Source organism: Stegastes partitus, unplaced genomic scaffold (genome assembly GCF_000690725.1).
Source record: "Stegastes partitus isolate 25-593 unplaced genomic scaffold, Stegastes_partitus-1.0.2 Scaffold190, whole genome shotgun sequence".
NCBI classification, from domain to species: Eukaryota; Metazoa; Chordata; class Actinopteri; family Pomacentridae; genus Stegastes; species Stegastes partitus.
Window position 1 is genome coordinate 130,689 of NW_007577921.1, and position 116,120 is coordinate 246,808.

General features: G+C 39.6%; 6 protein-coding genes and 1 long non-coding RNA gene across 9 annotated transcripts; 1 reads left to right on the top strand and 6 right to left on the bottom strand.

Moving 5' to 3' along the window:
• Window positions 1-707: 707 nt before the first annotated feature.
• Window positions 708-1,467, bottom strand: LOC103356247 (uncharacterized). The gene is made up of 2 exons (XR_520131.1): window positions 1,379-1,467; window positions 708-1,061 (listed from the first exon to the last, which is right to left on the bottom strand). It is a non-coding gene; the product is annotated as an uncharacterized LOC103356247 (long non-coding RNA).
• Window positions 1,468-10,499: 9,032 nt separating this feature from the next.
• On the bottom strand, window positions 10,500-13,448 carry tstd1 (thiosulfate sulfurtransferase like domain containing 1). Its single transcript, XM_008280333.1, has 4 exons — window positions 13,341-13,448; window positions 11,372-11,500; window positions 10,916-11,078; window positions 10,500-10,731 (listed from the first exon to the last, which is right to left on the bottom strand). The coding sequence occupies exons 1-4, from the start codon at window positions 13,351-13,353 to the stop codon at window positions 10,677-10,679; spliced, it is 360 nt and encodes a 119-aa protein (XP_008278555.1). The 5' UTR covers window positions 13,354-13,448; the 3' UTR covers window positions 10,500-10,676.
• Window positions 13,449-14,243: 795 nt separating this feature from the next.
• Window positions 14,244-16,372, bottom strand: LOC103356248 (leucine-rich repeat neuronal protein 4). Its single transcript, XM_008280332.1, has 2 exons — window positions 16,275-16,372; window positions 14,244-15,427 (listed from the first exon to the last, which is right to left on the bottom strand). Exon 2 carries the CDS (start codon window positions 15,423-15,425, stop codon window positions 14,640-14,642), a length of 786 nt encoding a protein of 261 aa, XP_008278554.1. The 5' UTR covers window positions 15,426-15,427; window positions 16,275-16,372; the 3' UTR covers window positions 14,244-14,639.
• A 7,184-nt stretch (window positions 16,373-23,556) lies between these two features.
• Window positions 23,557-52,289, top strand: slc16a2 (solute carrier family 16 member 2). Its single transcript, XM_008280334.1, has 7 exons — window positions 23,557-25,637; window positions 37,361-37,505; window positions 38,552-39,044; window positions 40,925-41,068; window positions 42,865-43,093; window positions 46,767-47,033; window positions 47,139-52,289. The coding sequence occupies exons 1-6, from the start codon at window positions 25,205-25,207 to the stop codon at window positions 47,015-47,017; spliced, it is 1,695 nt and encodes a 564-aa protein (XP_008278556.1). The 5' UTR covers window positions 23,557-25,204; the 3' UTR covers window positions 47,018-47,033; window positions 47,139-52,289.
• A 7,384-nt stretch (window positions 52,290-59,673) lies between these two features.
• Window positions 59,674-78,158, bottom strand: f8 (coagulation factor VIII, procoagulant component). The gene is made up of 27 exons (XM_008280335.1): window positions 77,973-78,158; window positions 77,315-77,415; window positions 76,994-77,116; window positions 75,655-75,867; window positions 74,579-74,761; window positions 74,319-74,422; window positions 73,755-73,875; window positions 73,377-73,659; window positions 73,118-73,283; window positions 72,849-72,936; window positions 72,002-72,219; window positions 71,057-71,201; window positions 70,693-70,902; window positions 69,523-70,367; window positions 69,281-69,426; window positions 68,531-68,696; window positions 68,071-68,310; window positions 67,600-67,828; window positions 67,318-67,500; window positions 66,639-66,755; window positions 64,981-65,052; window positions 64,675-64,760; window positions 64,369-64,524; window positions 63,720-63,864; window positions 63,475-63,623; window positions 60,881-61,063; window positions 59,674-60,343 (listed from the first exon to the last, which is right to left on the bottom strand). Exons 1-27 carry the CDS (start codon window positions 78,149-78,151, stop codon window positions 60,188-60,190), a joined length of 5,007 nt encoding a protein of 1,668 aa, XP_008278557.1. The 5' UTR covers window positions 78,152-78,158; the 3' UTR covers window positions 59,674-60,187.
• A 1,441-nt stretch (window positions 78,159-79,599) lies between these two features.
• zgc:152774 (MORC family CW-type zinc finger protein 3) lies at window positions 79,600-96,405 on the bottom strand. Its single transcript, XM_008280336.1, has 17 exons — window positions 96,296-96,405; window positions 96,078-96,150; window positions 94,501-94,633; window positions 93,975-94,195; window positions 93,501-93,648; window positions 92,255-92,408; window positions 91,178-91,306; window positions 90,236-90,355; window positions 90,009-90,112; window positions 89,756-89,872; window positions 88,890-89,006; window positions 87,569-87,646; window positions 84,496-84,535; window positions 84,008-84,399; window positions 82,806-83,325; window positions 82,207-82,382; window positions 79,600-81,365 (listed from the first exon to the last, which is right to left on the bottom strand). Exons 1-17 carry the CDS (start codon window positions 96,332-96,334, stop codon window positions 81,209-81,211), a joined length of 2,718 nt encoding a protein of 905 aa, XP_008278558.1. The 5' UTR covers window positions 96,335-96,405; the 3' UTR covers window positions 79,600-81,208.
• Window positions 96,406-102,874: 6,469 nt separating this feature from the next.
• Window positions 102,875-110,237, bottom strand: pmt (phosphoethanolamine methyltransferase). 3 transcript variants are annotated; one of them, XM_008280339.1, is made up of 14 exons: window positions 110,209-110,237; window positions 109,977-110,087; window positions 109,800-109,853; window positions 108,329-108,500; window positions 107,947-108,102; window positions 107,212-107,348; window positions 106,808-106,959; window positions 106,505-106,693; window positions 105,352-105,441; window positions 105,160-105,249; window positions 104,929-105,051; window positions 104,599-104,730; window positions 103,150-103,266; window positions 102,875-103,033 (listed from the first exon to the last, which is right to left on the bottom strand). In XM_008280339.1, exons 3-14 carry the CDS (start codon window positions 109,807-109,809, stop codon window positions 102,923-102,925), a joined length of 1,479 nt encoding a protein of 492 aa, XP_008278561.1. In that variant the 5' UTR covers window positions 109,810-109,853; window positions 109,977-110,087; window positions 110,209-110,237; the 3' UTR covers window positions 102,875-102,922. The 3 variants fall into 3 exon arrangements, with proteins under 3 accessions (XP_008278561.1, XP_008278560.1, XP_008278559.1); XM_008280338.1 differs by lacking the exon at window positions 110,209-110,237 and having other exon boundaries at window positions 109,977-110,160; XM_008280337.1 differs by lacking the exons at window positions 109,800-109,853; window positions 109,977-110,087; window positions 110,209-110,237 and having other exon boundaries at window positions 108,329-108,807.
• Window positions 110,238-116,120: the final 5,883 nt, after the last annotated feature.

A 116,120-nucleotide genomic window follows, 5' to 3' on the forward strand; every position in this document is an offset into this window, starting at 1 on the left:
TGTCTGTCTCTAAGTGTAGCCCTGTGATAGACTGGTGACCTGTCCAGGGTGTCCCCTGCCTTCACCCTGACTCAGCTGGGACAGACTCCAGCCCCTCCACGACTGAGTGAGGATTAAGCGGTGAATAGAAAATGAATGGATCGATAGTACCAGCATTTTAAATGAGTTGCAAATGTCCGATGGTCTTATAAGGGGGGGCAGTAAGTGCTTTTAGGATTCCAGAATGAGGTCCATAGCCTAAAAAAGAAAGGTCACAATATGATGCTACTCATGTTTACTTGATGAAACCGTTTATTTTGTTTATCGGTACATAATAGAAAAAAAACAAACATAAAAAAAACTATTTGGTTTGATCTCTTTTTGGACATTTTATAACACAGGATGTTGTTAAATTATGTCTTGTTTGACTATAATTAAATTAAATATTCTAAAAATAACAATAATATAACTAGATTTTAAAAAAAGTAAATCAACTGTTAAGCCGTTAATGTAGTCAAAGAAAAAGTTCTATTCATAGCTAGCACACTTTAACTCTTCACTCGCTGCAGTTTGGGCACAACCACAAGAAAACTTTTTACAAACACAGATCTTGTATGATAATGCGTCTGGTTCATCCAGCTTCACTTGTTTCACACCTTAATGATGCACCTTCACAGTCTCAACAAGGATATTCACATTGGAATATATTTTAATGCTACGGATGTTTATCTTATTGAACACAATTGTTTATTAGAGTGCATTATAAAGAATAAACATAAAAAATTGTTCAGCTCAATTTAGACGTCTTTAGGACGTTTTAGATTATCGAGTGGTGTTCAATCAAATCTTGTTAAACACAACTATATAAACAACACTGCCTCTTTAAAATTAAGAGTTAAACAGATATAACAGTCAAAAGCACATCTGCAAAATACATAACTAGTAAACTTTAAACTGAAAGTGTATTAATTACAGTTTGAACTGCTTCCACAACCAGAACCAAAGTCTTTCCCGACAAACATTCTCAGACATGTTCAGATTTCTGCTCTGCTCAGCTCATCACTCTCAGGATGTTCTTCCATCTGTCAAAACACTGAAGTCGTATTAGATCCCACTCCAAAACAAAATGTAAAAATCATTCAAAAAAGCCCAAACGTTTATGTGATGAATTCTAGATGTTAGAAAATAAATGTGAGTCATTACCAGGAAAACTACCGTCCACACACTAATATAAGTTTATTAAATTACAACCACTATGAGGTAGTAATTTAATAAATGTCATTGGGATCATGTGTACTAGTATGCAGACTATATATTTCCAGATGATCAGTCAAAGTCAGATGTCTATCAGTAATGAGGTGCTGCTATAGGAACTGGCTGATGAAACGCAAACACTCACCTGACCAGAATAGCAGCTGCGCCTGGGAATGAATTTCCATGATGTCACTCTCCACAGTGATGCCCGGAGGGAGGCTGACAATTCACGAGTGTCATCCACCTGACAAACACATACATTATGTACACACATCTGACCTTTGTCAAGCTATTAACACTTTATTCGTACATGTATATTCCTGTATGTAACTGGTATTTACAGTATAGCACATAATTTTACAGTAGATGTGGCAGTGGAGTCTTTGTTAAAATATGATTAATGGTTTATAAAAGCAAAAGCCCTTTAATTTTAGAATTAACTACAAAAGTTTGCATAAACAGTTTTAAATATATAATATTTTTCGCACCTTCATACTGTTCAGACAGGCGTTTCTGAAGTCCATGTTACTGCTGCAGCTCATAATACTGATGCATGAACTGAGAATCACCTTGGCAGCTGAATGCAGCTTCTCTTGCTGCTTAGATGTCACACATAACAAACAAACACAAACTATTAGAGGCACAGTAATCGATTGTTTTTTGTTTTTTTTTAAGTTATTTTTTTTGGCCTTTTTGCCTTTATTTGGCAGGACAGTAGAGAGAGAGAGACAGGAAAGTGGGGAGAAGAATTGTGGAGGGACCCGCAGCAAACGACCATGGGCTGGATTCAAAGGCACGACCGCTGCGTCGGGGACTTTAGCCCAGTACGTGGGTCGCCAGCTCAACCAGTTGAGCTATAGCAGCAGCCCCATTGATTGTTTTTTTTAAAACTATTATTCATTAAACTACTGGTTATTTATTCTATTTCAAACAAATGATCGAAAATCAGAATGCATGGTCCATAAAATGTTAGACATTTTTAAAAAATGGCCATTACAGGCTTACACAGTCCAAGGCAATGTTTTAATATATTGCTTGTTTTCGCACTTCACACCCAAAGATATTTGGTTTGTACTGAATTAAAACGGAGCAAAGCAGCAAACTCTCAGAGATGAGAAGACGGCACCAGGATATATCTTACTTGATCAATGAGTCTTTCAATCATTCAGTCAAGTTGTTATTAGTTAAGGGCCCTATAAACCATTCTACACAAGTATGTGTTGATCTTGCCTTTTTTCTGCGCTTCTGTGCTCTCAGTGTGTTCCTCAGCTCTGTCTGCAGGGCTGTTGTGACCGCCTGTCTGTTGTTGTTCAGAATATCCTCCAGGTGGTGCTCTATCAACACCTCTGTAGCTGTAAGAAGATCAAAGACAGTCCCGATTACAGCTATAGTTCCAACAGCAACTTGGACTTTAATCTGTTTTTTTTTTTTTTTTTTCAGAAAAATTGTGAAGATTCCATCTCCAACCCAATGTTTTCTCATTATATATGCTCCAATGGTATCTCACCCAAGACATCAGTGAGATGGGAGATGAAGGGGTCACTATGCTGTAAGAAGAGGAAAACTAGGAGACTCTGCTGCACTGATTCTTGCTCTGGATCGTCCCAGTTTTCTTGCTCCACTGTGTAAACAGTGCCACCGCTGTGCACAGGATCTGCAGGGGATGTTGAAACATGTATGGCCGAGTGAAAAATAAAAATGGAAGAGAGGAAAACAGAAGGGAAATGTTATTGTTTCAGATGACATCCACTTAAACACCCTGTTAGCCTACACTTGATGGTTGAAAGCATGCTGGTACTCACACTGGGTTGTAACCATCACAACGTGTACCTAACATTGTCGTAATACGAGACACGCCTTTGGGTTGGGTTGGGCAAATCAATGTTGTAATATTTGGTTTTTCAGTGCTAGTTTTAAAACTTAAGTTCAGATCTTCTCTTGTGTGTGAAAACATTAGCATCTCAAACACGTCCCACTAATATAAACAAAGATCTTATCTCAAGCAGCCAGTGACTGAAACAGGCTTTATTATGGGGTTCTTTCAGGTCAAATAGTGTACGGTAAATGAATAAGCTGCTGGTGATTTATGTGGACTTGTGGTTTTGCTTGTGGTTGTGATTCATTGTGTAATTTACACAGGAAAGAAAAACATTATGAAAGACTAGTTAGTCAGCTCTTGATTGTTAAAAGGATGGAACTGTACTGCATTTGACTGTCATACACTATACTGTATCTTATTTTATGATGAAGACAAGACTATTTATTGATGATTATTGTCCAGACTCATTTCACTTCCAATCAACTCAAATCAGTTCTCTCAAAGATGCATTGAAGTAGCCCAACATTTATCCGACACATAAATTACTTTTAATTCAGATCAGGCAACTGCTGTCTGGACACACACAGATTATTTAGTGTACTTTTTTACTTCCAGTTTATTCACTACTCATCGATAGTGGATGTAACTTTGATCCTGCCAGGATTACACTGTCAATGATGACTGTCTGTCCCCCATTTTGGTCCAGACTAAAATCTGGAAAACAACAGGTGAATAGATCACTGTGAAACTTTGTCTAGACATTCATGATCTCCAGAGGATGACGCTGAATCAATTTGGTAAGCTGACTCTTCCTCAAAAGTCATTCTAGTTTTAATAACATGTCTACACAAGTATTGGATAGGTGGCCACAACATCAGGTACAACCCTCTGGATGATTTGCGATAACTTTGGTAATCTCTTGATTTTTCTTCACACACCAACATGAAGTCAAAACTTAGATTTTTAGTTGTACAATGCTTGGCTGTACGACCAAATACCTACAAACCAAAACACAGACAAAACATGCTAAATATCCGTTTGTCAGCATTGTCACTGAGATAACATAATCATGCTGATGTTAGTGTTCAACTGAATAAACACTTCTCCTTAAGTACTGACGTTGCTGTCAACACAAAAAAATGTGATCAAAGCACTTTTTCAGTGTTTTGTTTAAATGAAGACATGATAAGAAAGATTTCTAGTTAAATATGACCAATCTAAACACTGATTTCCAGCATTAGACAGCATCAGAACCCGGGTCTCCAGTGTCAACTCAAACACATTGTAAAACACATTCTTCACCTCAAATCTCCGCTGTGAGAATACTTTGCGATGTGAATGGAAAACTAAAGCCTAATTAGAACCAAATGTTCACAACGAATGCAAAGTGCAAATTAGTTGCACATGAGCATCATTCACAGGAGACAGTTTTCAAAACAGAGTAATAATTATTTCAATTCTGAGTGCAGATTTGCATTACTGTCTCATAAAGGAAAGCCTGTTCTCTATTTCACTCAAGTGCTGTCACTTTAAAGTATTTGTTACTGTATTTTGTGTGCATTTTTTTTCATCCATTGTCCTGTTTTGTTGTATTCCTCTGGTTTAAATTATAGGTTTATGTGATCCATTAAAATTTTTTGCAGCAGCTTCGGGCCAGAGCTCTCTACACATCCCCTCACAAAGACACACAGGCGGTTGAAATTAGTCTTCATCAACTCAGACCACATAGTTGAGAAACAACAAATCAAAGTCCTAATTGTTTCAAAAAGTGTCTTTTTAAAACAGGATTAACTGTCCTGGGCTTCGGACCTTCCCCAGCTTCAATTTCCACACTTTTTATTAGAAAATCATCCTTTCTAGTGAAAGACCTAAAATGTTTTCCGGCCATCGGTGAGTGTTGTTCCCAGCACTGGTTGCTGTTTACCTTCGAAGAAGGAGCAGTGCAATCTGTCCAAGCCCAGTTGCTGACAGTCCAGATCAGCAGGGAGAGTTTGGAAGAAGCCAGAGGGGCCTGAGACAGGAACATTACTGGGGCTGTATACCAACACCTGGAAACATGTCATGTCAAGGAATCTAAATGAGATGCCCAAATCACCTCAATCGAGTAAACAAGCAGCAGTTCTACCCTGAGTTCTTCGCAGATGTCTGCGCTCCTCACCCTCCTCTCTCTGTAGCCCGGCCACCCAGCTGTATATTATAGACTGGGTGTATCTGTGATTTCATTCTTTTGGTCGGTCCAATTCTTATGGCCCAAGGTGAGGGCTAGATCATCGACTGAACCAGTATACTTCATCTGAAATGATTGCTGCATGTTGGGTAACTTTCCGAAAATGACAAACTGACACTGACATTTCACGATATGATTGGCCGGCTGTGGGGAGGCAAGAAAATACGCTCCAGAGCTATCTTTTTTTCCATTTGTTACACAACTATTTTGGGGAGTTTTCATGCGCACAACAATGTGAGTAACTTCCAGTTATCCACATATATAAACAGCATCCTGACTGCCTTCTGTGCACACTGCAAGTCACTATCTGATAACACTGTTATAGCCATGTCATTTGTAGAAAGCAGAGACACAATACAGAAATCCCCACTTGGCTTAGCCAAGAGTCTCTGTCCTTGGATGCCACAAAGAGTACTACATTAAAACCAGACAAGGATATCTGTATTTGAGTGAGTTCTGTAGCCACATTGGGGTACTGCAGCACACAGGGGCTCAGCAGTGTAACAAACTGGACACTAAGCTCCCCAAGCAGGCCTTGGTCCATGGCTTGTGGTGGGATGCTGAGTGGCACCCTGCCTCCAAGCACAGGATGTCCTCCCTGACACCAGCGTCCTTTCTTCACACACAGTGGAGGCCTATAAATGCAAGAACAGAAAATCCTTTCCTTTAAACGATAGTGTATATACCTGCATATGCTTCAGTATTTCCAACATCCTTTTGGACTATTTATAGCGTCGTTTGTTTACACATTCATTCCCACTGATCAACACAAACAGCTACACATCAAACAATATTGAAACAGTATGACTGACTGTCGAGAACATGTGACATCCAATGTCAGTGATGGTTGATCTGCCTGGACAACGTTGCTCTTGATCTGGCCTCTGCAAGAATACAGACATCAGCATGTCATAAAAACAGAGGCTAGTCATTTCAGTTTATAATCATTATACACTCTAGGGGGTTCAGTTCAGTCAACCCTCGTCTTTGTTAATATGTTTCAACTCTAAAAGTCAAAACACTGCTGGCAAGTATGAAACTGTGACCAACAGCCAGGTCTCCAGACTGCGACCATTTTGGTTGCATTTGCAACTTTTTTTTTGAGAGTGTGCGAGTTGAAACTTCGTGCAAGTGCATGATGATCATTAAGCTGTTTTGGTATCACTGTAACCGGCACAGGCAGCTGCTGTGTTAACCACAGTGGTGAAAAGCAGCACTTTTATAACTTCAGTGGATTGTGGTATTCACCCTTAAAAATGTGATCTTCTCATGAAATGTGGAGCGCACCTGCATTCACTGTTTTCTATGCGTGGAACGGTGCTCCACATTGTACAAAAAAAAAATTACTCGGTTTCACCTTGGACAAATCTGACACTAGAACGTTTATATGTAAATTATCTACCAACTGTTTTGATAATCAATCAATCATTCATGAGTATTTTTTTTAAATAAAGACATAATAGTAAAAATGATCTGATTCTAATTTCTTAAAATGGAATAATTTCTGGTCTCTTTACTCTTCTTTAACAATAAACTGAGTATACTTGAGTTGTACACAAAACAAGACGTTTTCTGACATTTTTATTAATCACACAACTCAATCAAGAAAATAATTAACAAACGAATCAACAAAGAAATGAATAATCAGCCCCAATTTTTACTTTAATGTGTTTAAGTGACTTCATGAAACACATTTGTGTTCAATAACTAGCTGAATTCTGTGTAACACAAACTGACATTTTAATGAAACTAAAACAAATGAGGGGGTTAGTGCCAAAGTGAGCCACATGCGATTTACTAGTTTTAGAGAAAAATTGGGTTAAAATTTATTTTGATAAAAAAAATCATGGTTGTTGGAGTCATTATATGCATCCAAAGATGTTTCAACACTGTCCAGAGATAGACACAGCTACTTGGTGATTACTTATTTTAGTTTTAATTTTGCTTTTCCTTTTGCTGAGTGCCAAAGTGGACCATACCACATTTTCTATCTTTTGTATAAAAAACTGATTCAAGGTCTGTCTTGCTAAACAGCATTGAAGAGTGTACATGGGTAATCATAAGGAACTAGAGATACTTTTGAAGACCATGGGGTAGAAATGTAGAAGCTTGGCAGTGATTAATTAAGTTTTTATTTTACCATACCGTACTTACGAGTTGAGTTTTCACGGGGCTTGAGATTGCGCTGTCCGCCATCTTGAATCACAAACACATGGAACTACATGCGCCCGCGATATAAAGGTCAGCACTTCCTGTGGCTTGGCCCAGTTTGCTACAAAATTTTCATGCCAACACCATTATGGGCCAAAGTTCGAAGTAGCAGTGTGACATTACTAGTGGGCTGTTGGTTGGACCACTTTGCAACGAACGAGTAGACCATAACACTTAGCAAAAAAACATAAAACTCAACTTTGGATTTTTTTGTGGTTTGGCCTGCTTTCGCACTGAACCCCTAAAATACACATCTCTGAATGAACCTGCCATGCTGTGAGATAATCTAACAGGTGGGAGCCTCTCAAAAATGGAATGGCTATGACTGTTTCCAGCTTAGTTGCAAACTTACTTAAATTCTTGTTGTGAGGTCTGCTGATTGAATTTGACGTGAACATCTATCTGGGTAAAACAAAAGAGAAGTCAACTTTTTGCTCAGTATCATAGGGTATGATTATGGACAGGGAAACAATCTTTTCATACCCCTGCGTTAGCCAAACTGAATGTGCGGAGAAATGCCTCTATGCGGACGCGCCACTCTGAAGTGCAATGTCTTCCACCTTTCATCTGTGCGATGCCAAAGATAAGAAAAGATAACATGTCACTCCCCGGCTCGGTGAGTGAGTGTTTGAAAGGAAATACAGGAGAAATTCCATTGCAAGATTTAATGATAATAGTTTTGGTTCATTATAAGTTTTATGCAGCTCTGTTAGTTGACATTTAGGTAATAATGGTCCTCTTATGAAGACCAGAAAAGTAAAGACATTTTACTAAGTTACTATAGTTCTGAAAAGATTTATTCTAAGGTCAGTAATTATTTTTTGCCAAAAAAGTGGCCTGTACATTGTTTGTACCTGAAATGCCTGAAGTAATCTGATGGAACCGTACAGATCCGTGAAGGCACTCAGCTCCTTAGGGTCAGGTTCAGGACATGGGCCCACACAGGGAAACATGCTCTCCTTCAAATCTGACAGGACTAATGAAGAGCCACAAAGAGAGGATATAATGTACGGAGGCTGAAGATTTGTGTGTATGTTAAAGCTTGTTTCTACATACCAGGCTGAAGAGCTCTCATTTGAATCCCTGAGCACCAGGGACCAGCAGCTGCAACTGCACCATAAAAGGGATCATTAATATAACACGGTGTCCTATATTTCCAGCCTGTTTGTTTTACCATTGTTCTAACAGCTGCTGGCTACAGTTTACCTTTAATTCCCTTTAGGAAGCATTAAATGGGGACAATAAAATAAGCGTACACACGCCTCAAAGTGACCCACTAATTATGTCATTTTTTTCCACCATATGTTTAAAATTTTTACTTGACAAGTCATTTTAGCAATTATATGGATGTTAATACCCATGTTATGGTTGCTATTTTTGACTGAAGCAATATAAAACGTTTTAATTACTTATGATTATTTAATAGACCAGTAATGTAATAAATGGCCAATAACATAATTAAACTCCTGAGCCGGTAACGTAATATCTTTTGGCTAATAACGGAGTAAGTTATTACTTTATTGGCAAGTTAAAAAATGCCAATGTAACAACTGATCCATCAATCAATCAGTCAATCAATCAATCTTGCCTGTTTTGATGCCTTTTCCACTTAAAAGCCACCTTGATGTTATATATTCAAAATACTGGTTATCAAACATACAGCTTTTTCCTGCCAGGATTAGCTAACTTTGTTCATCTATTTGTTGAAATTTCAATAGACATAGATATCTAACAAAAAAGCTGATGCTGTTTTGAAACACTTCTGTTCCACTGGTTACTCATCTTGGAGGAGCGGCTCAGAATATGAGAACACGGTGAAGTGTTAAGACACACCAGTGCAGATTATCCTTTGACCAGAACCTTCTGTTTCAGTCCACAAAAGAACCAAAAGCCCTCCTTTAGTCTTGAATCCCCGCGGTTGTCTGTACTTTCCAGTTAGCATGATGAGCCGCAGCACCTGCAGATGTGATTGGAAAAACAAGCTACTAGCTTAGCAAGCTAACGCTAACTACGCTAGTTTGCTTTAAACTTTGACAGTTTTTCTCTCCTCTACAGACATTACAAGCAGGTCAATTAATCGTTAAGACATGTTTAAATCCACAAACGTCGTGTTTCTAGTTAGAATAGATTTAATTTAAAGGCTTACCTGCTGTATTTCTCTTGACATTTTAGTTTGACACAATTATATATTCGCGCGCTAAGCCTCTGAGCATGCGCAAAGGTGTACCTTAAACCAGAGACAGCATAAAGATTTACAGTCACACACATATGATTAATAATTAATAAAATACTTTTCTTCACCGTTTCTCAACCTTACAAGTGAGGAAATTACTATAATCTGTAAATTATTATTATGAATAATTATTACAAATGTAAGTCTTTGTTTTTGTGTAAATGCCCCTGAGTGAATAATTTCACGCACCTGGAAGCAGATAGGAGTTTCGAAATACTGCGCCAAAGAGGTTGCCTCTAAACGTGAAAGCAATTACAAATGCTGTATTCAACTATTTTTGTACATTTGATCTCTAAAATGGTCAGCTCTTTCTCTTCACTGTGAGGTATGTAGTGTAGAATTTCCCTTTAAAACTCTTTGTTTCCTTTATTTTTAACTGTTGAAATTCAAGGAAGAAATACTAACTTATTAGACATCTGCCAAAATCAAATCAAAAAAACATTCATGTGAAAGAGAAAAAATAACTAAGAAATCCTACCCAACCCAATCTTAATGTGCTGCTTTGTGTAAATAAACCACCCTCAAAACCACATGCAACAGCAGTTTTACCATTTATATTTCATATAAATCATGTTTAAACTTTTGTTTCTAGTTAGGATTACCTTTACTTAAACCATAACCTCATGACTGTTAAAAAAAAAAAGAATATCTTTTTTCACAAAGTTCTTTTAGAAATGTGTTTCACTTATTCTTTCCAATATATTGTCTGACTTAAAAACTAACCATGCATATAATTGTAGAATGGAAACCACCCACAAAAAACATCTAGCAAGTGATTTTCTGGTTTTATTTAATTTATTTGTATTTATTCATACATATAAAATACAATTATATTCTATATGAAAGAAACACAGTGTTACAAAATAAAATTGTAAAGTGTTATTTATTTCACCCGTCAACCTGTCACAATTCCTATTTGGGTAAATATATTTGAGGCTCTTCTTCAATATGAATCACTTTCCTTCCTTCTCAGCCCACTTTTTGTATCCACCAACGAAATTACGTGCACTGAAACAGAGGACAGAGAGACACAGATGGCAACTGTTGTCAATATATAGTACATTTATGAAGCATAACGACAGAAAAATAAAACAATGGACATGTTTCTGCAAGTGTATCAGAGTCCTAAGCTGTGTTTAAAAGTGAGATGGGCTGTATGTGTTTTATGCACAGTAAACAATAACTTATTTACTTTGCGTATCCTAGTTCATAGGCCTTGTTCGTGGCTCTTCCTCCTCGCCCACCCATCATGCAGTGAAACACCAGCTCCGGTGCATCCAGTGGTGGTTTGTTTACTCCATACTTGGCCTTGAATTCTTCTGGACTCAGCGAGAATTCAGCTTCTACGGTGTCAACTGCAGGAATAAAAGATGAAAGAGAGGAAGGCCGAAAACTTACATATGTGATGGACATAAACATAAACATTAAATGCAAAACAAACAGAAACTGAAAACCCAGAGCAGATACACCACTGCTCATTTTCATATCCAATATGCACAACAACACATTCAGGAAAGGTTTGTTTTCAGCGTGCATAATAAAGAAAAACACTGAAGGAAGAAAAAGGCACATTCTGTATCTATTTTAATCTTCGTTATTTTTTTTATTTTTTTCTCTGCCATGTCAAACAATTTAAAAACAAGCTCACCAGGAATGTGAACCGATCCTGGAATATGTCCTTTAGCCACTTCATCTTTACTGCGGACATCAACCAAAAGGAGATTCTGGCTTTTTTCCATAAGATCCTTCAGCTCATCATAGTAGATTTCCTTGGTTCCTGGCAATAAGAAAAGGAAACACATCAAAGGCTTTGATAACTCCCATAAAACTGCACCATTCACTTGTATAAAACACAGGCTTGGCTTCAGGTGACAAAACAGCCTGACACAGTAAGTATCAAACAGTAGTGCCATCAGGTATCAGCCATGACATAACTGATATTTTATGGCTATTATCACTACAACATTCTAGTTTTTTGCAATCACTTACATAAGGCTACTGACCACATTTTAGTGCCACAGCAATTCCAGCATATACAAATAACCACTGGGTTACAAAGCTACTTGTATATCCCAACTCTTTACAATGTTGAAAGTAACAAGCTGGTGCTTTCAGTCACTTCAGGTTTTGTATGACACTTGACAGAGTTACTGATATTAGAAAGTTGATCATGAGCAGATCAGATTCAACTGACATTTGGTTTCACTTCGTTGTTTGTTCACATTTGGTTGTATTTCAACCGCTGAGAAAATCCTGGGCTTGGGGATTAAAGTGGTCTGGAAATACGTAAGGCTATAAAGGTCTGCTTTCGGGATACATTCCACACCAGAAGATTGTTCCCTCATGTTGGCACTCATTATTTTTCTTATCAGATAGTGTGTTCAGTGTGTGTGTGTGTGTGTGTGTGTGTGCCTGGAAATAAGGAGCGCATTCCCTGAAGAGACAGCCAGGTAGCTTCTGGTTTGAGCATAATTGTCTGCTGAGTCATTCTGAATCATATCTGTGTGAAAAGTGTGCGCAGGGGCAAATATCCTTAAGTCTCTGCTTTGTGCCCTTGATTATTACCAATCCCCCTTTTTTTTTTACAGATTACAATAACTTTGAAGGATTATTTCTACCTAAGGCAGTTTTCTGCTTACCACAAAGTTATTGCAGTTCTCATATTAGGGCTGAAGAGTTACTAATGCAATTGTAGTTTGACCTTAATTGTCTGCTGAGTCATTCTGAATATTATGGGTGCCAAAAGGCATCTGCAGGAGCAAATATCCTCAGGTTTCTGCCTTATTTTAGCTGCTCTGTGGCCTTGATTATTACCAGTTCACTTGTTTTACAGACTGAATTAGCTTTGAAGGACTATTTCTGCTCACATAAGACAGTTTTCCACTTGCCAAAAAGTTATTGTGATTCCTACATTGTGACTGAAAAGTTATTAATGCATCAAAACACTTTGACTTAATTCATGAAGGACATATTTTACTGATTACAGCCCATACATAACTGTTAAAGAGCCCATTTCTATATTTTGTATATAAACCACATCATGTCAATTACAGTCTACAGAACAACTGTACACATGCCAAACACACATAGACTAAACATGGGGAACAATACTATAACATTGCCTATAATCATCCTAATGTCAGGCCTGTATTATCCAACAGACTTTATTAAATATTTCTTTGGTCACAATTATGTTGTTACAAGGAACGTTACAGTTCTACAAAAACACAGTTTCGCTTTGAGTAAGGAGATGTTGTGTATCTGCACAGTACGACCGTTTCATCGAGATAAAACATCTGTAGTTGTACATAAACTGGCAAACAACACTTGTAAGGACTAAGTGAATATCAGTAAAACAAGAGGCTGTTTCATTTAATACTTATTAGCTAGTTAGAAAAACACGTGGCTAAAGTGAAAAGTTTGCAAATGGGACACAAACCCGTCAACGCAAACCGTTTATGAATATACAGATACTTTCTCCTCTTCACCTGCAGTAAAGAGTGTTACACATTACATTCGGGATGGTTCAGTTCATTCATAATATTCAGATAGTTAATGACAGCTTACAGTTAGTTTACCTGTACTTGCTGCAGTGCGTGAAGCTAAAACAGACTCACCTGTGGCCGCCATCTCGACTGACGTGCGAAGTTAGAAAACATTAATCAACGGTGATTACTGTATCTCCTTAATAAGAGTGCGCCTTCTTCCGCAAGTTGTTTGTGTCATATCATTGGCTCAGATAAGGAGGGAGGGCGGGACTTAACTAGGAAGACTTCAGCCGTTAGCCAATAAAAACAGCGCATCACTCATCGTTTCAAGGACTTTCAAAATAAAAGTTGAAGTTAATTGTGCGGTAAAATGTAGAAATTTTACATTCAAATTCTCAGAAGTATTCAAAGAATCGCTTGTAGAATATTTTAAAGATGTGTCAAGTATAAGTGAGTTATTTTGTCACCTATGGACAGGTGACAGATTAAAGGAAAATCCTGAACCTTTGACCTTTTCAGAAAGGGGATCTGGTAGCTTGAGTTGTGTGTGAAATTTTTCTGGCATGATTTGGGACTACTTATCTGTCTAAAAATCAAAATCAATGCAAAGCCATTCTGAGTTATCACTTATTGATGAAATAAGAGTAGTGTCTTCCAGTATGACAGTGCCACCTTCCACAGGACATGAGAGGTCACTAAATAGTTTGATAAGTTTAAAAGTGATGCAAATCAAACGTTATGGCCTTCACAGTCACCAGAGCTCATTCCAGTTTGCGCAGACATGCTCGATAGCGTTCTTCACCACCACCAAAACACCAAATGAGGATCTATTATTTAGTTAAATCCTAATCCATCCCACCAGTGGAGTTCCAGAGACTCAATGCTAAGGCTTTGCTGGCACACTGAGGCCCATCACCTTACTTAGACACTTGATGCTGTATTTCTTTTAATTTATCACCTCTCAGTTGCTGCATGGTACAAAATGCAAACATATGCAAAGCCTTTTTTTAATGAAAGAAACAATTCAACCAAGACATTTACACAGTTTTTATTAAAATAATTTTAATACAAAATATTTAAGTCAGTCGCTATATCCTAAAAATTAATATATACAATTTAAATCAGTCATGATAGAAAAAAAAAACAACGCTTCAATAAATCTACAGAGTTTTATTTGCCAGCAAATAGACCTGTAGTTCTAATGCCAAACAACATAATTAATCATTTGTTAGTGCTGTTCCATGAGCAGCACTGCCCTTTGTACCGTTATTTTTACAGATTCCTTGAAAGAGGAGTTCAAGCATCTTCTTAATTCTATAATCAATGACAATACCGCTCGAGAACTTTTAGGCCTTTGTTCATTATTACACTTTTGCTGTGCTCCATGTGTCACGGAGGTTGTTCAGTGTGACTGGGATGGATTGTGGATCACAGCGTTCCCTCTGTGCTGTAAGAAGGGTTCCCTAGTCCATCAGCAGAGTCCCTCTTGGCCTTTCGACATATTTGACATTTCCAGAGGATCACAGCTGTTATGACAATGAGTAGAAGGAGGGCGACTCCTCCTCCTATGATCCAGGCCAACAGTTTGTCATCTGAAGATTCAGGTGCTTCATACCGCTTGCACGAGAACTCTGAGGTGGCGCTTTGTCCTGCACTGTTCACTGCCTCCACACACACCTTGGTCCCCACCTCCAAAGAGCCCACCACACCTCGCCGCAAAGCATTCCCATACTCCAGAAAGCCACTGTCACTTCCCTCAACCACCACTCTGTAAGCAGACACCACTGAAGATGGAGCGCACCACTGCACCTCTATCTTCCCTCTGTCTTTCCCGTCACTGACCGGCAGCAGTGCTGCGATACGTGGTGGGTGAGGAGGCTCATCAGCTCCACTCATCCCAGGACAGCGGCATCCGGTCAGCGCGGTGAGACGGGCACAAGGCTCCTGATCCTCCAAGCAGGGGTCGTACTGACAGAGCGAAGGTCCCTGGTGGAGAAGGGGAGTCCTCATGGAGGCCAGTATTTTCGGAGGAGAGCTGTGGCTGTCAGCATAGTCATCACCATAGTCATCACCTAAGTCCAAGCCAGTCATGAATATGATCCTTGGACGAGTGATTGGTGGGGAAGTAGAGGCAGCGTGGGTGAAGAGGTGGGAGAGCATTAGAGGCGAGATGAAAAGGAGAAGTGTAGCTAGGTTCCTACACAGTGACGTCATCTCTATGGATAGAAATGACAAGAGAGAGATGAGAATGACTTGTAAAATACCATCAGTAGATCATCAACACTTTCACATTCAGTCCAAGCGGAGGAATAAATCTTTACTGGCCATTGTTTCTTAGCTGAACATATGCTGTATATTAAATGCACACCTATAGTCCAAATTAAAAAGGAATTTCATAAGGTGAAATAAATAAACTGAAGTCAAAGGTCTGAAGTTACTGAAGCAGTCAAAACACAGAAATTAAAATAGAGAAATTGGGGAAAACATGCAAAGATGAAAAAGACAACAAGGATCCACAGTGGTAACAAGGATATTAAAAATAGGGTAAATGAGATTTTGATTGGCATTTTGATATATCAAAGAACAGAAACACAAGAAAGGTCTGCTGAAAGTGGTGTGAGAGTGTTTCAGTCAGATGGATGCTATTTACCACAGTTCATAGCTCAGGCATGCCTTTGTGTACAGTTGAACATTTGCAATGTTCTAGTTTCCATCCCGTAAACACCGTAAAATAAATAAATGCTGAGTGCTGGAAGAAGAAACTGTTGGGGTGACCCCATTAGCACTTCCATCTACTCTTGGCACTAAGCCACATGAGTTCTGTGAGAACCGAAACCTGAAGACAAACCAAAAACTTTCAGTTTGTACTCTTGATAATTAAAAACAAACAAACAAACAAAAAAACACAATAGTTTGAGAGTCTTTTCTAATGCCCTTGAAAAGTAATACTGTTGATTAATCTCAAAGAAAAAACATGTAACCATCCCATTGTTTTGCATCCAGGTAAGACATGATAGCTTCAAGTGAATTAAAAAGAAAAATACTGAAAACAGTGATCTGTACCTGTTGAATGCTGATGGTTGCTTCAGGTCTGTACTTTCTGTGTCCTTTTGTTCCTGCTCTGGTTGCTCGCACTGTGTGCTCTAAACTGTCTCAAGCTCTCACTGTTTTAAGTTGTTCCTCTCAGACTCTCTCCTCCTCCTCAACACCCCCTCATTTCGCCCCTCAGTGCCTCTCCCTCCTCCTTTTCAGTCTTTCATGCTCTGTCTTTTTTCACTTATCCCCGTCTTCTCTTTCTCAACGGGGCTCCAAACAGCCATCGTGGCTCTTTTTATTTATTTTTCTTGTAAATTTTTTTAAACATTTTTTTTTAGTTTCGCTTGGAATTTTTGTGTGTAAATGTGTGTTGGTAAGAGAAGGGGGGAGTCACCATGTGCCTGTGTGTTGCTCAGCATATTAATTTGCTAAGCAGCAGCAGGAGGCAGGCTTGTGCTTGTTGCAGTATGTGTTTGTGTAATCTGTAGGTGTAGCTGTCTGCTTTTGATTACTTCATTTTAAAGCTAAACTTCCCCTCTGCAGGTGTTTTTTTTGGAATGATTGGAACAGAGGGTCACCTCATTGTGTGTTTATGTGCGCCTTTGAGAGTGGGGGGTGAGGAATGCATGCATGTGTATTTATTATAGCCCCCCTCCACCTCTTGCAGTCCCCATTGTGACAAGCTAGAGGGGAACGATAAAGGCTTTCTCCTTTCACGTCCTTTTATGGGGTAAAGCTGGCAAAGTGGGTGCGTTTTTTTTTTTTTTTCTTTTTTCTTTTTTCTTATTCCAAGTACCACTGTGGCACAGATGAGAGGAAAAGTACCAGGTCAGGAGCCTCCTGTCAGCTTCAAAAGATTTACTCAACTTACACCACTAACAATCTTGATGACTTCTCCAGAGTCTCCAGTGTTTTGGACAATGTTTAATTGAAATGACTTCTTTTACTCTGAGGCACTTTTCTAGACACGCGGGATAAGAAGAAAGGACTCATCCCAATATGAGTCACGCTGATATAATGTCACCTTTTTTTGTTTGTTTGTTTGTTTCATGATGGAATTTTCCATTTGGTCTGTGTCTATCTATTAATAAAATGATAAGATGTACAATACAAAACACTTGATTTAAATATAACTTCGGCTGAAATCAATGCAAGTTATTGTTATGCATGTACACATGTTCAAGGGCAGTTTTAGAGAGTTTCTTCTCAAGTAGTACAGAGCAAAATCTGTAGCTGTGGGAGGTTGTGAGACTGTGCCTAGACTTCATCTTGTTATGCTCAAATGAAGGCAAACGGACTTAGTGACATATGCACAAGATAACGGCTGAGTGCACAGGAAAAATACATTTCTGGAAGATGGATGAACACTGGAGAGAGACTAAAATGTACAGCATTTTTAATTATGCAGCATAAACACAGTACAGATTTATGCACTGCTGCTCTGTGAAGTTTTATGTTCTTAACTATGGGAAAAGTTAGAGTTCAGATGTACAAAGATACTTCAAAAAGTTCTCAGCCTCACCCAGAATCAAGGGGTGTAACTCCCATTTTGTGGCACAGCTGTATACTATAAAGTCTTCTATCAATGTCCACAGAAACTCTAATGTTTGAAGGAACCAAAAGAAGAAAAATGGAGAGGAAAGCTTCGTGTTGGTTGCTGTTGCTTCAGGACAATGTGTCCGTCCACACAGCAACGGTGGCAGAAGCAGCCAAATGTGGCTCTGGACTGTCGCTCCAAGCACATTACTCATCTGGCACCATCTGACTTATATTTGTTTCCCAAACTGAAATCTTGCTTGTTCACCATTTTCAGCGTGATGATGAAGTTACACATGCTGTCGAGGACGATCTGGAGGCTAAAGCTGTGACCCCTTCCGCAAAGGGACAGTGAAGCGTGAACATCTGTGGAACCAAAAGAAGACTATGTTGAGAAAAAAAAAACAATCTTTTCCTGTGATACTTGCATTAGATACAGTTGCGTTCATGTGTGAAAATATAGACATACAGAATAAGAAACCAAAATGAAAAAAAGCATGCTACACGCAAAATCTCAGCTTTTAACCAGAATAAGGTTTAGCTTTTTTATAAAACCCACAATCTGTCCTACTTCATGAACTTGACGAAGCACTTCATTTTCTTTTTGCTTGTTTAGCTTCAGTCTGTAACACATGTGTTTGTTTATAGGGAGCATGGATGACTCAAGGATGGGAAATTACAAGCTCTCAATAACAAATTCTTGTGTAAATTTGTTGTTCCTGTTGTGAGTGTTCTGGATAAGAAGCTTGATTTCTGCTTTACCTTAGAATAATGCTCATAAAAATGGTGCCCGGGGTTAAAAACATCCCCAATAACTTCTCTTGCTATTATGCAGAGGGTGTATTAGATGTGAACAGTCTTGCGACAGCCTCCTGACGGCCTTGTTCTCACATGCTGGGTGGCTGAGTGCCACACATCTGTGTAGCTCCAAGGAGAAGATGAACTGTATGGAAAACGGAAAATTACGAGTGCCTGCAGCAGAAACCAATCAGATCACAGCTGAAACCGATATCATTTTCTAATTTCAGATTTTAGGTAGTCATAGGTCCCAGGATTTTTTAAAATGCTGATCATAGTTGGACTGTGTATCATTGTTTGTAGGTCAGCTTACCGCTTTGTGGTTTGTAAGGGTAGTAGCTGAACAAAGTGAAATCTGCTGCATGCATTTATATCCTGCTCAAGATGAATTATAATAACTTTGGTTGTCTCCTGACTTTTAAATTGTTGCTAACGTATACATAGAATTTAAAGAAGCTCAGAGGTGAAAATCAAGTTTGTTAATTTTACTTTCTTAAAATGCCCATATGGTGTTCTTTATATGCTGAAAAGCATATCATAAGTGAATAAGCAGTTAACACCACACATACAACGCAATTCCAACCATAGTATACCAATGACTGTCTCATAAACACGGATGTGGACAGCCAGGGACTGAAGGTACAAACCTGAGAAAACAATCCTGTCAGCCTGTACAATTACTCCGATATTACAACTTTCCACTGTGAAGTGTTGGTGAACTGGTGTGCTCGAGCTGCAGCAAGGGGTACGGGTGGGTGAGAAAAAAAAGAGGCAGGGATTTCTTAGATGTGCACAATTAAGTCATTTTAAGGCGGGAAGGGATTATTTTTACGCAAAGATTATGTGATAATGCAATTTTATGCACAGAGATGAGTTTTTAGTGTTAGATATTCCATTACTTTAACTTTGTGTTCACTTAATATTAGATTCTAACATATTAACTCTGTTCAGGACTTTAATGTTACCGTACGTAGAAGGTCTTTCAGGGTCCACTGGATTCCAAGAAAGAATTTGTGCAAAATATTTGTTGGTTTTCTTTATAGACTTTTTTTTTTTTTAAGATTTTTTTTTAATATAAAAAGAGAGACATTTGTCATGCACTTGGAAGCAAAAAAAAAAAACACAGCTAAACCTGGCCTGGGGTCCAAAAGACCCCAAAAGTCCTGAATGGGTTTAACTTGTCAGCATTAGAGTTTAGCTCAAGTAGCCGCTGTGTTTAGTGAGCAATCCTCTACAAAACGTCTAATTCACATATATTAAAACTATATTTTTATTATAAATTCTAACTTTAATAGAAAAGTCTTTTTATTTTATTTTTTACGGTGTATCCTATAGACACGGATGCATTTTATTTAAAAGCCAGATGGAGGATTTCTCCACATGTCTCCCCTCATCTCTACAGTTTTGCTTTTTTTTCATCCTTAAGCTTTAGATTGTTTTGGCTACATGAGACAGCCATCTCTTCCATCTCCCATCTGTCCAGTGTCTGCAGCGTCATGGTCTGTGAGGTTTCAGCAGCTCTTCTGTGACTGGCCGGTACAGGTTGCTGTGAGGTTTCAGTGATTCATTTAAACATTCATTCTTTGATGTCACAATTCATCTCCAGGAACTCTGGCAACAATTTGTCTGTCTTTCTCATGTTTTCACATTTTCAGAACGTTGGAAGTTATTCGGCCATTCACCCAGCTTTAAAGGCTCTATTCCCACCGCAAAGCATTTTTAAATAACTCAGTACAGTTTTTATGACACTAATAATGCGCAATGATGAGAAGGAATGAGAAGGTCTGAAAAACAAGCATAAATAAAGAAACATTTAAATAGACAATTTGGGAATTGCTTCACTCTTAAAGTCTGTCTTTTATTGTTTAGACAGCGACACTAAGCTTGTGTACTATTTGTACATGCTATCTCATACTCGTGTGGGAAACATGACATCAGAGAACGAAAGAGCTCCTCTCTTGTTCAAATAAGGAAAGACTAATGGACTGAGAGAAATATAAACCCGTACATGCTTATTAGTCTGTTTAAAGGATCCCCATTAAGTGAATGCCAACGCAATCAGCTAATCTTCTTATGTGAAATGTTTACAGGAACCAGAAACAAAGTGTATTTTCTAGACAGATTTTATTGTCTCTTGTACTTTATCTGTGACTATTAAAGCTGTTTTGAGGGAACAAACAGACTCTTTTATAGATTGTTTTATACTTTAAATGTCATATGCTCCATATGTATACAGGTTATATGACTTGTAGTAAGGAACTTTAAAACAATCCTATATATCCATCCATTATCTATACACCGCTTAATCCTCACTAGGGTCTTCATTTAGAAATATTAAGGATGTGACAGTGTGATGTCAGAGACTGATTATGATCAGCAACACTCAGGACCCTCTGGAGGTGGTTCATTCCCGGATGTATGTCTCAACCCACCTTTCAGGTGAAATCAAGCACAAGACAGGTGGCAGACACGTCAAGATTGTACCACTGATACAGTTTGTTGTTTTGTCTCTGCTGGTTTTCCAACGCACCTGATGATTGAGCTTATGAAGAGTTGAACTGAAAGTGGGCAACATCACTGAGGAGAATGTAGTGGTTTCTGTTGTCAGTGGCGGGATAATGTGCTGAAGTTTTCTACTAACTGTGATTCCAAGTTCCCTGAGGTATAAAGGAAGCCATACAGTATGAGTCATACAACTCGAGATAATGACTTGCCTGCCAGCGCAGATTCCCTCTCCCACCATCGCAGCAAGTTTGAGCACGCAGCTGGACATGTATCAGACAACCTGCACGTATCACCACCACCATGAAGGCACCATCGAAGTTTCACCACAGCATCTTTACATAAAGAGAAGGACTTTATTTCTTCCCAGTGAAACCATTTACAGCAGGAATTCCCCTCCACTATTTGTTTAGCGAGTTAAAACAAAAATAATTCACTTTAACATTCAGTTAGCATCAGTCATGTGTGACCTAATCAAACTCAGAAATGTGTGGGCCTCATTCTGTCTCCTACCCACACCTCTCTAAGGATTTAAACTATTTTAGCTGAAACAGGAAGCACTACTATAGGCCAGACCCCCCTCACCTTTGACCCCCCACTTCACTAAGCAGGAATCCCAGGGTACTCTTATAACTCGACTCTGTGAAGTTGTGTGAGCTGCTATTTTTAGTTGAAAACAGTTTGCGGATACGGAGTGGACTGCGTTGTCTTTCTGATCCTCAAGGAGCTAATAGGAAACAGGAGTGTTACGATGTAGCGGCTTTGTCCGATGTCAGCATCCAACATTCCTAACACCACTAAATAATGCTTTTATCTATTGTTTTGTTTTTATGTATGGGTTTTTAATCCTACATTTAAGTTTCCTGATGGACTTGTAATCCTCATGTATCATGTATTACAACTTAGTCAACATGTCATTACTCCATGTCATACTGAAAGTACAACCAGCTTCTCCAAAAACATGGTCTCTTTGGAATTATTAGTCATTCGTACTGTAATATTGTAAAAAAAAACCCTCCTACAGCATGGAGGAGTTTCATTTCCACCTCACTGAAGCGAATCTCCATGGATGGTGATATTTATGGTTTTCTGGGAAAGCTAAATACTAAGGCTCATTTATGTACCTTATCAATGTTACAAAACAACGCAGGGAAGATTTGTCTTTAAATACATCAAGAGGGGCTACTACAACAATGAATATATCACATGTTGTTTCTAATAAGAAACAAAATGTGTTACCAGTACTAAGCTGTGAGTTGAAATGGGGCATGTTAGCAGTGTGGCTAGATTACCATCAATATTCATAGTACATACTAATGGTCAAAGCACATCTCAAAACTGTAAAATGATCCGACTGGACTTCATGTGAAAATATACACTGAAGTAGTTTCCCCTTGACTGTTCCTGAAGCTTGCCTCTCAAACTGGCAACGTCAGTGTCTTCTTTTAGACATTCAAGATAACTTTTTCCATAAGGCTTTCTCTTAACTGGATTTATTGAGGTTATTTTATTTTGTTCTTGTTTATTTTACTTGTTCTTAATATATTTTACTATTTCTGTCCACTTCTTAAACTTGTTCATCCTGTGTATGTTTTTTTTTTGTTTTGTTTGCTTTTATATTTTTACTGTTTTGACGGCTGTCTAACCTGTATTTTGATGTCTTTTTTGTGCAGTACCTTTAAACTATGTTTGAGAAAGGAGCTACACAAATAAAGTTATTTGTTACAAATTGTTGACCGGGTGGCGAATTTAAATCTTTTTTTCTTTTTTTTTTTTCAAATGACAAACTGAGAAAATTACTTAGAATATACTTTCATCGCAGGAGGAAAAATGCAGGTACAACACCAGCACAATGAAACTGAAGCAGCTAAATAGAATTCAGGCGTCATTGATTTTATTATTGATATCTGTGTTTTTCCTACTGACATTTTAAAAGTTTTGGTGAATAAGACCTGTGTCTTAATTAAAAGCATTACACAACTTTTGTATTGTGTTATTTAAAAAAGAGTTAAGCCAACATAAACAAGCTGGTTGGTTAGGTGAAGTCTATTGAACTGTAACATATTAAAAACAATCTGTCTTTAAACCAACAACACTAAATGACAGCTGTTGAATAACTTCCAATCCTTCTTGTCGTCGCAATTTTGAACAGCCTGATACACAGAGTTCTAGCTCCCCTTAGTGGTGAATGATTTGCATCCAGAGGTTATGTTTTAGTAGAAGTAGAAGTAGAAGTAAACATTAAATACAATAGGACTATTTCAGGACAATACTTAAGCACAATTCTGAAGTATTTGTAAGTCATTTGAGTACTCCCATTTTATACCTTTTCTCAGTACAACACTTTTTAGATGAAAACATTGACGTGTTAGTTAAAAATGTTACTCTTTTCACCTGTAGGGTCTCCCTTAAGCTAAGAATGTTAAATGAAGGGTCAGAGTAAGTAGTTTTACATCATTGTGGCTATCAGAGGGGGAGCCAGGGGTGACTGGGGCTCCTCCTGAAACCTCATTTGCCACGAATAGGTCAAGACCATTCACTGAAACTCTGATGTCCAAGTTTCAGCGAATGCGCTGTGGTGTCTGAGTGCAAGTGAAGGCAACACTGATGACTAACAGCTGTATGTACCAGCAGGCTGTGCTGCCATCCATAAATCTCACAGTTAGTGCCTTCAGCTGAAGGAGGAACGCACAGATCTCACAACGTTACCAAGATTTGAAGTTTGTTGCTTCCAGCTGTTTATAGGAATCTTTATTTTAAGTTTATTAAATACCTGCAGCATCAGACAGCAGCAGGATCCAAAAGTGAGAGAGAGATAAACATTTCTGCATAATGCAGGAATAACTTCATTAATTACTAATAAATTATTTTTGCAATAGAGCTACAGTTAAATCATTAGTTACACAGCTCAGTATTATTTTACTGTAGAAGTCTGATCCATCAAAATATTACAAACTTTTTTTACATTTTTTTAAAAAAATATAGAGACATTTTGTCCTTTCCCAGTAGGACATTTGCAGCAATGACACTCCCAAGCTAATGGATGCACTGTAGCCCTCGCTAATCATGAAAATATAACATGTGGCTGAGAAAAATGAACCTCCATATTACAAAAGCATAACAAAATTCCTGTTGGTTTTTGTGAGCCACCCCGGGGTTTCCATTGGGCCCCATGTTGTCATCCAGAGGGGGCGCCCCTGTTAACTGTAGCTAATTTAACTTGCATGAACATTTGAATACTTCTTCCACTCACTTACGAAGTAAAAGTTACAGTACATAGTTATCATTAAAATATACTTTATTTCAATACGCTACTTACTAAATAAAAACACGGCTGGAGCGGATGTGCAGGTTAGCTAGCAACAGGATGTTGTTACGAGTCCCGTCCGAGGAGGAAAGTAGGTCACACTCGGGTCTTTCCGTGATAAGACACGAAGTACAAACTCGTCCAACGACTAACTGTACTGGAGCTCCCCCATTGGCTCCAACCGTCCATCCGCCGGGAAAGGAGGCGGGGGCGGGCTGCTGAATGACGGCCGGAGCTTTGTTGACAGTTAGGAGCCGAGACTGCCCACGGGACCCACTCAGGCCTACCTACATCACATCTCCACTCGCGTAAATATGTCAGATAGAAGAGGAGGAGCGCGTCTTCGTCGTTTCTTGTAGCACCGGGAGATGTTGAGCGCCGCGTCGGGGCTTGCGTGTCAGGACGACACGGTGTCGAGGCGGAGCGGACGCTTTCACAGGTTGATGATCCGCATTTGGCAGCGAGCAGGCGAGACGGCAGAAGTAGCTATACGGTGTTAGTGTCCATAGGCAGTTCCTCGAAACGCAGACTCGTGTTGTGAGGAACAAAAGGCGGTGCTTGCTAATTCCTGAGAAAATACAACTCCGACCAGAGTGACACATGTAGCTAAACGCTCGCATGTCTGGCTGAAGTTGACGCTCAGACTTGGGCTACGAGCAGGAGGCTTGTCTGCCAGCAAAGGACCGTCCGTCTTGCACATTTGACAGATAGCCAATCAAATCTGGTATTCAAATCGGTGCTCTTATGTCAGTGACCTATATCTCATGCATGTACGCCAAGAGCCCACAGTAACCTCTCCTCCAGACCAGACAGCATGGGGATCAACGGGCTAGACAATCCAGCACAGCCGTCCAGCGGAGTTTCCCGGACGGAGCAGCCGGCTGCAGATCCTCAGATGGAGCACACAAACGCTCCCCAGGAACCAGACACGAGCAGGGGAGATCAGGCGGCGGGCAGCGAGTGTAAAATCGCGAAGGAGGACAGCGATGTGCAGCTGATCGAGGCTGGGTGCAAGCCGTCCCTGTCCTCGCCGGCTTCCGAATCCGAGGCTGGGGTCCAGGTGGACAGGCACGGCCACGGAGGAGGATTTGTCCCACCAGAAGGAGGCTTTGGCTGGCTCGTGGTGTTCGCTGCGACCTGGTGCAACGGCTCGATCTTCGGGATCCAAAACTCTTTCGGCATCCTGCATCTGATGCTGGTAAAGGAGCACACAGACCCGGAGGACCAGACTTCCCAGTTCAAAGTGGGTGAGTACCATCTGCTCAGGTGAGCTGGGATGAAACAACACATCAGCTGGTGCATAAGTGCAATTTGTCCAGGATGCATGATCTCAAATAGGAAATATTAAAAATAAAAATCATACATCATTTCAAAGAACACCAGCAGATAAATGCAGATTGCATTTTCATGCAACACCAACTTAATTTTAGTTTGTGATGTCTTGGCTGCTATATGTGTCACACACATGCATTAGAAACTTGCACTTAAGATGACACATAGTATTAAATAACAGGTGTGACTCACTAGTACATTTAAAGTAGGCATATTATTTTTATTTACTTTTGGGAGTTCATGCATTCTGAAACCTTACCCCTTGCGTGAGTCACATTTTCTGGTTAGCACATTCATGAAGTTTAATAAATACCAGCCACTCACCAACACAGTGCTTTTTTCTATTCATTAACACCATTTCAACGCTACCATCCAGCAGCAGCAAGCCAGTTTGTCTTAAAGGGACCTTTGATAAAGTCTTTGCCTTCAGGGCTTAAAATTATAACCGGCATACTGTACCTAAAAAGTGTAACCCCCCAAAAAACTGCCACAGGGAGACTTGTAAAAAGTTTTATCTGATATTTTTAGTACACCCTTTGTGCTCCGCAAAGTGTAAAATATTGCTTTTTCCCCTTTGACTGGACTGTTAAAATACAGGAAACGCTATCAGAAGGATGCAGCATGTGACAAACATCTTATGCTTGATTCAAACCCAAGATATTACTCCCTCATATATTGTAGTATATAATCAATGCTGAAAGACCTTGTGACATTCCAGAAATTGGTATTAAACGTATCACAATAAAGCTTCTGTGGACCAATATTTGTGACGTACATGACCACAGTAGTAAAAGTGTTTTTATATATGTGCTTCAATTAAACACATCCTGTTTAGGGTCATATCACAAACCTTCAACAGTAAATGCTCACATTATTTCTCCTTCATCACTGAATGCTTTAAGCTGAATTTTGATATACAGTAATAGGAAAGGCAGTACGGAAAGCAGACAGGAAAGGCAGCTTCAATATAGAAATCATTGATTTTACTTTGGAGGAATGCAACAGTTTAGTCTTGTTGTTTTGCAGATAAGTTATTCTCTAAATAAGGTTAGAAAAATCCAAAGACTGTCTGAACCTGCTGGTTCCCCATAAATCATTTGTAGGACATTTTCCTGCCTGTTCAAAAGTTCAAAATCTGTAATTCTATCATTTAATTTATTATGAGTGGGGGGGACTCATTGCACACATTACACATGTGTAATGTTACACATTACAGGAAACATCATGTCATGTCGTGTAATTGTGGGATTTTCTTTTTTTTTTTTGAGATCGGGTTTCTCCTTCTTGTATTTCTCCCCCTCCTCTGTTCCAACATCATAAAAGCTGCTTCTAGAGTTCACGGATCTGTCCAGATTGTTGTGGAAAGAAGTGTTTTGAACAGGGGGCATCATGCAGTAACAGGAGTGGGTGTTTTTCTCAAATTCCTGTCCAGTTTCTCAATCACCAGCAAAGGTTAAGGTCAGTATGTGGGAAGGGATTATGGTTCTAAGACTGTTCCCTGGAATAAATTTAACCCTTTATTATGGTAAATGTGATGACAGTTACGGTGGGAGGGAAAATAAACCCAAGGCTGAGACACGATGCATCTCATTTGCATCTTTATTTATGTAAGTGCAAGTTAATATCTTCAATTGCATCTTGCACCTTGTCATGTTGAAGAAGTGGATATGTCTGGAGGCACTGCATTATATTTAGGTTGCCTGAGAATCGTGAACTTGTTCTGCCAGAAAACAGATACAGTTCAACTGGTAGGTGCTTTTCCAGAGTCATCTGAGACCAGAGATATTCCTTATATGTTGCATGCAACAGAAGGTGCTTGTCGTCGACCTCCCTCTGTTCTAGTTCCCCCCTTTTCTGACTTATTTTACATTTAATCTCCGACGGATCCTTGAATTTAATTCTAGGTTTTACTCATATAGGAAAGGATTAAGTAAGCAGGCTGAGTCCTGACCTTTTCTCCTCCACAACAGAAGAAAACACGAGGAAACAGCTTTACTACAATAACCGCAGTTGTAAAGGCTCCTATTCAGTCTGAAAAGGTGTGTTTAGTAAGAGTTAAATTCACATGTGTAGAGCAATTTAAAACATGTCAAACTGCTTCACCAGCATTAACTTACAGACCGTTAAGGGAGCAGGTAATGGAAAAGACTGGAATCTTGATTAGAGATCACCACCAGGTCCTGCTGAGCTCATTAATGATGGATATTTATGAAGCCTCGAGGGGTAAACATGAGATTTTCAGGACACTCTAGGAGTATCAAGGTGGGGGATCAGAACAGTCTTTTTTTTTTCTAAATAAAAGAGAGTAATGAAGGAAAGGTGAGTGGGCTGTGAGTCACAGATGGTGTTGTTTTGCTCAGTGATTACAGCGTGGCACCATCAGTGGTTTGATTCCTGTTGTGGTCTCACATGCACAGATGTTAAGATGTCAAGGTGTGGAGCGAGTGCGCGCATCCAGCACAACATTCTTTTAGAATGAAAAACAAAAAACTGCTGCTTTTATAATCAGTGGGGAGCGAACCCCTCGTGAGGTGATGTGTGGCTGAATGAGGGAGTGCCAAACGCCAGAGTGAAATTCAAAACGCAGCGCTGTGTCGGCTGCAGCAGAGTTTGCAAAACTGGGAATGCGTGTGAAGGGGCAGAAGAAAGGGACTGAGTGAGTGAGGAATTAATTTTTCATTGATGCCAGAAATGATTTCCATCTATATGATGATAGTGTGAAATAGAGCATCAGGAAGACTGTAATAGGACAAAGATCAGAAGCCCACTGAAGAACACGGTGTCCTGTTTATGCTCAAATATAGAGCTGTAAAAGTTCTTGAACAATATCAATTTAAATCTTCATTTAGTTCTTAGTTTTCTTTTTCTTTTTTCTCTTTTTTGCCATGTTCTAAGATACTGAGGCAAGAGTGTTCAGGAACAAGCCATTAGAAATGCTGGTCCATCAGCCCTTTATCACTGTAACTGGAAAACATCTATGCATTAAGACATTTTTCCATTACATGTTGAAAACACACTGCAGAAACGATTTGCACATACCACAAACAAGCAAATTGGCCTAGTCTTACACATAGTGAACCAGCTTTCAACCACATAAATGAAAAAAAACGGAAAGATAACAACCTACCATGTTTTACGCTTTTGCACTGACACGCTAAATTATATTTAGTTCAGAACAGAGAATAATGCCTACAGCACCAGTGGTGACATGCAAGAAAATACTACAGACTGTTCTAGAAACATTCTAAAATTGCTAAATCTGTTCCAAATATCGAGTTGTGTGTTTGCTCACACCACTGTTGTCTTTATGTGACCTTGCTCTGTGTTGTTTGGCTTGGCCATCATTAGCAGTAGGGTGAAATGTAACTTTAAAACTTGTTTTTGCTGCTGATAGACAATGTTTAGCGAGTGTTTTTTATCTGAAGGCAAAAAAGGGTTTAATGTCGGTGCTTGAATTCTTGTCAGAATGGAAAAGCGTTTGACATAGCGTGTAGAAAATAATGGGACGCTAGCAGTGAACTGAAACGCATGCTTTTAATATTTGTACATAATTAGCAGTTAATAAAAACGCAATGTACCGGGGTACACATTCAGTGGTGGGAGAAACTGGGGGGACTTCAAATAAACAGTAAAACAAACTATAATTGTAGTTTTCAATATATTTTTTCTGTGGTCAGAATCTAATATTTCATCACATTGTGTGGTCCGCTCTTATTGCCGGATGTTTCTCATAAAGCATTTCATCAGAAATATCAACTGTAAAATCAATATTATATACAGGATTCAAACAGGTGTCTGCTCTGCCACAAGCACTTCTCCAGTCATCAACATCGCCGCTGTGCTCTGTGTATCGAAGCTCCGGTGCCCCAGATTTCTCCAGGATCTCCAGGGCAGCTGTAATTCCCAGTTTGGCAGATCAGGGTGTACTGTGGCATTTTTGGCATTCCAGAGGGCAGGGGAAAGGGTTCAGATTGGATCAGAGTCTCTTGAGGCTCCACAGGCTCATAAGCAGGTACATACAGTATGCAAGTGAAGCGACTAAACTGTACAATGTAATGTAAATGCCAAAAGATCCCAAATTGTGTCACCTCTCAATAATTGCATTACTTCTAAGTAGAACAAAAAGGGTTTTTGTGCTTGTGTAAAATAAAAAAAAAGTGACAGTTTAGGTTTGCTATATTAAAAATTGCGTATGAACTTATTGCAACAAAAATCAGTGCACCTTTTGTTACTGGGATCGAAATCTTCTGTTCTTTTAAAACTTTGAATATCAAACTTTATTTTTAGTGACAGATTTCATCCTTTTCCATATTTCTAAAGAGATGCATTGCCATTATTCATGAACTATTTTTATTTCAGTTGCTCTTTGCTTCAGGGGTTGAGTTGCTCTACCTTTCTTTTTATAATACCCTGAAGGTGTTCTGTTGGATTCAAGTCAGGCAGCATACTTGTATGATTTTCTCTTTTTTCTTCTTTAGAAACTCTTGTGTGATTTTGGCGGTGTGTTTTGGATCTTTTACCATGCTGAAATATTCCTCTTCTGCCAAGCTTCTGCAGACTGTAAGGCATCTTGTCTGCCAGTGTTTTGGCATATCCACAGGCATTCATGGTGTAATATATACTGTCTCCTCGGCACCTTTTGTGCTTCCACATCTATGCTCCACTTTTTGGACTGTCTTCTGTCTGGTAGTTCTGAACAAGTTCATTGCAAATATACAAAACAACAATATATCCTGGTCTCATCTGAACAAAAAATGGATGTGCAGTATTCATCAAGCTTCTTTTTTTCAAATTTCAGTGATGCAGTTTAGTGCTAAAAAGCAAGAACGTTTTTTTTATTTTCTTGGATGCCGTCCATAAAGGTTCACATTGTGCAAAGTCCCTCACCCTGTCTGAGCTGTCACTGAAACTCTAATTTTAATCGATAACCCCTGTGCCAAGTCTGAAGCACTTGCCAGTCTGTTTTTCAGAGGTAGATTGTGAAAGCAGCGCACTGTCTGTGATGTCATTTTAGGACAGTCCCTGCGGCTGCAATTGGTGCCACTATGACTCATTCTATGCCCCTCGATTACTGCTGCAGCTGTGTTTTCACAGATTTTCAGCTGGTCACCAATCTTCCTATATCCATTTCCATCTCTGAAATCTCACAATCAGATTTTTACATTCCTCTGGCATTTCTTTCTTTTCCATTCGGAGACGTGATGTAGACACAGCCTGTATAGGTCCAAAACTGCGAAATGTCTGTTCAATTTATAGCCATGCATTTTGGCTAAATGGAAATCCTCGGTGTCCTCAATTTTTTGTCAGTGATTACAGGTTTTCTCTTTTCTGTGCCAGTGAATCATAGGTGTGTTCACTTTTGTTGCACTGAGTTTCAGCTTTGGAGCCTGCATTTTAAATAAAGTCTTTCGAAAGAGTCTGATTGTTCATAAGACAATATGGTTTACTTGTCAACTTAGAAAGGTGGCCATTTTTGAGAAGTAATGCAATTTGAAATGATAACCAGAGAGAATGTTGGTTAAATGCAAGTTTTTGTTTTTTTGTTTTTTTTTTCAAGGATTTTTTCCCCCAGCAGTTTGCCTTTATTTAAATAAAAGATAAGATAATTAGCACTTGTAGGAAAGAGAGCAGGGCTTTGACATGAAGCAAAGGTCCAGCAGGCCAGGTCCTGAAACAGTGCTCTGATGCTGAGAGCATTTTAGGTATTGCGTTATGTACCCTGACTGCTAGGCCATCAGGTTTCCCAGATATGGGTTAATTTTAACGTCAAAAAATGAATTAATTCATTTTTATAAGGTTTTTCCAGCAATTACAGTTAGAAATGTTGACCACCCACCCATCTTAATGTTGGAAGGGGATGGGTGACATGTAGAACGTCCTTTTCGCCACGAGAAGAAACGTTTTGGGGAAAAAATGGTATGTACTCCCAAGCTTTAAGTTTCCCACCAGCCTGAGCCGAGACTTCATAATATTATTTCTATGGCTTGCACGATGTGTGGGGTTTTAAAAGCTTAATCCTTCTCATTATTCCTGATACGATTTTCTTAACCTAAACAGAATATATCACACACAAATATTTATTTAGCAAAATACATTTAATTGACTGTTTTTGCTGTCTTCTTCACAGTGGCTTTTTGTATTTGCAGTGCCCACGGCAGTTTTTCGTGGAGCCACAAGTTTAGAGTTCAAAGATGGGCCGGCTTGCTGGTAAAAGACTTGACCACAATGCTCTCCAACCACTAGTGTGTGTCCAACCCAGCTGGCTGGAGATAGCATAGTTGGTGCTTACTCGAGTACTTGTCCCCAACAGTGTCCTCATTGGTCTACTGCACCTTTGAGGTACTGCACCAGTGCGTCTGTAGTTTGCTCTATTCCGCTTCCTTTTTTGGCTGCTGCTATGATTGTAGAGGAGAATTGTGAAGGGCTCCACAATGAAAATGTCCTCCTCTGAAATGTTTTCTGGAGCCTGGGTCAGAACCATGAAGTCCTCTGTTGCCATGCCGTCGGCGTTCCAAGTATGCTTTCTTCTTGCCCCTGCTTGTGAATGCAGATGCAGTGTCATAGACGGTGAAAGAAAGGATCACAGTAAGGATCTCGAGTCTCATAGAGAGGTATTTATCTGAGGTTCTTGCCAGACCCAAATGCCACCCGCAGCCACTTAATGTCCAGCTCTGACACATCCACAATAACTAGGACCAAAACCTGTGTCTTCACAGAGCACAGGGTGATATTTTCACTAAATCTTTTTCTCACATTATCTGCTCCTTGGAGTGTCATCATTGCATCCGCCTCTTCATACATGCAAGGACCGCTCTGATCCCTTTCTTGTGGGCGAGATGATAGAACATTGGGTATCTAAGGGGAAACTACAACTACTACTACAACAGCCATATTTCCTTAAAAACCAGTAGTCAATTAAAGCTTTGTCTCAGATAATGACTGGACATGGGGGCTGTAATATGATGTACAGGTCTGCATTTTGTACATTTCTATTGTTTTAATTTAACAAACCCAACCATGTAATTGTGTTATTTTCAGCACCTTGTTGTTCTGGATTACTCGTCTAAGGTATTATTGTCCTATTTCAGTCATAGTGGGCGTATTGGTGTTGACTATGTCTCAGCTAACTGTTGTTGCATGGTTTACCTGCAAATGTTTCGCAACACAAGCAGAAATAACCGGTTTCTATCAACAAAAACACTGTGTATTTGAACTCAAATATTACTGGAAACACTGAATTTGCATTGAATTTGCATAAACTTTTAAAAGGAAAATGCATTTTGTAGCAAAAATGACCAATTCTACTTGTCAAACATTGGGAATTAGAAATGAAGACCTGCTTCTGATACAAGCCAGTGCTTCAAATAAAGGTCTGTTACCATTTGCAGTCAAGGTAAGGTAAGGTCAGTGTTTGAGGAAATAGGGTATCTGTTTTTTTCAGTTAAAAATACCATGTACGTCATGTGGCTGCATGTTGCAGCCCGAGCACCTGCTAATGGCATTTCATGTGGCCTTGAGGGAATGGACTTCCATATCAAGTACATGTTCTTGTTAGTCCTCCTCGTTTCCGCTAATAGTACAAAAACATGTATGGCCATTGTTTCTTTTACAGCGAGTACCCAGGACAATTTTAAACAGAGTACAATGCATTGTTTAGCTCAAGGAATATTTCCTCCTCTGTCTGTGTTAACCACGAACAGTGTCGTCAGAAAACATTTGGAACGTGATGTTTTTCTGACTGTTTTGGCACACTGGCTTTGAAATGGAACGGGTATTATGAGGTGAAGCGAGTTTCTTCTCACTAAGCATCTCACTAAGCAGACAGTTTCTTCTACCACTTGATACTTGGAGGTGAATACGATATTGTTAGAGCGACATAAAACACTGACAATAAGTCAGTAGCAACACATTTTTCCAGGAACAATGTTTTTGTTATTCTGGATAATCCACAGAGCGTTCTATGAACTGTTCTCTTTGACTTGCTGCTTAACTTTCTGTCCACTAAAACTAAGTGGTATAAAGAGCTATAATTAAATATAATTGGTTATCCGGTATGAATGTTGACACACTCAGACTAAAGCTTAAAGTTGTCACTTTAATCTCATTATTGCATTTCAGATCCAATGCTGCGGCGTGCCATGCTAAGATAAAACTAGTACTTTCTGATTGCTCTGTAGTTGCTCACAAACAAGGGTAGCGTGCTTTGCGAACTCAACCCATTTTGTAACTGCACTGTTGACATAATTTGTTTAAACTTCTGCTTCGTTGTGAAAAGGGTCAGTGGACCTCAGTTGTATGAATAACACCATAATGCAGGATGCTTATCAATATACTAATGTCATGAAGGACAGCTGTGTAGTCATACCTGATCAGTCACAGTAGATACCTTTGAGCATGTAGAGAAATCACATCTGGCTGCTACTGTGTCACCAGACAACTTGACATACGTTAGAAAAATAAACACGGTTCACAAACCAAACAACACATATTCACAAAACACACAGCTATCCTGTATGCATGTGTACATGCTGGCACCACCTAATGCAAGCTAAACTAAGTAGGCTTGAGTGAAGCTCTTTGTACATTCAATAAGATCGCTTCTTTAAAAATCCGACAGCGTTTCTCTACCACAAGATGTGTGTTATCCAATATACAGATGGTTCCTATACAGTTTCTCTCTTGCTGTCAGACTGCATCTATCATGTGAAGAGAGGCAAGCTTGTTAAGCCTCCTCACCACTACCACACACAGATGCACGCACACACATCTTTTCATTTTGCTTCACTCTCCTTCACTGTGTTCTTTTCCTTCTGTTTGAAAGTGTTTAGACTAATCCTCTCTAATGAGTACACTGCACACAGTCTATTCACAGACCTTTGCTTGTATCAGGCCAAGGGGAACTGTGGGTTTGGTGGTGAGGTTGTCCAGAGTAGAAAGGCCATCAAGAAGCACTGAGACAAGGATCTTCATCGTCTGATTGTACATTGGACCTTGTGTATAGTTTTCTGCAGGGGTTTTATACATAACGAACCTAGGGAGCCAGTCATTTCGACTTGTGGGGTGTTGCTGTCTGTATTGTATTCTTCTTTAGAATCGGTTTTCAGTTCTAAGGCTGAATTCCTCCAACATTACAACTTGTCATTGTGTAGCTTTTCACACAGTTATGTCGTAGTCATTTTAATGCATGGTGTGATTATGTACATGGAAACATTTTATATGAAACATGGATATGCAAAAATTAGATGATTTTTTTTAGTGGTTAATTAGTAACTGTAGATTGACTTTTAATTAAAAATTGAACAATATTTGCAGAGCACACAGTAGGTACCTAAGACTGGCCAGCCTGATTGACTGCAAAAGGCTTTAAACCTCTGTGGGCTTTCCCCAGATGAACACTAAAGACTATGCGTGAGACACAGGAGGGAACAGCATGCAGACTGAAGCGGTGCGTTTCCAGATGGGAGACGTCACAGGGACTGACTGAGAATGAATTAAGAGCCTGTGGTTGTTCCAGACAAACGGAATGGACACATGATAATGGACAAGTAACTGGTGGTAGATTGAGTTTACGGTGGGAGCAATATCTACAAGAAACCATATGAGAAGCTGGAGAAATAGCAGTGAGAGCAAAAGTAATCCTAGAGTTAGAAACTCTCAAGTGTGTTGTGGTGAATTTCTTGGATTCAAAGCACTGGAGGACTACAACTAATACTGGCCTGATACTGTGTAGAATTTTAGGGGATTGACTTTCTGGGTTATGTACATATGCGATTATATTTTAGGCGTGATGTATTTGATGTATGTGATGTGTTTCTGACTGCCTTCACACACTAGAGTAAGGCTAAAAGCTAGTTTCATGGACCGCATCTTTGGAAGGTTTCTACAACTGTACTGAATGCCAGTGTAGCCATGGGGTGTTTGTGTAATTACCAGTTTGAAGCATCGCTTTAGGAGTGTAGTTCTCGAGATCAGTGATACATTATTGTGCAATTGTAATGCTAAGGTGCTTATCGAGAACCCAAACTCTCTGGCTTATGAAGTAGGCTAATCTGATCTCATGCAACTTCGCCATTGATTTCCCCATTTTTGCTATGTATTTCTATGTAGTGTTTTTATCAAGTTATGTTGGAAGGTGTATGTAGAACAACCCTTTGTAATATATCAGAACACAATTTAGTTATCATACCATGACATCCAGTGAAATTGATCCTGAGGTAAATATCAAGGCGGATATAAGACATGAAATGCTTTTGCCAAGACCAGTGTTTTTTTGTGGGTGTTGTACCTCAAAGTTACATTTTTGGTAGGAAATGTGACACTGTGGTGGGAGTTCATGAAGTACATAGATATCAAACAACAGAAATTCCCCTCTCTTGTTCCATTTGGGTAAATAAACTATAGGGAGGCTAGAGTGCAGTCCCACCCTTAAACAATTCAAAATTTGACTTTGTAGTGTACTTTATGTACCAGCACATGTATACATGTACAGTACAGAATGTTTAGCTCAACCTCCACAACAAAGACTGTTTGTGCAGTGCTGTAGAGCTCATGTTTCACTCTGAACTCAGTGTGTGCGCATGTAGGTAGACAAATCCGTTCATCAACCTGTTTATCAGTCTCTCTACTCTCATTTCCACTGAGCTGTTGGATGTGTGTGACCCACAACCCAGACAACATGGTAGACATTAAAGCTACCTTTGCTCCCTTGGAGACTGGACCCAGACGTGTGTTTGTTTGCACTACAGGGTACGCGCTGTCTCCGCTGGAGCATTCTGGTTCGCTGTGTTTTAACACTGCATGAATATTTCACCACAGGCCAGAACTGTCCACTTTGATTCAGTTTTTTTTGATCTGTGTAATCACCATGAGAAATCTTATAGAGTGTGTCTGATCTACGCGGTGTAAGTGAAGACACAACAAAAAGCAGAGTTACATCAAATCATATTAATAGCAGTTGACATCAAGAGGCAGAGAGCCACAAAGAGAGAGTAACTAGTTCAGTGCATACAAAGGTTTTGTCTGAGTTAAGCAATGCCTGCAAGGCAATAGTAGGGCCTGATTCAACATGAAGCACATGTTCACCTTTGACTATGTCCTCCACTCAAATCACAGGTGACACATGTGCCAACAGCTGGCAGACTGGCAAAGAAATCTGGCCAAAGATTTGCATACAAGTGCAGGAGTATATACATAAAAGACCTTGTAGTTGTTCAATAATAACTTTGTAATTTTCATACAATACCTCCCACATGCAAAAATGATATACTATAAAACTATAAGGATTGTTTTTTTTTATTTTAAATTTGCATATGTTTGATTACTGCAAGTAACAATAAAAATGCTTTGAGGCAAACGCTCCAGTTGCATGGTGTGTGACGGGGGTTTAATGGCATGAAGAAGAAAGAGAAACCATTTATTTTCTTCTGTACTGCACAGAATTGTATCCTGTGTGTCTCTTTCAAGTTAATTTACAGCACACACTGCATTTCATGCTACGTTGCCTCATGTTACATAATGTTTTCTCTGAGCACAAGCAGGTATAAGCTTGCGTTTTATTATATTCAGTGATAGCTACAACATGCAGGATTTCCACTTTTCTGATGATGGATTCTTTCTCTCCTTTGAATTTCCTCTCCAGCCTGGGTCGGGGCCTTGGCCATGGGCATGATCTTCTTCTGCTCACCTGTGGTCAGCATGTTCACAGACCACTTTGGCTGCAGGAAAACAGCTGTCAGCGGAGCAACACTGGCTTTTATTGGGCTGCTCAGTACATCATTTGCAAAGTAAGACACGTTCCTTGGAGATATCACTTGCGAAAGTCACACTGCGGCTGAAATTATTAGATATGATTACTATCATATGCAGCAATGTGCAAAGTCAGACCCTGAAATTTAGCCTGCATGCTACATGTATTTGAATACTGTAGTGATCATTTTTCGTAATTTATATATCAATATAGAAATCTTGAGATCACTCACAAAAGATATCTCTTTATACAAACTGACAAAAGATCAGCAAAATACTTAAAAACATACTCCACTGACTTCACATTGCACTCGTTTTGCATTGTTGGACTTACAGTGGGCAGCCAATGAAAGGATCAAAATCAGACATATTCTTTATTCCCCACATTCTACTTATGTATTTAAAAACTTGGCATCTACATTACCCACAACACAACTACACTGCTGACAGTGAAGCCTCAGATTCTGGTATTTCATAGTGGCTGATGTTGCTTTGAACCACCTGCCAAACACACAGATGAGGAGCGTTATACAGAGATCGGATAAGCTCACTTCTCTGTAACACCACATTTTTTTCCATCTTCCCGTGGAGCCACAACATTTTTGAAATACCAAGTAATATTCCAAAAGATCTATAGACAGAACACATGTGTAGAATGAGTGGAGCTCCTCTGTAAGCATTACACAACTGCTAGTTCTGTCTCAGTGACACAAGTTCAATCAATCAGGCCACCAGAATAGTGCAACACACTATTTTACCATGTATGTGTTACTGTATTCATTTTTTGTTTGGTAGCTAAAATATAAATGAATCTACATAACTGTACAACTAACTTAACAGACATTTAGGAAATTGTTTGAACTCAATCTAAACTTTGAATGTAAAATAATCTCCAAAATTCCATGAAATTTGTAGGTATTAGCTACACAAATCTAATATTTTTATTAAGGTTTGTATAATTATTGTATACAGTGGTCAGTGTTGCATCATGTTGATTTTAGGCTCCTGTACTTTATCTTAACTTCAATTCTCTTTCTTATTTCTAATGTTGCTTCTATTTTTTTCACTTTCTCATTAATTGCAGCTCCTTGATCCTTCGTTACTTCACGTATGGCATATTGTTCGGCTGTGGCTCCTCCTTTGCCTTCCAGCCCTCATTGGTCATCCTCGGCCACTACTTCCGCCAGCGCCTAGGCCTGGCCAATGGTGTGGTGACGGCTGGTGCCAGCCTCTTCTCCATGGGCCTCCCGGTTTTACTCAAGAAGGTGGCGGAACCTCTGGGCCTCAGCAGAACCTTCCAGATCCTCAGCCTCTTCATGCTAGTGCAGGCCCTGCTGGCGCTAACATTCAAACCCCTGCTCCCCGCTGGGGGAGGCATGGGCCCGCCAGGAATGGGCCCTGGCCTTGGTGAATCCCAAACCCAGGCTAGTGCTCAGGGTGGGAGCAAGTGGAGCAAAGCCGTTGCCCGGGTCAGGAAGTACTTCAACCTGCGCGTGTTTCACATCGTCACGTACCGGGTGTGGGCGTTCGGAGTGGCCACAGCTGTGTTAGGCTACTTTGTGCCATATGTTCATCTGGTAAGCACATCTTCCTGGTATGCTTTTGTGCAAATTGTGTTAGTAAGCAGTATTTAGAGTTATTCAATGTTGCTGTTCTTTTTTTCCATATCTACACTGTGAAACAGCTTAACTATGCTTTATTTTGCTCACTGTTGATAGATGTCTATAAAAAGAAATTCTATAGAGCTTTGTGTAGTTAATAGTCTCCCATTTTTGTGCTGAACCATTACCTAATATGGCACATCTACTGTACCGAATTATCTGTATACTTTTGCTATGTGACTGTGAAATTGTAGTAATCCTGGCCTCTTTATTGATATTACAGGTTCATATTTATGTTAGACTTCTAGAGTTTTACTATAAAAAGTAACTAACTTGGAAAATGAAGAACAGTGAAGAGGGAGGGAGATGGATGTCAGAGCTCTACTGTTGTGCTGTGGGCGGTCTGAAGCCATTCGTTTTCTATGGGCCTTTCAGAGAGAAGGAAATGGAATGCATGTCAGCAGGGTAAATGAGCAGTGGAGGCTGAATATCTGGATTGTCCCTTTCAATATGATAATAGCATTTGAGGGAATAATTGCTGTGTGCCTATCAGCTGCCAGGTTTCTGATGACAGAATTAAGTGTGCTTTTCTCAACTTATTTTCTACTACAGCACCCATATCTGCTCTGGAAATCAAATGTTCTTTTTCTTTCTTTGAGAAAGAAATCAGACACGTAACGAGAGACATATCTATTTATTATTTTTTGTTCTTTCACGATGAGGCCCACTATTTTGGCACAGATTTTCTGGAACACTTTTGGTTCTCAATCTACATGTATCAATTTGATTTATATTAAACCATACATACATAAAGCAATTACCCTGCCATCTGTCAGCTAGACAGTGCACGTTTATTTACTTTGTCTCTCATTTCCCATCCTGAGGCTCGGCTTACCGGCTGCTGTCAATCAAACACAGACTTGCTCCGCCAGGGCCTGAGAGTGAAAAAAGTATTACTAGTATTTTCCCAAAGAACTTGCTTTCTTTCTTTTAATTATTTAAAAACAAATTACAATACATTTGAAATAACATAGGAATTATTTTTGATTGCAGAAAGGGGCAACTACATGCGATTGGACTTTAACAACATAAAAATGGAGGATGAAGTCATATCACGTAGCTTTCTACAATGTTTACAATCCAAATTTCAACTACATTTGTAAGATCTGTACTTGACCTATAACCGACTTTGGTGTGAGATAGTGAGATAGTGAGGATGAGTAAGTGTAAAGCTGCAGCACTGAGTTGTGAAGTTGATCTCCCTCTATCCAGATGTCGGATGTTCCAGCTCCGGCCTCCCTCTGTCAGGTCTGTTGTTTCAGGCCCGGGCCCAGATGTAAACACAGCCCCGGCCTTTGTATTGGCTCGACCACCTCAGGAAACCTCTCCTGTATGGTCCCTCTGTATTCCTAAACATGCCTATCCTATGGCCATTGATGAATGTAGAGCCCTTCAAAGCAGAGCAAATATTTCACAAGGACCAGCATGTTCAGGAAAGACTTCAGAGGGCGGTTTCATGTTTTGGATCTGATTTGAAGGGTCATGACTGAAGGGAGTGGGAGGGTCTGACCTATATGCATTGGGTATTCCTGTCCTGCTGTTCCAAAGGTCTGTGGATGAAGACAGTTTGTTATTGTAAGACCTTGACTAGGGGTTATGGATGAACAACTCCTCCATTTCAACAAATGTTGAATTCATTGAATTCTTAGGCATGGAACACAAAACATGTGAAAAAAAAAAAAGAGAAGAAGTTCAGCAGTAAGTTGCATGGCATCCTATCCACTATATGCAGCCTCTGTTGAGTTTGCCTTTACAAATAAAAAGCTTATGCAGTAATACATTTTTGTGTCTCTCAGATGAACTTTGTGGAGGAACAGTTCAAGGAAACTCAAAAGGAATGGGTGCTACTGGTTTGCATAGGAGCTTCATCTGGGGTGGGACGCCTAGCTTTTGGCAAGATCGGGGACCTTATTCCAGGTCTAAAGAAGATCTACATGCAGGTGAGGGGATACAGTCCATTTTTTCCTTAAATGTTTTGCATGTTGATGTGGAAGCTCATACAATGAAAAGTGGGTTGTGGATGTGGATCCTTTGCTAGATCTCTGATATATATATATAAAAGACTACACTATACATTCCTGAATAATTAAATTGTTACATCACCTTGCGAAAGCAATGTCACAATGTGTTGTCAGAATGAATATTTCAAATTAAAAGTCTGCACATCAATGTAAGCTGAAAATAAATTTTAAACTAAACTTGGTGTTAACTGTTAACTCTTATGTGAGATGCTCTTTTTAGATAGTGTGTACTCTATTTAATGTCCTTTCTTTGTTTCACCCACCCATCTGGTGCACATATTATTCCACTGACTCAATGTTCGGTCTGTATAATTAAATTAAAAATGATACTCACTGTTCTATTACTATGGAGATTCATTTTCAGTAATGGCATTAATGACTGCAGAAAAAAATGACTCATGTGCTAATTTGCACACACTTAATGTAAACAGAACAGAAAGCAGCTTTCCTGTTACTAAAAGAATTACATGGCAGGGATGATTTTGTTTTGAGAACATGTTCAATGGGGGGTAAGGCTCAGCAGGTGAGAGCAGTTCGAGCGGTAAGTACAAACAGGGTTTGTCATTTCTTGTTGGTGTATCTGCAGCTGCTACTGAATGCAAACACACAGATGACCCACTGGCTGTGTTGGGCAGAACCAGCACACTGTGCTTGTTGTCACTCAAGCATGTAGCTGGAGCAGAGGGACACTGAGTCACTGATTCATTCAAATCTAAAAACCTAGAAACTGTGTGACAGGCATACTTCAAATGTGCTGTTCTGTGCAATATCAAAACTTTAAAATATATTTTAGAATGCTTTGTTTAGATTGTACAGAAATGCAGTGTTTTCCATTGAAAAAGAAAATGCAGTAACAGTGGGCCAATCAATAGCCTCTTTCCTGCTGTCAGAATGAAGAAGCACTTTGCTATGAGGGAGTCTTTTATAGATGGAAGGTCTTGTTCGTTCTTTTGTCCAGTGTTAAACGCTCCATGTACTCGGAAGAGTAGCTTTTTTGTACAATGTGGTAACTGTGAAGGACTGTAAAGTAACACCTTTTAGCTCTTTGTGAAGCTGCAGAATCTCCCTTCACAGGTCACAGGATTAATGTCACACAATAGAGTATAGTATGTCATGATATTACTATGTGACTATCAAGCCTTTTAGTGCAGCAAACTTCTGCTGTAGCTAACAAGTGCACAAAGAACTCACATATATATCATGCTTAGCTTATCGAACAAATGATGTTATTGAAATTCATAAAAAAATTCCTCAGCATTATGTTCATTGACTTAGTTCTAATCCTCACATAACTTTTAGTGCACTAATCAGATTAGTGGTGGCACCAGTCTCCTGCCAGCTCAGGCTAATTTAGCATTTGAGCTAACCCTGCCCATGCAGAAGCAACGTATTCAGTCAAAGTTTTACAAAGTTAAGGGAACATATCCACTGATCTTAATCATTTAAAATCAGTATTCTCTGCACTTTGGCCTGTGTTCCCCTCAGTATAAGTGTATCTGTAGTCAGAGGGCGTACTCACCTTCACAAAAGACAAAATATTCACAATAAAGGCCTGGAGGCCAGTTTTCCATGAACTAATAACGACAACAGTGAAAGAAAACGAGTCAACCAAAAACAGTCTGTATGTTCTCTCCTCAGTGACTTTGTTTCGTGCTTCTTTACAGGTTAATCAGACAATGGAAAGCTTGTTAAGTTATTCTTGCTGTCTGTTTCAGGTGGCGTCCTTCATGGCGCTGGGCCTGATGTCCATGATGATTCCTCAGTGCTCGGTGTTCGAGGGCCTGGTGGTTGTGTGTGTGTTCTTGGGGCTGTGTGACGGGTGCTTCCTCACCATGATGGCTCCTATAGCTTTTGAGTTGGTCGGCCCCATGCAGGCTTCGCAGGCTATAGGTTACCTTCTTGGCCTCATGTCTCTCCCTATGACAGCAGGCCCACCCATCGCTGGTGAGACACATGTTCTTTTTTCTTTTACTTTTAAAACTCTGCATTAATTTATACAGTTTGAGCAAACAGACTGAACTTGCAGTGATTTTACATTAAATTCAGAATGTTGAAGGTAATGACGTCGTTTGACACTGGCGCAGAAAAACAGGCATAAGGAGGAAAACGTGAGGAGGAAAGGGAGAACAAGATAAATGCAAAGTGGGCTGGATTGTACGGTGGACTGTATTTAAAGACATTTGGGCTCGTGGCCAACTGCAGGCTGTCCCTAGGGATTTGTGTTCAGGAAGAAAGCACACACAGGGTCAGATCTCAGCACTCAGCATACTTCAGGTCTGCTCTTCTTTTCACTAGCGCTCTAAAAACAAAACTGTGTACTGTATAAGAACACTCATTGCAGAACACTAATTTGATAACTCAGACATCCTTTTGCTCTTCTTGCCAAGCTCTTTAAGTTCTCACGCATACCTGACGTGCTTTTACCATACACACAACATTTTTGCCTCAGCCAGCGTACTGCAGCTCTGACATCAAAGTTCACGCTTTCTCTCAGCTTCTTGAAAATAGACTTTTTTTTGCAAAACAATCAACTGTCATTTTAAAATGATGATGTTTTACATATCCTATGCTTGTACAGGAATATCCATGCTAATATGCTATGTTAGTGGGGAAACTGTTGGATGTACGAAAAGTTTTTTCTGCAGCTACAGTACAAATGTGTGTTGTGGTTAGGCAGCAGGGACATTTCGGATGTATGGAGTATCATGAAGAGGAACATTGTAATTACCTTGTGCCCTCTCATGTTGCTTCGCCTCTTGCTTGCTGTCTGTCTTTGTATTCAAAGAGAGTAACTAACCAAATAATTGCACTGTTAGAGTCGGAACGCGGTGACCTGCTTTCAGACGACAAGTATAGTATAATGGTATATGGTTTCAGTGTTCATTTTGACTAAATACAGACCTTGTTTCTTGTAGTTTAAAAAAACATAACCTAATTGACATGAAGCGAACTGTTGCGATGTGCAGTATGCAAATCACGCACTACATTTGCATTAAATATTCTTTTGAATTATTAAACTTTTTTCTTTATCGAAAAACATACATTTATTCTACATCCCACACAAAGGGAGCCAAGCTCTTCAAAGTTTGAATGAGGTTATCACTGTATCAACACATGTTGTTCTGTACAGCCTGTTCAGTTCCTGAGCAAGAACGCATACGTAACAGGCAACGTTGTAAGTGCACCCTCTCCCCCCCCCCCACCTCATGTCACAAGCTCAGCTTGTTAAACTTGTTGACCTAGCGTCGTCACTGTACTGGAAGGTATAGCTTTAACTCATGTTGATAAATATAGCACATGGTCATGCCCACTGTAAACAGGGTGACGTTTAAGTGCTATACTGTATCACAACAGGACGATCTCTTTGTTTACTTCCAGTTTATAGTGCATGGGGCCAGGTGCTGCTGGAGATGACCTGAATAAATTCAGTTACTTGTTTTAAAAATTCATTAGTATCAAAATTGCTTGTGTTGTATCTACTCTCAGATGTATGTTGCTTTGGATAAAAGTATCTGCTAAATGAAACTGTAGAAATTTTTTTTGAAAAGCCATTTTTTAACAGGCTGTAGTGCAGTAATTGACCAAAGTAATGGCTGGCCAAATCTTACTGTATTCAGTGCTAATCATGCTTCAGTGCACTGACACACACTGAAGTACACTTCTGCATTACTGCAAAGAAGTAAGACACAGAACCAGATGAGGCCAGCGTTAACGAGGGTTTCTGCTGCTGTTATGTTGCTATTGTAGAGCTCCATTGCTTTCTCTGTGAAAGTTTATCTGACATCACTCTCACGCTTTTGTGTGCGTTCAGATGTAAATGTTATGACTGACTCACATTGGCCCTGTATGATTACTGATGTCTGGCTTGTGACATATGTTTAGTGATTTTATGATGCTGTAATGCTCTTCTAAACCCTATATAAACGTTATTTAAACTGTTATATGCCTGTGGGCCTGTAATCTGTTGTGCTGCTGCCTGTTTTGGGCAGGACGCTCATGTAATTCATTCCCAATGAGACTTTTGGAAAAAAAGAAAAAAAAAGAAAATATATCTACAGAGCTGGAGCCAAGAAATGGTTAGCTTAGCATTAAAGCCTACAAGCAAACAGCTTTTCTGGGCCTTTTGAAAGCACAAAAGCAACGTCTCTGATTAATATATTATACAGATGGGTGACAAATTAAAGGAAAAAACTGGACCCTTGACCCCTTCAGTACAGGCATCCAGTAGTTCTGTTATGCTGTGGTGAGCATTTTCCTCCTGGGGTGATTTAAGTCTACTAGTCCTACAAAAAACAGTAACTGCAAATCAGTACACAGTTGTTCTAAGTGACCGCCTTTATTGTGTGACTGAACATGAAACATTTTTGTCCTGGTGGGAGTGGTCTCTGCCACGATCCCATCCATAGGGCACGAGGGGGTTGCTAAATGGTTTGATTAGGATGAAAATGATGGGAATCATATGCTATGGCCTTCACAGTCATCAGATCCCAATCCTCTTGACCACCTGTGGGAGATTTTGAACTGACTTGTTAGAAAGCTGTCTCAACCACTATTATCAAAGCGACAAACAAGGAAATTCTTTGGTAGGATGCTGTTTCATCCATCCAGTAGAGCTCCAGGAGAATCAGTACAAATGAGCACTGAAACTGTTTTGGCCTCATGTGGTGGCCAAACATCTTATTAAGACACTTTATGTAATTTTTTTCCTTTTTTTAAAAAATAATTTGTCACATGTCTGTATGTACATGTGAACTGTTTCTGAGTGGAGTTACCTGTGGGGCACAGTCGAGCTGGCACACCATGTTATAGCATGGCATGCTGTGCAAAAGTGCTGTGCAGACAGGTAAACTTGTAACTCCCTCTAAGACTGAAAATTTACATTATAGCTTGTGCAAAGCTTAAATACATGTAATACAATGTGCGAACTTGAGACCTTTGTCGGTAGGCTAGCTATTTCCTCCTGCTTCCAGTCTGTATCCTGAACTCAAGCTCACTATATCATGGACCATGTATTTATAAATGCCTGTGCTGTTTGTGCTTTTACCCATGATCCTTGGGGCCCAACAAGTGCGCAGAATGCATTTTATTCCTCATAAAACATTTGGAAATCTCAACTTTGAAATAGTCTGATCCTGCATTGTTTACATCAACACATGCTTTCTAACACTCTTCTTCTTCCTTTGATGGGGCATTACATGTGTCTGTTAATATGTTACCAACATTGTAAGTCAGTGGAAGAGCTTTAAATCAGTGGTACTTTGTAAATGACGATGCATGCATGCTCGCACACGTACACATGCACCCTCGTCTGTCTACACTTCAGAAACAAAATGGGTACCCACTTTCTTTTCCTGCTACAGATTCTACATTGTGCTTTTAACTCAGACATTTTTCATTCAGCTCTCAAGGGAAAAACATAAGTAGCTGTATTTCCCAAAGTGTTTAAAGTGTCTCACTATTTTAGTCATTTTGCTCTTTTCACAAGTCAGAATCTTTTTCCTCTTGATCCCATCAGTGACAGACAGCATCACTCCTTGATATAAATAATGTGATTCAATGGGATTCCTGATGAAAAACAGGATACCATTAATAATGCCTTCCTACCTCCACTACCCAGGTCTTCTACACGGCTACTTTGGGAACTACACGGTGGCTTTCTCCCTGGCTGGGGTGCCTCCTATGGTGGGGGGTGTGGTGCTGTTCTTTGTGCCCCTGATCCACCGCAAGCTCCAGCGAGGCCAGGCATCACCGGAGGAGACGTCCACCACTGCCCACATGTTGCCCACTGCCCCACCGGCGGAGGAGCCTAAGAGCTGCTCCAATGGAGACATCCTGCCCGGCTATACCGACGTAGAGACACACATCTGAGTCTCATCTTACAAAGGTTCCTTCCACTCACACACATCAAGCATAACTCACACACGTAAGCCAGGAAGTATGTGATAACACATGTTCTTCCTCATGTGCTCTCTCTTGCTGTGTCTTTCAGGGATTCAGCCCACCAGCACCTTTTCTCATGCTTAGATTTCCCTCCTCCCAAACAGAAGTCACAACTCTGGGCTTTCTGTTGGCTGACCTTTAACCTCTTACCTTCCTGGACCCCTGTTGGCTGTTTGCTTTTTTTCATGTGAAGTCGAAAAGGGCGCTCTGGCTACAAGCAACAGAGAGGACGAAAAGAAGGCACATCAGCACTGAGCGATGGAGGAGGATAAGCACAACAGAGTCTCAACTAGAATGGTTGTGACTCTGTAGTAACACGTACCTCCAAGAGGAAAGGAATGAAGACGGTGTTAACTGAAAAAGTGGTAGTTTCTGATTTCACAGCTTCTGAAGCTTATTAGATTCTATATAAACATGTTACGATGAAGAGGCATATAAAATAAGAAGTCGTGAAGGGAGAATTTCACAATTTCTTTATGTAGTACCTCACACATCTATTTTTTTAACACAATGCATTTTATTTAGCTCATGTAGCTGAAACACAGTCTCATCTTGATTGATTTGCAGGTTTGCTGTATTCATGTCTTTTCTACTGCCTGTGTTTTCTGCTGTGACAGCTACAAGAGACACACGTGTATCTGCTGTAAATGTCACAGGAGGCAACATACAATTCTTTTGACAGATGAGCCACCAGACACAATCACCTCAACTCAACTGCACACAAGTTTTACACCGTGGCTGCTCACTGTACTCACAACCAGGGTCTAAAACTTTAGCAAAAGGAGTTTTCACTGCTGGTCTGCCTGCATGAAAGACAGATGTGTGATTGTGGCAGCTGTTGATTCCACCAATTCATATGCAATTAACTCTAGCGTGCTAGATCTTTTAACCGTTTTCAATTTAGGTCAGTGACTTTGAAGCATGTGGCAGGTGAATTTATGCAGTCAAAGTTAAGAAGAAAAGGTGAGCATCTGCTGCCTGAGTTAATGAAACTAAACACTACAGTTGATACAAGGTCTTCTCATGACTCTGTAGAGCCTTAATGTTTTATTTTTCAATCAGTGGTCTCTACAGTTTTTATTGGCCTTTTAACGTTTGAGCAGGGTGCTAGACAAATCCGCATAAACTGTGTTCGTTACAGCTTTGACAATAGTTTTGCACTGTGTGTAGTTGTCTAAGTGGGAATCATGCAGTTGTTACAGGAGCTTGATGACTGTTGACAGCATAGATTTTCGTCAACTTCACAAAAGGCATTTCTGTATTGTTTAATGTTAAACTTTCCTGTATGTGTGTGCAAGAGAGTGTATGTGCAGCACCCGGGCATCTGCATTTTGATACTAACGTCAGTTATGTCATATGAAACTACTACGTTTGGATCTGTCGACGAGAGGGAACTACTGAGATTAAAACCGCCAACCGGCCCAAGCCCTTTTCAGGCTTATCTCACAGATATTCCACTCAATTTGCTGCTGTAGTTTAGTCTCATCACGAGGGCACCATTCACTGTTTGGGCAGTAATGAAATAAAAACATCACACCCTCGTCAAGATGTTCCCTCGGGGGGACAATTTGCAGTTACTGTTATGTTTCATAAACGTTCGGACCACTTACCTCTGCACTCTTAGATTACAGGTTCTCCTGAACAATGAACTTTAATGAACATATGTGAAGTAGCTGCAATAATCAACTGTATGAGTTATACTATGTGGTTATATGCATAACTGAACAGTGAAGAGGGAAACTGGCAAAAGGACATGCTCTGGTATTCCTTCCTGTCAGTTCCCCTCTTTACTTTCACTGCCATTATTCAGTCTGTGTCTGTGCTACAACACTTCAGAGCCTAAAAGCTACACAAACCTCACAGCTTAGTGTAGCTTTTTGGGGGTATTGCGATAGGACAAACAGTTCTGAATTGGAAACATACACCTATACCTCAGTAATCAAACAATCCTCAGCAATCCAGTTGAACACGTTGACATTCTTCATTACTTTTCAGTTTTTTCCTGTTCTGTGCAGTGTTTGTTTTTGTTGCAATCTCAGAGCCACAAAGCTGCCAAATGCCAATCTGTCAATCAGCCTTGCTTCCTCCAACCTCATTAGTGTCTGTTTAGGTACCACAGAACTGTGGAAATGTCAAACTTCCATTTACCCAAACAGTTGGTGCGCAATCAGTTTTTTCTTCCTCCTTGTTTTGCCTTTGTATCCTTTTGCTCAGTCGTTTTCCATCCTCATCATTCCTGCTCTCTGTTACCTCTTCCTCCACAGTTACTTATTGTAAATTCTACAGAGTCTCTTTGTGAACAGTCTATTTTCCCCATCTGTGTTCAAAGAAATGCAGTGATTTAAATGTCTAATATCCTTTACTAAAGTTAGAGGAGACGCAAGACTACAAGCAGTGGAGCAGATCCGTACAATAATATATGCATGTTGGAAAGCAAACGCATAGGTCTCTAGTTTGACTAAGGTAGTGTTACGTTTAATTAGCAGTGCAAACAGCTGTTGACACTATTTGTAGCTCCTGCTACCAAGATAAAAAAAAAAAAAAGGTAGAGGTAAAAAAAAGTATGGGGTGCACGAGTAGTCCTTATACCAGCTATATAAGCTAGCAAGGTCCTTTATTTAACTGAATCCATGTCTTTTTGTCCAACTGTAAAATTTGTTACAGGTTTTATAACTTTGTGTTATAAAAAGCCTGCAGGAGATTCTTTCTAAAAACCTGCGTGCTGAATTAGTAACCCGTAGCCTTAATAGGTGATTTTTAACTATGTGAACTGCATTCCCTCATTGTAAAGACAACATTTTTACAGAAATAAATAGGTAGCATTTCATATGCTCCTGTACAGCACTAACTTAAATTTCTGTTACTGCTGCACTGAAAACACAGATGTTACTGAGTTGCACTAGTTTATTGCTGTCAAACTAGGGGCCTATGTCGCTGAAGTCCCAAAAGAATGAATGAATGAGTGAAAACTATTCCAGAGGGTGTTTCCTTTGGCAGGACCTCAGCCTTTTGGTTCAAAACCAACTGTGAAAGGCTGCTTGTGTATGCACAAAATTGTATCCGTCTCAACAGAATTTAATAGGATTGTTTTGTTTTTTGTGTTTTATTGACTGTGAACATATATATATATATATATATGTATATATATATTTCATGTTGACTATGTTGGCACCTTGTTACTATTGTTGCTGTTTTCTTAGGAGAGACAAGGACTAAAAGCAAGACATTTGAGTCACAGCAGTAACCTCAATCTGAAAACAAATCTGCCTTACATTTACTCGTGGCCGGTAGCCTAGCTGTGTACCAGAACGGAATTTGTTTATAGATTTGAGACAAAAAAAAAGGCAAAGCCTGTATAGTACATTTTTCAGATCTCAGTGTAGCTTTGTATTCATTGTTTTTCTTTTTGTAGTTTCAATATAAACTATATCTTAACAGCATCACTCAGTTTCTGGTCAGAACCAGCTGAGTGCTCCTTTGTTGTTTTTTTTTGCTTTTGTTTTATTAACCTATATGTAGATTCAAGTAGAGAAAACTGACATGTATCAATATAATTTGTAATGGTTTTTAATCAACCATAAACTATTCTAGTTTTTTTTATTTGTTGGTGTTTTTCATGATACTACTGGAAAGAGGACTGTTGAGTTGGTTTGTAATGTAAAAGTGAAGGAGCTGAATGAATGAAGAATGATTCAGTACATCTGGATGGTTGCATGGTGTCGGCTCTACCAGTGTTTGGCTTGCCAAAGTCTTTTCATCTATGCAGCATCACAATGCTCATGGCCCCTTTCCTGTGAGCGCTTCACTCTCTGAGGTCTGAACATGTCAGACTCTTAATGACGAATGTTTACTTGGACACCAAGTTTGCATTTTCTCCGGTAGCAGTCAGAGCTGTAGCCTTCAGTGGTTCAGAAACAGCTAAACCTACAGTAGAGCCCCTTGTATTTTACTCAAAGGATGTATGTACAACTAACACTAGTACTTTTTTCCCTTGTTTTTTAAGACATTTTTATATATTTAGAAAGCTGTTGCTGGACCTCTAGATGTTTCCCTGACGGTCAAAATGGCAAAAATGTCACATTTCTCACGCTGCATTTGCTGTTCTTTGTTATCTGCTGCTTGCCTGTGGCTTACAGTGTGCAGGTCATAGCTTCAGAGAGGCACATAGGAGTCACACAAGACTGTTTGTTTTCTTGGTTGTTACATTCCTTGAAAAACAGATCAGATAAACTGAACATATTTACATTTAATGTCAGTTTGTTGTGTTTTATTCAACATTTTTTTTTTTTTACAGCTGATATCTCAATTTTCAGAAAAACAAAGCTGCCCTCTCAGTCTTGTCTTATTAACTTCAGTTGAAAAAAACCCCCACCTGACTTCAAGTCAGTCCAAACTGTTGCAGCACCAAGACTTGTTGTTTTACTGTGTAATGTGCCATTTCTCTGCTCCTCTGACCTCAGCCACTGCTCATCTCTGTTTAGCTTACGTGCTTTTCCTGAGTCTGAAACCACACTAACAATATGTGAAACAGGATAGCTGAAGGTCTGTGTATTAGGAAGCTGAGCCACAACTTGCAAAAAGTCCGCACCTCATAGACAACCAAGGATCATTTCCAGCAGCAATGGTTTTTCAGCGTTTCAGTTTCAATGTTTTCATTGCTTTTTGCTCACACCATGATAATGTACCCACCTTTTTATGCGCCGCATTTTCTATAAGGCCTGTCTTCACACATATCTCTCATTGTCTCGACTGTAAGCGCCCTGTTTTCACAGTTATAAATATTCTGTTGTTTCATGCTTTGCTGGTCATATATTCTCATTCGTATTTCTTTATGCGGCAACGCTCAGCGCAGGCCTTCCCACAGCCTTACATGTTGAAATGTTGTGCTAAGCATTCTCTGTGTAACCTCCAGTAAGGCTGCTGCAGTTAAACCTCAACTGCCTCGCTTTACTTCTTAAAGCTGCCAGCTTTTGTCCTTCTGTCACACACGAGCTCTACCTTTTTATATGAAAAACTCATTTCTGTTTTATTCAGTGATCTAACAAGGCCAGTGACATCACAAGATCTGAAATTCAGTCATGCTGCTAGAAAGATTAATGTAATTTTTTTGTGTTTTGGTCGTAATTTTGAATCTGTATCAAAAGAGGCACATGTTTTTTTTTTCTATTAAACCAACAATAAAATGTAATATGAGAACTCATGCTGTCATTGCCAGTCACTCTTTTGTGAGCTGTGTGTTTTCACTCCTCAACCGTTCCACATCAAACACTGCAGGTGTTTTAGACAAGCAGTCATGTTGGAGATTAACCTCAGACCCCTTTGAATGCATAAAGGTGTGGAGATTCAAAGAGAAATGTAATACTGCAGCTTTTCAGGGACACGCTGAATCTGTCTTCAAATGTGCAAAGTGCTCATTATCACCACAGCAACATGGCTGAGAGCAGTGAGGCGTCACGTCCTGCCTCGACTCCTCGTTCCCCTATTTAACCTCAGCGTTTCACATCCAGGCACCCAATTATGCTGAATCTTAAAGATCACGCCTCACTGGATCTTTTTCAGGAAGCAGAGCTCTTTATGTACATACAGGGAACTGTTGTGTGTTCATATCACAAGGCAAAGAATACATCACTTGTTGAGCCTGGCTCTGAGCCTGGAGCACGGCAAAGAATTATTTATCTGCGGCAAATATGGCATTAAGTAGTGTCATCTACTCAGCCTCAATTCTGCTTTAAAATCCTGAGACTGCTCTTGTAACGTTCTGGTACAATTATGTGAAATATTACTAATTTCATTTACTTTTTAGTGAACTATAAGAAAGCGGCAAATGTACTCTTTTCTTTAGTACTTTTTTCTGACAGTTATTATTCTGATAAAAAATTAACATGAAAAACAGTTTTAAAAAAATACAATACAGTGTTCAAGATTAAACCAGTGGTTCCAAAGCTTTTGGCCTGTCACCTATTATTAAAAAATCAACATGCACTTTTGTTTTCTTGTCATGTTTCAGATGTCGGTGTGCTTTCGTGTTTCATCCAAGACTCACCAAGAGGTAAGGAGTTTTAGAATCAGGTTTATTGTATTATTCACAGGGGCTTCAAGTACAGTTCATGTCTATTGAATGACATTGGCTGATCATGTTTCTGTACTGTTAATGAAGTAGAATTGTAAATGAAGCACTTTTATTTGCAGCAGAGCTTTTTTTTTTTTTTTTTTTACAGTGTGGTAATACTACTGGATGTATGTCTGATGTGGAGTTTTCATAAAAAGGTAAGATAAGCCTATAACAAACCCACAGTGGGGGAATTTGCAGTGTTATCGCAGCAAAGTGGAATAAATAAGCAAGAAATATACATAAGCACTGTTGTATATTGTACAGAGTATGCAATGACTTGTTTTGAAATGCATAACATGACATGCCTCTTCCGTCATTAAAAAATCCTGAATGTCTGCATATGTACATATTTTTAATTTCAGAACTTTAACTCCTGGATGTTTCGTTGTGTTTGTGGCTGCAGGTCCACGCTGGTGTAAGTTGCCTGTTGGACCAGGATCTTTCAAATTTTAAATTTGGGCGAGCTTCAAGCACATATTTTTTGATTGGCGAAGATTTTGGTAAATTATTAGAATATTTCTTGCACTTTAGAATGTTTCCATACAGTCAAAGCAACTGCAGCAAACCTTTGTTTGAGCTCAGTGACCAATGTAACACATTAGATTGTCCAGCAGGTGTCCCCATCCTCATTTCTAAAATCGACACATATGGTAAGGACTGAACTGTTGCAAAGAATGTGACATGATCCAGTGGTGGCTGGTCAATACAGGGCGCAGGGCGCCGCCCTACGACTAATGACCAGATATAAAGTAGTTCTCAAACACAATATTAAATTTGAATTAATTATAACAAAATAATAATAAAATCAATAATGACGTTCATATTCTTTTGCCACGTTAACTTTATTTGTATTATTAACAGATTTAAAGTTAGTCGTTACTGCGTGTTTACTAATTTTACACTTCCGGGATGCGGGGCGCAGCCACATGAGTGTGTATGCAGCTCGAAAAACTTTTCGTAATCACGTGACCTCAGCTGCAGTGTTTCTCACGGGACACAGCTCGGTGCGTCCCGGACCCGCTCACTTTGGCTGTAGGCCAATTCATTTTGTCTTGAGTTCTCACCACTGGGCTTTCTGACGCCGTCACGCGGCCTGTCCCGTCGCTCTTCCACTGGATGACAGCTACTGTCTTTAATGCATTGGCCATGCTGTCAATGGAGACAAGACTGGTCAGACAGAAGAGTGACTTCAATAAAAAAGTCATAAAGAAGTTTGCTGAGCAGAAAGAGAGAACAGCCAGTTTTTTGTTCAAATAGCAGGACACCAGACTGCATTTGCGACCTTTATTTTGAGAGTGTGTGAATTGATGAGCATGGTGATTATGAAGCTGTATTAGTGTCGCTGTAACCGGCACAGGAAGCTGCTGTGTGGACCACAGTGGTGAAAAGTAGGACTTTTATAACTTCGGTGTACCGCAGTAGTTACGCTTTAAACTGAGGTCCTCTCGTGAAAAACTGAGCGTTTTCCCGCTCATAGAAAAGACCGCGTGTAGAATACATGTAACTCGGTCTCATCTCGGACAAATCTGACATGAGAACACCCTAGTTTATTATTTTTAAAGAGATTTTTGGTCGCATACCGCAGCCTGCTATGTGGGGCGTTTAGGGAGCATCAGTAAATCGTAGTGTCTATCGATAAGAAAATGTTCAGCAAGTCGTACGTTTTGCCGTTGACCAGGTGGGAGGTGCAACAAAATGAGAAAGTGGGTCGTACTGGTGCTTCCGGTGAAAGAGTTCATCTGGAGCCCTGAATAGTGTTTTTTCAGTATTTATGTTGTGTGTTTTGAGTTTGTACAGATTCTGTAAATATTGATGAAAGTTTGATGAATGGTTTTGAAGTTTAGTTCTGGTAAGTCTTAATAATGTGAAATTAGATTAGGATTAGAATATCCTTCATAGGTAGACAGTTTGCATTCCTATAAATAGTTGTGCCTGATGTTACTCATATTCTAATTTCTGATTTAAAATCAAAGGTCATTTGCAGACTGTGTCCCCCACCGAAACTTTTCACCAGCTGCCACTGGTGACATCTGATAGACAAGGTTTCCCACATTAGTTATAATTCAGCTGAGCTGCAACAGAAGTCTTTCTGATTTCCGTAATACAGCTGCAGAGTCAGTATATAGCAATGACTTATTTTACATCAGTTTTATTAATATTGAATAGGCATATTTACATTTACACTACAGTTACAGTATATGCTGAGTCTAGTAGTAGCTGAAGATAAAAAAGAAAAAAAGAAAAGATCTGGCGCATGATTTTACCTACTTTATTGTACTGTAAAGACACGTTATGCAACGGTTTCCCAGGGATCAAAGAAAGTCCAGCACATCTGGAGTGCTGCTGATGAAAATCCTGAACCCACCCACCATCTGTTACATTCCATGCATGCATCCCAAAATGATATAACACAAAAGGACAGTATATTTTCTTTAGCATTTTAGACTCATACTGAATTACTAAAAAACGCAGATTTATTATGCTTAATAATTCTTTTTTTCATTATGCAATTTTATGCCTGTTAATTACTTGTGAGCTCATCAAATCTGGAATATGCAGGACTGTAGAAATAGCAAGAGTAAGCCAGATTTTGAAAGCATACAACTGGAAAATACACTCTCCCTCCAAAGCCAATCCTCCAACATGTGCTGCCTGAGAATGGTCGGTGGGCTAAATCCACAAGAGATTGTGTTGTTCAAAGCCAATATACTCTACAATAAGACAAATACCATTAAACAACACTTGCTCACAACTACAATACAGACATGCGATGGACATATACACAGATATGAACAACTACAAATGGACTCAGTCATCTGGCATGTTTATCAGTACAAAATGTTGCAGGTTTGGGTGGAGCTGTAAAATCTGGCAGCACCTTATCTGGCATTACTGTTTCAACACATTGCTACCTCCAGTAATGTGTCGACTAATAGACTTGTGTGCACAGAATGAGTGCAGGTATTCAGGTGTGCAGCTAGAAAAGGCAGGCGGTCCTGTCACAGAAAACATTTTTTATCTTTTTATTTTCAGAGTATTTGATTATTTGATTCCTGTCAGGATCTAAAGAGATTTTTATCAAATACATCTGGGATCCATTAATTCTTCACAGTCTGGCTTCAACTTTCAGATTCCTGGTAAAGTTTGATGACGAGCGTGAGGGTTTGGTCTGATTGTGTCAGAAACATTTTCAGTGTAGCTGCTGTCGTCACAGTGGAAACTGAGGATACTGCATGTGAACTGCTGAACAATCGATTTCTCACTGCAATTCTTAAATATTAACAAGAAACTTAAAACTGTACTTTTCCAAGACAGGTTGATTCATGTTCTTGGCAAATTGCACAGTTTCCCTTAAAAAATTAACTTTGTGTTTCATGTCAGTGACAGAAATTATTGCTGGTGTTTAACACTTTAACTCACAGAACCTGTTAGTATAAAAAGTATTAAATGCATCATTTTACTGTGATGCAGAACTTTTTTTTTTCTTTTTGAGTGAAAATGTTTCCACCGATGTACAGCACATTATAGTTCCAGTGCTGTTTAACACGGAACAAAACATGTGGTCACACATGTTGCTACCTTAAGGTGTGTTGTAAATGACACCAAGAAGAAGAAAAAGAGGAGGAAGAAGAAAAGGGTACATAGGGTTCACTTCTGTTTTCTTTTTCTTCTTATCTGCCTGTGGGGCCTCGGGATGAAGGCAGGATGTGATGTAAGGCCGGGTGATAAAATCATGGCCATTTTTTCAGTTGTGTCACACCATTTGCCTTCCTGCCGCTTTATAAAAATCAACTCACAGAGGCACAGATTCCTTTAAAAGTACTGTTAAGTAAAGTGTGGCAATCGCTCATGGGGTTCCACCTTAACAGACAATCTGAAAGTCCCGATCACAGATTGGTCAGATCTGGAAATTTCAGATGTGATTCATCATGATGTAATTTTTGTTTTGGCAGTTGACTTGATTAGTAAATTAGTGACTGAATTAGTACCGCGCTCGTAATATGACCAGTCTTCTGAGAAAATCAGCAGTTTTTGATGATTTCTCACAGTGGATGACTGGTAGCGATGACGGCCACATGTCTTTTAGAAGTTTTCCCAGGACCTGAACTGTATTTCTGTCACTTTGTGGTGGCCAGTGTGGGCTTCTGGCCTGATGCAAGCTAAAAGACGCAGAAAAAGAGGAAGCTAAAGTGGTCGGTTGCCTGTTTTTGCCCATATAACCACTTGACACTTACTTGACTCCCTTTTTCACAGACGGGTTTTACTTCCTTCCTTCTAGGCAACAACTGCTTTTTGATACTTTCAGTACAATCTCAAATGAACTTACAAAAGCCTGAAACTTATTTCAGACAGGTAAATACTTCACAGTGGATTCTGAGGAAAGGATTATATGAATTTTCTGCTACTTTTCAAACAGGTTGCTGATGGAGAGCAAACCTGTTGTGGAAGTTTGAGTTTCCGGACAAGTGTGTGCCGTTAGTGTTAAAATAATTAGCAGTTTAAAGGAATAATATGTAACATCTCTACATCAAAATGTCGATAAAAGACCAAACTAATGCTATATACTTCGCTGACTTGCGTCTTTATGTTATCCCACATGAAAACAGTATTCAAACGTGGACAAATCTGTATTTTTTTTCCAGTGTAACGATGCATTTCATATCTCTTTACTTTCTATAAACACAATAAACAGCAGCAACAACTCCCCAATCACATGACGTCATCAAACTGTGCCATTTGGTTCTTTTTCTTTTATTAAGGGACCCTAAAAAGCAGAAACTACATTCTGTACTTTAACATATTTACTTAAAGTTGCTCATTGACAAAAAGTGTATTGGCAACATCTTTAGTGATCAGTTCATCACTTCACAAGCACAAACGACTGATTCTAGCTTTTTAAAATGTGACACCGTTCTGCTTTTTTGCTTTATATGAGTGTTACAACACTTTTAAAAAAATAAAAAAGTTGCTAGACGCAACAAGCAGTGTGAAGATACAAACTCTCCACTGTTTTCTGACATAACATATACTGGAAATGGTCAATAAAAATGAATAAAATAAAATAATCTATCACATACTCTATAATGAAAATAATGTAGTTCTGGGTTTTGGATTTAGTGTGTATCGTAAGACACTGCAAGACGGCCTTGAAGGTGAAATATAAAGTGAACAGATAAAACACTTACAGTTAGGGTTAAAATCATGACTTTGCTTTTGAATTATGGTTCAACAGAAATATTACAAACAAACAAACAAGCAAGCAAACAAGCATGATGGGACCCGTCAACGAATATGTTGTTGAACAACCCTTTGAGCCAATCACTGCAATCAAGTGTTTTCTGTAACTCTCAATCAGACTTCTGCACCTGTTGACAGGTATTTTGATTTTGGCCCACTGCTCATCAGCAAAGTGCTCTAATTTGTCCAGGACAGTTTTTTTTTTTTTTTTTTAAATTATTCTTTTCAACCATATTTCAAAAGCAGTGTCTTATTTCACTAAATTATAATTTAGCACATTTTTATTTATTGTTACTTTTTTCAGTTTCTAGTTATTTGAGTGACTATTGTGGATTTTGCCTTTTCTTTAATGGAAGGGTATGAATACATTTGAGGACGACTCTATGTAGGTAAAAATGTGCTGTTTTTCCAAAATCTAGAGTTGTTATGTAAAACCCTCCGTATCACCCACCTGTGTTCGCTCTCCCCTGTATGTGAGCGGCCTGTGTTTGTTGTTGTTGCTTCTTTCACACGCTGCGAACACAATCTGAGCAGCTGATAGGCCATCGTACCTGGGCGGCAGGCCACAGCTTCTGCTTTGTTTAGATTGTGCGTTATCAGCTGTTACCCTCCTGGAGATGTACACAGGTGCTCGGCCTGTTTTTCAGATTACGGATGGCCTGTTATTGTTTTCAGAGAGATAAAGTTTGACGTGTTGCTGCCACATCTCTGCCAACGCATGTCCTGTCCAGTATTACTCTGTCCTCCAAATGAAACACAAGACCCCCTCCCCAGCCTGGAAACTTCCTGACTGATACCGAGTTGATAAAGGGATGGTTGGACCAACGGACACGCACCCTCCAAAATCAAGAGATACAACTTTGACACAGGCATGCAGACACCTTGTTGATCTTACCATTTCCCCCCTAGTCGTACAGCTTAATCGTTTTATCCTCAAACTTGTTTTTCCTCTGTTTAACACGGGTGCATACTTTACCGGAACAATGCTGGAGCTGAGCTGTTCATTGTTTCTGCCAAGAGGGCCTGGTGGAGGTGGATAAGACAAAATAACATGTTGGGAACATTTAGAAAAAACAGGGATAATGGACTGGAGAGAGGGGAGAAAAGGAAAGTGTTACATCTTTGGAAATAAAAAATGAACTTTTACTTTCAGCTGGAAGGCAGCTACGTGTCTTTATCAACGTATTTGTGTGCACAAAAGTTTGCAGAGTAATGAAATAAATGCCACTGAAACTCTATTAGTATAATTGTTTATAAGAACTCAAATAAAGCACAAAAATACATACTCTTCAAATGATATATAACAACCAGTCAAACTGTATACATCCATCTGCGTCTGAAATATTTACACAGGCTTACATTCATAAAGTTTGCTTTGTAGTTAGCATAGCTGTGTACAAATACATAAATAATGTGTAGCTCAACTTAAACTGGCTTTTTAAACTAAATGTCCTTAACAATAACACATTTTATCCATCTTAATGACCTCAAACATACTTATTTCCTTTACAAAAACAAAAACAATCAGTCTCTTTTTCACAATAGTAATAAAACGATTAAATATTATACTGACAAGAGGGAAAAAAAGAGGTGAAATTGTAAACAAAGTTTGTGGTTGCAGAAAAAAAGTAGCTTCAGACAGTTGATATATAACTTAACAAGTGCTCTGCATTACAATTTTTCATTTCTCCTGACTCCTAAACAAACTGCTACTAAAAGGCTGCTTCACGCTGCTGGTGCCGTCGGTGTCAGATCCCCTGCTGTGTGTCGCAGCCGAGCACCTCCAGCCGCAGGGCGATGTCGTTGATCCAACCCCGCGGGTGGATCCGAAGGAAGCGGCCGAACAGAGGAGGATCGAAAACAGTGAGAGCCTCCTCGTCTGGGTCGTTGTTTCCTGTGAAGATCTGTAAAGAAGGAAAGAAACAGCAAAAAGAGGAGGAAAGTTTAACAGATGAGCACATGTAAGACATTAGCACTAAATCTCCACATGCAGGCTTTCCGCTGATTCCACTGATCAGGCTTTTTCAATTTACAAAAAACTAAAGGTTCACTTTCCCAGACATGGATTAAGTCTACTCCTAGACAAAAAAAACTTTCATTCAGTGGAGAGCTTCATTGAATTTTGCTTTTAGTCCAGAACCAGGTTTAAACCACGTCTGGGAAACTGTCTGTAAAACATTTTAATGGCATTCTTTAATCATCTTCATCATACATAATGACTCATCTACCTGTGTACACTATGGGAAACTCTGAGGTAGGTTACACTCTCTGCATTTCTGATTAATTGAGGGAATAAATGAAACAAGCAAAGAATTGTAGTTGCTGCAGTTTTATAGCCTGTTTTATGTAGCTGTATTCAAGCAGGAATCTGGGCTCCCTGGGAGCCCGGACATATTCCTGCTTTTACTGCAAAACACTTGTTATTTCTGCACTCCATGTACCTTTTCTCTTTGGGTGTTCTCCTCTAACACGCTGCTCCAGGACTGTCCATCGTGACTGATAGTGACTGAGAACTCGGTCACCATCATCTGGGTCAGCAGCGATCGAGCTCCTTGGGTGATGACCCCTGTGATGCGCCGGACTTTCTCCAAGTCAACCTGCAGCCACTCGTGGGGGTTGTTGTTCTGAGGTGAGGAAGGAAGAGGAAGCATTTTTAGATAGCGGTACGGAAAAAATTCAGACAGAGGAAAGAAAAAAAACAAACAAACAAACAACTAAGACTGTTTCCTGATAATAAAAAGAAGTTTTTTCCCCCCACCAGTACTTCAGAAATATATTACATTATGTGCAGAAGTACATGTGAATGGTAAATAATACGACATGAAATTCAAAAGTTAGCAATGTAAGGCATAAAATGAAAGAAAATGGACATTTTATGAAACTGAAATAAACAGATAGAAACTTCTGAGCTATCTAGAAGTCGACAAAACACAAACAGATATTGTGGTGTCCAAAAAGAACACCACCCACTTCCTATCCCACAAACATTTAAGTCAACCAGGAAACTTATAAATGTGGAACTGCTTCTGGCAGGTCATATTTTTTTCCAATCCATGTAAAAAAAAAAAAAAAACTGATGAACTGTTCAAGTGGACTCTAGTTCCTTTGCTCCTCGTTCATGGACAACTTCAGGTTTCAACTGATAAGGAAACAGGAAAGGTTGGCAGCAGGAAAAGTCCAACCAAAACAGACATGACCCAAAGCTTAAACCCAGTGATGTGAAGCACCACTTTCCTGCTCCAAATTTGTAACTCTGGTCAAAAACTCAAATCCATCACATTTATATGAGTAGAGGAAAGTAAAGTATATTCTGTATCCTGTGACACGTTTGCAAAACATGCTCCTGTTTTGATTGATTTTAACAATGACAAAACTGAATGATAGAGCTTGAGCACTGATCATTTTTTAAGGATGCAAAAAAACAAAAACAAACACATATAATTGTAATAAAGTTCCCATGTTGTGCCCCTTTCCAGCAAATCAATCAAAGCACCTACAGGATGTCTTTTAGCGTGAAAATACTGCAAAGATGGTTTCTTTCACTGTGACTGTATAACTGCTGGTATTATAGAACACCTGAGTCAAATTGATACTCGCTTGTAAAGCTGGGAGGCTAACTACTTGTACTGGGGGCTTGACGAATGAAAAAGTAAACATCTTTACAGCTTTTATTTTACACCTCCAAGTTTACAACAACCACAAAACACAAAATGGATTTTCCCCGTATGGGACCTTTGAGTCATTGGTGCTGACCTTTTGAAGTCCCTTCAGGACATTGCTCTAGATAATAATTGGCCCACAGCGGTTGACTTCGCTCCACGGCTCACAAGTGCTGAGCGTGACCTTAAATAACAGCTCAACGGTTTGTCAGAGGAACAAATCACACCTCTACAGTTCACTGCTGCAAAGTGTGAAAATGATAAGTTGAGGAGGAGGAAATGGGAAACTACATTCCAATATAATAAAAGAAGACAGAGGGCAGAGCGAAAGGTTAATAAGCCTTATTGTGCACATCACAGGTTCCTATCACACTGTGAAGGAGTCTCTCGATGAGTGTTGCTGAGACATATAAAAGAAATAAGGAGGTTATTGTATATTTTTAAGAATACAAGTTTAAGACATAATGACAACGATGGCTTTGTCAAACATTACTCTGTCTTATTTCACTGCTCATACCATTGAGCTTGAAGATCAACCGAATCAATGTGGAACAGATTACTCTTTAACTTGTGGGATAAATTAAATAGCATAACTTTGGAAGAAAAGACAAAAAAGATGACAAGGATCAGCAAAAGCAAGACCAGCTTTCTCTTTTTCTGAGTCATTCACTGCACTCCAGCTTTGTTTACCAGGTACTGTGGAAATGCTGCCCTGTATGTTTTCAGCTTCCTTAGTATTTGAGTGTTTGATGTAGCTCATATGTACTAAAGTGGTTGTTTTAGATCTGTATTTGATGGCAGATTTCCCCATTTGTCAAGTTGGACTAACAGACATAAACAGGATTTGTTGATGTTGGATATCGTAGGAAACCTCACACCTTTCCGACACTGGATGTAACTTTTGAAAACCAACAAATCGGCCTTCACATATGCTTCACCCTGGGATTGGCCAAATATAGAGGACAGGATTCCTGTGATGTGGCTCTCTTTCTGGCACTCTTTTTTCCTTTGTTACTCAATCATTTTCATGAGTCCAACTCCGTGCACGCCTATTACAGAAATGTTATTACTCATTTTGCAAGTAAATGCTACGTGCTACAGTCAAAGACCAGTGACGTAAAACAGATTCTCTTCACCACGCTCCAGCATTGTGACCAGCATAACTTCACTCACTACGTTACCGGTCACTAGCGGTCAGTGTTGGAATCTTTAGTCAAACTATTGACTGGTTATAAGTCATGCTATGCCACAAAATAGGTCGATGGCAGGACAGACGCAAATGAAAATGTATATTTCCATACGGATATTGATTGTCTAATAAATCTGAATTGCATGCAGAATATACTCTATGTGTAAATGATTGTGTGCATGTTCACCTTTGGCCTCCACGCGTTGGTGCGGCCTTCCTGATGGAGGCGGGCGAGACTTGGCTTCCAGCTACGCAGCAGAGATGAATAAGTTGAAGAGGCGCTGAAGCTGCTGTCCTGAATCTGCCTCTTCTGGAGTCCGAGAGGGAAAGAGCAGCCTGATCACACACAAACAAATACACAGAGTCACTCACAGCACTTTAACACAATAAAACTACGCCGATATCAGCTGCGTTACTGTTTGCATAACTCACTGTTGAGGTCACAACCGAGCAGCTCCAATCTTAGAGCAGGCCTCTGCACGTATTGGTACGGATGGATCCTGATGTAGCGAGCCACCAATGGCGGAAAGAAGCGGTTTTCTATCACCTTGGAGCTGTCCATGTTGCCACGGAAGCGCTGCACAGAGCCACACAAACAGTTTAGCTCAGACTTAAAGGATCAGGCTTGTAAAATGGCACGTTCTAGTAAGACAGCTGTACAAATAAATAAGATCCATGCACTCTCTAAATCAGAGCAGAGCTTTTTGTGTTGATGAGAACATTGTTGGCAGAGGCTGTAGTCAACTGAATTAACTGGTAAGGAGTCGTCAGTTCTGGTGAAAAGCTCTTCCTCAGAATACAAGGGGGGAAAAAGCACATTAATGAAGCTTTTTGTCTGTGAAATATTTCACAATAAGTAATTTAACATTAATACACATTACATGCCCTATATCTAGAACTTTTGATGAAAGTGTTCACATGTTCTCTTTATCTAATGATCTGGGAGTTGTATGTTCTACAACTGTCTGTGCTTTAGGTTTAGCTTCTGCAATGCTGCAGAGCTAATTTCCAGAAGAATCAACATTTAGTTGGTATCATATGGCAACTCTAACTTTATCAGACATGCATCATGTGGACATACGCTGGTTTGACTGGTGTTGTTTCCTTTGTAAGTGGTCCAAGACTCCTGGTCCAGGCTGTAAGAGACGGTGAAGAATGTGATGTAGTGGTCCCTGAGCTTTGACCGTACTCCCTGTGTTAACACACCGTGCAGCAGGGTGGGCCTCTGAAGGTCAACCTAACAACACACACATACACATTAACATTACATGCAGAATACTGATATATATATTGCAGGATTTTTTTCAGATCTTGCATCCACAAGAGCATTAGGACACTATTTACTGTAGCAGATTCAGTATAAAAGCTAAAACGTTGTACATCTAACCTGTAACCATGACCTCCTGTTTCTGCCCATCCAGGCATTGATATATCCGGACTGATCCAGCCTCGCCAGCCTCGGCTCCCAGCTGTCTGGACACAGATGCAAAAACACAGTTATAATCCATCTTACTGTGGGTCATTTTCAGGCTTTCAGATTTCATCAAGCTGCTGGTGGCCACAAAACTGAGGTATTTTCATTTTTAGTGGACTGGATGTTTGTGGTAAGCCATTCTTCTCTTTTAATATTGACAGGTATTACAAGGCCATTCAGTGTGTTTATTTAAGTAAAGGAAAAGCATTGCTGGCTTACCTATGTGATCTGATGCTGTAATCTGGGAATCTTCGATCCTCCCTGATTTCATTCCCAGTGGCATGGTACACCCTGCATGTCAACAACACAAAATTACAGCTCAGTGTTGCATGTCAGAATACATCCTGAAATACATTTCAGATCCCTTACTACATCTGGGCAGGATATACCTACTATAATGCAAGGGAATTAATATTATAGTGACCATTTTGGTGTTTCTGTAACTTATGCAACCTCAGATATTTGACACATTTGACACTGATATTTTACAACAACAAAATTCTTCACAGTGTAGAAATTGTGGGAAAATCCCATGACATCAATCATACACCAGGATAACATACAAAAAAGTGATGTTATTGTGGGTGTCACAGAATGTTTAAGTTTTGACAAGGATTACACAATATGAAAGAAAAAAAAGAAGTGAAAAACAGCAACTGAACAACTTTGCTATTCTTCGTTCCTTAATACTAATGGGGGGAGATAAGTGACGCTAAGCTGATGTCAGCGTAGTAAGTATGTTGTAACAGGTCAAAAGGTTTTAAATTCTGTACCACTTAGAACATGTCAGATGCTGTACTTCACACTTTAACAACCTCAAAGAGATTAATTAAAGTGTTAATTTTAGCATCAAAACCCACTCACAGTTAGCACACATGCTAACAGCTGTTAGATGTTTACATGCTAGCATACAATGCTTACAGTGTGTAGAGCTATCATGTTAATATATAAATGTCTTTTGTTGTGTTCAGCACGTTCTAGTTGTGGCAGTCTTCAGTACTACTGCAACAACTTGGATGTAAATCAGTTTTGTTCAGCATGCTTTAAGCAGTTTGGTTGCTATGCTGGTATGCTAATCTATCAGAGGCTAAGAGTCAGTATTTCAGTTAGTAATTTGTTCTTAGAGGTATCGTTTAATAAACTGTGGTGTCAGAAATTGGCCCTAAATGTAAAGTGTACAAACAAAAAGCTATAAGAGTATAGACCATCCCTCACTGCTATCCCAGCAATGGTGTGTGAAATTATTCAGTCTGCTATGATGAGACTAACTTTTTGGTCTTATTTCATAGTTGAGGGGCAACTGTAGAGTAATAATAATATAGAGTCTGTGTGTCCGTGTATGAACAGTCTCTAGCTCAGGTGCTAAGGTCCAACAAGTTGGTATTTTACAGGTGAGCGAGGAATGGCCTCTCCTTCAAATAATTAGATTTTGGTGTGGTGCAAAAATAGCTTCGCTGGAAGTCAAAGGTCACTTTTTCAAAAATGCTGTATACCTTCAAATGGGTGGAGGGAGATTTATGGGATTTATTGCAGATAAGCATCCATGTTGGGGCTTTCTGTTGGTGATTTGACCGTAGCAATCCTGGGATTAGCTGAACTGTGTGCTTAATTTATTTGTAATTTATAATACATCTATCTATCTGCATGAGCCAAACATTTGCCATTTGTAGCATTTAAGTTGTTGTTTCCTGTAGCAAGGGGGATTTTGGAAATGGTAACATACAAATAGTGGAAGGGGACGAGAACACTACATGAAATGTGCGATGGAAAGGGCGGATATATACTTAGAGGCTACACTTGGTGAGTCAGACTAAATATTTACAGATCCATTTAAATTAAAAGCAATATCATCATAGATATGGCAAACATGCACTTACGTGGATTATAGACCATCAGTTTAGCCCTCATGCCAGCCAGCTGGTGGTCTCCTATTGTGCACTCCACGAGCCATGTGCCAACTGTGGGGGGTCTCATCTCCACCGTGCCAAACACACCTTGAGGAGGGGGGAATAAATGCATGACTTGACAAATACAATGCATGAGACAACACATGACACAAGAATTTAGTTGCATAACCAGGGAAACACATAAAAAGTATTTGTTTAGCTCCACCTCAGACACATGACGCCACTTAAATAATTTCCTTTTCCATTCCATTTTCATTACATTGAAATTTCTCCACCAAGGAGTCAGAAAACTCTGTTGACATAAAAATTAAAGTTTGTGGTTCACGTCAATTTGTTTAAACGTACAGTCATTTCTGTGGAACAAAATGTAGCCACTGACTAGATGTCATTATAATCTGAATGAAATCACATTGTCTAACAGTAACCATATGGTTGGTTGTAGTCATCTGCTGTACAAAGATGAGCTAACAGAGTCTGCTGGGGATGATACCACCACTGACACATCTGCCAGCATCTGGTTATGTTTATTGTGTGCTTGCATGTGTTTACAGGCCATGTATTATTACATGACAGAGAGTGACAGAATTTTAGAAAGTGCAAGAGAACGGTTTAGAAAAGTGTAGATATACAAATGTGTGCGTATATTTACCAGGAAAGAGGCTGTAGATGCCCATACGGTGTTCCTGTTGAGTGTGAACAGTGAAAGGCAAACCATGGAAGTGCACAGCGTGGTACTCTCTGTCACTTCCCACATTCAGAAGATGCCACCTGACAGGCTGGTGCTGAGCAACCATTAAACCAGGAAGAGTCTCCGCCACATAACCGTTTATTGCTGGGGAAAAACATTGACATTGTGTCTGAGAAAAAAGTATGGCATGAAATCAGAAGCAGCAACAAACCCGACAAAAGCAATCGACACTTCAATCTCTACCTGCAAACTTATTGCTGGTGTGGTACCAGGGATCCTCGGTGTTGGCTTGGCAGGGCGGGGCACAGTATCGCTGCAGGTTTTCCTCCAGGTACCAGCTTTTAGTTTCGTCAAAGGTGTGGAAGAGCAGAGAAAACTCCTGAATGCTTGGCTTTGTGGTCTGGTTACTCTTGAGCGTACCAGACTTACAGATCACCAGTGGACCGATCAGACCGGAGTGAAGGTCCCTCTCCTAGAAAACAGTAATGAAATACACATTTTCTCATTGTCATATAATTACATTTAAATTTAAAAATATCACTTTGCAAATCAAGACAGGGAAGGTCGTTATGATTGTCATTTAAATTTCTTGGAAACAAAAAAAATGGATATAGGGTATGTGCAGGAAACACCACTATACAAATATGGATATACATGCTGAATATGCAGGAAAACACAAGCTGAAACAGGCTACAAGTGAAGACCTATGCAGACCTTGTCCACAGTGGAGTAGTAAGCCCCGGTCTTGCAGTCAAATTTGGGGTCAGTGGGTCCTTGTTTGCGGGTTACTTTCCAATTATACGTGCGGGCTTCCCCAGGAGGCACAGGCTCTCCCGGTACTCCTGGTGGAGCAGAGGAGGAACTGGTTTGGGCAATGCCGGCCCCCTGGCTGCGGTCATAGACCCCATGAAGGTGAAAGGAGTAAGGTCTCTGTGCTTTGTTCTTAAATATCACCTGCAATACGACAGAGAGGGAGAACGCACGTCACCAAACAAAAATATAAAGAGAGTTATACAAAATCAGAGACAGGTGAGATCGTAACATGACCAATGTTCACATTAGTTTCCATATTTTAGAAGCATTCAGGTTCAACTGAAGCTTGTGGAAGGGGTAGTCGCTACTGAGGCTACAGGAAAACTATTGTTTTGTTTTGTTTAGGTACTGCAACACTCACAGTGAGCAGATCATCAGTCTCAGTTCTGATGGAGGGTCCCATGATTCCCAGGTGTTCCTGAAGCTCTCCTCTGCTGACAGGTTTCAGGAAGCGTTCATCTACGTATTCTCGATACACCACCTTCTTATACTCTGGCAGGAACTTCCTCATCCCTCGACGCATCTCTCTGATGGGAGGAATGAATTAATCAGTTACAGTTGTAGTATAGTCTGCTGCCGGCGTCACCTACATTTTCTTGGACAAGCGGTTGAGCTTTCCCAGCAAGTGGGGAACATTCCCACAATATTGGCTAACATTTTCCACACGATCTAATAATATTTTAAAGAAAACTACTCAATCTAATGTTAAAAGAACGCTCTAACACAATTTTTTAGTGTTTTTAGAAAACTTTATCCTGTCATTAAGAAGAACATTCTGGGAGCATAAAGAAAATGACCCCCTGAAAACATTACAAGAACTCTGCCAAACTTTCTCAGAGCCTTTTTGGAACAATTCTAACTGGGTTGTTCCAACACAACATTCTGTTTGGTGCTCTTTATGCCCTTTTCCACTCCAACACTGTTTGCAACATTATCTTGTTTTGTAACTCTGGGTGGAGTCAGGACAGCGGTGTCAGCCTACTTTTAGTCTTTGCTCTGAGCTCAGCAAATTTCACCTCATACAGATGAAATAAACATTGGTGTTCCACTCTTGTGGAAATAGGGCAAGACAGCAAATAAGGTTATTTTGAATTTCAAATATTATTTCTACCTGGGTTTAATGAGCTGATGTGGTTTTCTGATGCCATAGTCCCAGGTGATCTCCTCTGCTGCGATGTAGTAGAAGTTGCCATGTGGAGCATCTCCAGAGCGAGGGTCAATCTGCGAGGTGCCAAATATTTCTGAAGTACTGTTCACCTAGAAATAAAATTTTGCATTTAATGTGGTGAGAAGGGAGGGTTTGGGTTTGTGGCATTTGGAAATATATGTACTTAAAAAGTCAGATGATAGTACCTCCTGACTGTAGTCATCATAATCCAAGGACAGATCCATCCTTGTTATGTTGGTGTTGGCAGCAGTGAAGTTTGGTCTCAGAACCCCCAGATCGTCTGTAAGCTTCTCAGGTTCAATATGAATGTGGTCTTGTGGTACTAAGTTTTGATCCATGTCTTCTAAATTGCTTAATTCTACAGTTAAGACCTCGCTCAGCAGTGGTTCACTGCCCAGTAAGATCTCGTTGCTCTCTACACGTTCTCCTGTAGTTGTATTCTTTTCACTTGGCATTTCACTCAATTCCTCAGTCTTCACTTCAGCCTCACTGCCAGTAATGTTTTCCACGACTTCTACTACAGTCTCTATTGTAGTTCCTGCATCTTCAAAAGCTCCAGAACTTACATCTCCATCTGTCCAGTTTCCATCTGTCTGTCTTCTCAGTCTGCCACCTCTGTTTTCCACAGGTTCTGTCTGATTCTGAGGAACTGTCAACTCCCCATCTTTCTCTATTTCAGCCAAGATATCCAGCGGGATTTCTCCCTCTGAGGCAGGTTTTCCCCCTTCCGCCGGTACTGTAACTTTCCTCAGCTGGCATGCTTCCCCAGTCCCTTCAGTTTGAGTGTCATTTTGACCAGAAGTGTTTAGTGACTGAGTATTGTTGCACACTCGAACCAACATGGTGCGATTTTGAGGTTTGAAGCCTCTTGGCTGAAAATCGATGTCATCAAGATAGTCGGAGATGTCTTCTTCATCCTCGTCACGATCAACTAAAGGGAGGCCGTCATGGTTGCAGGGACGAACGGTGTAATGGATGCTCATCCCCCGGCTCTTGAGGCCGCCATCAAAAGCACTGATCTCCCACTCACCTACAAGGAGGGAAAGGTTATGGTAAGTATGACTCCAGTGACTGTGGTGCTAACAGATGCACAATAGAAATATTCTCCTGCTATCCATGTAGGCAAGATGACCATGTAAGGCCCTAAAAAGATGCTGAATGCTCCAAAAAAACAACAATCCTATCACATTTATACATTGCTCCACACTGTTACTTCCATTGTACTGTGTTGGTGCTCCTACTTTGGGAAATGCTAGAGTCACACTGTGATAAAATCAGTCCAGCGTTATCTCAAGTTTGTCTGTATCGATCAGCATGTCTAACTAATGTGTTTTTGTGCCTCTAAAGTGCCTCACCAATCAGCTCGGTCTCCATGGGAACAGTTACAGCGGTCATGGGGAAGAGAGTGAGGACAGACCGGTAGCTGCCTTGGTACTGAAACAGGTTTCCAGTGAAGTAGACAGATAGGAAATCACTTTGGGTGCCCACGTTGGCCACATGCCAGAAGGGGACATCAGTCTGACACATCACAAACTGACGCCGACTGAACATTATGCCATTTACACCTGCAGGAGGAGGGAAAATTAAAAAAAGAGCTTGTTTTTGTTTTACTTCAACAGATTCTTTCCATATTTTTGGTCTGTTTAAAACTGGTTATGATTCCATTAACAAGCACTGAGAAGAAGTAAATGTACGAGTGTAACTCAGCGGTGAACTCACTGTAAATGACATTTGAGTTATAGAATTCAGGGTCTGTGGTGTTGAAGGACTTTTGGCTTGACTCCTGCATGTTTTCGTCAAAGTACCAACTTCTGTTCTCATCAAAGACAGCAAATATCAGGCTGAACTTCTTATCTGGTCCCAACTGCAGGCAGCAACAGATTGAAACAAAGCAGAATTGATTGACTAGAGGCTTTGTAATTAATGAAATGCGAATAATCGCATTTCTATTAAATGGCAATATTTGACTAAATAAGCAAAATTTTTCAATTCAAATACATTTTGGTTGACAACTGAATCAATGAAAAATCATATATTTGAACTTAAACAACAAAAATGTTTATTTTTCGTCTATATTTATCTGTGCATTTGTCATCTGTTCATTTTTCTTCTTGGTGCCAGTGCATGATGATCATGAAGCTGTGTTATTATTATCATTAGTGTCACTGTAACTGGCACAGGCAGCTACTGTGTTAACCACAGTGGTGGGAGGTTCTACTTTTCTAATTTATAATTTTGGTGTACTGCGGTATTTCCACTTAAAAATGTGGTGTTCTTGTGAGAAGCGGAGTGCACCTAAAACTACTGTTTTTTCCGCTCATAGAAAACAGCACATGTGGGACAAATCTGACACTAGAATGCTCTATTTTCAATGTAATTTCGGTCACACACCTTTCTGATCACACCAAGCAGCAGCTACCTGCAATGTGGGTCCTTTAAGGAAATCAGTTAATTGTAGTGTCTATCGATAAGAAAATGTTTAGCAAGTCATATGTTTTGCCTGTGACAAATGAGAAAGGTGTGATTAAATGTGTGTATTTTTTTTTAACATGTTTTTTTCTGTAATTAATTAATTAATGAATGCCTCAAAGTCCCAGCCTTAATTAATTTTGTGCATGTTAAGCTCTATGTTTGAAGCTTGACACACGTTAAGGCTCTTCTCACCAGGTTTCCTCTGGTATCAAAGGCGTTGGACTTGCAGATGAGCAGGGTGCCCACCAGCCCAGAGGCCAAGTCTCTCTCCAGGGAGACGGTGCTCTGATAAAGCTGGGTCAGACACAGGGGGTCTCCTTCCAAAGGCCCGTCGTCCATCGTTAGAGACCAAATGTAGCCAAACGTCCCGTTAGGGGGAACGCCCATTGAGCGCAAGTCCTTCTCTGCAGCTGTTCATTTAGATTTGAGTAGATTCCAAGAATGAGGTCAGTAGGAAGCAGTTCAAACAAACATAATATACAGACAAGATTTGTTTTTTACATTCAGTCTTCAGAGACAGTCAGGCACAACTGTTTATTTGCTACTATTAGAGGGACTGAATTGTAAATTAACCATATATTGTGAGTTTTTTTTTTCCATTTTATTTAGATAATTTGTTGATTTTGCAGGATATCTAAAATATATGAGATTTTATATATGAGATTGTGCCATCTAAAACTCAACTTGACTGTTGCAGCTAAGAGAGAACTATCACTTGCTACAAGAAGAGGATTTATTAATCTCCTCCTTTTTCTCTGTGTCCAGATTTGAAGCCATTTACCTTGTATTGCTCTATTTTGCCAGAAACTCATGTTTGCAAAGCTGCCCCTACTTCTTGGCAACCCAATCAAGTGTAATGCAGTAAGCTGAACTTCTCTTGAAATGACATGTCTCCATATCATTGGTTTCACTTGGAAAAATGCCACGATAAAGAAAATAAAGACACTAAAACTTCTTTCTCATTAGGCGGCAAATTTTAAGGTGCTCAAATTTTTATAAAACTGATCTAATTCAAAAGCCATCAGTTTAGTCTGCTTACCATTTGTGGACTTCTGCAGTGGAAGGATCTTGGTGAGGCCTTTTGGGAAGATATTGAAAGGACGACTGGCCAGGTTTCTAAAAATGATCTGGAAACAATTCAGACCAGTGGATAATCAATAAGAAAGCCGTTCAAAGAGCCACCGCTTTAACAGGAACTACATACGTTTAGCTCTGCCTTTGTATGACAGTGGTCACTTTTATTTGTCTTTGCTCAAATTTGATCATGTATCACCATAAGCTCTGTTGTCAGAAATTGGCTTCACTCACATGGAACTCATCATCGACTTTTCCTTTCAGAAGTGGACCCAGCAGTGTGTTGTCAGGATTTTTCCTCTGGGTGAAAGATCCGTCTGTGTATTCCACATACACAACCTTTTTATACTTGTAGTCGAGGTGATGGGGAACAGCAGGCAGGTATGTGGACTGCAAATCACTGATGCAGCAAGAAGATAAAAAATCAATTAAATAAAAATCTTCTCAGCACCTAACTCTCTGCTCTTCCTCCTCTCTCCTTGTTTTTCCCTACCTGTCTGTGGGGTCCAAATGAGGAGCATAGTCCCAGGTGACCTCTTCAGCAGCGATGTAATGCACCCAGGTTTTGGACTGCTGTCCTCTGCTGGCTCTGGCTTGAACTTTTGGCTTCTTGGGTTGAAAGCTTATGGTGTTGAACAAGTCATCAGGGTACTCATAACTGCTGTCTTCATCGTCTTCCCTGTAATCGTAATTGTGTTTGACCTTTCGCAGGCCAGGAACCGGCGGGGTGACAGGCTCACGGCATTTCTCCACATTGAACAATGCATTCATGCCATCTATGTTAAACAGCAGTGCAAAACAACAGTTACCATTTCAGGGAAACAGGGAAACAGATCATCTTAGATTTGGTGACTGATTGCATCTTTCTTACCCTGATGATGAGAGGGAATCTGACAACTGATGAGGAAGCGGCCAACGGTAGTGGCTCTCATTTCTGCAGTGATAAAGGTCATAGGGGTCACCTCCACGGTGACTTTACGATGGGTCAGTACCTGAAAGAAACAAAGCCAATACACTGGCTTTTAATACAATCAGAACAAAGAAAGTCTAACATTTCACATTATCTAGCTTTTTTTTTTTTTTTACTGCTAAATGACGTTCCTTTAAACAAGCTACAGCTTTTTTCACAAAGCTAAGTCCAGGTGGACAACAAGCACAGTTTGATGATGTTGCCACTGTTCTACTTCTGCAGTTAAGTTCAATGTAGACAAAGCAAATAAGTAATCTGGGAATAGCCTTGGTTTAGTTTATATTATTATATTATTAATGTATATAATAGATTGGATTATGACAGGCTAGTGAGACAAAAATTGCAGTCTATTTATTTCTTTATCAAATTTGTGTTAAGTAATGATTAAAATATCTAGTTTAGGAGATTAAAAATATCTCTTTTAATCTTTAAATCAGATATTATTTATGTGCAGCCTTAAATTACCTGCAAAGAGTGATCTTGCAACTGAATGGAGTGAATTTCTGGAGCGGTGCCCATCCCAATCATGTGCCAAAACACAGGCGTGCGGCCCTGACACACTGTCAAACCTACACACACACAAACAGAGTGGGAGAAGGAAAATGAGGACAAATTCCTGTGCAGACAACATCCAACGCAGCCGCTGATACAACAGTGTGATCAACACTTAACATTACAGCAAAGCTTCATGGAACAAGCCTGCCTGAGCCAGACTGCTTCATTACCAGGTAGTGTAGAGTTGACATATCCATTGATGGTGTGGTATTCCTTCCTGCCGTCGCTCCTCTTGAACTTCTCTCTGCTCAGCCTCTCTCCTACCTCTCCATACCAGCTCTTGGTCTCATCGAACACTGCAAACAGCAGGACGAACGCCGCGTATCTCCTCTGCCCATCATCTGTGAAGGCAGCTGAGGAAACATATACATATGAATGCGATGCAGGGGGAGATGTTAGGCTTGCAATATCATGATGTAGTCTAGAATTCTACATGTTATCTTGTACACATTCCACTTTTTTCCTCCCTTCTTTCAAATTCTCTTTCTTCTAAATTGAGATAACCCAGTTCAGTGCCAGTATCTCTATCAGATACACTTTTGGCCTTTATCTAGCAGCATGGCTTTAGATATGTCACTGTCAGTCTGTTGGTCGGGTCACCACTCAAGTCTATGCCAGACAATCTCAACAACTGTTGTTTGGATTACAGTGGAGTTTGGTCTGGTGTTCATGTTGGCCCGGAAACAACTCCCACTGACTGTGATGCAATTTTTTCTCCAGTGTCTTGCACAGGTTTCAATTTTTGGTTTTGAGTGAAATCAAATATGGTACAAGCATTCATGTCTTCTGCAGATTAAAAAAAAAAACATTACATTGTCTAACTTTTAGTCTAGTGTCATCAGTGAGTCATTTTTTTTATTTGTCTAGTACCTTATTTTATGATCAAATACCTGCAAAACTAACAACATTCTCATCAGCCTAACCTGCACCTTGTCCACTGTGAACTCTAAAATGTGAAGTTGTGTCAATAAAATGTGCAAAATTAAGATGGTAAGCATGATGAACATTATATCTGATTAGCATTAGTATGTTGTCATTGTTAGAATATTGTCATATTGATGTTAACATTCAGTTTAAAACATCTAAGTACAGCCTCATAGAGCAGCTTTTATGACTGTTCCCCTTTTTCTTTTTTTTAAATCCCCAAATACTAGTTAAAATAAGTTCACAGCTATGTGTTCACAGTTTATGGGTAATGACCCACAGACAGTATCATTCATTCATTATTAACTGGCAGCACACTGACTTGGTTTACAGATGAGCAAGGCACCGATGAGTCCCGAGTTGACGTCTCGCACTGCATCCACCTGGGACGAGTATGAGTATGTGAGGCAGTCAGGGTCACTGGCGGTGGGACCGTCTTTAGGGCTGATGTCCCAAATGTACTCATAATATCCTCCAGGAGAGACGGCATCATCCTCCTTCTCCTGGCCTGCTGTGGCATCATCATAGCCGGCCCCTTGAGAGAAAACACACAGCATGACTGTCAAGACTCCTCTGTGTTCTTGGAGCAGCAAAAGGGATTCAAAGCAGTAGCATGACATCATTATGTAGTAAAACGGAAAGTATGAAGACCACTCCAATACTTCGAGGGAAAAAGAGGGTCTGTAATTACGATAAGGGGATAATGTGCTAAAATTTTCAACAAATCCTCATTTGACATTGTAGGAAATGTTTGTGGAAGTTTGCCTGTATAACAAGGAATAAAATGGAGCTGTAGTGTATGTTGTGGTCAAAACCACATCCATGGGAAGCACTGACTCACAACAATGTGCAATAATGACTTCCATCAGACACGTGCACACATACATGCCCACTCGCAGCAACGTCTTCTCCCCCGTAATATTACACATTAATGTGCTTAGATCTACTTCGGGAAGTCTGATTCCTGGAGCAGCTTTTCAGATTATGAGAAGCTCAGTTATAGGAATCTACTGCGTGCGAAGACATGAGCTGCTTATGGGAAGCGACTGCTTTGGGTCAATTGCAACATTGGAACATGTGCCAATCCTTCCCAAAAACGGTATTAACGCTCAAAAGCTGCTCAAGTCGGGGATATTCAGTTATATCCTGGTGAGACACTGGTAAGGATGCAATAAGTTTGAAGACTGACTGATTGGCATTAACAGGCTGCACGAGATCTGCACACCCAAGATAATGATAACCGTTGCTCTCTGTAATTTCTGAAGAATGAGGAGGCCACTTTTTTGGATAAGTCTCGTTTCTTGGTAATTTCTGAACGTTTACCAAGCTGTTGTTGAAAAACGTAATCAAACCATTAATGGGTTTCCTTTAAAACCTTTGCCCCCCTCAGTTTTGACTCAAACGCAATTTCAAACTTAAGCAGTACCAGAGACCTCAATCACAGTCGCACCCAACAGTGAACTTCAAAGCTTTTCTGTTTTTGCCACTGTCTCTACAGCAAAACCTGGACCTCACATTAAAACAGAGTGAGTCAACAGGCTGAGTCAGGTTGCTGCTCACTACTTGACCAAGAAGAACAGAATGTGTTGACTAACATACAGTTTGTGACAGAGTACAACAAGAAGTTCCTGACAGCAGCTCTTTCCATTCAGTTCGCCCACCTTCAGACTGTTTCCAGTAGGTGATTCCTACGGGGCTGATGCTGTAGGGCTGAGAGGCGAGGTTTTTGAAATGGACCACCACTCGATCAGTAGCCTGGGCAACGATCACCGGGCCTTGAATACCTGCAACCAGAGAACAAGCTAATTTGAAACAAACTGAATGGACAGGAGCAAAGTATTTATCCACAGCATCAGTTTTAAAGTCTCTCACAAATATACTGACTGTCTTTGGTTGTTAATACATTAACACAAAATGTGATATGATGCAAAATATGTATGGCCGCGAAAACTGACGATATCAGAAGAGGAGACCTAGAGTACCTGTCCAAGGTGGTCTCGGCTTGGGAACAGTGTATGTGGAGTCTGTATATTCCCTGTAAACAGCCTTGATGTATTTTTGAGGAATGCCTTTGGGTCTCCATCTAAGAAAAAAGAAAAAAAAAAGGAGAAAAAAAAGGGGGCAAATTATACATATATAAAGCACTCTTATGATAACTTAATGAAATTATGCTCAACCAACAAACTATGCTGAGTTAATGAAATGAATCATTCCTCTGCATAACTGTAAAATCAAATGATCATTTAGAAAACAATCAGTACCATAAATTTCTCAAGTTTTTGAAGATTTGAAATCTTGAACTCAAGAGGTTGAAAAATGAAGTCATCAAGCCCATTTAATTAACTTACCACAACCTAACTTTTGTTTTAAAACAATTAATACATAACACACAAAATTGAGTCGGTGTAACTAACAACATTGTTAGGTTAACAAAACTCATCAAAACAGCTTAAAACGACCTAAAAGGTTATCTAAGTCAATAAAGTAATTTAAGGGTGGTCCCTGAATTACTTTTTAAAGTGTGGAAGCAATACCAACCTAATTAAACTAATCCTATTGGCTTTTCCACTTGATTTAACTACAAGGTCTGAATTTGACATCAGATTGTTCTTTGGCCGAATTAAACATGGAGATATTCACCTTTGGTCGGACGCTGGGTCATTGTCATCCAGGTGGATGTAGTCCCAGCCGATCTCTACAGCTGCAATGTAATATTCTCTGACGGTGGCGGCGGGCTGCTGCTGAGGTAGTCCGGCTGAGCAGCAGATCAGCGGCAGCAGAAGCACCAGAGTCGCTCTGATCGCACCTGACCTGTCCATGGCGTCCCGGCTCTGGTGCTCCTCCTGCGGGCTGAAATATTTAAAGGGCATGGGGGTGGAGAGAGGTGCGTGATGGTTTGGAGGGAGTGTGTCAGTGACATCACGCTCCGTTGTGATGCCATCACACAAGACTTTACCGTCTTTGGGAAGGAAATCTGACTTTTACGCACCACTTTGGCACAACGTCATCAGAAAAAACAATCTTTACTCACATGAGCAATAACCACCCACTGTTAAAGGCTGGTGAGGAACTAAATAATAACATATTAACACAAAGGTTTCCAGGTTGGGAAACATTCTGTCCTGCTACACTGTAAAAAAAATGTGTACTTTTTTGATAACAACATTTTTTAGCTGTAATTTTTGGAGCAATTTACTGTTAGTTTGCAGATGTTCCCTGTTTTTTTCAATTGCACATAATAACTCAAATATTGTCATTTTTCAGATTTTTTCCTGTTATTTGAAAACATAATTATGTAAATTAAGAATTTAAAACTAGTCAACTTTTTTTTATTACACGAAAATTTACCAAAAAGGACGGCAGCTCTTAATCAGTCCTGCACATGTGGACACTGTTACTTTACATATTTTCCCTGATTTGTTTAATTACAAATAATAGTAGTAAATTCTGAGGGGAAAAAGTATTAATTTTCATGTTGACTGTAAAAAAACAAAAACAAAAATGGACCATAACAGTAAATAATGTCCACATCTAAAATGTGAATTTAAAAAAACAACAAACAAACAAAAAAACCCAACTACAATTGTAGTTTTACTATATTTAAATTGGCTTACAATGCTATTATATTGCAGATATTTGCCATTATTTTCACCATTTACAAAAAAAGCCAAAAACATTTTCTCAGGCAGGCTTACTGCCAGATGTTTTTTTACATGTACATTTGTCATCTGGACTACAGTTAATTTATCAACAGCTTGTTTATTGTTGCAACTGCTTACTACTAAAGTGTTGGTTTGCAAATATGTATAATGTTATTATTGTTATTAACAGTTCATAGGGAGTTTATAAACTAATACTTTAACTGAAACATGTGTGTCATAATGAAGTGTAACTCTACATGAATATATATAGTTGTTCACCTTGTATCAACACATGCAGCAAATGTCTTCACACCTGCTACTGTATAGATGTTGTCAGATAACAGAAACATTTTAGCCTCAAGCAAAACTTCCGGAACATTTTGGCTGGTGGAGTGGTGCACTGTCAAAAATTTCTACAATATGACAACGTATACACCACGCTAAACTAATAATACATTTTAGTTTTCATACAGTACAAAAAGAGAATGACATTATTGTCAGAGTGTGGCCTCCTAACAGAAACGTGTTTCTTTAGCAGGCTTCACTGTCACCTTGTGGTACAAAGAGGTACTGCATCCCAGTGATGAAGAGCACAGGGTTGTACAAACAGAGGCAGGCAACAATAAGTAGTTTCAGTATTTTAATGCAAACATGTGAAGTCTTCTTTTTTAGATATATGTAAACACATTACTCCATCACTGACAGATAAAAAAGGTATATATATGTATGACTTACTTCAATAAAAACAGATAGAAACAAATAAAAACAACACAGCAATACATGAATCTGGCCTGAAATGCATTTGAAACACATTATCTAACCATCTGGATGCCACTGCTTTGGTCTCCAGTGCTACTGTGAAGAATCATGAAGTTATTTTTGACCAGGTCATGTCCTTTAACTCACACATAAATCAAGACTCTAGAACGGCCTTCTTTCATCTGTATGATAACGTCAAAACAAGGAACATTCAGTCTCAAAGTGATACTGAAAAGCTACTCCATGTATTTACTTCCAGGACGCACTGCTGTAATTAGTTATTATCTCAACGTCATTATAACTATGCAGAAAATTTCCAGCTGATCGAATTATTATTATTAGTTTATCATATTAGCTTCTTTCCATTGGCTCCCTTCTCTTTCTCCTTCCACAGGATGTCCCTCAGTTCCATACCACCCCAGTGGGACACTTTACTTTCAGGGTACAAACTTGTTTGTGGTTCCTAGAGTTTACAAAAGCAGAATAAGCTATCAGGCTCCTCTGCTGTGGAACCAGATCTCAGTTTGGGTTCAAGAGACAGATGCTCTCTTTACTTTTAAGATTAGCTGCATGTTTCCGATCTGCATTTTCTGGCCTGACTAAGGCGCCCAGTGTTTGTTTGATTCTTTGTTGTTTCTCACTGGTCGTGTTTTCTCACAACCTGAGTCTGGTTCTGCTGGTCACCAGGTCCTTTCTCAACAGGAACTCGCTGGAATTCTATGATATTGTAAGATCTTGAGATTCAAAGTGCCCTAAATGACATATAGTCTCTTGTGATTTGGTGTTATATTAATGAAAGTAAACTGAACTGAAGCACACTTTTGAAAAATAAGGAAAGAGTTTCCAAAGAAAAGCCTCAAATTTTTACAGCAGTGGGGCCCACAGGCTCTCAACAAAGCTTATTAAAGACTGTCGACTGTATTAAAAATGATATGACAACGGACTGCTGCAAACAAGCAATACATGTGTAGAAGAAAGCTTCATAGTTAGGAGTTGTCAGATTTGGTGTTTTGTCTCTGCTCATGAATTATAGAAATATACATTTCTGTACAACTGTTTGTGTCTTTAGTTTATAAAACTATGGAACTACATGCAAAATAGCACCAAATAGTTTTGTGCCTATTTTTCAGATTTTTGCATATTTGCATTGTTGACTAGTGAGTGCCAGCGCTTCAAATATATACACCTGAACTGTAATTGAAAACACACTGAGTTACTATAACTAGCGACACACTCTTGCATGTCCACAAACTGTTTACCACATGGCTGTAAAGATACGACATTACTGAGCTCATCCACAGGCACTAGCGGTGACAGAACAATAACATGACACTTCTTTCCAACAGAGCATTTAAAGATAATTCTGACCATATACTGTATATTTATGTCACACATAGTTATATCAAACCAAATTTTGTATAAAAACACAATAAAAACAAATCACCGACGACATCTTCCTCTTGGGATTAGTTCCAATCATAGTTTCAGTGAGTTGACCTCAATGATCTGCTGCAGGATGCTGTCTACGTCGGTGGTATCCATACTGATGCCAGCCAGGTCCAGTTGGGGCAGGAGGGCCGTGAGGAGCACCACCACGTTGTTGCGGATGTCCCGTAGATTCTCCTGTGATGATCTGATTGGATGACAGCTCCATTATTTAAAGCTGGTCACAACTCAACTCTACTCCCTTCGAGGAAACCTTAATGCAGCGGTAATTAAATCAATTGAATTTTACCTTTATTTCTACCCTACTGTAAGTAACAGGTACACTGAATACTTATTCTGCCACTGATTTTTGTTATGATTATTGCAGCTTCCCATTGAAATGAAGTTTTTCCTCGACACTGTCATCAATTTGGTTTCCACAGGGAATGTTTCTTGTTTCTTTGTTGGGTTTTCCAGGTATCCTTTTTTCAGGTCTTAACCTTGATCTTCAAGTATAAATAGAAGTGTGTGTGTGTGTGTGTGTATATATATATATATATATAGGAACATATAATATTGTAGATTCTTAAGACTGGTATTAGCGCTAGTCAGGTGATTTTGTGTTCATATAATACTGCATAGTCTTAATGTTTTTATAGGGTAAGGTTAATTTTTAGTTTTTCCTAATATTGTAGGGTTTCAACCTCTAATATTCAGATCAGGCAGATAAAATGTTATTTTACATAATATTGTGTCATCTTAACCTTTTAAATTAGTCATGTCAGTTTCAACAATATATAATATTGTAGGGTAATAATATTAATACATGAATAAGTCAGGTAAATTGGAATGATATCACAAACACATTTAGCTTTAACAGAAAAAAGTGTTGGTAAGAGCTAACATTCATTCTATCCACCAACAACATCTACAATAAGAGGACCTACGTTTACAGGTTCCTAATCGTATGAGTCAAATACAAACATCTGATTATGCAACAATTCCTTGGTGCCTGTGCATGCAAATGCAGGTCTGTCTGTAAAACTCACCTGCTGTCTTCACAGGCCTCGCCGTCACTGACTTTCATCCTGCTCTGACTCTCATTCTTTTTGGGTCTGTTCTGCTCAGACTGATCCTTTGGTTCTAATACAGCTTTCTGAGCCTGGACCAGCAGCCCCTGAGGTCCTACAGCCTGAACCAGGCCGGAAGATGAGGAAGCAGAGCACTGAGGGAAAGGAGAAGATTACTTAAAGTTAGCTTTTTATTTAAGACAACTGTGTGTAGGTAGATATAGTTGAAATAAAGCATGTTATGTTGATTCAGCAGCTCTTTTTCTTAAAGAAGCACTATTGTGCACTATTTCCATTTATGTCAAGTGGGTTTCAAGGAAACAAATGTTGCACAGTACTATTTAAACATGTTTCCTTTAGCTGCATTATGAAACATGTGAGAGAAAACTAATTTGGTGTTGTAAAAGTGGCTATTAGTTTGTAAGGTAAGCTGTGTGTAGCAAAACGTCTGGACATTTAAACTAATTCATGCATGATCATACAGCGATTAACGGTGTCAAAGATTTCTTTACATTTAAGGCTTTGCAAGTCATCATTATTATAATAAATCTAAAGCACTAAGTATAAACTGTGCTGACCTCAGCCATGTCTGTTTGGCAGCCGATCTCTGTGCTTGCTGTGCACACTGATGGTTTCACCAGGTCTTGTTTTTGCTTTTCAGCGCTGCAGTAGGAACTCGTCATTGTGGCTTGAGTTGTCTTTGTGATTTCCAGACCCAGAAGGCTCCGCAGCCTCTGAACCTCCTTCTCCAACCCAGCCAGCCTCTGTAGTTTCGCTTCCCGATCGCCTGCTTCTGGAGGCAGCGTCCTGCTGTGTGAACCTTCTGTCCGGCTCAGCGGGGAAACCATCACAGTCTGGGTGGAGGTGGGCGAGTGTGTCCAGGTGTGGCAGCTGGGGGTTTGCTGCAGTGTGTCCGAGTTCTCTGCTCGTCCTCCGCTGTCCTTTCTGTTTGTCTCCACAGACGCTATCTTGAATGCGTTTGTGTGCTTCCCAGGATGCAACTCATCTGGTATATTTCCTGAATCAGGCAGTTGGTCCTCCCAGAAGTACCGCTTCTTCTTCACAAAGTAAAATAATGACTCTGACGGCCTTTTGTGGCTACAAAAAAACAAACGTTAGTCAGTTAATTTTTAGCTCATTAACTGGCAAATTTAAACTTTATTTCCAAACATTTCCAACTCAAACTGTCTCGCCACCTTCCAGATTCTCTTTATTATTCCAGTACTCCATCACACTGATGATCACATGACCAGGATTTTTTGTGATGTTATGTTATTATCACATTATAATGAATCGGAAAACAAAGAAGGCTTACTGTCATTTTCTTTCAAATAAAAATTTGACGTAAGTGATAACTCAATCTGGATAAGGTGATATCCATGTTTTTTTTTAAACTATATGCTTTGTACATACTCTATCTATAGTAAACAGTGGCCAGATAATGTTATAAAATTTAAAAAATGTCAGTGATGGTGTTAAAACATGCTCGGTCTCCTGACAAACAATAAATGATAAAAAAGAAAAAAGATTATTGTCCTATCCTATTCTATTGTTTCTCTTTCCCTTAAATATAAATCACTCCTTTAGAGATATTATTATAGCTCATACTGTCAAGCCTTCATAAAGGTGTTGAGATGCTTGACCTTTTTAAGTGGAGACCCAAGAACGCTTCATCAGCCAATAGCGCTGCAGTAATACATCACACTGCCTGAAATAAGGTGCTTGTTATTTGATCATTTACACGAGTCTGAACTTACATGCAGCATGCAACACATCCCACCTTAAAGTGTCTGTGTGCTCCTCTTGTCCCTCCGTGTTTTTCTCTGTGTCACACTCTTCATCTCCAAGCTCCTGATCATCGGTTTCTTTTTCCACAAGCGTCTGTCCTGGTGTGGTTTCATTCCGGTCTTTAATGGCCATGTTGCTTCCAACAGGTTTCTCTTCTGTGTTTGTGACCGACTGTGTCTGCGCATCACTTGTGTCTGCGTGATGGTCTGCGAGGTGATCTGTGTCTGTCTCAACATGTCGGAGCGTCTCATCTTCTGTATCGTGCTGAATTCTTGCGGTTGTACGCTCAGGTGTGTGTGTGGACTGGAAGGTCGGCTGGACCGGCTCTGATGAACTGCGTGAGAGGTTGTGATGTTTAGCCACCGGTTCCTGGAAATCACAAACCTGCAACACACAACCAAACACACTCATGTCCAGATGTAGCATAAAAACACTACATTTGTACTTTAATGGCAGTGTCACAAAAGATACTACACTTACCTCGAGTGATTTTTCTCGTTTTCTGCTTCTATGGTGCTCTCTGTGAGAAAATAAAACAAAAATAAAAACAAAACTCGGTGAATAAATAAAGTGTTCACCCACCTTGTAAGTTTTCTCCTTTTAGTGCTTTTCAACAATGGTCATTTTATTTTGGCTTTTATCCATCCATCCATTATCTATACACCACTTAATCCTCACTAGGGTCATGGGGGGGCTGGAGCCTATCCCAGCCGACTTAGGGTGAAGGCAGGGGACACCCTGGACAGGTCGCCAGTCCATCGCAGGGCCACACTTAGAGAGACAGACAACCAAGCACACTCACAGTCACACCTACGGACAATTTAGAATCACCAATTAACCTCAACATGTTTTTGGACTGTGTGGGAGGAAGCCGGAGAACCCAGAGAGAACCCACGCTGCACGGGGAGAACATGAAAACTCCACGCAGAAAGATCCCGGTGCCCCCACCGGGACGCGAACCAGCAACCTTCTTGCTGCGAGGCAACAGAGCTACCAACTGCGATTTTGGCTTTTATACTACTACAAAATAAAGTCAACTATCAAAAAATACAAAATGTCAAATGAGTGATTGCACAAGTATTAACTCCCTTCAAAGCGACTCCCCTAATTTAACACATATGCAGCCAATTGAGGCCAGAAGTGCCACAAGTAGTGAAATATAGATCATGTGAGGGCAGTAAATTTGTCTCAAGTGACTGTAGTATAAATACACATGTATCTGGAAGGTCTAGTCACTGATAAATCAATACTCCTGGCTGTAACCAACACCATGACGACCAAAGAACATCCCAAACAACTCTGTGAAAAGATTATCTAAATGCTAAAATCAAGGAAGTCTTTGAATATCCCTTGGAATACAGTTAAATCCTTCATTGACAAATTGAAGGAATATGGCACATGTGGGGCTGCAAGGTGGAGCAGTGGTTAGCACTGTTGTCTCGCAGCTAGGTGGGGGCACCTGGGATCTGCATGGAGTTTGCATGTTCTGTGTGAATGTGAGTGTGCTTGGTTGTCTGTCTCTACGTGTAGCCCTGTGACAGACTGGTGACCTGTCCAGGGTGTCCCCTGCCTTCACCCTGAGTCAGCTTGGATAGGCTCCAGCCCCCCCCCGCGACCCTAGTGAGGATTAAGCGGTAATGGATAATGGATGGCACATGTGTAAATGTGCCTAAAGCAGGCCAGCTTCAAAAACTGAGTGAAAGAAAGAGACTAGTGAGGGAGGCCACCAAGACACCTATGAGTCCTTTAAAAAAGTTGTAGGCTTCAGTGAGAGATTTTGAACATAAAACTGTGGCCTGTTCTTCACCAGTCAAAGCTTAATGGGAGCGTTGCAAAGAGAAAGCCACTGATGCAAAAATGCTCATGTTAAATATACAAGAGTTCGCCAGAAGACATGTGGGAGTCTCTGAACTCAACTGGAGAAGGGTCTTTAGTCTGATGACACTAAAATTGAGCTTTTTAGTCATCAGACAAGACGCTATGTTTGGCAGATATCATTCACTGCACATCATCGCAAACACAACATGGTAAAGCATGGTGGTGGTAGCATCATGATGTGGGAATGCTGCTGTCCAGCAGCCCTTGGAAGGGTAGAGGGTAAAATGAATGCCTGATGACTTGAGACAATCTGCAGGAGAACAGTGACTTGGGAGATTTGTTTTCCAACAAGACAATGACCTGAAGCAGCCATACAGCCAAAATCATACAGCTAAAGCTACACAGAAATGTTTTACAGACAACAAGGTAAACGTCTAAAGAGGCCGAGTCAGAGCCCAGATCTTAAACCAATTGAGAATTTGTGACTGGACTTGAAAAGTGCCATTTACTTCTGATCTTTGTGCAACCAGACCGATTTGTAAAGCAGAATGAGTTAAAATTGCAGTGTCCAGATGTGCAAGACTGGTTAAGACCGATCCAAACAGGCTCAATGATGCAACTACAGCCAAGGTGCATTTAGTAAATACTGACTTGAAGGGGGTGAATACTTACTCAATCACTTGTTTTACATCTTATGTTGTCATTTAATTGACATTTCTTTGTTGAAATCTGTTTTCACTTTGAAAAAAGCGAAAAGCTTCTTGTCAAAAAAAGCCAAATTAAACTGATCATAATTAACTGTTGAAACACAATAAAAGGGGAAAACTTCCAAGTGTGGTGAATATTTTTTTATAGGAACTGTACATGCTGAGGTTGATCTTAGATAAGAAAGATATTTTTCAATGGTTTGCCTTAAAAATATAATTTCTGTAATGGTTCTAATGTCATCTATTTTTTGGATTATCTAATGGGTCAGTTCACCACTTTTGTCCAGACTGAAATACCACTGTAACTATTAGACAGATTGTAATATAAAAGGCATTTGCGGTTTACACGTAGCTTTTTATCTGTAACTTTTAGCACCATAATGTGGTCTAAACGTGTTCAACACTTTGGTTTATAACTGTAAAACTAACGGCAGTTCCATCAGACTCAGCTGTATGTGTTTTGTGCTAACTGGCAACTATAACCTATATTACTTCATGTAGGAGAAGCTTTGAGGCTTCGTCTTGTTTGGCATTGGATGGCTTGGGCAGTTCGAGAGCACCAGGGAACTTAAAAGCAGGTACCAAAAATGTGAGGGTTGGCAACGCTGCTCGTAAACAGTAATGTTAGCTATCTACAGCAATTATAATAAATATAAAGTCATCTATAAGCTAGATGTTCACAACACATTCGGTTGAAAATGTCTCACAAGAAGACTTTAAAAACTAATTAAAGCTGTTTTGAGTACGTTGCCACTATGCATCGAAGACCAGACTGAGTCTCGTGTTAGACCAACTATATCAGATAGAGTTTAGCAAAAACTGAACTTCTCTCTTTCACACACATACAGAGGCACATGGACAACCACCGGAAGTAAGAGCATGAAACACACAGATGGAAACCACAAAATGGCACATGAACCCACATACACACACATACAGAAAGAACGGCAGTGTGAAACGTCCATTCATGCACAAGGTCTCATATACGTTGTCAAAGTTTAAGAGTTTTAAGAGAAATGGGAATTTACAGTTTCTTGTGGTTTTTCTGGTAGCTGGGTGTTAACAGCTCCTCGCTCTCTTCTGCTTCCTCTGGTGCAGAGCAGCTTCTGAAAAGAGAAAGAGCTCTGGGTGAGCAACTCTACTGCTACTAAAGTTCAGCCGGTATAGACGCCCACACACTGGCTTAAGTGACAGCTTCGTGGAGTGAAGTATTGCATCATACAAGTCAGTCAGAGATATGAGCATGAGACCACTTGCTTGTTGTCTAAAGCCCTTTTCTATGGACGGCAGAGACATGAGTCTATACAGTGGATTCATACTGGGGATGTCATAGTTCATTATCATTATTAGCTTGCAATCTCGTTATCTCTGTAGGTAGCTGAAGACACAGGCCAGGAAAAGAAGAAAAGGACTGAGCTTCAATCGGCCTTCTAGCTGTGAAGCACAGATATCAGTTTTCTCAAGGGAATGACTAGTCTGATCTAAGGCAGTGCACAGCAGCGCGAATGTTGGTGACTTGCCAGTGGTTTGAAAAGCATGTTATCTTTACTAAAAATTCATTAAATAATACAGTTTATTAGAGCCAGAAACCATACAAACAGAAATGTGCACACATACATGTGCAAAGTGCCATTTCACCGAGAAAACTGACCACATTCAAAATTCAAATCGCGATATTTCATCAAAAATCATTTTATTCTATATGTCACGTTTTAAAGTTTGCCCCTGTTCAGCTGCAACTGAAAAAAATGACTGAAACACATGAGGCAGTTTTCAACTGAACTGTGTTGAACTGCAGGCTGTGTTCATATCAATTGTAGAAGATAAGTATGGAAACAAATCCAAACATGGAAGTAGTAAAATGTTTATTACATGTAAAGTCACCATCTTATATACCAGTAGTGGTAACACCTGTAGGGACTTCTTAAATATCGTATGTACTGATTCCAGGCTTTTTATGTTTTGTACATTTTTATTAATTTATAGAATTAGAGCTTTATCATACTGCATATATTTTTTGTTGGAGTTCTCTGTACTTATAATCCTGGTTGTGCTGTTTCCATAGAGGTGCAAGACTTTATATTGCAGTCAGTACGAAGACAACAGGAGAAAAAAAATAAAACAATAACACCAGAAAGTACTGGTGGTTTAAAAGGCTAAAGTATTACTCAACTTACCTGAACAAAACTATTGCTAGCTCATAAAATATCTGCAAATAATAATTTCCCCCCCATTTAAAGCAGTCTAACAACACTGCTGTAGTACTTCTGATAGTGATGGAGGTGAACATGCACCAGCTTTTGTGTTCGTTCATTCAAACAGAAGAAAGTAAAACAACAAAACACACACCTGTAACGTGCGTTGGGGTTCATGCTGCAGTTCCAGTCTTCAGGAGTGACTGTGCAATAGCTTGCAGGGATGCTTCTCCACTTCAGACACTCTTCACACTGTAACCACAGGGGACCCCTGTAAACACAGCCATGTGAGAGCTGCCGGTCAGCAGAGTTAACGTGGATTTCATTCATCAAATGATCTCAATCAGTCTCGATTTGTGCAAGTACACATTTTCCATTTTAGTGCACCATATAAATTATTTATGTCCTGAATTGGTTTTAAAGGCTCTTTAAGTTTCCTGCCTTCGCCCAGAGGCTGAGTCACAGTTCTCTGGTTGCAAGCCTTGGAAACACATTACCTATTTTCACTTTTTGTTTTAAAGGTTCTGCAAGAGAAGGAGGGATATCATTCAACCTGCTCACAGAACTGCGTCAGACACACATTTACAGCCAGGTGGACCCGATGAACCCAGATACTCTTTCAGTGGTGCAACACACACAATAAAACATTAACATTATTTAAGTTCTAGGAATTTAAGTGCATATACATAACCTAAAGACTCTCACCTTGTGGAAATCAAGCAAAAAACTATGTAAAAATTGCCTAAAAAAATGAAGCTTAAGTCTGTAATTAGAAACATAATCAGGCCCAGCGTTGTGAACTGAGACAGGGAGAGCAATCCAGACAGTCAGAACAGCAGGGATTAAAGCTCTGCACCCATAGAACACAGGAGCAACACAGACACCATTGTTTGAGAGTTCTAGAGGGCGTAGGTATGCAGGGATCAGACAGCTACATTGGAGTCAAGTTATAAAGACACTTAAAGGCGAGGAAATGAATTTTTACTGCTTCCACTGTGAGAACAAACAGTTGACACTCACTCATCAGTGCTGTTTTTATCTTTGTCTACAGCCTGAAACTCCCGCTCTCTGGCCTTCTTTTCTGTCACCTCCTTCCAGTAGTCGTTGAGTTTTAGGCCCAAAGCGCCGAGGGTGAGTCTTGGGAGTAGAGAATTGAAACAAATACCTGTAACTATGTGCATTGTCAAAATTACGACACTTTTATGTGTTGCACTCCAAGCCGAGGCCCTTATGAGCGAAAGCCTGTGCGATTGATTCTGAATGTGTGTCGTACCTGTATTCTTTGGTGTACTCAAAGTCTTGCTTGTTATGAGCAGGTTTGAGAAAGTTACACTCGATGATGCCGATGACACCAATCCCTGCTCTTTGACCTGAAGCCTGGAGGAAAGTGAAGAGGAAGATTTAAGCAGAGGCAGATAACCAGGATAAAACAAACAAACAAACAAACAAAAAAAAACCCTAGTTACGTTTGAAGGTACACAGTGTGTTCCTTTACTTTACCTTAAGCTGGCAGCCCACTTTCTCGTACGCCTTGATGAGTCGATTTTTGTGGTACATCATGATGCCGTAGTGGTCCTTGTTTTTGGGGTTCAGCCCAAAGGTCACCTTCACCTTCTCTTTCTGACAGACACCAGTTAAGGTAACAGCACTGCACACTGACAGGATTTTTAATAGAATCAGGTCATGTGGATATTTTGCAAGTTTAAAATATCAGTGTATCAGAAGCAAAAGCGAAAAACAGACATTTAATGGCTGATAGTAATTACATGAATATTAATGCAGATAATTATTAAATTTACAGTTACAAATGTTAGGAATGTGTCTTATTCTTATTATTAATTGTAGACATACAATAAAAAACTGAATATTATTATATATGACATATGATATATATATACTATATGAGTTTGTATCACCCAAGTCAGTTTTGGTGGATTAAAAGTTTTGATGTCTACAACAAACGTAATATTTCCATAGCTACAGGGTTTTTCCATTTTAAAAACTGGTAACAAAAACCAGCAGCAGCCCAAAGAGTAGTGCATTTAAATCATGTAGAAGGTTTGTGTAATTACCTGTCTTACATTAAAATGTTTTACTTTGATATTGTGCAACATATTTGGCATAGTCAAAGAAAAAAACAAAAAACAAAACTGTTGTGGTACTAAAGTGAAGTCCCCAAACTCTGCATTGACAGGTCTTCAGCAGACGTGAGTAAACCAACAACTATGAAAGTAATAAGATAATGCATTCTCAATAGATATGCAAACCACATGACTTGGAGTCACGGTGATTGTTTTCATTTTCCCTTCTCAAACATCTGTTAAACACCGCACGTGTTAGATTAGTGAAAGCAACACTGATTGGTTCATTTCCAAAAGCCACCAGCTTCTCACTTCCTGTCTGCACGCAAATATAGTTGATACAAAGGCAGCGCAAGGATACACTAAAGTGGGGTTTGTACACGTCGTGCTCAATGTGGGTCAACCTCTTTGACACCAGCTTGGTCAGAACCTTCCTCCCCCTCAGTATGATCTGTGTCCTTGGTTTCAGGTACAAGATGCTGAGGTAGGCCTGGGACGCACAGACAAACCCACAAAGAGAGAATGCAAAAGGTGAGACAGTTTGCATTTTAAAGCAACTTCTGTTAATTTAATCTGACACTGTCTGTTAATGTCTGTCTCTTAACGAAGGTATGGTGTTGAAAATTTTAAAATTGCAATAACATAAAAAAATCCATCTTAATAGGAATCTCACATCCTAAGTACTTTAGAAGAAGGCAACTGGAATTGTTTTTGGTTTCTTGTAGACGTTTCATCCAAGAGGCTTCCTCAGCTCTAGTTTCGCTTTGTCAGTCTATTCTGCATTAAAAACTGGTCTGGCTGCACTTCATTACCATTCTGTTTGAGCTATAGTCAAAAAAAATGATATAGCTTGTTTGTATTTCTTTATCTAATGCTGCAGCTTTGGCGATCCCACAAAACAGCGATGTGAGAATTGTTTCGGTTGAACATTTGCACGCAGGGAGCAAAGAACTGATTAAAATGGGCAATTATTGCATTCCAAATCCTTGGCAAAACTTTAAATTTTCTGTGTGGTAGTTTGCTGCCCAGACGTTGTTGTCGTCTCCCGTAATGAAAGGGTAACACACAGATAGCGTCACGTGGAAGTCTTGTTAAATGCACAGCCACTTTATGGCAGGTTTATACCTAAAGTCTACATCCGGTGAGTCAGACTACCTTTGCTCTAACTGACTGGTAGGGGGTTCCAGGTGTTTGTGTTTATTTAAGGCCACCTGGCAAATTCCCCACCTGTCAGTACTGAAACCTTAACCACAACCACTGCATCTCTCGCTTGCACTCTGTTCTAAACTTCTCACCCTTAAACCAACCCAAATGTGTCTAAGTATCCAAACAAGCCTGATTATTATATAGTGTAAAAACACTGTACTGGTCTGATCAATGCCATCACAATAACTACACAGTTCCAGCTTTTTGAGATGATATATTTTTACCAACTCACCCTGAGGCTGTAATGCATGTCTGGGATGTTGTGCTCAGTTCTCAGTGATCCGCTGTTCCTCTGACCCTTCTGCAGTTCTTCAATCTGAATCTCAGGTAAACGAAAGTCACTTGGATCGGTCTCAAAGTCGATCTCCGTCTTACCGTCTTTGGCTCTTCAGAGTAACATGAAAAGAAGCAGTTGTTAGAAAAGTTCATGGCACATTGTGTTTCACGTTACCGAGCCATATTTAAAGGATATTCAAATTGAATGTAAAGTTTAACTTAGATATTTAGAAAATAAGCCACAAAATTAGGGTTTAACCCCACAATGTGTCTCATTGCCGCAACTGATTGCTTTGACTAATATTTTCTTTTTCTTTTTTAAAGATTATTTTTTTGGGCTTTTCGCCTTTGTTTGACAGGACAGTGTAGAGAGACACTGCATCGGGGGCTGTAGCCCCTGCACATGGGTCGCCGTCTTATCTGGCTGAGCTACCGGGAAGTCCCTTTGACTTATCTTTTCAAGTGCAGTGCTTCGTGCTGACTGATTATAATCATTGTGGTGACCATTCTCTATCTCCAGTGTGAAGAGGAAGTGAAACAGGAGGTATGAGAAACTTAAACCGCTGTCTCTTAGCGCTGTGCAGCAATTGAACTCTAGACTACTAATTGCTTTAATAAGAAATCCACAGGAGAAAAAGATGTCAAATCTTTACTATTGTTAGGAAGACGGAGGTTCTGTTTTTGAGCATGTGTTACTTTGCATGGATTTGCCTAAATCCATGCTTAAACAAATATCATATGTGAGTGCTCATACCCATTTGCCTTTCTCTGTTCATGTTTGTCAAGCATGCCCGTCAGTCTCACAGGTGCTACACTAGACCGACACTCAACCCACCCACTTAGACACGAAGACATTTTGGGTGAACTCAAACTAAAGTACATAGTTCAACCTTTTGGGAAACATGCTTGTTTGCTTTGTTGGAGAGAGTTCGAGAAGAGATGGGGCATCACATTACATCTTTGTTTACTCCCAACAAAAACTAAACCGACAACTTGTGCGATAAAACATGTTAATCAGAGTGTATTTCACATTAAAACGACAGGTGTGAGACGAATATTAAACTTTCTCTACAAGTAAGTGAAAGTCTGTATTTGAGATTAAACCAGATGCTACTAGTTAAACAAAAACCATTTGTCACTTAATACGATCTTATCCTGTATTTCCAACTTAAATATAGCATGAGCATATGCATGATTCTGACCTGCGGATGTTCCAGATTAATATCTTGGTGCCTTTTTTGGAAAGAATGGAGTCAAAGTGTACATGTATCTGGTCCAGGGAGCTGAGGATGGAGTGCTGGAGGATGGCTGCCAGGCTGGCCTCTGAGTCCTCGGTCACAACCAGTGACTGTAGCACTGAGTTAAGGAGAGAACACAAGGCAGCACGCATAGTGACAAACTTCGCCCGAAGTCAGCTGCGATAGGCTCCAGTCCCCCTGCGACCCTAGTGAGGGTTAAGCGGTGTATAGATAATGGATGGACGGAATAGTCACTTCTTTCTTTAAACTTGGGCTGCTTACTTGCAAGTCGGTCACGTTGTATGTCATCATGATCATGGTCTGATGGCTTACAGTGATCATATCAAGAAATCATGAAGACATTCTGATGCGACAGTGTATCTACCGGTTCAAATATTCCCTTCTTTCTACTCCGTATGACCCATATGTGAAGGATATTGGTTTGTTGGTTGAAGGGGACTATGGGGACGATGACGGCCTGGGCTTTGATGTTTTCCAGGTAGGTTTGAGACAGCATCCCCACGGTCTGACAGCCACCGTTCTTGGTGAAGATGAGCGCATCACGACCCAGGCGCATCGAGCCAGACTTGAAGCCATTGCCATATACGCCGATGGCCTGATGACTGGCTTTACCTGAGCCCTTTTCTGTAAAACCAAAGCTGGACACAAAGGTGAAGGGGAGAGTGAGGAAGTAAGAGAACCAAGGACTACTTCCACTATAGAGAACTATTAATCATGAATCAGCAATCGGTTTATCAAATAAAACGAGTGAAAAAAGCTTTTCCAGAATTTGCCAGTGTGAAAAATGACTCTCTGGTGTGAATTTAATAAATACTTTGTGAGAAAATGTGAGTTTGTGAGTTGAATGCAGAAAAGCAAAGCAGAACTCTGTGTTTCTGATGCTGTGTGCTATGAAATGTTTTTTGTCTTTCAGTTACTTCACATGGATGTGCACAGGTCTCACCTGAGCATCTTGTGCAGTTTGTTGGGGGTCATGCCGCTGCCATTATCAGTGAAAGTGACACAGAGGTGATCGGCTTCATGAACCGCATCTATCCAGATCTGTTTCGCAAACACGCCAGGATCGGACGCATTATCTGGAACATGCCAGATGGAGAAAGTTAATTCTGTTAAAATGTATGATGTTAATTATTGCAGGTATATGAGCAAGTTACTGTAGATGCTGTACTGGCAGGACTTTGGGTCCTTTGAAACCCACCTAAACATTGTTGCAGACAAAGCGCACCCACCCCCTGAAGAACAATGCACTCTGCCAAACTACAAAAACTGCTCAGGAGCAGCTCGAGGAACACGACAAAGAGCGCCACATGTCAACCAGTCCTCTACATTCGCCTGATCCCAATTTAATAAAGCATCAAAGGGATGAAAACACAAGATCCATCCTGCAACTCACAGGACTTAAAGGATCCATGCCGACTGACTATTCAGAGCTGTTTTGGCAGCACAAGGTGGACAATATTACACAACATTAGGTGGTTTTTAATGTGGTGCATTATATTCTTATGTAACTATGACAGCTTCTCAACTTAACTGAGCAACACAACCAATAATATTGACCAATATGGTCAGTATTAGTTTTAGTTTCAAATTGTACCTATTTGCATGTATCTAATACTCTATTTTATTGTAAATACCAACTTATTATTATTATTATTTTTTTTTCATTTTTGGTAAATGGAAACCTTGAATTGCTCCTTGAATAATCTATCTATCTATCTATCTATCTATCTATCTATCTATCCATCCATCTATCTATCTATGTTACACCATGCACCTGCTGTACAGATCATTTCATACCTTATTCAACAATGACTAAACATCCAAGATTAGAATTTGCTGCAGGGCCTTATCTTTCCAGGAGCAGTTTTCTAATGCTAAAGTATGAACTCTACTCTACATAAGCCCTACTAGGTCACATGCTCTCTAGGCCAACAATGCACTAACAGTGACACCATCCCTGCTAAAAAACTAGCCGCCAACAGACTGACTGCTCGTCTAAGCCAATGAGAGCGCACACAGTGGAGGAATGACAATGTTGACAGCGCACACTGACGAGGTGTCGTCTTATGGACGCAAAAATCAAAGACCCACAATTCATGTGCATATGCCAAAGTCTCAGAATTGCTTCAGAACAGCAGCGATTATATAGAATACCCTTACCGCAGTTAAGTTATCACAATACCAATGATGTTATTTGGATCGTAAGGAGACACACCGAAATAAGCGCACTTGTTCTTAACTTAAGAACATAATTGTTTACCACAGCAGGTTTAAAAACTGTCAGCAGGAATTAACAGGGTGTTTTCGGCGTAAACACAGTAGTAAAAATCGTTGCGGGTGTCAAAGAGGAAGTCCTGTCGGTCCAACTTTTTTTTTTTTTCTTTAACGCAAACGCAGGGCGGTTTGTGCGCGACGGCGGAAGAGCGCACGAAATGAAAGCACGAAAAGCCCGAAGAGTGTGCAGGTGCGGAGACTATGCAAAGTCTCAACGTCCTCCTTCTTCTTCTTATTGTCTCCTACCTATTAACTCTGCCACAGCGCTGAACGGCCAAGTGTGACTGGTAGAGTTGCTGTTGAGGAAGGAAGGACTCATCTGGAGATAGAATCAGAAACAGGTCGGTGAGTTTGGCACAGCTGCATTTATCGATTTCTGCCCCATCACCTGCATCCGGATTCACCCTGCAACTTAATATGGAAGAAAGTACAAACAATAGATGTGAAATGTTGGATATACGTACGGAACTCAGGCGAATCCCATGCTCGCTTAACCTCGCCATGTCTCGCAGCTGAATGCTTGCGTCCTGTGCGCGCAGGTACGTGCTGTCAGCATGCAGAGCAGTGGGCGCGTCCAGAGGAAGTCAGATGAAGACAGCTCACAGAGGAGACTGGCTTGCTTTTTAGCTGCTTAATGTGAAGATATGGCTCTACCAAGTGGTCAATTTGATCCTTAAACTTTTATCTTTTCAGAATTTACCAGTTCTATTTGGCATTGCCAGTGATTCGCATGTACAGTCGTGCTCAAATGTATTCATACCCTTCCATTAAGGAAAAGGCAAAATTCACAATAGTCACTCAACTAACTAGAAACTCAAAAAAGTAATGATAAATAAAAAATTGCAAAATTATAATTTAGTGAATTAAGACATTGCTTTTGAATTGTGGTTGAAAAGAATAATTAAAAAAAAAAAAGAAAAAACTGTCCCAGACAAATTAGAGCGCTTTGCTGATGAGCAGTGGGCCAAAATCAAAATACCTGTCAACAGGCGCAGAAGTCTGATTGAGAGTTACAGAAAACACTTGATTGCAATGATTGGCTCAAAGGGTTGTTCAACAAAATATTAGTTTACGGGTCCCATCATGCTTGATTGCTAGTTTTATTTTTTATTCATTTATTTATTTTTTAAATTCTGTTGAACCACAATTCAAAAGCAATGTCATGATTTTCATAATTTTTTTTTATTTATTATTACTTTTATCAGTTTCAACTTATTTCAGTGACAGCAGTTTTTTCCCTTCTTTAATGGGTAAAGGGTATGAATAAATTTGAGGACGACTTTAATTACCCACTTATTTTTCCTAGTCTACATGCAATCAGAAAAGTCTCCTGATTTTCCACATACAGTTACAGCCAGTAATTTCCCCTGACGTTTTACCTAGCTATGAAAACAATGCAGAAGAACAGGAAGAGTTATGTTAAAAATAGTTATGGAAAAACAGAAAAAAAGCTAACCACCAATTACATGTGTTTTAACATTACTAGCTGTGCCAAAGATTCAGTTACACAATAAAAAAAGTCAACAGTTTTAATTATAATAATTCTATCCAATTTAAACCAAAAGTCAGGTAGCCTCTTGTTGTTATGTCCCACATTATTATTGCTATTATTAGAATTTGTCCATTTATGTACAGTTACCCTAGTGAGGACTAAGCAGTGTATGGATGTACAGTTGAAACCAGAAGTTTACATACACTCTATAAAAAGACATAAAACCTTTTTTTCTCTCACTATCTGACATTAAATCAGACTAAACTTTTCCTGTTTTAGGTCAGTTAGGATTACTAAAATTATTTCTATTTGCTAACTGCCACAATAATGAGATAGATTTTTTTTTACTACTTTCTTCAAGGTCAGAAATTTACATACACTAAGATTATTATGCCTTTAAACTATTTGGGAAAGCCCAGATGATGATGTCGTGGCTTTGGAAACTTTTTATAGGTAATTAACAACATTTAAGTTAACTAGAGGCACAGCTGTGGATGTATTTTAAGGCACACCTCAAACACACTGCTTCCTTTTGTGACAACATGGGAAAATCTAAAGAAATCAGCCAAGATATCAGGAAGAGAATTGTAGACTTCCACAAGTCTGGTTCATCCTTGGGTACAATTTTCAGATGCCTGAAGGTTCCACATTCATCTATTCAAACAATTATACACAAGTATAAACACCATGGGAATGTCCAGCCATCATACCGCTCAGGAGGGAGATGGGTTCTGTGTCCCAGAGATGAAGTGTTTTGGTGTGAAATGTACATATCAACCCCAGAACAAAAGCAAAGACCTTGTGAAGATGCTGTTGAAGCTGGTAAGAGAGTGTAATTATCCACAGTGAAACGAGTCCTGTACCGACATGGACTGAAAGGCTCCTCAGACAGGAAGAAGACATTACTTCAAAAACAACACGTAAAAGCCAGATTACAGTTTGTAAATGCACACAGGGACAAAGACCTTAATGTCTGGAGATATGTCCTGTGGTCTGATGAAACTAAAATTGAACTGTCTGGCCATAATGACCATCGTTACATTTCGAGAAAAAAGAGGGAAGCTTGCAAGCCTGACAACACCATGCCAGCTGTGAAGTACAGGGGTGGCAGCATCATGTTGTGGGGTGTTTTGCTGCAGGAGGGACTGGTGCACTTCACAAAATAGATGGCATCATGAGAAAAGAACATTACGTGGAAACATTGAAGCAACATCTCAAGACATCAGTCAGGAAGTTAAAGCTTGGGGACACATGGGTCTTCCAAATGGACAATGAATCTAAACATACCACCAAATTAGGTACAAAGTGGCTTCAGGACAACAAAGTCAATGTTTTGGAGTGGCTAACACAAAGCCCTGATCTTAATCCTGTAGAAAATTTGTGGGAAGAGCTGAAAAGGTATGTGGAGCAAGACAACCAGCAAACCTGACTCAGTTACATCAGTACTGTCAGGAGGAATGGGCCAGAATTTCAGCAAACTATTGTGAGAAACGTGTGGAAGGAACCCAAAACGTTTGACCCAAGTCATACAGTTTAAAGGGAATGCTACCAAATACGAAGGAAATGTATGTAAACTTCTGACTTAGTAAAAAAAAAGTAGTAAAAAAATTCTCTAAAACATTTCTCTCTCATTTTTCTGGCGTTTCGCAAATAAGAAATAACTTTGGTGAACCTAACTGACCTAAAACAGGAAAAGTTTCGTCACATTTAATGTCAGACAGTGAGAAAAAAACATTATGTGTCTTTTCATGCAGTGTATGTAAACTTCTGGTTTCAACTGTATATATTTTAGTCTATTTTGCCAGTCTTGTATTGTTGTCGATATTTACTTTTATTTATTTTGACGTATCCTGCCTCTGGTGTTTCCTCATTGCATTTATGTATGATCGCGTTTACTCAGTTCCTCAGTCCCTGTTTTAGTAAATCCTGCAATTATAAGAAGGGTGGGTGAGTATATGTAGGGGAGGTGGATTGATTGATTGATTGATTGATTGATTGATTGATTGATTGATTGATCTTTAATGGGGGAGGGAGATGTACACAAAGATGCATCGATAGTTTCGATCACTTATTCTAATGTACATTGTTTTGAAATGGGCTATTCTGCATGATTAGTTCTTTTATATTTTGCACTATATGTGGAGTACTTCAACACTATATGTAAGAGTCATTACTGGAAAGCTGCTCGGGATGTAACACAGAAATATTTTTCACAACCAGATAACAGTCAGCAGATAGGTGTTGTTAAATTCTACAATTCTATAGTTTCTTTTTGCTGACGCTTTTATCCAAAGTGACGAACATCTGAGAGTAGATACGACACAAGCAAGGATCTAGTCAGGAGAAAACAACCTGGATAAGTGTCATAGAACAAGTTCAAGTGTGATAGGGCGTTGAAGGAAAACATAGGCAAAAGGAAAACATTTTTTTCCTTCTTTTTTTTTTCAGTCTGTCAAGTGCCAAGGTGTTCAGTGAAGAGCTGGGTCTTTAGTCTTTTCTTAAAGACTGAGAGGGAATCTGCAGATCAAACAGAGTTTGGTAACTCCTTCCACCAGCGGGTAACCACAGAGGAGAAGAGTCTAGCTATCAACCTTGGGCCTATTGTAGTGGTTATATCAGGAGCGTTTTGTTGGTTAAGCGTAGTGAGCAGGAGGGAGGGTAGACCCGTATGAGGGAGTTCAGGTAGGAGGGAGCTGTTGTCGTTGTAGTTTTTTGGCCAAGTGTCAGATTTTTGAATGTGATGCGGGCAGCAGCTGGAAGCCAGTGAAGCAATCTGAACAGTGGGGTGACGTGCTGTTTTTGGCTGGTTGAAAACCAGACATGCTGTTGCATTCTGGATCATCTGCAGAGGTTTGGCCGTGGATGCGGGGAGGCCTGCCAGTGAGGAGTTGCAGTCGTCAATGCGTGATATTATGAGAGCTTGTACCAGGAGTTGTGCTGCATGTTCAGACAGGAAAGGTCTGATCTTCCTGATGTCGTACAGGGTGAATCGACACGACTGAGCAACAGAGGCCACATGAGCCTTGAAGGTTACATGATCATCAATCATGACACCCAACTTTTTGGCAGATTTTGTGGGTTTGAGTTGGGTTGAATCAAGCTCGATGTTGATTTCTAGTTGTAAACATCAGCTCGTCAGAGTGCGCAAGAATCATTTGTCATCAGTTGTCACATTTTGAGGGAGACAGTGTGTCAGTGCAAAGGACACACTTAGTATTTAGTTTAACTTTCAGAAGTGATGTCATGTCTCAGCAGCTGTTTGTTTTAAGGGGAGCTGCTGTCTAGTGTGAAGAAGAAAACCACACTCTAACAAAACTTGTCAGTCATGCAGATGACTGACAGAACTGCTGTACTAAATTACAAAGTTCATACAGTCTGTAGGCAGACTGAGAATGCAGACAATGTCCAAGAAAAAGTGACTACCTAAACCAGTTTAACTGGTGCCTGTTGAGTTTTGGTGAGTTTTAAAAAAATGTTCTTGCCTGTGTTAAATTGATTTTAGGAAAAACTTAGTGTGTTCAACAAAAACTCATCATTGTGGCTATAGCGTCTCTGCTCCCCAGTTTGTTTGCTGCAGCTGATATCTGTTTGGTGGCTCTACTGGCGGCGAGACTGCAAGGCATCACATGTAGAACGCTTCGGTTGTAGTCAAATCATGGCATTTAGACATTTACGCATAGTTTGCTTAAACATTATCGCCTGCTCATGGTATATTTTAATGTAAGAAATGTTATCACTATAATTTAAAATCTAATTTTAAAAGCCAATTTTATTGTTTTCTTTTGGTTGTATCATCACAAAGATTATATCATAGTTTGCATAACTAATTGCATGTGTTAAAGACCCATCTATTAAAAAATTAATTTGTTGTTGTTGTTTGAAGTCTATTAGATGTAAGTTATGAAGAAGTTTAAGCTGTAATATAAAGTAAGGAAAGATTAGTCAATGAACAAACTCTTTCAATAAACTAAACAAAATACTTCATGGTGTTTTACAGACCAGTTCAATCAGGTATTTCCCTGTTATTTGAGTAATTTCACTGTTATATTTTGAATTTTTATTTTGTATTGTGTACTTTTAGTTTTTGTTACAAAATGACATAATATTTTATCTATTTTTTGTATTGTGAGTGAGCTTGTTTAACTGTAACCATATGATCGTGTAAACACTTTTTGTTTGCTACTTTATTCAGTGTGCTAAACCTTTTAAGTGAAAAAACAAGATATGTGTCACCAGCAAATTTCTGCTGACCCTTGGGAGGTCATTCAAACAAATGAAAAAGGTCCAGGTCCAAGGATGGATCCCTGAGGTACTCCACAAACTAACTTAGCTCTATTTGAGTTACAGTAGCTCTATTCTGTTCTCTGCCATTTTAGAGAAACATCATGAAAGTCATATTTTTGTAGTTGTATAGTAAAAAGATGTTGAGCTTTTTTTCCCCATCTAAGATTGTGGAGATTCAAGCCCCAAAAGAACCATTTGTGTTGACATTTTAGTCTTCTCTGAGATTCACATTTATTGCTATACAGGATAAAACAGATACAGAACAACAGTAAGTATGCTGAATCACTGGATTAAGGTGATTTGGTTTAACACCTGTTTTGAGGGACAATAGTAAAACATGGGTAAGAGGCTCAACAACAGAGACAATGACTTTCTTTACAACACTGGATCTCATTTCATCATGCTCTGCAGAGGAGACTTCCATTTTCAGTATAGTCTCATTCTTTGGAGGTGTGAAGGACAAATGTGCTTTTGCAATAATCCTCCTTCTTGGTATTCATAAAGAGGATTTATGTCTATTTTCTAAAGCTGGACCCATATTTACAAAGGAAATCCTTGAAGTCGTTTGTTATATCAGAAGGGCTTGGGAAATTTCTTACACCGTTGATAACTGAGATGGAATAGGTATGTACACCTATTTTTAAAACAACAAACCAAATATGAAAAATGGAAAAACAAATTGGGAGACAATTATCCATTTGTGAAGTAAAAAATATGATGAAAGTTTCTAACCCATGTTGTATTTGATTGTTTTTGATGGCTTGATTTGAACAAAGAATTGCAAAGTGTCACACAGAAAATTGTGATCAATTTTTCATTTCCAAATGTGTCACGTCTTACTTCTCTTACTTCAAAAATGACTTAATGTTCAAACGTTGGTTTCATCACTGGGTTCAGAAAGGTGTTATGTTTTTCTCTACTACTGTCTTTGATGAATCTGATGTCAAACAGGATGTAGCATCCTGAGCAGCCTGCTAAACCAGAACTGTATCACAACGCAGCTCTTAGGTGCTTTGTTCATTTACACTGTTGAAGTCTTGGCAGGTGTGTATGTATGTGTGTGTGTGGAGGTGTGTGCATGTGTGTGTAAAGAGGATGTACAAGACTGACAAGTTTAGAGTGTGTTGACTCTGCTGGCAGATGAGATCAAATAATTCCAGAGATCCTATAGACTAATGAAACAGCTGAAAGTGCCTTTTTTTTTTTTTGGCTTTTTTTCCAAATCAAAGACAAAAACACAGACAAAAACACAGAGAAGACAAAAAGCTTTGGTTCTTTTTCCTTTTATTATCTTTTCCCATCTCAGTGCAATCACTCAAACCCTTTTTGCATGAAATAGTCCCCATCGTTGATCTCCGCTGTTGGAACGTTCCAGTTTTTCTTTCCATCCATTCACTATTGCAAAATAGTCTTCTTCAGAGAATTCCTTCAGGGTACAGAGATGGGTATGTTCAGCAGGTGTCCAAAGAATTAAGGAGGAATTCAGGCTTCTGTCTAAGTATGAAGATATGTGTGCAAGTAAGTGTTTGTGTGCATGCTGACCTTAATGTAGTCATCTTTGATGGCCTCTGCTCTCTGCAGTTCTGTCTTAATCACCTGGATGAAGTGACCTGTCCGGTCGTCTGCTCGAACATTGGAGAAACCAGCCTCCTGAATGAACTGAGGAGGAGAGGTGGAGGATGCAGTGTGGTGAGAACAGTAATACCAACAGATCAGCAACCCAGCTACAGAGCCCCCTTGTGGACTGATGGTGGACTCAATTTCATCTTTGGCCACTGCAAAACAGTGAACCTTTAAAATATACGTCTGGTGATGTGAGGTAATGTGAAAGATTTCAAAGCTTTAAGGCCGACGGAGAGATGATTTATGATGCACTTCTAAACATACCAGTCTTATTTATGGGCTTGGTAAAAACAGACTTATGAATTATGCACACACAGGAGTTGCCACACAGTTAGAGGACCATACTTGTTACATTGTGTGCTTAAGCTTGTTCAGTAGAGTTTGTTTATTTATTTATTTTTTAATCTTTAATCACTTTTTGGACACTTTGTTCCTCTATGAAATAGGCAGCAATACAAAGATAACAGGAAACATGGGGAGAAAGATGAATAATGAGAGAACAAAGGTTGCTGCTCAGACATGAACCAGTTACTCTTTACAAAGTTTCCTTCATGTTGTTCAGCAAAAGCATATGTAACAACTAATTTCATTTTAGGATAAAAAAAAGTAGACATCAAGCAATGTCCTCTATTTCTGTCAGATTTCAACTTTTTATAAATTTACTCAATGCTGAATTGAAATAAAGGCTGCTCAGAGTACAGCTTAGCAACACTGGAGTTTTGCTTCTATATGGTTTTTCAATTTCTAACAGGAATATATCAGGAACATTTTTTGATAAAAATCTGTAAAACGTGTTTAATACAGACTAACAGACTTATTAACATGAGTATTCTGTGACTGACAGTTGCGTAGCTGTTACAGATTAACTGACACTGTCACATCCAGCTCGTACATGTCAATCTTTCACTGGCGACACATTGTTTTCCCTGTCATGACAGACAATCACACAGCTTCAAGTACATTTAGCGTTACACAGCATTGCACTGCATAATGGGGAGAAATGAGTGAGACATTTTACAGCTGAAAAACTTACTTGTCAGTGTTCATTGCTAAACATGCCATGTAATAATGACACTGCTTCTATTTTCCGTCAAACACATCTTTGGCACAACTCATCAGCTGTGCTATGGGCTGATACTAATATATCTGTAAGAAGCCAATAGCTGATATAGTGGCTTGGTTGGTTTACTGCCACTGAATAAAAGTAAGGAAAAATGAATGATTACTTTGGGTATAAAGTGGATGACTTTGTTCATAAATTGTATGGTGAGAATGAAAAGTGATGACATGTTTGTAAAGAGGACCAAAGTTCTGAACTTTCCATAAGTTCAAAAACTATTACATAATTAAAGTCCACTGTATGTTTACCTTGCCGTACTGTGTGGGTGTATAGAGAACGTATCCTCTCTGTTTGACATAGGCCTCGAACGCTGGTGTCCAGGGCTTCTCTCCACAGCAGTAGTCACTGATAAGCAACTGTCCGCCTGGCTTTAACCACGACTGTGCACAAAACATCAAATGAAAAATAAGTTATTGAAGTTATAGTGAATAAAGTGATATAAGAGAGATATAAGAAATCTGATTCTGGCATAAAAATACTGCTCACATATACTTCTTGTTTCAAAGAAAAGTTTAGAAAACACTGAAATGGAAAATAAAGAACTGATGCTGTGGTCTAAAGACTGAGAAACTGCTCACATGGAAGCGTTTGAAGAGTGCCAGTTTGTCATCTATGTGCAGGATTGTGTCTCTGCTGTAAATCACGTCGAATGAACCCTCTGGAAACATCCTCTTGGTGGCATCAGACACCTCAAACTGTACCTGATGTTGAACAAGTGTCATTACAGACGTTTTTAACACACCAATAAAACCATTAGTGGTCATGTTTAAACCAATAGGATGAGACAGTACATGTAATATAATACATACGGATGTCAGCTTCTCAGCGATGGCCCGCTCCATGGCAATGTCCACCATGTTGTCTGATAGATCCATCCCAAGCACTTCCACTCCGAATGTCTGAAAAGTAACATCATCACATGAGTTATTGCAATCATTAGAAAATCCCAGTATCATCACTATGAGCACGACTCCATGTATGTCAGGTTTTGTGGCTCTTACCTTTGCCATGTAGAAGTCTCCTCCACCGATGCCACAACCAACATCTAAAACCTTCTGTCCAGGCTTCAGGTTCAGCAAGTCCACAAATTCCTGTTAACACACACAAAAAAATACTAATTTGATCACAGCCCTTACTTATGGTTGCTTCAGAAAGTACTTTTCACTTGCAATTTCCCGTTAGTCTAGTTTACAGCTTTGAGTCTTACTAAGTAAGGCTCTTTGGACATTTATATCATTCTTCTTGATAAATCATCTTAAGTTCTGTCTGACCAGATGGGAAGCAGCTGTCTTTTGACAAATGTTCTGTGAGCTTTGGCTGGACAACTCATGGACAGTCAAAGATTTGTCCTACTTCAGCATTGTCTTGGCTTTTTGCTTCAAATTGTAGTCATTCTGAAAGGGAGCCAGTTTCAGTTTGCATGTATTCTGGGGCAGGTTTTCTTCATGGATCTCTCTGTATTTGGTTACATTTATCCGTATGTCACCTCTACTGATCAGTTTCTTTGTTTCTGCTGCTGAGAAACAGCCCATATACATGATGTTGCCACCACTATGCTTCACTGTAGTGATGGTAGTAGCCTGGTCAAGTTTTGCTTTGTCAGATCAGAGAATCTTTTTCTGATGCTCTCAGAATACTTTTTGATGCTGTTTGACAGACTTCAAAAAGGCAGATTCTATCATCTCTGTACAGGACATCTGAAGCTCTGTCAGACTGATTGTTGATTTCTAGCTGATTAGTATTTTTCTTGCGCGGTTATGAAGTTTTACTGGCGACCAACTCTTTGAACCATGGTGATTCCAAACTTCCCCCATTTGAGAATTAATGAGACTGCTGTGTTCCAAAGGTTTATACTCTCAGCATGACCTGCACTTCTCAACAATGTTATCATATATGTCTATAGAGAGCTCCCTGACTCCCCCCCCCCCCCCCCCCCCCCCCCGAAATCAATTTAATTTGCGATAGATGGACTGTAATCAGGTCCTGGAGACATCTCAAGATTAAAGCAAATAGGACAAACCTGACTACAACTTGGAGAGTTAATGTAAGATTTCAGCTTTTGAATCTTAATGGATTTGCAAAGCGTTCTAAAAGCATTGGTTAGTGAGTACAGACTGATGAGAAAACTCCAGTTTTATTGTTTAAAATTCCTACCTTGGTGGTGCTGGATCCTCCTGTGCTGACGTAACCAGCCCCGAACATCTTCTCGTAGCGCAGGATGCCACGTCTGGTGTACTGCTGGTTGTCCAGGAACTGTTGGAAGGTGCTGAATCCAGTTTTGGTGTTGGAGGAGCGGGGAACCTTCTGAAGCAGCCAGCAGACTTGATTTGGATTGTTTTTCATCTGTTTTTTGGGGGGGGGGGAGGATGAGGAGGTGACAGAGAAGACTGTAAACACCTATATTACACACATCTTTGAAATCCTATTTAACATTTGGTTAGACTTAAATGAGTCTACCTCAACATAGGTCTGTACTTTCTTCTTCATTACAATGTCAAAACCAAACTTTTGGCCTCCGACTGGACCCTCCATGAGTATTGATGATACCAGGTGGCTGTATTGTGCCTCAGTGCGGTAGACGGTGGGGTTGAAATCCCTCTTGCAGTCACCTTGTAAGAAAGTTTGAAGTAATAAACTGACTACATTTGCTAAACATTTGTAATCATCTGACAAACACAGAACAAATTCTGAAACTGTAGCTGGACTGTAAACCCCAAAACAATTTCAAATTTAGTTAAAGAGGTTTATATTTTATATGAAGTTTTCACTTACCTTTCTTTTGTCACATTATGTTACCATAAATGTTGAAAAGCTGAATTTAATGAAAGAGAAATATGGAAGTTATATTGTTAGCAAACTACCTGATCTGTGATTGCAGGACTCTCTGAAAAAAAGAAAGCCACCTGTCTGCAGCCAGGTCAGCGTTTTCTCCATAAAGGTCTTCACCTCATCGTCACTTAAGTACATCAGCAGCCAGTTTGAGAAGATGATGTCAAAGCTGAAGGAGAAAGGTAAATGGATGCATTAAAATATGAGGTGTGGATGAGCTTTTAACACAACAAGTCTCAGTGTTGGTTTATCTATAATATTCTGTAAGAAAATGTAAAATTCTGTGTTAAAGTAGAATCATCATAACCACCATAAATGTATAACGTATGAAAGTATGAACCATAATAAAGCAAAATAGATTGCGTCCACGATGGCCAGCATATTGCAACAGTGACAAGGACAATACCGTGAAGGGAACACGATCCCCCTAATACAAAATTTGCTCTTGTAGTGATGTTGAATGAAAACCTAAGGGATCACCAAAATGATTACAATTGATTCTGAGGGGGGAGATGAACATGTGCACCAAATTTCACTAAAAACCTCATCAGCTTCATCATGTGGCGCTATAGGAAGCATCAAGGAAACACCCAAACCAGCTTTATCTCCTATTTCAAAATTTCAGGACAATCCATCCAGCAGTTGCTCAGATCTTTCAGTCTGAATCAGAAGAGTGGACGAACTGACTTATGGACCTGCACTGTTATATCTCGGGCTGTGCTGCAAGCGTGTCTCTTAAAATTATCTCCATATATCTGAAAACACACCTGTTTTGGGGGTTGTCCATTTTTGTGACATCAGCTTGGATGATGCTAACGTTACTATGGTGACCGTTTTCCTTCCTGTTTCTCTCCACGAAGCTTTCCATGAAGTCCACGGCCGTCACATGGCCGGCCTTGGTCAGGAGATGGCTGGTGTAGCGGCTGCAGAGACACATGGCAGTATTGCTCTTTAGTTAAGAGAGACTTTTTTCTTCATCTTAGTCATAGCTCTTTAAGCACTGACTGTATTTCCAAATAACCAGATTACAGATTGCAGCTGAAATTTACCAGAGATTTCATGTCTGTTTGTTGTTTTTTTTGCTGCAGGCAGTGAAATTAAATAAGGATCTTTAAAAGCCTGCTCCTTCTAATACATCTGTATATTCACCCGATTCCTGCTCCCAGCTCCAGTACTCTGCATCCGTCCAGCGAAGGCAGCATGGAGAGGATCTCTGGTAGCTCTTGTGTGGTTAGTTCCCTGGCTTGAGAGTCCAGCATCATCTTCTCCACTGTGGCCTCTGAGGAGTGCTCCTTCCAAAACTCTGTCATATTGCTACGAACTGTCAAGCACACGTGTATGGAGGAGGTTGACAAAACCAGAAATGTTATCAGTACAGTCTTCATCCTGACTTTATTACTGCTTGATCAAATAAAGATGGAACAAAACTGTATAGTGACAGAATAAAAATGACATAAATAAATACAAATAAAAAACTGAGCTGTAGGCTTCTAGTTGTGTAACAATAAAATCATGAATAAGATAACAAGTTATCAGTGTCATTTTAATAAACTATTCATAACTGTGCCAACAACACTATATGCAAGTGCATTTGTTAACCATTTTTCCCCTTAATAAATGGCAAAGTTCAAGAACACTCTGTGAATCATTTATCGGGTGCATGAGGAGACAAACAACGTCATCGTGTTTATCTTATTAGTTACATCTGATTAAAATAAATAAAAAAAGTAAAATTATCAAAAGGAAACAAAATCAAATCATGTTGCTTCCATTCAATTAAGAAGTGACATTTTACAGAGTCATCGCATAACTTTTTAGCTCAAATTCGTCAAACATGAATCTCCACAGAGACCCTGTCAGGCACACAGATTAACCATTAGTCAAACACGATTAAGCAATCCTGAAACAATACACTGATGTGGCACATCCACAGCTGTGATGCTCTCACGGTTTTCTTGAATCATTTTTTTTCCCCCCACTTGATGTCTGTCACAGTTTGGAAAGTTTTGTATGCGTTTGCAAATCTGGCATGCAGTTTTTCATATCTTATGAGCTTATGCTGAATATTGTTCTGTAAAAGAGACAGAACAGCTAAAACTCTTCACGACTAATCTTTTAAATCCTGTGTAAACTTTGCAGAAAGCATAGAAAGCCTGAAATGGGTAACAGCAAGTTCAGGTTCAGGACATGAATGCATAAGCATATACTGGTACAAAAGCAAAGTATAATTTAAAAAACAAGGATACACATAAAAACTTACTTTTCTATGAAACCATGTTCTCTTGTAGCTTTTACACTCACAGACATGTAAATTTACCAGCAAATTGAACTTAAAACTTCCATTTAAAAGGTGATCATAGGGCTGAGGGTACTGTCTTCACAGCCTACTATCAAATAATTAGGATAACTACAGGTCAACGCTGACAAAACTACAGAGATCCTGACCACTTCAGTCAAATCACTGACACATTCCAGCCCAGAGCTCACAGTAGGATTACTTCCACCAGCTGAGTGAACAATTACAACAAAACACGTGGTAGCTCCAACAAAACCCAAACTACAGTGTCATCAGGCTTAAACCCACACCACAAATCATTCCTTTTTTCCACGCCGCTCATACCTTTCTCCATGGTGATCTTTGGTTGAATACTGCAGATTTAACCTACAATGCAGCCTGAAAGACAATGAATGGTTTAATTATGACAGTGTTACTGTGCCACTTACTGACAGTCATGCGCTATTTAAATAAGAGGCCGGCTGTGGTGTGGAGGAGGTGGTCGCCAGGTAGGAAACTGACCATTAGGATGTGACCAATATGAGCGCAGGGGAGGGGGGGGCGCGCAGCAGCAGCAGCAGCCATATGGGGACAAGGGTCTGCAGACAACCACAGGATGGGGAAGTCCCGACACTAACAGATACAACAGAGCTCCATAAAACACGTCACAAACAGAGAGATAAATCAGAGCGGACTCACAGCTCTTTGGATGATGGTTAGTCTGTGTGCTGTGTTTCCCTGCGACAGTCCTCACCGGCTCTCCTGCTCTGAGTTGTGCTGACACGTCGGGAATGGGCCGTGGAATGCGCCTGTTGCGCAACATTGCCTCATGCAGTTAAGGTGGAAAGACATGATCGCTGTGTGATGTTGAAAAAGGAAGTAAAAACGAAAGCAAAGTGAAGATTGTGAGTGGTCATAGGTTGCAAGTACTGCAGTGTTAAATGCCATACCAGCTGTTGTCAAGAGAAGACACTGTTGTACAGCAGGAAAGAGACCTGGTTGTGAGAATAACAGATAGGAGACTATTCAATCCCAGTGGTGTTGCATTTTTGTTATCAGAAACGTTTTTCCTTGTGTGTTACTGGACAACTCAAAGCAGCTGAAAAAACAAAGTTTCACTTAAAGGATTGCATGGGTTTGAAAATTCTGTCAGAGTTTTGGTTTGGGATTATTTGCACAAAGAGAAACTTCACTGAATATCTGTTCTCAGATTGTGAGCGCAGTAATTGGGGTTCTGTATTTTGTTCATAAAGGTCACATGTGGACAGGAGGAGCTCCAGACTGAACCCCAACCCTCCTCAAACAGTGGTGAAAGACACACACAGGTCCTTTAGTCAGAAAACACAAATAACTGTACAATATAAAAGCAACAATACAAAAATACTTCATTGCAGGTAAAAAATACTTTGTTTAAAATACCAAACTTTTTAAACTGCAGTAAAATGTCCTTGTCATCCTGTGACTGATGGTTTGTCATAAAAGGCATTACTGTTAGGTTATTAGGTTGGACAGGTCCCTCTGACGGGCCACGTGATAAATCTGAGGGATCCTGAGACAGGCCATTAAACAGGTCAGAAAAAAAGCAAAAACATTTCTGCAGCACAATTCTGTATTAATTGTTTCTTCTTTGTTATGTACATGAAATTATGTAAGAAGTTTATGGAGAAATGTTTATTAAGTGCCAATGCTCGCCACCTGTTGCTCTAGTGAAGTTATACAGCATACTACAGAAGTGAATACCCCCGGTGCAACATCACTTCAATGTCTGATGATTCAAAACTGTATCACGTATCAATAATTGCATTATTTCTAAGTTGAAAAGTATTTCCTCTTATGAACAATCAAAACCAAATACCTTTAAAAGACTAGATGGAAAATACAGGCCCCAGTGTAGAAACTCAAAAAATGTAAATACACCTGTAATCACTGACACACAAATTCAAAAATCTGTGAACAGTGAAACAAACTGAGTACACCTTTTTGAATACTATCATTCGTTTTCACTGCGTTAGTTGTGCAGTGCAGGGTAACACTTCACTGATTTTATAAGACAGCAGACTAGCTGATTTGATCAAAGCATAGCTAAGAGAGATTATCAGAGTTTGTAAATAGCTTTCTCTTTTTTTTGACATAACAATTTGGACCCATTGAGTGCTCATGTTGCTCTTTGTCTGCTTCAAGTGCAAATAGGCAACGTATTGCAACATTTGCAATATGGCCAAATAAGATATTAAGGCTTTGTCAAAAGTTTTTCTCATTTTTAATCGTCAACGCTTGAAACCAACAGTTTCATCTAGACCTCGTCATGTGCTATTTCCAAACCCCAGTTTTTAAAGATACATCATGCAAGATTTTGAATTTTGACTTTTTTTGTTAAAATACACTGTCAACAGCTTTTATTTAGATTAGACTTAGGCTTTTTATGTCAGTGTTTATATTGTTTTGTATATTTTGTGAGCCACTAAGTCTATGTGACATTTATAAATGACATAATGAACAATAGCTTGTGATGTGAAGCGCTATGAGATGACTTGTTGTAAATATGTGCTATACAAATAAAATTGAATTGAATTGAATTGAACTGTGATTTCCAGTTAACCTAATTGCATTAGAGGAGTATTAGAGGAACTGAAAAATCTGATTGTGAGACTCAATGATGCAAAAGGATACGGGAAGACCAGTGACAAACTAAAAATCAGTGGAAACACGGTTGTAGCAGTAATCAGGATGTATAGAATGAACAAATTGTACCACTAATTGGAACCACAGCGATTATCTGATGTGATACAACAGACAGTGAGCTTGTTGTACAATCTGTGTTTGAAATACAGTCAAGTGCTTTNGATACAACAGACAGTGAGCTTGTTGTACAATCTGTGTTTGAAATACAGTCAAGTGCTTTTGAATTTGCACAGTGGTTATTAATGAATGTGGAACCTTCAGGCATCTGGAAATTGTACCCAAGAATTAACCAGACATGTGGAGGTCCACAACTCCCTTTCTGATATCTTGGCTGATTTCTTTAGATTGCTCCATGTTGTCACCAAAGGCAGCAGTGTGTTTGAGGTGTGCCTTACAATTCATCCACAGATTGATGACGTCATCATCTGGGCTTTCCCAAATAGTTTGAATGCATAGTCTTAGTGTAGGTAAACTTCTGACTTGAAGAAAGTAGTAAAAAAATAAAAAATAAAAAGTAAATTCTCTCTCTCATTATTCTATCATTGAGCAAATATAAATACTTTGGTAATCCTAACTGCCCTAAAATGGAAAGAGTGTAGTCTGATTTAATGTCAGATAGTGAGAAAAAAAAGGCTTCATGACATTTTATACAGTGTTTGTCAACTTCTGGTTTCTACGATTCTACAATTTCATTTAGCAGACGCTTTTATCCAAAGCGACGTACATCTGAGAGCAGATACAACACAAGCAAGGATCTTGTCAGGAGAAAACAATCTAGATAAGTGCCATGGTTTCAACTGTATATAGCTAAAATTGGAATGTCTTCTATCCAGGACTTGTACGTGTCAAGAACTAGGAAACAGGCAGGTGACATCACCGTAGACCCATCCAACCCTGGACATCACTCCCTCTGGTAGGCGCAAGAAAGCAAAAACAACAACACACAAAAATAATGTCTTTCCACAGGCCATCACTCTGATGAACAATAAAATTTCGAATGAATATTTTTTAACTCTGTCATCAAAAATACAGGTGAACAAACACACTAGTGAAAAAGTAAAAGATTTAAAGCACAGTCAGAGCAGCTGCACTGACTTTGGTTGCATTTATTTCCTTCAGTGGAAATACATTTTAAACAAAGTAACTCTGAACTGTTAGTTTTTAATTTTACATATAAATTTACATAAAGATATATGTCTGTTTCATTTAGAAGCAAGGCTCTTAAGAAGTGACAGTTTGGAATCATTTGACCTTAAAGTAATATTGCATTTGCTTCATCTTTGTTTGTATATCACTGCTCACAGAACAAAAGCAGTGAAAGTGATTCACAATAGGAGAAAATACTCAGGGGTCAGTGTGCCAGTATCGATTTTTTTTTGATGAGTGCTAGTAAAGGTATTCCCTCTGCTGTCTTCTGTTTCAGTCCCACTCAAGGTGCTGCGATATAATAGAGCCTAAAACCTGCGATGTGTATGTCCAACACAGTGTTGTTTGGTGAGGCTACAGTGCTTCCTTGTAAAGTCAAGCATCGCCTAGAAATGGTTACGTTTTCTCAGGTGATGTTGTGTAAACAGGGTTAGGCGAGGTGGCCATGAATCAGTTTATCATACTGATGATGCAACACCTGTAATTTATCAGCCAGCTCCCTGCAGAGTGGGAGCTGGTTAATTGTAGCTGGTGATGTTTTTTTTTTCTTCTTTTTTTGCCACACTGTTGTTGTGTCATTCACTGTAAATGTTTTACACTTGTAGTGTAACCGCACTTAGCCACTCATTTTTTCTATCTCAGTGTTTTTTTTTTTGTCTGGTTGTACACGATGGTTTTATCCTCAACTTCCGCAGGCCTCTAACCTGACCTGGTGAAACTGAGTTTGTTATGTGATTGTTGTACTTCTGCCAAGTTTGGCTGACATCAGGCCAAATGACTATGACACGAAAGGTCTTGGTCTGCTTCCAAGTAAACTTTGGTGTGGTTACATTTTCTGAGAGCACTTATAAGACAAGATAATAAGAACGTATAATGTGTGTTTAGGCGTGGATCAAATGCCTTAGAACATATTTGTAAAAGTGACGTATGATTGTAAAAAAACTACCCTGCAGAGTTTTATGTGTGCACCTGTGCATAGTTGTCTTCATATTTGGGTTTCCATGTAGAATCCTACTGGTTCATTAATGTTATTTCACTGGAATTTGATGGCAGTCATAAGTGACAAAAGGAGCAATGTACCAACAAAGGTGAAGAAGAACGGGACTGCTACTGAGTACAAATGGATTTTAACCATTTTTATTTGGTACCCACAATGTGTTTAAGTTAGAAGCAATGGATGGAAACGCAACTTTGTATATTTACACGCAAAAAAAGAAGGACATCCTAAAGGAAGAACATTTGTATAAATTAGTATAATTTACAATTAGTACAAATGCATCCAAAACTGTAAACACACGCACAGTTAAGGATCACTGTGTGTCTTTCTGGGACAAATGAGGACAAATGAGAAAACTGCACCCAGTTCAGCCAGCTCAGTCTTATCTTAACAAACAATCAGTTTAATTGTAGTATGATAACAAAATAAAGAAAGAAAGTGCAAAGTCACTTTCCAGACCTACGTGTTCCAACATTAGAACCAACACTACTGTATGGTAGTTGTAGCAGTTAGGAGGACCTAACAATAGATTATGCAGACAAAGAGAGAGAGTAACACAGTAAGTCAGTACGCGATCTGTTTGTGTTATTCTGTGTCCAGGTCTTTCCATTAATGTGTGTTTATGTTTGACTTTTTGCACAGTTCCAACACAACCACATCCAAAGTTCAATTGTCACCAGACTGAGTGGCATTAGGTCAGAAGAAGGCAGCGGTGTTAAGAGGCTTTCAGGTACAGATAGAGGCTGGGAAAGGCCCTAAACACAACCAACATGACTTCAGCATTTGTATTTAGATTATTCTCAACATGAATGAAGGAAGAATATCCTGTCCAGGGGAGGAGTCACAAGGTCATGCATGTGTAACGTAGCTTTTGCACGCTCTGTAACTGAAACCAAACTGGTGACTCATCTAACTGTGAACATCCAACTGAATTTTAAATGTGGTTGTTCAACAAAAACATAACACAAACACACATTCACAAGTACACCTGTGCACAAAATGACACACACAGATCATATTCTGGCACTGCAGCCTGCTGCTTTAATTAATTGTATTTCATTTGATGTTTAGTTTTTAGAGTGATAATGTGTGTTTGCACTCACTGTCCATTTGACTTTGCTTCTGGTGGGTTGTTTCTTAAGCTGTGTGCCCCCCGTTATGTGATGCAGGCAGGCAATCTGTGTTGACCTTGCAAACAAACATGGACGTGAAGGATTTGAAGTGCTTGCGACACTTGTGATTCCATAACAACTAGGCAACTCGGGGGGATACTGAGATTTGGGTTAAAGTTCAAGAGCAGCTACTCGTGGAGAGATTGATGCTGTATATTTAGAAAAATCACACAAGAGTTGTTGTTACGACCAGCTCGCTGGGGAAGAGGGAAGTAACATAAAACCCAGATGTTGTGAGGTGTTTTAACGTTATTTATTAACAAAAGTTAAGGTTTAACAATAAACACAGAAGTGAGGCAACTGAAGACTAAATGGGTATGTGAAAACGAGAACAAAAGGAGATTCTAACCTAGAGTTTAAAATTGCTGTTATGCAGGGAAAAAAAAAACAATTTAACTAATCCAATCTAATACAAAAGTACAATCAGAACAGCACTCAAATGTTAGTGAAGCTAACAGCCGATCTAAGGTGGATGCAGTATTCTCAAACAGAATCTAGTGCCTCAACAAGTTCACAAAAGTACAACAACCATAAGACACAAAGAGGCAATCAAATGCTGGTCTGCTGGCGTTATATATCCTCCTGGTGGCTCCTGATTGGTAGATGAGCCTTCTCCAGCGCAGGTGGATAGAATCACATCACCTCAATCAGGTCCTGCTGCAGAGTAAC

Excerpts from the sequence above, each read along its gene's own strand:
- slc16a2 (XM_008280334.1), top strand. The coding sequence starts at position 25,205 with ATGGGGATCAACGGGCTAGACAATCCAGCACAGCCGTCCAGCGGAGTT. Across the intron at positions 37,506-38,551 it reads CTCAGTACATCATTTGCAAA|CTCCTTGATCCTTCGTTACT; the intron begins GTAAGACACGTT and ends CATTAATTGCAG. Across the intron at positions 39,045-40,924 it reads TTGTGCCATATGTTCATCTG|ATGAACTTTGTGGAGGAACA; the intron begins GTAAGCACATCT and ends TGTGTCTCTCAG.
- f8 (XM_008280335.1), bottom strand. The coding sequence starts at position 78,151 with ATGGACAGGTCAGGTGCGATCAGAGCGACTCTGGTGCTTCTGCTGCCG. Across the intron at positions 72,937-73,117 it reads AAGTCGATGATGAGTTCCAT|ATCATTTTTAGAAACCTGGC; the intron begins GTGAGTGAAGCC and ends AATTGTTTCCAG. Across the intron at positions 63,624-63,719 it reads GCTCGGTTGTGACCTCAACA|GCTGCTCTTTCCCTCTCGGA; the intron begins GTGAGTTATGCA and ends GTGTGTGATCAG.
- tstd1 (XM_008280333.1), bottom strand. Across the intron at positions 11,079-11,371 it reads AGGATCGGTTCACATTCCTG|TTGACACCGTAGAAGCTGAA; the intron begins GTGAGCTTGTTT and ends TTATTCCTGCAG. Across the intron at positions 10,732-10,915 it reads TATGAACTAGGATACGCAAA|TGCACGTAATTTCGTTGGTG; the intron begins GTAAATAAGTTA and ends CCTCTGTTTCAG.
- zgc:152774 (XM_008280336.1), bottom strand. The coding sequence starts at position 96,334 with ATGGCGAGGTTAAGCGAGCATGGGATTCGCCTGAGTTCC. Across the intron at positions 90,356-91,177 it reads TGTACAAACCCCACTTTAGT|AAAGAGAAGGTGAAGGTGAC; the intron begins GTATCCTTGCGC and ends GGTGTCTGTCAG. Across the intron at positions 83,326-84,007 it reads GAGCACACAGACACTTTAAG|CCACAAAAGGCCGTCAGAGT; the intron begins GTGGGATGTGTT and ends GTTTTTTTGTAG.
- pmt (XM_008280337.1), bottom strand. The coding sequence starts at position 108,564 with ATGAAGACTGTACTGATAACATTTCTGGTTTTGTCAACCTCCTCCATA. Across the intron at positions 104,731-104,928 it reads CACTCTTCAAACGCTTCCAT|TCGTGGTTAAAGCCAGGCGG; the intron begins GTGAGCAGTTTC and ends TTTTGTGCACAG. Across the intron at positions 103,034-103,149 it reads TCAAAGATGACTACATTAAG|GAATTCTCTGAAGAAGACTA; the intron begins GTCAGCATGCAC and ends TGTACCCTGAAG.
- LOC103356248 (XM_008280332.1), bottom strand. The coding sequence starts at position 15,425 with ATGACGTCACTGTGTAGGAACCTAGCTACACTTCTCCTTTTCATCTCG.